At 45.2% G+C, this 144,179-nt stretch overlaps 1 protein-coding gene and 3 pseudogenes across 1 annotated transcript; 3 read left to right on the forward strand and 1 right to left on the reverse strand.

The window, feature by feature from the left end:
• The first annotated feature begins 6,463 nt into the window (after positions 1-6,463).
• Positions 6,464-58,983, forward strand: LOC115125435 (arf-GAP with dual PH domain-containing protein 1-like; annotated as a pseudogene).
• Positions 58,984-63,162: 4,179 nt separating this feature from the next.
• LOC115126114 (urotensin-2 receptor-like) lies at positions 63,163-68,023 on the forward strand (annotated as a pseudogene).
• Positions 68,024-71,412: 3,389 nt separating this feature from the next.
• LOC115126113 (galectin-2-like) lies at positions 71,413-76,510 on the reverse strand. The gene is made up of 4 exons (XM_065001305.1): positions 76,429-76,510; positions 73,468-73,547; positions 72,445-72,610; positions 71,413-71,906 (listed from the first exon to the last, which is right to left on the reverse strand). Exons 1-4 carry the CDS (start codon positions 76,429-76,431, stop codon positions 71,760-71,762), a joined length of 396 nt encoding a protein of 131 aa, XP_064857377.1. The 5' UTR covers positions 76,432-76,510; the 3' UTR covers positions 71,413-71,759.
• Positions 76,511-76,992: 482 nt separating this feature from the next.
• LOC115126112 (GTP-binding protein 1-like) lies at positions 76,993-95,613 on the forward strand (annotated as a pseudogene).
• The last annotated feature ends 48,566 nt before the right edge of the window (positions 95,614-144,179 follow it).

The following is a 144,179-nucleotide window of genomic DNA, read 5'->3' on the forward strand; positions in this document are numbered from 1 at the left end:
AAAAAGGGGACTTGTGTGAACTTAAGAACTGGAGGCCTGTGGCATTACTCTGTGCGGACTACAAGATTTTGCCAAGGTCCTCTCTAACAGACTGAAGTCCCATCTGGACTCTATAATACACAAGGACCAGACATATTGTGTACCGGGACGCTCAATCACGGACAACTTGTTCTTGATTAGGGACATGTTGGACTTGTCGAGAGGTTCTAATGTGAACTTTGGACTGGTCTCTTTAGATCAAGAGAAGGCTTTTGATAGAGTGGATCATGAGTATCTGTTTAATGTGATGTCTGTGTTTGGGTTTGGGAAGAGTTTTGTGACCTGTGTGAAGCTGTTGTATGCTGGGGCGTCATGTATGGTTAAGGTGGGAGGGGGGCTCAGTAAGCCAGTCTGGGTGAGACGGGGCATTAGACAAGGATGCCCTCTATCTGGGCAGCTGTACACAATAGCCATTGAGCCTTTTTTAGGACTGCTACGCAGGAGACTGCGGGGAGTGTGCTGGACAGGCATGGATGTGGTGACAGGAATAGCAGTCTCAGCATATGCAGATGATGTTTCTGTGATGGTCAGGGATGGGCAAGATATGCAGGAACTAGAGACCAGTCTGAAGGTGTACGAGGGAGCTTCATCAGCTAAGGTAAACTGGGGAAAGAGCAAAGCTCTGTTATGTGGGGCATGGGGGATAGGGCTCCTCCTCTGCTTCCAGGGGGTTTGCAGTGGGGTTGTGAAGGGCTTAAAGTGTTGGGGGTGTACCTGGGCTCGGAGAGGTGGGTCAGCAAGAACTGGGAGGGGCTGTCACAGGCAGTGGTGTCAAGACTGGCCAGGTGGAGGTGGCTCCTGTCCCAAGTGTCATATAGAGGGAGGGTGCTGATAATCAACAACCTGGTGGCATCTTCCTTGTGGCATAAACTGGCTGTCCTCAACCCCCCCGGTCTGCTTGCAGACCTGCAACGCAAGCTGGTGGACTTCTTTTGGTCGGGACATCACTGGCTGAAGGCAGCAGTTTTGTACATGACCGTCCACGAAGGAGGACAGGGCCTGGTGGAACTGGAGAGCAGGATGGCTGCTTTCCGACTAAAGGCGGTGCAGAGACTGCTGTACCACACTGATGTTGGCTGGAGGGAACCAGCATGCGCGCTGCTGAGGAGAGCTGGCGGATTAGGTTTGGACCGGCAGCTGTTCCTCATGAAGCTGGAGAGGCTGAGTACAGCAGGTCTCTCAGAGTTTTACTCTGCGGTGCTGAGGGCCTGGCAGCTGCTAAGGCCCACACGAGAAGGGGGTGTGGAGCCTGGGCAGTGGGTGTGGGAGGAGCCTATCTTCCACAACCCAGCCATCCCTTTGAGATCGGTTCAGTCGGCCAACCTGCAGAGGCAACTGATGGCAGGGGTTTACAAAGGCTGGGTGACCTGAGACTGCTGGGAGAGGAGGGGTGGAAAACCCGGAGGTCTTGGCGCAACAAACAGGAATAACGTCTCTTAGGCTGCTGGAGAGATTCCTGGAGGAGGTCCAGGAGGCACTGTCTGAGCCGGTAAGGGGGTGTTTGAGAGGCCAAAGGGAGAGGGGCCACCAATGTTCCCGCCACTACAGGTGACGGCAGAGACTGGAGACTGGCAAGGGGGTCTGGAGGACTTGTTAGATTTTAACACTCCGAGCCTGGGGAGTTTGAGGGGTGGGAGGTAAAGCCCTCTACAACCTCTGTGTTAAGGTTAGGAGCATTAGAAGCCTAACAGGAGTGAAGGCACATCAGTGGCAGGGGGTATGTGGGGCGGAGAGTATGGTGGGTTTTAGATGGAGGGCGCTCTACAAACCCCCAGTACCAAAGAGGTCAGGGGACCTCCAGTGGAGGGTTCTTCATGGAGCCCTGGCCACTAACAGCTGGTTGGCACGGGTTGATCCGGGAATTGGGCAGGGGTGTCCTTTCTGTCAAATGAAAGAAACGGTAATTCATGTGTTTTCTGTGTGCACCAGGTTAATGCCATTAATGTCTCTGTTGGAATGTCTGTGTGACAGGTTGGGGGTGGTTTTTGCTGTTGGGATGTTTATAATGGGATACAGGTATTCGAGTAAGGAGAAAGAAAAATGTGTTTTGTTGAATTTTCTGTTTGCTCAGGCAAAGTTAGCTATTTGGCTAACAAGGAGGAACAGGGTCAAAGGTGGGGGGATAACAGACCCTTTACTACTGTTTAATGGGATGGTCTCTGCGCGCCTTAGGGTTGAGTTCTATAAAATGATCAAATGTGTGGAGATGTTTGAGGAGATATGGTGTGTTGGGGGGGCTGTCTGTATTGCTGGGGAAGATGTTTTGGATATACGGTTGTAGGAGAGGTTTTTTGTGTATGGTGATTTGTTGATTTATTTTTTTATTTTAGGAGTGGGGGGGTGAGTTTTAAATGAATTGAGAATGTTTCAATAAAGAAAGGTCAAAAGTCAAAAAAGTATCTTTCACTCTCTCTCTCTCTCTCTCTCACTCTCTCTCTCGCTCTCTTTCACTCTCTTTCACTCTCTCTTACTCTCTCTCTCTCTCTTTCACTCTCTTACTCTCTCTCTCTCTCTCACTCTCTCTCTCTCTCTTTCACTCTCTTTCTCTCTCTCTCTCTCTCTCTCTCTCTCTCTCTCTCTTTCTCAGGCACGCACACACACGCCAACAAAAAACTCCTCCAACATTTTGTCCATAAACTTTTACCCAGATCAATTAGCCTGGCTAACCCAGCGGTGTGATGTGATTTATTAGGATCCCCATTAGCCGACGGCGATAGCGACAGCTCATACTGGGGTCTGACATAAAACGAAAAAGACATTAAAGACAAAAGACTACAATTTACATACATTTAAAAACATGAACATGTAGTGTGCATCTATCAGTTCCACAGACATGTCAGTACATACGCACGACAAGTAGGTCACATGGGGGAGAGGCGTTGTGCCGCGAGGTGTTGCTGTATTTGTTTATTGAAACCAGGTTTGCTGTTCACTAGCTCTGTATAAGATGGAAGGGAGCTCCAGGCACTCCTGGCTCTCTATAATACTGTATGTTTCCTTGAATTTGTTCTGGGCCTGGGAACTGTGAAAAGACCCCTGGTGGCATGCTGGGTAAGGTAAGTGTGTGTGCCAATGCTGTGTGTAAATGGACTATGCAAACTATTTGGAATTTTCCAACACATTATTGTTTCTTATAAAAACAAGAAGTGATTCAGTCAGTCTCTCCTCAACTCTTAGCTAAGAGAGACTGGCCTGCATAGTATTAATATTAGCCCTCTGATTAGGTCCTATGATTGAGTGTCGTCTGGCCCAGGGGTTTGAAGGTGAACGGAAAGGCACTGGAGCGACGAACCGCCCTTGCTGTCTCTGCCTGGCCGGTTCCCCTCTCTCCACTTGGATTCTCTCTCCACTGGGATTCTCTGCCTCTAACCCCTGAGTCACTGGCTTACTGGTGCTCTTCCATGCTGTCCCTAGGAGGGGTGCTTCACTTGAGTGGGTTGAGTCACTGATGTGATCTTCCTGTTCGGGTTGGCACAACCCTCGTGGTCGTACCTTGGGGGAGATCTTTGTGGGCTATACTCAGCCTTGTCTCAGGGTAGTAAGTTGGTGGTTTGAAGATAACCCTCTAGTGGTGTGGGGGCTGTACTTTGGCAAAGTGGGCGTCGGACAGGGTATCGTCGGACGGGGCCACAGTGTCTCCCGACCCCTCCTGTCTCAGCCTCCAGTATTTATGCTGCAGTAGTTTATGTGTCAGGGGGCTAGGGTCAGTCTGTTATATCTGGAGTATTTCTCATGTCTTATCCGGTGTCCTGTGTGAATTTAAGTATGCTCTCTCTAATTCTCTCTCTCTCTCTTCCTCTCTTCTCTCAGAGGACCTGAGCCCTAGTATCATGCCTCGGGACTACCTCCTTGCTGTCCCCAGTCCACCTAGTCGTGCTGCTGCTCCAGTTTCAACTGTTCTTCCTGCTATGGAACCCTGACCTGTTCACCGGACGTGCTACCTGTCCCAGACCTGCTGTTTTCAACTCTCTTTCTACCGCACCTGCTGTCTCTAACTCAGAATGATCGGCTATGAAAAGCTAACTGACATTTAGTCCTGAGGTGCTGACCTGTTGCACCCTCTACAACCACTGTGACTATTATTATTTGACCTGCTGACCTGCTGGTCATCTATGAACGTTTGAACATCTTGGCCATGTTCTGTTATAATCTCCACCCGGCACAGCCAGAAGAGGACTGGCCACCCCTCAGAGCCTGGTTCCTTTCTAGATTTCTTCCTAGGTTCTGGCCTTTCTAGGGAGTTGTTCCTAGCCACCGTACTTCTACACCTGCATGGGTTTCTGTACAGCACTCTGTGACATCGGCTGATGTAAGAAGGGCTTTAAAAATACATTTGATTGATTACAATGAAGAGCAAGACATGTTGCTCTGTTATGGGCCACCTGCAGCTTAACTAGGTCTTTCTTTGCAGCACTTGACCACATGACTGGACAATAATCACAATAAGATAAAACTGGAGCCTGGAGGACTTGCAGTGTGGTGTCAAAAAAGCAGAGCATCTCTTTATTACCAACAGACCTCTCCATCTTTACAACTATTGAATATATATGTTTTGACCATGACAGTTTACAATCTAAGGTAACGGCAAGTAATTTAGTCTCCTCAACTTGTTCAACAGCCACACCCTTCATTACCAGATTCATCTGAGGTCTTTACCTTAGGGAAGGATTTGTACCAAATACAACATTCTTAATTTTAGAGATGTTCAGGACCAGTTTATTACTGGCCACTCATTCCAGAACTGTAAGAAGAATCGTAAAGGGTCTGAATGTAAAATCTAAATTCCGTTCTACATTCCAGAGGGCGGCAGCGGCTCGAAGATAAAACGCTAGCCTATACTCAGTCCCGTTTCTCACAAATTAGCTTTCGGTAACGGGCCGTGGTGAACATTAGCGTTTGCTGTCACCGTGGAAATCCGGTGTGGTAGAACAAAGTCACGTCAAGCCCGGTTTGCTCATCTAGCCGTTAAATAAAACCCATTTGTCTCACTTATTGCCATGACGCCTCCTGCTCAACGATAACAAATGTTGCACAACAAATACATTTTTTTCACCACGGCACTTAAAATAACCATTAGTTACTCCAGTGGCTCTGTATAGACACAACAAAACAACTTTCTAGCGTATTGTGCTGTAATGTGCTTTGGCGCATGGGGCAGATTGAACAAAAGCAAGAGGCTAGATTTAATTCTTTACTTTCATTACCAATAAAGGCATAAGGTTGTCAGCCAACATAACCATGTCTAATCAAATTGATTTTTACATCTTATAATATACCCAATATTATGACTGTCCCTCACATACAATTGTGCATGAACATACATTGGGATTGGTGGGGCAGATGGCTATGTGCTCTTGGGGGGAAGATGGTGGGGCAGATGGCTATGTGTTCTTGGGGGGAAGATGGTGGGGCAGATGGCTATGTGCTCTTGGGGGGAAGATGGTGGGGCAGATGGCTATGTGCTCTTGGGGGGGCAAGATGGTGGGGCAGATGGCTATGTGCTCTTGGGGGGAAGATGGTGGGGCAGATGGCTATGTGCTCTTGGGGGGAAGATGGTGGGGCAGATGGCTATGTGCTCTTGGGGGAAGATGGTGGGGCAGATGGCTATGTGCTCTTGGGGGGGAAGATGGTGGGGAAGATGGCTATGTGCTCTTGGGGGGAAGATGGTGGGGCAGATGGCTATGTGCTCTTGGGGGGAAGATGGTGGGGCAGATGGCTATGTGCTCTTGGGGGGGGAAGATGGTGGGGCAGATTGGGGGAGATGGTGGGGCAGATGGCTATGTGCTCTTGGGGGAAGATGGTGGGGCAGATGGCTATGTGCTCTTGGGTGCTCTTTGGGGGGAAGATGGTGGGGCAGATGGCTATGTGAGCCATGGCTCTTGGGGGAAGATGGTGGGGCAGATGGCTATGTGCTCTTGGGGGGAAGATGGTGGGGCAGATGGCTATGTGCTCTTGGGGGAAGATGGTGGGGCAGATGGCTATGTGCTCTTGGGGGAAGATGGTGGGGCAGATGGCTATGTGCTCTTGGGGGGAGATGGTGGGGCAGATGGCTATGTGCTCTTGGGGGAAGATGGTGGGGCAGATGGCTATGTGCTCTTGGGGGAAGATGGTGGGGATGGTGGATGGCTATGGTGAGCCATGGCTCTTGGGGGAAGATGGTGGGGCAGATGGCTATGTGCTCTTGGGGGAAGATGGTGGGGCAGATGGCTATGTGAGCCATGGCTCTTGGGGAGAAGTCAACTACATGTTGTTCAACTAGTAACTACATTTGGTAATAGCTTGGTGGTAGTTGAACTAAATTCAAATCTAAGTAGTGTTTTCAGTAGTTAATTAAGCAACAACCACTGCTAAGGGCTGTTCTTACCCACGACACAAGGCAGATATTGGCCATATACCACAAACCCCAGAGGTGCAAACATAAAATATGTGTGAGGTAGGGAATAATGTTGTTTATGTTTCAGCATAAGACCTGCCTAAGAACAGTTTTTGTGTTTAATAGATTATGGGAACATTTGACCCCAGAGGGATTTGTTCTTGCAATTTGTAATCTATGACATTTCAGATTTAGATATGACAATTTTTCAAGAAGTAGTTTGGATGTAAACTACTTTTTCAAAGTAACTTAAGATAAGTATGTCATATTTTGTTATTAAGGGTAGATTTAGTGAATCTTAACCTTTTCCAGTGGGAAGTAGCCTATTTTGTTGCTTGGTAATTGTATTTTCAGAGTAGCTTCTCCAACACTGTGTCCTGGGATTCCATCACGCTTGATTCAGCACCATGGAGAGCCCCCCCACCTTCTGACCACACTTTTCGATCGATAGGGTGCAAGGACAGGTCAGAGGAGCAATAGAGAGTACAAGGTCCTGCAATAGCCTACACTCAATACGAAACAGCGACTTAAAAGGGCAACACATCCACACACACTCAACATTATTTGGTTTCCTTGGAGCGCTACTGAGCTATGCGCTGACTTCTCCTTGCTGGTGGACTGCTCCCATCTAGCGGTGGAATATGGTACTACAACCTTTAGAGAACAGTAATTTTGTTATCTGATTGAGCACCCTACAATTATGCGGAACAGCAAGTCTGAACAAAACCAGCAGTTCACTTCCGAGTGTAGGTCTGGCTCCCTCCCCTCACACACACCCTCCCTGAAAGGTGTCAGAGAGAGAGGCTCAACCAACAACAAGTTGTGACAAATCCTTTTTTTAATCAAGGACAGGAGTTCGCACAGAACTCAGGTTGGGCGGTGAGAACCATGCAAGTGTTTCACTGAATGGACCGAACGGAAGAATCGATTTGAGTGGAAGTTTATTTTTCTTCTTCTTTCAGTTCAGCCTGAGAGCCTGGCATACCTCATCCTCTCGTGTCTAAAGTGTTTAAAGGATTGGAAATGCCTGGGAACGAGAGTTTCTCGTCTCTTGAAAGAGATCATTCAAAAGCCAGGGAACGACGCGTGCGCAGACTGTGGTGCGCCTGGTAAGTTGAAATGTGATGCTGATGTTATAACTTTGCTGCAAAGAACCTTCTAGCCTAGACGTTCTAGATGAGAGGGGTGGGAGTTGGCATGCAACAGGTCCTGACATGTATAGGTAGAAAAATACCTTTAGCCTATTTTAGGTCTATTTGAGTTGCTCTGGGAATGTTAGGAGCAGAATAGGTCTAGTTGCATTTTAAATCGACTTTTCATTTGTAACCTAACGGTGAACCAGAATCTGGCCTTACACGAGACGTTGGTTCAGAAATGTAAGGACGTTGTTTCCAAAAGTATGTATTTATGTGGGCTTCCGTCTGCAACGTGGTCTCAGAGCATTTCGTATTATTCTGTACTTAAATCCGAAACACCATTTAGATATGTTATGTTTCGTATCCATTTGTGGATGTCCGTCTCCATTTCGTATGGTATGTTACGCATTGTAATTCGTACAATATGTTCTGAAATGCAATTCGTACAATATTTTACGAATTTTCTAAACGTATGACATGTTACGAATTCCAATTTGTTGTGGCTAATGTTAGCTAGCTCTATTTGTTAGGGGTTAATGTTAGGAGCTGAACAGGTGTTGTGCCAAAAATCTCCCCCCTGCCAGAACCCCCCCCCCCCCCCCTTGTATTTTCTTTAATTTTGTGGTTAGAGTCAAATACTTTCGGTGGCACACATCAGAGTCAAATACTTCTATAGAATAAACTTCACGTCAGGATAGGCAACCGAAATGAATCATTGATATATGTGTGTTATATTAAACATAGAGGAGTGAGTAGAGCGGCGTCTTGCCGCCCCGGGGTGCGGGCGGGCGCTGAACGGGGAGGTCTCCCAGGGCGCCATACAAGCTAGAACCGCCACATACACTTGAAACAAATAGCCAAACCCGAAAACTGCAGACGAAAATGCTTTCTGCTACTAAGATCAGTGAAATGTAGGCTAAACTAACAATGGAGTGAAAAGCAGAAAACTCAACTAGCAAGACGCAGCAATGAAGAACGAGAAGGGGGGGAGATTTTCGGTACAACACCGGCCCGCTCATTAGGCAGGATTAGGTGGTCGCCTATACATGGCGATTAGCGAGGGTGGCTTTTCTGAGCTAAACTGACCAAGACCCACCTCCAACAACACATAAGACCTCACATAATTCTGCCCAAAAACAATGACATATGCCAACCAATGGCATAATTATGGGCTTTTTAGGTGATCGCTGATGCCTATCTGTGATAAGCAGTGCCCACTTTGTCAAAGGCAGGAGGCAAAATATGTATGTATAGATACTATAGCGGTAAGAATGCTATATCCAGAGTCAGTACATAGGGGTAAACATACTATATACAGGGTCAGTACATAGGGGTAAACATACTATATACAGGGTCAGTACATAGGGGTAAACATACTATATGCAGGGTCAGTACATAGGGGTAAACATACTATATCCAGAGTCAGTACATAGGGGTAAACATACTATATACAGGGTCAGTACATAGGGGTAAACATACTATATACAGGGTCAGTACATAGGGGTAAACATACTATATACAGGGTCAGTACATAGGGGTAAACATACTATATACAGGGTCAGTACATAGGGGTAAACATACTATATGCAGGGTCAGTACATAGGGGTAAACATACTATATACAGAGTCAGTACATAGGGGTAAACATACTATATACAGGGTCAGTTCCAGTACCATATTATAATGTACAGGGATACTGGATCTTCCGGAGACACCTGAAACCCCACCTCTTTAAGGAATACCTAGGATAGGATAAAGTAATCCCTCTCACCCCCCCCCTTAAAAGATTTAGATGCACTACTGTTCCACTGGATGTCATAAGGTGAATGCACCAATTTGTAAGTCGCTCTGGATAAGAGCGTCTGCTAAATGACTTAAATGTAAATGTAGGGATACTGGATCTATAGAGGTAGATATGTATAGGGGTAAACATACTATATACAGGGTCAGTTCCATATTATAATGTACAGGGATACTGGATCTATAGAGGTAGATATGTATAGGGTAAACATACTATATACAGGGTCAGTACCATATTATAATGTACAGGGATACTGGATCTATAGAGGTAGATATGTATAGGGGTAAACATACTATATACAGGGTCAGTACCATATTATAATGTACAGGGATACTGGATCTATAGAGGTAGATATGTATAGGGGTAAACATACTATATACAGGGTCAGTACCATATTATAATGTACAGGGATACTGGATCTATAGAGGTAGATATGTATAGGGGTAAACATACTATATACAGGGTCAGTACCATATTATAATGTACAGGGATACTGGATCTATAGAGGTAGATATGTGTAGGGGTAAACATACTATATACAGGGTCAGTACCAGTACCATATTATAATGTACAGGGATACTGGATCTATAGAGGTAGATATGTATAGAGGTAAACATACTATATACAGGGTCAGTACCATATTATAATGTACAGGGATACTGGATCTATAGAGGTAGATATGTATAGGGGTAAACATACTATATACAGGGTCAGTACCATATTATAATGTACAGGGATACTGGATCTATAGAGGTAGATATGAGTGGGTGTGTGTAGTTTATAAATGTGTGTATATGTTATGTGTGTGTGTGTGTGTGTATATGTTATGTGTGTGTGTGTATATGTTATGTGTGTGTGTGTGTGTGTGTGTATATGTTATGTGTGTGTGTGTGTGTGTGTGTGTATATGTTATGTGTGTGTGTGTGTATATGTTGTGTGTATATGTTATGTGTATATGTGTGTGTGTGTGTGTGTATATGTTATGTGTGTGTGTGTGTATATGTTGTGTGTATATGTTATGTGTGTGTGTGTGTATATGTTGTGTGTATATGTTATGTGTGTGTGTGAGTAAATGATGGAGGGAGTGTATTTGTATTTATTGTGGATCCCCATTAGCTGCTGACCAAGCAGCAGCTACTCTTCCTGGGGTCCAGAAAAATGAAGGCTGTTTATGCCATTTTAAAAACATTACAATATATTCACAGATTTCACAACACACTGTGTGCCCTCAGGCCCCTACTCCACCACTACCACATATCTACATTACTGAATCAATGTGTATGTATAGTGTGTATGTTATCGTGTGTGTGTGTGTGTGTGTGTGTGTGTGTGTGTGTGTGTGTGTGTGTCTGTGATAATGTTTCTGTTGCTTCGCTGTTCCATAAGGTGGATTCTTTTTCATCTGTTTTTAAATCACATTTTACTGCATCAGTTACCTGATGTGGAATAGAGTTCCATGTAGTCATGGCTCTATGTAGCACTGTGTGCCTCCCATAGTCTGTTCTGGACTTGGGGACTGTGAAGAGACCTCTGGTGGCATGTCTTGTGGGGTATGCATGGGTGTCCGAGCTGTGTGCCAGTACTTTAGACAGACAGCTCGGTGTATTCAGCATGTCAATACCTCTCATAAATACAAGTAGTGATGAAGTCAATCTCTCCCCCACTTTCAGCCAGTAGAGATTGACATGCATATTATTAATATTAGCTCTCTGTGTTAGAGGTTGACCGATTAATCGGAATGGCCGATTAATTGGGGCCAATTTCAATGTTTTCATAACAATCGGTAATCGGCATTTTTGGACACCGTTTATGGCTGATTACATTGCATTCCACGAGGAGACTGTGTGGCAGGCTGACTACCTGTTATGCGAGTGCAGTAAGGAGCCAAGGTAAGTTGCTAGCTAGTATTAAACTTATCTTATAAAAAACAATCAATCTTCACATAATCACTAGTTAACTACAGATGGGTGATGATATTACTAGTTTATCTAGCTTGTCCTGTGTTGCATATAATCGATGCGGTGCCTGTTAATTCATCATTGAATCACAGCCTACTTCGCTGAACGGGTGATGATATAACAAGCGCATTCGCGAAAAAGGCACTGTCGTTGCACCATTGTACCCAACCATAAACATCAATGCCTTTCTTTAAAATCAATACACAAGTATATCATTTTAAACCTGCATATTTAGCTAATATTGCCTGCTAACAGGAATTTCTTATAACTAGGAAATTATGTCACTTCTCTTGCGTTCTGTGCAAGCAGAGTCAGGGTATATGCAGCAGTTTGGGCTGCCTGGCTCATTGCGAACTGTGTGAAGACCATTTATTCTTAACAAAGACCATAATTCATTTGCCAGTATTTTACATAATTATGACATAACATTGAAGGTTGTGCAATGTAACAGCAATATTTAGACTGAGGATGCCACCCGTTAGATAAAATACGGAACGGTTCCGTATTTCACTGAAACAATAAACATTTTGTTTTCGAAATGATAGTTTACGGATTTTACCATACTAATGACCTAAGGCTCGTATTTCTGTGTGTTATGTTATAATTAAGTCTATGATTTGATAGAGCAGTCTGACTGAGTGGTGGTAGGCAGCAGCAGGCTCGTATTTCTGTGTGTTTATTATATTATAATTAAGTCTATGATTTGATAGAGCAGTCTGACTGAGCGGTGGTAGGCAGCAGCAGGCTCGTATTTCTGTGTGTTTATTATATTATAATTAAGTCTATGATTTGATAGAGCAGTCTGACTGAGTGGTGGTAGGCAGCAGCAGGCTCGTATTTCTGTGTGTTTATTATATTATAATTAAGTCTATGATTTGATAGAGCAGTCTGACTGAGCGGTGGTAGGCAGCAGCAGGCTCGTATTTCTGTGTGTTATGTTATAATTAAGTCTATGATTTGATAGAGCAGTCTGACTGAGCGGTGGTAGGCAGCAGCAGGCTCGTATTTCTGTGTGTTTATTATATTATAATTAAGTCTATGATTTGATAGAGCAGTCTGACTGAGCGGTGGTAGGCAGCAGCAGGCTCGTATTTCTGTGTGTTTATTATATTATAATTAAGTATATGATTTGATAGAGCAGTCTGACTGAGCGGTGGTAGGCAGCAGCAGGCTCGTATTTCTGTGTGTTATGTTATAATTAAGTATATGATTTGATAGAGCAGTCTGACTGAGCGGTGGTAGGCAGCAGCAGGCTCGTATTTCTGTGTGTTTATTATATTATAATTAAGTATATGATTTGATAGAGCAGTCTGACTGAGCGGTGGTAGGCAGCAGCAGGCTCGTATTTCTGTGTGTTATGTTATAATTAAGTCTATGATTTGATAGAGCAGTCTGACTGAGCGGTGGTAGGCAGCAGCAGGCTCGTATTTCTGTGTGTTATGTTATAATTAAGTCTATGATTTGATAGAGCAGTCTGACTGAGTGGTGGTAGGCAGCAGCAGGCTCGTATTTCTGTGTGTTTATTATATTATAATTAAGTATATGATTTGATAGAGCAGTCTGACTGAGCGGTGGTAGGCAGCAGCAGGCTCGTATTTCTGTGTGTTATGTTATAATTAAGTCTATGATTTGATAGAGCAGTCTGACTGAGCGGTGGTAGGCAGCAGCAGGCTCGTATTTCTGTGTGTTATGTTATAATTAAGTCTATGATTTGATAGAGCAGTCTGACTGAGCGGTGGTAGGCAGCAGCAGGCTCGTATTTCTGTGTGTTATGTTATAATTAAGTCTATGATTTGATAGAGCAGTCTGACTGAGCGGTGGTAGGCAGCAGCAGGCTCGTATTTCTGTGTGTTATGTTATAATTAAGTATATGATTTGATAGAGCAGTCTGACTGAGTGGTGGTAGGCAGCAGCAGGCTCGTAAGCATTCATTCAAACAGCACTTTCATGTGTTTTGCCAGCAGCTCTTCTCTGTGCTTCAAGCATTGCGCTGTTTATGACTTCAAGCCTATCAACTCCTGAGATTAGGCTGGCAATACTATAGTGCCTATAAGAACATCCAATAGTCAAAGGTTAATGAAATATAAATGGTATAGAGAGAAATAGTCCTATAATTCCTATAATAACTACAACCTAAAACTTCTTACCTGGGAATATTGAAGACTCATGTTAAAAGGAACCACCAGCTTTCATATGTTCTCATGTTCTGAGCAAGGAACTTAAACCTTAGCTTTTTTACATGGTAAATATTGCACTTGTACTTTTTTCTCCAACACTTTGTTTTTGCATAATTTAAACCGAATTGAACATGTTTCATTACTTATTTGAGACTAAATTGATTGTATTGATGTATTATATTAAGTTAAAATAAAAGTGTTCATGCAGTATTGTTGTAATTGTCATTATTACAAACATATATATATAAATCAACCGATTAATCGGTATCGTCTTTTTTTTGGGTTCTCCAATAATAGGTATCGGCGTTGAAAAATCATAATCGGTTGACCTCTGCTCTGTGTACATCCAAGGCCCAGCCGTGCTGCCCTGTTCTGAGCCAATTGCAAGTTGACAACACTACTTAACTGTAGTCAAGGTGCGACAAAACTAGAGCCTGTAGGACCTGCCTTGTTGATAGTGTTGTTAAGAAGGTAGACCAGTGCTTTACTATGGACAGACTTCTCCCCATCTTAGCTACTGTTGTATCAACATGTTTTGACCATGACAGTTTTACAACCCAGTGTTACTCCAAGCATTTTAGTCACCTCAACTTTCCACAACCAGATTTAGTTGAGGTTTATTGTTTAGTGAATAATTTGTCCCACATACAATGCTTTTAGTTTTTAAATATTTAGGACTGACTTATTCCCTGCCACCCATTCTGAAACAAACCGCAGCTCTTCATTAAGTGTTGCAGTGATTTCACTCTCTGTAGTAGCTGACATCAATAGTGTTGAGTCATCCACATACATAGAAACTCTGGCTTAACTCAAAGTCAGTGGCATGTCCTTAGTAAAAGTTGTGTGTGTGTTGGAGCATCAGTGTGTGTAGTGTTGAGTCATCTACATACATAGACACTCTGGCTTAACTCAAAGTCAGTGGCATGTCCTTAGTAAAAGTTGTGTGTGTGTTGGAGCATCAGTGTGTGTAGTGTTGAGTCATCCACATACATAGAAACTCTGGCTTTACTCAAAGTCAGTGGCATGTCCTTAGTAAAGGTTGTGTGTGTGTTGGAGCGTCAGTGTGTGTAGTGTTGAGTCATCCACATACATAGAAACTCTGGCTTTACTCAGGCCAGTGGCATGTCCTTAGTAAAGGTTGTGTGTGTGTAGTGTGTAGGGCTCTGTGAGGTGTGTGTGTTGGAGCGTCAGTGTGTGTAGTGTGTAGGGCTCTGTGAGGTGTGTGTGTTGGAGCGACAGTGTGTGTAGTGTGTAGGGCTCTGTGAGGTGTGTGTGTTGGAGCGACAGTGTGTGTAGTGTGTAGGGCTCTGTGAGGTGTGTGTGTTGGAGCGACAGTGTGTGTAGTGTGTAGGGCTCTGTGAGGTGTGTGTGTTGGAGCGACAGTGTGTGTAGTGTGTAGGGCTCTGTGAGGTGTGTGTGTTGGAGCGACAGTGTGTGTAGTGTGTAGGGCTCTGTGAGGCTTAGAGACAGTACATAAATAACAACAAAGGACAACATAGATGGTCTGTGTAGCCATTGTGTTAGTTATGTGGCAGTCTGATGGCATGAGGACAGAAGAATGCTGGGCAGATGCTGGATACTGCAGTAGTCCCTGGACAAGACATGCACTGACTACACTCACACGTTAATATTGGCATCTGCCAAGTCACTCGTGAAGTCACTCACAAAATGTCATTTATGTATGGGGAATAGGCCAGTTTAGTACCCAAAGGTCCCAATACACGGGGCAATAACATGCATTTAGAAGTAGCATTCAAATCTTTTTTGAATTTGATTCCCCCGCAGTCTGAAATGAGGCCGACTCAGCGCTGTAGACATCATCATGTGATTATCAGAATGAAAGAAAGTAGGATATGAAATGGAACAACAGTAAGACTGTAGGTTAACACTACTGTAGGCTACCGGGTCACTTCCAACAGAACAGACCTGTAGGTCTACCGCAATGTAGACCAACGCAGGGTTTCTGTGGCCTACGCTGACTTTGTCATAGGGGATACAACGGTGTAGTAGGTTAAAGATACACACACACACACACACACACACACACACACACACACACACACACACTCCGTGGGTTGGTAGCTGGCCCTGCACCAGGCTGTGTCATGTAGGTAAGATGGGTGTGGTCAAGCTAAAGTAAACACAAGTATGAGCCAATCGAGGGAGATGGGAGACATTCAGTACAAATGTTAAATCAAAAGGAAGGTTTCTCTTCCCTGACTGCCTTCATGTCTGCTCTGAAGGTATGTGGTCCAGCACTTTGTACTGAGTTGTAGTGTGGTATGTTGTTGTATGTCCTATACACCTTATCATTGGATCTTTACAGAGAATCTGCTCCTTTTGCTCAAGAGGACAAAGGTCAAAGCAAGCATTCCAAGTTTTTCCAATGTGAAATGTCGGTTTTTCTAAAGGTATTCCATTTGATCTAGTACCACAAACTCCCAATGAAACCACATACCTCTCTCTGTTCTCTGTTCTTCCTCTCTCTCTCTCCCTCCTTTCCTCCATCCATCCCTCCATCAGATCCTAGTTGGGGCTCCTGTTCCTTAGGAGTGTTCATCTGTGTTCAATGTTCCGGGATCCACAGGAATATTCCCGACATCGGAATGAAGGTCAAATCCCTCAGCCTCTCCCGCTGGGAAGACCAGGAAGTGAAGGTGAGCTGCTCCTCAAAATGACCCAAATCGCAATATTCGCTAACGTACATTTCTTCAAATCCAATCGGCTCTGGGTTCATTGGTATTTTTAAATCATTTCAAATGCTTCATCTGTGCTTGATTGAGCTTGCCTGGCTTGACAGACCGACAGAGTCGTCCCAAAATGGCAAACCCCGCCCATCTGTCAATCCAGGCAGGCTAGAGCTGACGCTCAAACTACTTGAAAGATTTGAAATAGTTTTTGAACCCAGGTCTGAATCCATGACTACACATTTATGACTGAGTCATAACTCCGTGATGAACCTGATATGAATATGAAATTATTTCAGACAGGCGTTTGTCCCGTCCATCCTGAAGAATAGGACATTATCCTGTAGGAAATGAATGGTTGTGCTATTTCACATTCAAAACAATCCATTGGAAGGAATTGTCTGTGTTTAGTGGCTAATACGTGGTACACATGCAATCATGACTCATCCGCCCGTCTGTTCTGTCTCTCTCAACTTCTCTCTTTCTCTGTGTGTGTGGGTGGGTGTGTGTTACAGTTCATGGCGGAGAATGGGAACGAATTGATGAAGCAGAAATATGAGGCGTTTGTTCCTGTCTACTACTACAAACCTACCCACAAAGACTGCCAGTAAGTGTGCCTGTGCGCTTGTGTGCGTGTGTGTGTGTGTGTGTGTGGTGACCATGGCAACGGGACCATTGTAATAATGACATTGTGATGAGGGGGATATTTTTGGGGACTCATGGCAAAGAGGCGCTGGCTAGGGCAGGATACTGAAAGGAACACACACACACACGCACACGCACACACACACACACACACACACACACACACACACACACACACTGTCTATTCTCTATCATGATCAATCCCTTAGAAAGACATTAGGATGAAGTGCACATTGTAATATGTTCCATAATAAGATCAGGTTGATTTCCTGTGATGTTTAATGTGTAGGAGGAGGAATCATTGAGTTTCAGTCATGTGTTTTAGAATAGTCATAGGATATGTTTCCTTGTTCATTATTTCCTCGCTTTCTCTCTCTCTCTCTCTCTCTCTCTCTCTCTCTCTCTCCCTCCCTCTCTCTCTCTCTCTCTCTCTCTCTCTGTCTCTCTCTCTGTCTCTCTCTCTGTCTCTCTCTCTCTCTCTCTCTCTCTCTCTCTCTCTCTCTCTCTCTCTCTCTCTCTCTCCCTCTCTCTCTCTCTCTCTCTCTCTCTCTCTCTGTCTCTCTCTCTGTCTCTCTCTCTCTCTATTCAATTTAAGGGCTTTATTGGCACGGGAAACAAATGTTTATATAAGGTAGATAATAAACAAAAGTGAAATAAACAATAAAAATGAACAGTAAACATTACACTCACACAAGTTCCAAAATAATAACGACATTTCAAATGTAATATTATGTCGATATACAGTGTTGTAATGATGTGCAAATAGTTAAAGTACAAAAGGAAAATAAATAAACATAAATATGGGTTGTATTTACAATGGTGTTTGTTCTTCACTGGTTGCCCTTTTCTTGTGGTAACACGTCACACATCTTGCTGCTGTGATGGCACACTGTGGAATTTCACCCAGTAGATGTGGGAGTTTATCAAAATTGGTCTGTATAATCTGTGGGAAATATGTGTCTCTAATATGGTCATACATTGGGCAGGAGGTTAGGAAGTGCAGCTCAGTTTCCACCTCATTTTGTGGGCAGTGTGCACATAGCCGGTCTTCTCTTGAGAGCCATGTCTGCCTACGGCGGCCTTTCTCAATAGCAAGGCTATGCTCACTGAGTCTGTACATAGTCAAAGCTTTCCTTATGTTTGGGTCAGTCACAGTGGTCAGGTATTCTGCCACTGTGTTCTCTTTGTTTAGGGCCAAATAGCATTCTAGTTTACTCTGTTTTTTTGTTAATTCTTTCCAATGTGTCAAGTAATTATCTTTTTTGTTTTCTCATGATTTCCTTGGGTCTAATTGTGCTGCTGTCCTGGGGCTCTGTGTGTTTGTGTTTCTCTAGGTTCATCTCTCTGTAGGTGATGACTTTGTTATGGAAGGTTTGGGAATCGCTTCCTTTTAGGTTGTTGTAGAATTTAACAGCTCTTTTCTGGATTTTGATAATTAGCGGGTATCATTCTAATTCTGCTCTGCAGGCATTATTTGGTGTTTTACATTGTACACAGAGGATGTTTTTGCAGAACTTTGCATGCAGAGTCTCAATTTGGTGTTTGTCCCATTTGGTGAATTCTTGGTTGCTGAGCGGACCCCAGACCTCACAACCATGAAAGGCAATATAACTGATTCAAGTATTTTTAGCTAGATCATAATTGGTATGTCGAAGTTTATTTTCCTTTTGATGGAATAGAAGGCCCTTCTTGCCTTGTCTCTCAGATCGTTCACAGCTTGTGGAGGTTACCTGTGGCACTGATGTCTAGGCCGAGGTATGTATATTTTTCCTGTGTGCTCTCTCCCAACTCATTCATACCAGGGCTGAAATAGTGAGATAACAGTCTCAGTGTCTGAATGGTTCCTGCTCCTGTGCATTCCTGCGCCTGTCTGCGTTCCTGCGCGCCTGTCTCCCAACTCATTCATACCAGCGTGTCTGAAATGGTGAGATAACAGTCTCAGGTGTCTGAATGGTTCCTGCGCCTGTGCATTCCTGCGCCTGTGCGTTCCTGCGCCTGTCTCCCGACTCATTCATACCAGCGTGTCTGAAATAGTGAGATAACAGTCTCAGGTGTCAGTGTGGTTTGTGTCTTGGCCCCTTTCACCAGGGTTTTAGACAAAAAACATTCTCTGCTGTTATGTGGCAGGTCATCTTGGAACTATCTTGAATCCTTATGTTATGTTTTAATGAGTGTCAGAGATACCTGATGTTTTCTGTGTGTGTGTGATGGTTTGTTTGAATGCGTGTCGTGTGTTGTTGACTGTCAAGTGTTTATCTCACGCTGGGACCGATGGCTTGTCTCGTCCGTCGTCTCGTCTTCGTCTAGTAATCAGCAACGCTAATCCTTCCATCAGCTCTCTGGGCTTCCCAGCAGTCATCAGACAGCACTCAGCATGGACACACACACACACACACACACACACACACAGACTCACACACACACACACACACACACACACACACACACACACACACACACACACACACACACACACACACACACACACACACTCACACAGACTCACACACACACACACACACACACACACACACACACAGACACACACACACACACACACACACACACACACACACACACACACACACACACACACACACACACACACACACACACACAGACAGACAGACTCACACACACACACACACACACACACACACACTCCCATCTGGTTATTATGTAGTCTGGCTGATTGCAGTACTTGACATGGACGGTTGTGTCTGAAGAGATGGAGGGAGGGAGGAGGGAGAGAGAGGAAAGAGGGAGAGAGAGAGGAGGGAGGGAGGAGGAGATAGAGGAAAGAGGGAGAGAGAGAGGAGGGGAGGGAGGAGGGAGAGAGAGGAAAGAGGAGAGAGAGAGGAGGGAGGGAGGAGGGAGAGAGAGGAAAGAGGGGAGAGAGAGGAGGGAGGGAGAGGAGACAGAGGAAAGAGGGAGAGAGAGAGGAGGGAGGGAGGAGGGAGAGAGGAAAGAGGGAGAGAGAGAGAGGGTGGGAGGAGGGAGAGAGAGGAAAGAGGGAGAGAGAGAGGAGGGAGGGTGGAGGGAGAGAGAGGAAAGAGGGGGAGAGAGAGGAGGAGGGAGGAGGGAGAGAGAGGAAAGAGGGAGAGAGAGAGGAGGGAGGGAGGGAGGAGGGAGAGAGAGGAAAGAGGGAGAGAGCGAGGAGGGTGGGAGGAGGGAGAGAGAGGAAAGAGGGAGAGAGAGAGGAGGGAGGGAGGAGGAGAGAGAGGGGGAGGGAGAGAGAGGAAAGAGGGAGTTAGAGGAAAGAGGGGGAGAGAGAGAGGAGGGAGGGAGGAGGGAGAGAGAGGGGGAGGGAGAGAGAGGAAAGAGGGAGAGAGAGTAAAGAGGGAGAGAGAGAGGAGGGAGGGAGCAGGGAGAGAGAGGGGGAGGGAGAGAGAGGAAAGAGGGAGAGAGAGGAAAGAGGGGGAGAGAGAGGAGGGAGGGAGGAGGGAGAGAGAGAGGGGGGGAGGGAGAGAGAGGAAAGAGGGAGAGTGCTTCTCTTTGTCTCTGAAGCCGTACAATGATCCCAGCTCTAATGTTAATGAACACTTCACATTTTCCTTGCTGCCAAATGTCACATATTACACACACACACACACACACACACACACACACACACACACACACACACACACACACAGACAGACAGACAGACAGACAGACAGACAGACAGACAGACAGACAGACAGACAGACAGACAGACAGACAGACAGACAGACAGACACACAGACACACACACACACACACAGACACACACTGGAGTGATAGAATCCAACCTGATCTGGGAATTTGCCGTAATATGGATGAATGTTTATTTTTGACCTTTTTGACCATCAGCTCTCTGGGCTTCCCAGCAGTCATCACACAGCACTCAGCATGGACACACACACACACACACACACACACACACACACACACCTCCCATCTGGTTATTATGTAGTCTGGCTGATTGCAGTACTTGACATGGACGGTTGTGTCTGAAGAGATGGAGGGAGGGAGGAGGGAGAGAGAGGAAAGAGGGAGAGAGAGAGGAGGGAGGGAGGAGGGAGATAGAGGAAAGAGGGAGAGAGAGAGGAGGAAGGGAGGAGGGAGAGAGAGGAAAGAGGGAGAGAGAGAGGAGGGAGGGAGGAGCGAGAGAGAGGAAAGAGGGGGAGAGAGAGGAGGGAGGGAGGAGGGAGAGAGAGGAAAGAGGGAGAGAGAGAGAGGAGGGTGGGAGGAGGGAGAGAGAGGGAAAGAGGGAGAGAGAGAGGAGGGAGGGAGGAGGGAGAGAGAGGAAAGAGGGAGAGAGAGAGGGAGGGAGGGAGGAGGGAGAGAGAGGGGGAGGGAGAGAGAGGAAAGAGGGAGAGAGAGAAAAGAGGGGAGAGAGAGGAGGGAGGGAGGAGGGAGAGAGAGGGGGAGGGAGAGAGAGGAAAGAGGGAGAGAGAGGAAAGAGGGGGAGAGACAGGAGGAGGGAGGAGGGAGAGAGAGGAAAGAGGGAGAGAGAGAGGAGGGAGGGAGGAGGGAGAGAGATGAAAGAGGGAGAGAGCGAGGAGGGTGGGAGGAGGGAGAGAGAGGGGGGAGGGAGAGAGATAAAAAAGGGAGAGAGAGGAAAGAGGGGGTGAGAGAGGAGGGAGGGAGGAGGAGAGAGAGGAAAGAGGGAAGAGAGAGGAGGAGGGAGGAGGGAGAGAGAGGAAAGAGGGAGAGAGAGAGGAGGGAGGGAGGAGGGAGAGAGAGGAAGAGAGGGAGAGAGAGAGAGGAGGGAGGGGAGGAGGGAGAGAGAGGGGGAGGGAGAGAGAGGACACACACACACACACACACACACACACACACACAGACAGACACACACACACACACACACACACACAGACACACACACACACACACAGACACACACTGGAGTGATAGAATCCAACCTGATCTGGGAATTTGCCGTAATATGGATGAATGTTTATTTTTGACCTTTTAATTCCACGTGGTTACAGATAATGAGCTGTTTCCATCAGTATCATCAATAACTCTCTCTGATTGTTAGATCATTGTGAACTGCTGTGGTACAGTGGTATCAGTAGTGTTCTCTGAGCCTCGTGAGGCCAGGCCCAGTGCTGTGGTACAGTGATATCAGTAGTGTTCTCTGAGCCTCGTGAGTTCAGGCCCAGTGCTGTGGTACAGTGGTATCAGTAGTGTTCTCTGAGCCTCGTGAGGCCAGGCCCAGTGCTGTGGTACAGTGGTATCAGTAGTGTTCTCTGAGCCTCGTGAGGCCAGGCCCAGTGCTGTGGTGTTCTCTGAGCAGTGGTGGTACAGTGGTATCAGTAGTGTTCTCTGAGCCTCGTGAGGCCAGGCCCAGTGCTGTGGTACAGTGATATCAGTAGTGTTCTCTGAGCCTCGTGAGGCCAGGCCCAGTAGTGTTCTCTGAGCCTCGTGAGGCCAGGCCCAGTGCTGTGGTACAGTGATATCAGTAGTGTTCTCTGAGCCTTGTGAGGCCAGGCCCAGTGCTGTGGTACAGTGGTATCAGTAGTGTTCTCTGAGCCTCGTGAGGCCAGGCCCAGTGCTGTGGTACAGTGGTATCAGTAGTGTTCTCTGAGCCTCGTGAGGCCAGGCCCAGTGCTGTGGTACAGTGGTATCAGTAGTGTTCTCTGAGCCTCGTGAGGCCAGGCCCAGTGCTGTGGTACAGTGATATCAGTAGTGTTCTCTGAGCCTCGTGAGGCCAGGCCCAGTGCTGTGGTACAGTGATCAGTCAGTAGTGTTCTCTGAGCCTCGTGAGGCCAGGCCCAGTGCTGTGGTACAGTGGTATCAGTAGTGTTCTCTGAGCCTCGTGAGGCCAGGCCCAGTGCTGTGGTACAGTGGTATCAGTAGTGTTCTCTGAGCCTCGTGAGGCCAGGCCCAGTGCTGTGGTACAGTGATATCAGTAGTGTTCTCTGAGCCTCGTGAGTTCAGGCCCAGTGCTGTGGTACAGTGGTATCAGTAGTGTTCTCTGAGCCTCGTGAGGCCAGGCCCAGTGCTGTGGTACAGTGGTATCAGTAGTGTTCTCTGAGCCTCGTGAGGCCAGGCCCAGTGCTGTGGTACAGTGGTATCAGTAGTGTTCTCTGAGCCTCGTGAGGCCAGGCCCAGTGCTGTGGTACAGTGATATCAGTAGTGTTCTCTGAGCCTCGTGAGGCCAGGCCCAGTGCTGTGGTACAGTGATATCAGTAGTGTTCTCTGAGCCTCGTGAGGCCAGGCCCAGTGCTGTGGTACAGTGGTATCAGTAGTGTTCTCTGAGCCTCGTGAGGCCAGGCCCAGTGCTGTGGTACAGTGGTATCAGTAGTGTTCTCTGAGCCTCGTGAGGCCAGGCCCAGTGCTGTGGTACAGTGATATCAGTAGTGTTCTCTGAGCCTCGTGAGGCCAGGCCCAGTGCTGTGGTACAGTGATATCAGTAGTGTTCTCTGAGCCTCGTGAGGCCAGGCCCAGTGCTGTGGTACAGTGGTATCAGTAGTGTTCTCTGAGCCTCGTGAGGCCAGGCCCAGTGCTGTGGTACAGTGGTAGTCAGTAGTGTTCTCTGTGGTACAGTGGTATCAGTAGTGTTCTGAGCCTCGTGAGGCCAGGCCCAGTGCTGTGGTACAGTGATATCAGTGATATCAGTGTTCTCTGAGCCTCGTGAGGCCAGGCCCAGTGCTGTGGTACAGTGATATCAGTAGTGTTCTCTGAGCCTCGTGAGGCCAGGCCCAGTGCTGTGGTACAGTGGTATCAGTAGTGTTCTCTGAGCCTCGTGAGGCCAGGCCCAGTGCTGTGGTACAGTGGTATCAGTAGTGTTCTCTGAGACTCGTGAGGTCAGGGAGTATCTGTCCTACACCTGGCCTACAGAGAGGTATCTGTTCTACACCTGGCCTACAGAGAGTGTCTGTTCTACACCTGGCCTACAGAGAGTGTCTGTTCTACACCTGGCCTACAGAGAGTATCTGTTCTACACCTGGCCTACAGAGAGTATCCGTTCTACACCTGGCCTACAGAGAGTATCTGTTCTACACCTGGCCTACAAAGAGTGTCTGTCCTCACAAATGCTCACAATAACACTCACTATAACACTCATTATAACACTCACTGTAACACTCAATATAACACTCACTGTAACACTTACTGTAACACTCACTCACTGTAACACTTACTGTAACACTCACTATAACACTCACTGTAACACTTACTGTAACACTCACTATAACACTCACTCACTGTAACACTTACTGTAACACTCACTATAACACTCACTGTAACACTCACTGTAACACTCAATATAACACTCACTGTAACACTCAATATAACACTCACTATAACACTCACTGTAACACTCACTATAACACTCACTGTAACACTCACTGTAACACTCACTATAACACTCACTGTAACACTCACTATAACACTCACTATAACACTCACTGTAACACTCATTGTAACACTCACTATAACACTCACGGTAACACTCACTATAACACTCAATATAACACTCACTGTAACACTCACTCACTGTAACACTCATTGTAACACTCACTATTACACTCACTGTAACACTCACTGTAACACTCACTATAACACTCACTGTAACACTCACTGTAACACTCACTATAACACTCACTGTAACACTCACTATAACACTCACTGTAACACTCACTATAACACTCACTGTAACACTCACTATAACACTCACTGTAACACTCACTATAACACTCACTATAACACTCACTGTAACACTCACTATAACACTCACTGTAACACTCACTATAACACTCACTATAACACTCACTGTAACACTCACTGTAACACTCACTATAATACTCACTGTAACACTCACTATAACACTCACTATAACACTCACTGTAACTCTCTGTTCTGCTGTTCTCACAATGACCGTAATTAGTTAATATACGTTTTGTGTGTAGAGCTTTCATGTAGTTTGGTTGTCTGGGGATTTTGAGAAGTTTTCCTGATTTCTAATATATCATATCGGTGTGTGTGTGTGTGTGCGTGTGTGTGCGTGTGTGTGCGTGTGTGTGTGTGTGTGCGTGTGTGTGTGTGTGTGTGTGTGCGTGTGTGTGTGTGTGTGTGTGTGTGTGTGTGTGTGTGTGTCCAGGGTCCTGAGGGAGCAGTGGATCAGAGCGAAGTACGAGAGGAAAGAGTTTACAGGGGAAGGGAAGAAACAGACCTATGAGGAGGGTGAGGACACACACACACACACAACGCATCACACACTCATGCTCACATACACACACACAGACACACACACACACACACACACCACACACACACACACACACACACACACACACACACACACACACAACGCATCACACACTCATGCTCACATACACACACACTCACGCACACACACACACAGACACACACACACAAATATGCACTGATGAGAAGCTTGTCACTGTGTCACTGACAGGAACGAGGGATGGAATGTTGATGAAAGGGGGCGGGACAACGGTCAGTTCCTCAACCGACGATTCGTTCTCTCTCAGAAAGAGAGGGACACTGAAATACTTCACCAAGTATGATGTAAGTCTGACTATTTATTGCTGTCTTCATCTAACAAACACTCTCTTCAACATAGAGTACCTACGGAAAGTATTCAGACCCCTTGACTTTTCACATTTTGTTACGTTACAGCCTTATTCTAAAATGGGTTAAATTAAAATGTTTCCTCATCAATATACACACAATACCCCATAATGACAAAGCGAAAACAGGTTTTAGAATTGTTTGTAAATTCATTACAAATAAAATACTGAAATACCTTATTTACATAAGTATTCAGACCTGTTGCTATGATACTCAGGTGAATTTTGTTTCTTGAAGTTTTTCTACAACTTGATTGGAGTCCACCTTGGGTAAATTCAATTGATTGGACATTATTTGGAAAGGCACGCACCTGTCTATATAAGGTCACACAGTTCACAGTGCACGTCGGAGCAAAAACCAAGCCATGAGGTCAAAGGAATTGTCCGTAGAGCTCCGAGACAGGATTGTGTCGCGGCACAGATCTGGGGAAGGGAACCAAAACATTTCTGCAGCATTGAAGGTCCCCAAGAACACAGGCCTCCATCATTCTTAAATGAAAGAAGTTTGGAACCACCAAGACTCTTCCTAGAGCTGGCCAGCCAAACTGAGCAATCGGTGGAGAAGGGCCTTGGTCAGGTAGGTAACCAAGGATCCGATGAGTTCCTCTGTGAAGATGGAAGAAAATAGCTCTGCAGCGACGCTCACCATCCAACCTGACAGAGCTTGAGAGGATCGGCAGATAAAATCAGGAGAAATTCCCCAAATACAGGTGTGCCAAGCTTGTAGCGTCAAATCCAAGAAGACTCGAGGCTGTAATCACTGCCACAGGTGCTTCAACAAAGTACTGAGTAAAGGGTCTGAATACTTATGTAAATGTGTTATATTGTATTTTTTTTATACATTTACAAACATGTATAACAAACAGTTTTTTCTTTGTCATTATGGGGTATTGTGATGTCATTATGGGGTATTGTGATGTCATTATGGGGTATTGTGATGTCATTATGGGGTATTGTGTGGAGATCAATAAGGTAAAAAAGTCATTGAATTATTTTTATAATAAGGCTGTAACGTAACAAAATGTGGAAAAAGCCAAGGGGTCTGAATACTTTCTGAGTGACTGTTATAATCATACAAATACTGAGACAAACTCTTTTAGCTTTGATACTATTCTGTAGCCTGCCCTACCCTGTAGAACACACAACACACACCTTCCTAACCACTGAGTCACAGGAAGGCCTTCCTAACCACTGCAGCCTGCCCTACCCTGTAGAACACACAACACACACCTTCCTAACCACTGAGTCACAGGAAGGCCTGCAGCCTGCCCTACCCTGTAGAACACACAACACACACACCTTCCTAACCACTGAGTCACAGGAAGGCCTGCAGCCTGCCCTACCCTGTAGAACACACAACACACACCTTCCTAACCACTGAGTCACAGGAAGGCCTGCAGCCTGCCCTACCCTGTAGAACCCTTCCTAACCACTGAGTCACAGGAACACACAACACACACACCACCTTCCTAACCACTGAGTCACAGGAAGGCCTGCAGCCTGCCCTACCCTGTAGAACACACAACACACACACCTTCCTAACCACTGAGTCACAGGAAGGCCTGCAGCCTGCCCTACCCTGTAGAACACACAACACACACACCTTCCTAACCACTGAGTCACAGGAAGGCCTGCAGCCTGCCCTACCCTGTAGAACACACAACACACACACCTTCCTAACCACTGAGTCACAGGAAGGCCTGCAGCCTGCCCTACCCTGTAGAACACACAACACACACACCTTCCTAACCACTGAGTCACAGGAAGGCCTGCAGCCTGCCCTACCCTGTAGAACACACACAACACACACACCTTCCTAACCACTGAGTCACAGGAAGGCCTGCAGCCTGCCCTACCCTGTTCCTAACCACTGAACACCTGCAGCCTGCCCTACCCTGTAGAACACACACACACACACCTTCCTAACCACTGAGTCACAGGAAGGCCTGCAGCCCGCCCTACCCTGTAGGACACACAACACACACACCTTCCTAACCACTGAGTCACAGGAAGGCCTGCAGCCCGCCCTACCCTGTAGAACACACAACACACACACCTTCCTAACCACTAAGTCACAGGAAGGCCTGCAGCCCACAGCCCTACCCTGTAGGACACACAACACACACACACTTCCTAACCACTGAGTCACAGGAAGGCCTGCAGCCCGCCCTACCCTGTAGAACACACAACACACACACCTTCCTAACCACTGAGTCACAGGAAGGCCTGCAGCCCGCCCTACCCTGTAGAACACACAACACACACACCTTCCTAACCACTGACTCACAGGAAGGCCTGCAGCCCGCCCTACCCTGTAGAACACACAACACACACACCTTCCTAACCACTGAGTCACAGGAAGGCCTGCATCCTGCCCTACCCTGTAGAACACACAACACACACACCTTCCTAACCACTGAGTCACAGGAAGGCCTGCAGCCTGCCCTACCCTGTAGAACACACAACACACACACCTTCCTAACCACTGAGTCACAGGAAGGCCTGCAGCCTGCCCTACCCAACACACACACCTTCCTAACCACTGAGTCACAGGAAGGCACACAACACACACACCTTCCTAACCACTGAGTCACAGGAAGGCCTGCAGCCCTGCCCTACCCTGTAGAACACACAACACACACACCTTCCTAACCACTGAGTCACAGGAAGGCCTGCAGCCTGCCCTACCCTGTAGAACACACAACACACACACCTTCCTAACCACTGAGTCACAGGAAGGCCTGCAGCCTGCCCTACCCTGTAGAACACACAACACACACACCTTCCTAACCACTGAGTCACAGGAAGGCCTGCAGCCTGCCCTACCCTGTAGAACACACAACACACACACCTTCCTAACCACTGAGTCACAGGAAGGCCTGCAGCCTGCCCTACCCTGTAGAACACACAACACACACACCTTCCTAACCACTGAGTCACAGGAAGGCCTGCAGCCTGCCCTACCCTGTAGAACACACAACACACACACCTTCCTAACCACTGAGTCACAGGAAGGCCTGCAGCCTGCCCTACCCTGTAGAACACACAACACACACCTTCCTAACCACTGAGTCACAGGAAGGTCTGCAGCCTGCCCTACCCTGTAGAACACACAACACACACACCTTCCTAACCACTGAGTCACAGGAAGGTCTGCAGCCTGCCCTACCCTGTAGAACACACAACACACACACCTTCCTAACCACTGAGTCACAGGAAGGCCTGCAGCCTGCCCTACCCTGTAGGACACACAACACACACACCTTCCTAACCACTGAGTCACAGGAAGGCCTGCAGCCTGCCCTACCCTGTAGAACACACAACACACACACCTTCCTAACCACTGAGTCACAGGAAGGCCTGCAGCCTGCCCTACCCTGTAGGACACACAACACACACAACACTGACACACCCTTCCCTGTAGAACACACAACACACACCTAACCACTGAGTCACAGGAAGGCCTGCAGCCTGCCCTACCCTGTAGGACACACAACACACACACCTTCCTAACCACTGAGTCACAGGAAGGTCTGCAGCCTGCCCTACCCTGTAGAACACACAACACACACACCTTCCTAACCACTGAGTCACAGGAAGGCCTGCAGCCTGCCCTACCCTGTAGAACACACAACACACACACCTTCCTAACCACTGAGTCACAGGAAGGCCTGCAGCCACAACCCTACCCTGTAGAACACACAACACACACCTTCCTCACCACTGAGTCACAGGAAGGCCTGCAGCCTGCCCTACCCTGTAGAACACACAACACACACACCTTCCTAACCACTGAGTCACAGGAAGGTCTGCCACGTTACAATACAGCAGGTTCAGACAACTCTCTCTCCCCCCTCCAACTCTCTGTCTCAGTTTAAAAGTACTAAACAAATTTGAGACCAATCCTGTGCTAAGTACTGCAGTTGTCACATTAAACTTTGTTAAGTAACTTTGTGTCTAATACCTAACTCTGCTGGCTTCCAGAAAGTATTTCACTTTGCATTTTACAACGGTGAAAGGGGATTGAGTGTGAATGTGTGAGTGAGTGTTTGTGATGCAGTGTGGGTGCTACTGTGAGTCGAGGCGATTGCCTGGGGGAAGGCAATGCCTACTTACACAGTCAGCCGAGGAAGTGTTTAGTTGTAGTTCTCATGGAAACCTACCAATTGGGTTGAACTTGGAGAGTCCTGAAGTCTATCAGATGTCCAGGTCTGCCTCCTGGGGATTTGAAAGGGGATTAAGCCAACTTGTCTAAATTACTCTTGTGTTCGTTCCACTTAAGATGTTGGAGCCCATTTGTTCCCCTTCTAAAGTGCTAATCCCCCCCCAATGAGTCCTTGGCATATACAGTAACTACTGTTGGCAAAGTATTATTCATAATATGCAAAGTGGGTGCTTGTGTCAACAAAGATGTGCAGCTCCTCCACCGGGTGCACCCTACCCCTCTCTCCCCCTTACCTCCACTCCCCCTTCAGCCTGACATCCCATACCTTACCTGCCACCTTACCCTCCAATGTCCCTACACCACCCCTCTGCCCTCCTCTTTCCATCCCCCTCCACCACCCCTAACTCTCCCTCTACTCTCTCCACCCCTAACTCTCTAACTCCTTCCCCTCTCTCCACCTCTAACTCTCTCTCTCCCTCCCTCTCTCCCTCCTCTCACCCCTAACTCTCTCTCCCTCCCCTCTCACCCTCCTAACTCTCTCTCTCCCTCCGCTCTCACCCCTAACTCTCTCTCTCCCTCCCCTCTCACCCCCTAACTCTCTCTATCCCTCCCCCTGTCACCCCTAACTCTCTCCATCCCCTCTCACCCCCCTAACTCTCTCTCTCCATCCCCTCTCACCCCCTAACTCTCTCTCTCCCTCCCCTCTCACCCCCTAACTCTCTCTCTGTCCCTCCCCTCCACCACCTCTAACTCTCTCTCCCTCCCCTCCACCACCTCTAACTCTCTCTCCCTCCCCTCCACCACCCCTAACTCTCTCTCCCTCCCCATCCACACCTCTAACTATCTCTGTCCCTCCCTCCACCACCCCTAACTCTCTCTCTCCCTCCCCATCCACAACCTCTAACTCTTTTTCTCCCTCCCCTCCACCACCCCTAACTCTCTCTCTCCCTCCCCATCCACAACCTCTAACTCTCTCTCTCCCCCTCCCTCCACCACCCCTAACTCTCTCTCTCCCTCCCCATCCACAACCTCTAACTCTCTCTCTCCCTCCCCTCCACCACCCCTAACTCTCTCTGTCCCTCCCTCCCCTCCACCACCTCTAACTCTCTCTCTGTCCCTCCCTCCACCACCTCTAACTATCTCTGTCCCTCCCCTCCCCTCCACCACCTCTAACTCTCTCTCCCTCCCCTCCACCACCCCTAACTCTCTCTCTCCCTCCCCTCTCACCCCCTAACTCTCTCTATCCCTCCCCTGTCACCCCTAACTCTCTCCATCCCCTCTCACCCCCTAACTCTCTCTCTCCCTCCCTCCACCACCCCTAACTCTCTCTCTCCCTCCCCATCCACAACCTCTAACTCTTTTTCTCCCTCCCTCCACCACCCCTAACTCTCTCTGTCCCTCCCCTCCACCACCCCTAACTCTCTCTCTCCCTCCCCTCCACCACCTCTAACTATCTCTGTCCCTCCCTCCACCACCCCTAACTCTCTCTGTCCCTCCCTCCACCACCCTAACTCTCTCTCTCCTCCCCTCCACCACCCCTAACTCTCTCTGTCCCTCCCCTCCACCACCCCTAACTCTCTCTCTCCCTCCCCTCCACCACCCCTAACTCTCTCTCTCCCTCCCCATCCACAACCTCTAACTCTTTTTCTCCCTCCCCTCCACCACCCCTAACTCTCTCTGTCCCTCCCTCCACCACCCCTAACTCTCTCTCTCCCTCCCTCCACCACCTCTAACTATCTCTGCCCCTCCCTCCACCACCCTAACTCTCTCTGTCCCTCCCCTCCACCACCCCTAACTCTCTCTCTCCCTCCCCTCCACCACCTCTAACTATCTCTTTCCCTCCCCTCCACCACCCCTAACTCTCTCTCTCCCTCCCCTCCACCACCCCTAACTCTCTCTGTCCCTCCCCTCCACCACTCCTAACTCTCTCTCTCCCTCCCTCCACAACCTCTAACTCTCTCTCTCCCTCCCCTCCACCACCCCTAACTCTCTCTGTCCCTCCCCTCCCCTCCCTTCCACCACCCCTAACTCTCTCTCTCCCTCCCTCCCTCCACCACCCCTAACTCTCTCTCTCCCTCCCCTCCACAACCCCTAACTCTCTCTGTCCCTCCCCTCCACCACCCCTAACTCTCTCTCTCCCTCCCCTCCACAACCTCTAACTCTCTCTCTCCCTCCCCTCCACCACCCCTAACTCTCTCTGTCCCTCCCCTCTCTCTAGGCTAAGGAGCCTAAAGCGGTGATAAAGGTGGACTCTATCAACGCAGCCTTCCAGCCAGAGAAGATAGGTAACCCCAACGGACTACAGATCACCTACCTGAAAGACTACAACACCAGAAACATCTTCCTCTACCACGACAACGGCAAGGTAGCTGTGTGGGGGTGTCTGTCACTGTATATGGATGTGCATGGATCAATTCAGCATGGTAGCTCACTTCTCTCTCTCTCTCTCTCTCTCTCTCTCTCTCTCTCTCTCTCTCTCTCTCCCCATCAGGATATAGTAGACTGGTTCAACTCTATAAGGGCCATCCAGCTCCACTATCTAAAGGTGGCCTTCCCAGGGGCTAATGATGTGGAGGTGAGTACACACACACACACACACACGGACGCATACAAGTACACATACAATAGCACTCTGCATTTAATCATATTTTTCAGCTGATGCCCAAATTGACCCGCAACTTTCTGAAGGAGGGCTATATGGAGAAAACAGGACCCAGGGTAAGTTTAAACACCCATGCGCGCGAGAACACACACTCACACGTTTATTTTACTATCATTGTGGGGACCAAACAATTGATTCCCATTCAATATCCTATTTATCTAACCTCTCCTCTTTGGTATGTGGTATTATATTAGGATCCCCATTGGCTGTAGCGAAAGTAGCAGCTTCTCTTCCTGGGGTCCAACACAGAACATGAAACATTACATAATACAGAACATTAATAGACCAGAACAGCTCAAGGACAGAACTACATGAATTTAAAAAGGCAAACGTAGCCTTCATATCAATACATACAAACTATCTTGGTCAAATAGGGGAGAGGCGATGTGAGGTGTTGGTTTATCTGTTTTTTAAAGGTTTGCTGTTCACTTGAGCATTATGATATGGAATGGAGTTCCATGCAATAATGTCTCTATATAATACCGTACGCTTTCTTGAATTTGTTCTGGATTTGGAGACTGTGAAAAGACCCCTGGTGGCATGTCTGGTGGGGTAAGTGTGTGTGTTAGAGCTGTGTGTAAGTTGACTATTTATTGTATTTATTTTTTATTTCACCTTCATTTAACCAGGTAGGCTAGTTGAGAACAAGTTCTCATTTACAACTGCGACCTAGCCAAGATAAAGCATAGCATTGTGAACAGACAACACAGAGTTACACATGGAGTAAACAATTAACAAGTCAATAACACAGTAGAAAAAAAGAGAGTCTATATACATTGTGTGCAAAAGGCATGAGGAGGTAGGCGAATAATTACAATTTTGCAGATTAACACTGGAGTGATAAATGATCAGATGGTCATGTACAGGTAGAGATACTGGTGTGCAAAAGAGCAGAAAAGTAAATAAATATAAACAGTATGGGTTGAGGTAGGTAAATTGGGTGGGCTATTTACCGATAGACTATGTACAGCTGCAGCGATCGTTTAGCTGCTCAGATAGCAGATGTTTGAAGTTGGTGAGGGAGATAAAAGTCTCAACTTCAGCAATTTTGCAATTCGCTCCAATCACAGGCAGCAGAGAACTGGAACGAAAGGCGGCCAAATGAGGTGTTGGCTTTAGGGATGATCAGTGAGATACACCTGCTGGAGCGCGTGCTACGGGTGGGTGTTGCCATCGTGACCAGTGAACTGAGATAAGGCGGAGCTTTACCTAGCATGGACTTGTAGATGATCTGGAGCCAGTGGGTCTGGCGACGAATATGTAGCGAGGGCCAGCCGACTAGAGCATACAGGTCGCAGTGGTGGGTGGTATAAGGTGCTTTAGTAACAAAACGGATGGCACTGTGATAAACTGCATCCAGTTTTCTGAGTAGAGTATTGGAAGCTATTTTGTAGATGACATCGCCGAAGTCGAGGATCGGTAGGATAGTCAGTTTTACTAGGGCAAGTTTGGCGGCGTGAGTGAAGGAGGCTTTGTTGCGGAATAGAAAGCCGACTCTAGATTTTAGATTGGAGATGTTTGATATGAGTCTGGAAGGAGAGTTTACAGTCTAGCCAGACACCTAGGTACTTATAGATGTCTACATATTCTAGGTCGGAACCATCCAGGGTGGTGATGCTAGTCGGGCGTGCGGGTGCATGTAGCGAACGGTTGAAAAGCATGCATTTGGTTTTACTAGCGTTTAAGAGCAGTTGGAGGCCACGGAAGGAGTGTTGTATGGCGTTGAAGCTCGTTTGGAGGTTAGATAGCACAGTGTCCAAGGAAGGGCCGGAAGTATACAGAATGGTGTCGTTGGGGTAGAGGTGGATCAGGGAATCGCCCGCAGCAAGAGCAACATCATTGATATATACAGAGAAAAGAGTCAGCCCGAGAATTGAACCCTGTGGCACCCTCATAGAGACTGCCAGAGGACCGGACAACATGCCCTCCGATTTGACACACTGAACTCTGTCTGCAAAGTAGTTGGTGAACCAGGCATGGCAGTCATTAGAAAAACCGAGGCTACTGAGTCTGCCGATAAGAATATGGTGATTGACAGAGTCGATAGCCTTGGCCAGGTCGATGAAGACGGATGCACAGTACTGTCTTTTATCGATAGCGGTTATGATATTGTTTAGTACCTTGAGCGTGGCTGAGGTGCACCCGTGACCGGCTCGGAAACCAGATTGCACAGCGGAGAAGATACGGTGGTCAGTGACCTGTTTGTTGACTTGGCTTTCGAAGACCTTAGATAGGCAGGGCAGGATGGCTATAGGTCTGTAACAGTTTGGGTCTAGGGTGTCTCCCCTTTGAAGAGGGGATGACTGCGGCAGCTTTCAATCCTTGGGGATCTCAGACGATATGAAAGAGAGGTTGAACAGGCTGGTAATAGGGGTTGCGACAATGGCGGCGGATAGTTTCAGAAATAGAGGGTCCAGATTGTCAAGCCCAGCTGATTTGTACGGGTCCAGGTTTTGCAGCTCTTTCAGAACATCTGCTATCTGGATTTGGGTAAAGGAGAACCTGGAGAGGCTTGGGCGAGTAGCTGCGGGGGGGGGGCGGAGTTGTTGGCCGAAGTTGGAGTAGCCAGGAGGAAGGCATGGCCAGCTGTTGAGAAATGCTTGTTGAAGTTTTTGATAATCATGGATTTATTGGTGGTGACCGTGTTACCTAGCCTCAGTGCAGTGGGCAGCTGGGAGGAGGTGCTCTTGTTCTCCATGGACTTTACAGTGTCCCAGAACTTTTTGGAGTTAGAGCTACAGGATGCAAATTTCTGCCTGAAGAAGTTGGCCTTGGCTTTCCTGACTGACTGCGTGTATTGGTTCCTGACTTCCCTGAACAGTTGCATATCGCGGGGACTATTCGATGCTATTGCAGTCCGCCACAGGATGTGTTTGTGCTGGTCGAGGGCAGTCAGGTCTGGAGTGAACCAAGGGCTGTATCTGTTCTTAGTTCTGCATTTTCTGAACGGAGCATGCTTATCTAAAATGGTGAGGAAGTTACTTTTAAAGAATTACCAGGCATCCTCAACTGACGGGATGGGGTCAATATCCTTCCAGGATACCCAGGCCAGGTCGATTAGAAAGGCCTGCAGAAGTGTTTTAGGGAGCGTTTGACAGTGATGAGGGGTGGTCGTTTGACTGCGGATCTGTAGCGCATACAGGCAATGAGGCAGTGATCGCTGAGATCTTGGTTGAAGACAGCGGAGGTGTATTTGGAGGGCCAGTTGGTCAGGATGACGTCTATGAGGGTGCCCTTGTTTACAGATTTATGGTTGTACCTGGTGGGTTCCTTGATGATTTGTGTGAGATTGAGGACATCTATCTTAGATTGTAGGACTGCTGGGGTGTTAAGCATATCCCAGTTTAGGTCACCTAACAGAACAAACTCTGAAGCTAGATGGGGGGCGATCAATTCACAAATGGTGTCCAGGGCACAGCTGGGAGCTGAGGGGGGTCGGTAGCAGGCGGCAAATAATTTGGGATTTTCAACACATTAATGATTCTTACAAAAAGAAGAAGTGATGCAGTCAGTCTCTCCTCAACTCTTAGCCAAGAGAGACTGGCCTGCATAGTATTTATATCAGCCCTCTGATTATAATGAAGAGCAAGACGTGCCGCTCTGTTCTAGGTCAGCTGCAGCTTAACTCGGTCTTTCCTTGCAGAACTCGACCACAAGACTGGACAATAATCAAGATAAGACAAAACTAGAGCCTGCAGGACTTGCTTTTTGGAATGTGGTGTCAAAAAGCAGAGCATCTCTTTATTAAGGACAGACCTCTCCCCATCTTAACAACTATTATCTATATGTTTTGACCATGACCAACATCCACACAATTTAGTCTCCTCAACTTGTTCAACATCCACACCCTTCATTACCAGATTAATCTGAGGTCTAGAACTTAGGGAAGGATTTGTACCAAATACAACACTCTTAATTTTAGAGATGTTCAGGACCAATTTATTACTGGCCACCCATTCCAAAACAGACTGCAACTCTTTGTTAAGGGATTCAGTGACTTAATTAGCTGTGGTTGCTGATGTGTATATGGTTGAATTATCAGAATACATGGACACACATGTTTTTTTTAATGCCAGTGGCAGGTCATAGCTAAAAATAGAAAAGAGTAGAGGGCCTAGAGAGCTGCCCTGCGGTACACCACACTTTACATGTTTGACATTAGAGAAGCTTCCATTAAAGAAAACCCTTTGAGTTCTATTAGATAGATAGCTCTGAATCCACAATAAGGCAGAGGTTGTAAAGCCATAACATATACGTTTTCTCAACAACAGGTTATGGTCAATAATATCAAAGGCTGCACTGAAATCTAACAGTACATCTCCCATAATCTCCTTATTATCAATTTCTTTCAACCAATCATCAGTCATTTGTGTCAGTGCAGTACATGTTGAGTGTCCTACTCTATAAGCATGCTGAAAGTCTGTTGTTCATTTGTTTACAGAGAAATAGCATTGTATTTGGTCAAACACAATTTTTTCCAACAGTTTGCTAAGAGCTGGCAGCAAGCTGATAGGTCTGCTGTTAGAACCAGTAAAGGCTGCTTTACCACTCTTGGGTAGCGGAATTACTTTGGCTTCCCTCCAGGCCCGAGGACAAAGACTTTCCTCTAGGCTCAGATTAAAGATATGACAGATAGGATTGGCTATAGAGTCAGCTATAGAGTCAGCTACCATCCACAGTAGCTTTCCATCTAAGTTGTCAATGCCAGGAGGTTTGTCATTTTTGATCATTAGCAATAATTTTCCCACCTCTCCCACACTAACTTTACACAATTCAAACTTGCAATGCTTTTCTTTCATTATTTGTTGTTTTTATGCATGAATACGATGTCTCTCCGTTCGTTGTTGGAATTTCCTGCCTAAGTTTGCCCACTTTGCCAATAATCATTAAAATAATTGCCAACATCAAATGGTTTTGTGATGAATAAGCCATCTGATTCAATAAAAGGTGGAGTGGAATTTGTCTTTCTGCCCATAATTTCATTTAAAGTACTCAAGTTGTTTTCCTTCATTCTTTATATAATTGATCTTGGCTTCATAATACAGTTTGTTATTTTTTGTTGTTGAGTTTAGTCACATAATTTATCTATTTGCAGTAAGTCAGCCAGTCAGATGTGCAGCCAGACTTATTAGCCACTCCTTTTCCCATCTCTTTCAACCATGCAGTTTTTCATTTCCTCATCAATCCATGGAGCCTTAACAGTTACAACAGTCAGTTTCTTAACTTCTTGCGTTGAGCCATCCCGGATCCGGTATCGTGACTACAGCCTCAAGCTCATTACCATAATGCAACGTTAACTATTCATGAAAATCGCAAATGAAATGAAATTAATCTATTTGCTCTCAAGCTTAGCCTTTTGTTAACAACACTGTCATCTCAGATTTTCAAAATATGCTTCTCAACCATTGCAAAACAAGCATTTGTGTAACAGTATTGATAGCTAACGTAGCATTTAGCGTAGCATTTAGCGTTAGCATTCAGCAGGCAACATTTACACAAAAAAACAGAAAAGCATTCAAATAAAATAATTTACCTTTGAAGAACTTCAGATGTTTTCAATGAGGAGACTCTCAGATAGCAAATGTTCAGTTTTTCCTGAAGGATTATTTGTTTAGGACAAATCACTCCGTTTTCTGTGTCACGTTTAGCTACGAAAAAAAACCTGTATCCAGGATTGTGTAAATCTATCCGCAAGCTCATTAGCATAACACAACGTTAACTATTCATGAAAATCGCAAATGAAATGAAATTAATCTATTTGCTCTCAAGCTTAGCCTTTTGTTAACAACACTGTCATCTCATATTTTCAAAATATGCTTCTCAACCATTGCAAAACAAGCATTTGTGTAACAGTATTGATGGCTCTGGATAAGAGCGTCTGCTAAATGACTTAAATGTAAATGTAAATGCTAACGTACCATTTAGCATTAGCATTCAGCATGCAACATTTTCCACAAAAACCATAAAAGCATTCAAATAAAATAATTTACCTTTGAAGAACTTCAGATGTTTTCAGTGAGGAGACTCTGTTAGATAGCAAATGTTCCGTTTTTACAAAAAATATTATTTGTGTCGACTAATCGTTCCGTTTTGTTCATCACGTTTGGGTAAGGAAAAAAATAATAATAAGTCATTAAAACGCGAACTTTTTTCCAAATTAACTCCATAATATCGACAGAAACATGGCATACCGATGTTTAGAATCAATCCTCAAGGTGTTTTTCACATATCTATCGACGATAACTGCCACGATGGATTTTTACTTTCTCTTCTGAAGAAATGGAACGCGCATGGATCTACAGATTACGCACACAGGACACCGGGCGGGACACCAGGTAAATGTAGTCTCTTATGGTCAATCTTCCAACGATATGCCTACAAACACGTCACAATGCTGCAGACACCTCGGGGAATAGACAGAAACTGCAGGCTCATTCCTGGCGCATTCACAGCCATATAAGGAGACATTGGAACACAGCGCCTTCAGAATCTGGGGCATTTCCTGTATGAAACTTCATCTTGGTTTCGCCTGTTGCATTAGTTCTGGGGCACGCACAGATAATATCTTTGCAGTTTTGGAGACGTCAGAGTTTTGTCTTTCCAAGGCTGTCAATTCCATGCATAGTCGAGCATCTTTTCGTGACAAAATATTGCGCTTAAAACGGGCACGTCTTTTTATCCAATAATGACACAGCGCCCCCATAGGTTCAAGAGGTTAACAGGTGCATGTTTATCAAAAATTGGAAGAAGCAATTTCATATATTCATCAAGTGCAGCGTCTGGATGCTCCTTGTTAATCTCAACAGACCAACAAATATTTTTAACATCATCCACATAAGAGAAATCTTTTGTATGATCTCTTATCCACAATTTGTTCCTGTAGTGTTTGTAAACACCCTGGTAGGTTGATTGATAAGCGAACAGCTTGAGGAAAACCAATCAATATTCAGGTCCCCAAGAAAGTAGACCTGTCTGTTTATATCACATACACTATTAAGCATTTCACACATATTATTTAGATACTGACTGTTAGCACTTGGTGGCCTATAAAAACACCCCAAAATAATAGGCTTTACATGAGGCAGATGAACCTGCAACCACAACACTTCAATAACACTTGACATATGATCTTCTCTAAGCATTACAGCGATATGGCTCTGAATATATACAGCAACACCTCCCCCATAAGCATTCCTGTCTCTTCTATAGATGCTATATCCTTGTATTGCTACTGCTGTATCATCAAATTAATGGCTCATATATTAATATTATCTGATATTAGTAAGTTATTGATTTTGTGAACCTTATTTCTAAGGCTACATTTATTAATATGTGCTATTTTCAGTCCTTTCCTGGGTATCTTCTCAGAGATAGACATAATATGGAAAAGATCAAACAAATGAATCAATCATTAATCAATTGGTGTGTGTGCGCTGCGGGGTTGAGGCTACGAACCCATAGGCTTGGTTCTCTCATCCCTTCCAGGCTTCTGGGAGGGAGGGTGGATAATGAGCCTGTCATAGGGAGGGTGGATAATGAGCCTGTCATATGGAGGGTGGATAATGAGCATGTCATAGGGAGGGTGGATAATGAGCCTGTCATAGGGAGGGTGGATAATGAGCCTGTCATACGGAGGGTGGATAATGAGCCTGTCATATGGAGGGTGGATAATGAGCCTGTCATAGGGAGGGTGGATAATGAGCCTGTCATAGGGAGGGGGTGGATAATGAGCCTGTCATAGGGCGGGTGGATAATGAGCCTGTCATACGGAGGGTGGATAATGAGCCTGTCATAGGGAGGGTGGATAATGAGCATGTCATAGGGAGGGTGGATAATGAGCCTGTCATAGGGCGGGTGGATAATGAGCCTGTCATAGGGCGGGTGGATAATGAGCCTGTCATAGGGAGGGTGGATAGTGAGCCTGTCATAGGGAGGGTGGATAATGAGCCTGTCATAGGGAGGGTGGATAATGAGCCTGTCATATGGAGGGTGGATAATGAGCCTGTCATACGGAGGGTGGATAATGAGCCTGTCATATGGAGGGTGGATAATGAGCCTGTCATAGGGAGGTTGGATAATGAGCCTGTCATAGGGAGGGTGGATAATGAGCCTGTCATAGGGAGGGTGGATAGTGAGCCTGTCATAGGGAGGGTGGATAATGAGCCTGTCATAGGGAGGGTGGATAATGAGCATGTCATAGGGAGGTGGATAATGAGCATGTCATAGGGAGGGTGGATAATGAGCCTGTCATACGGAGGGTGGATAATGAGCATGTCATATGGAGGGTGGATAATGAGCCTGTCATAGGGAGGGTGGATAATGAGCCTGTCATAGGGAGGGTGGATAATGAGCCTGTCATAGGGCGGGTGGATAATGAGCCTGTCATACGGAGGGTGGATAATGAGCCTGTCATAGGGAGGGTGGATAATGAGCATGTCATAGGGAGGGTGGATAATGAGCCTGTCATAGGGCGGGTGGATAATGAGCCTGTCATAGGGGCGGGTGGATAATGAGCCTGTCATAGGGAGGGTGGATAGTGAGCCTGTCATAGGGAGGGTGGATAATGAGCCTGTCATAGGGAGGGTGGATAATGAGCCTGTCATAGGGAGGGTGGATAATGAGCCTGTCATAGGGAGGGTGGATAATGAGCCTGTCATAGGGAGGGTGGATAATGAGCCTGTCATAGGGAGGGTGGATAATGAGCCTGTCATAAGGAGGGTGGATAATGAGCCTGTCATAGGGAGGGTGGATAGTGAGCCTGTCATAGGGAGGGTGGATAATGAGCCTGTCATAGGGAGGGTGGATAGTGAGAATGTCATAGCGGATATAAGACATGTCTCAACGTGCTCTGGCAGCTTTCATGGCTGGGATCAGTTCTCTCCCCTTCTGACGCACAGCTTCAGGATGGTCCTCATTGAGGAAAATATATGTTCCTCTCTAGTTCTTGGCTCTTTCCAGGACAGCTACCTTGTCCTTGAACCTCAGGAACTTGACCACTATCGGTCTGGGCCTGTCACCTGGGCCGGTGGTGGATTTTACAGTCCTGTGGGAGCGCTCCACCTCAATCTTCCTGTGGTCCATCTTCATTTTCTCAGAGTTCATTTTCCTCACGTTGTCCTCAGACACCGTCCAGGTCTCATGTGGATATTCTGCAATTCTGTCCACAACCAGGTTGTTCCGCCTTGATTGTCCCTTGAGGCAGTCTGATTTATTCGTCATTGTTATCATGGATTCACACACAGAACTGATGTCCTCTCTCAATGACTTACAGATTGCTGTCATCTGCCATTTTCCTGTTTAAACTCATCGAGCTGAGACCCTGGGAGAACTACAAACTGTTTTCAGGTCCTGGACCTCTCTGGTCAGGTCGTCCATTATTTTATTCATTGAATTTGGACAAAACACTTGAAGCTATTTTCTTGTTCTTTGTAACAACTGCTTGTAGAAGTATTTTTGTTTGTTTAACGGTCTTCCAGCCGGCTTTGGTCTTTGTCATGGTAGCTAGCATGGAGCCCTCTCCTGTACTCCCTGTTCACCCACGACTGTGTGGCCACGCACGCCCTCCAACTCAATCATCAAGTTTGCGGACGACACAACAGTGGTAGGCTTGATTACATTTACATTTAAGTCATTTACATTTACATACATTTACATTTAAGTCATTTAGCAGACGCTCTTATCCAGAGCGACTTACAAATTGGTGCGTTCACCTTAAGACATCCAGTGGAACAGCCACTTTACAATAGTGCATCTAAATCTTTTAAGGGGGGTGAGAAGGATTACTTTATCCTATCCTAGGTATTCCTTAAAGAGGTGGGGTTTCAGGTGTCTCCGGAAGGTGGTGATTGACTCCGCTGTCCTGGCGTCGTGAGGGAGTTTGTTCCACCATTGGGGGGCCAGAGCAGCGAACAGTTTTGACTGGGCTGAGCGGGAACTGTACTTCCTCAGTGGTAGGGAGGCGAGCAGGCCAGAGGTGGATGAACGCAGTGCCCTTGTTTGGGTGTAGGGCCTGATCAGAGCCTGGAGGTACTGAGGTGCCGTTCCCCTCACAGCTCCGTAGGCAAGCACCATGGTCTTGTAGCGGATGCGAGCTTCAACTGGAAGCCAGTGGAGAGAGCAGAGGAGCGGGGTGACGTGAGAACACTTGGGAAGGTTGAACACCAGACGGGCTGCGGCGTTCTGGATGAGTTGTAGGGGTTTAATGGCACAGGCAGGGAGCCCAGCCAACAGCGAGTTGCAGTAATCCAGACGGGAGATGACAAGTGCCTGGATTAGGACCTGCGCCGCTTCCTGTGTGAGGCAGGGTCGTACTCTGCGGATGTTGTAGAGCATGAACCTACAGGAACGGGCCACCGCCTTGATGTTAGTTGAGAACGACAGGGTGTTGTCCAGGATCACGCCAAGGTTCTTAGCGCTCTGGGAGGAGGACACAATGGAGTTGTCAACCGTGATGGCGAGATCATGGAACGGGCAGTCCTTCCCCGGGAGGAAGAGCAGCTCCGTCTTGCCGAGGTTCAGCTTGAGGTGGTGATCCGTCATCCACACTGATATGTCTGCCAGACATGCAGAGATGCGATTCGCCACCTGGTCATCAGAAGGGGAAAGGAGAAGATTAATTGTGTGTCGTCTGCATAGCAATGATAGGAGAGACCATGTGAGGTTATGACAGAGCCAAGTGACTTGGTGTATAGCGAGAATAGGAGAGGGCCTAGAACAGAGCCCTGGGGGACACCAGTGGTGAGAGCACGTGGTGTGGAGACGGATTCTCGCCACGCCACCTGGTAGGAGCGACCTGTCAGGTAGGACGCAATCCAAGCGTGGGCTGCGCCGGAGATGCCCAACTCGGAGAGGGTGGAGAGGAGGATCTGATGGTTCACAGTATCGAAGGCAGCCGATAGGTCTAGAAGGATGAGATCAGAGGAGAGAGAGTTAGCTTTAGCAGTGCGGAGCGCCTCCGTGATACAGAGAAGAGCAGTCTCAGTTGAATGACTAGTCTTGAAACCTGACTGATATGGATCAAGAAGGTCATTCTGAGAGAGATAGGGGAGAGCTGGCCAAGGACGGCACGTTCAAGAGTTTTGGAGAGAAAAGAAAGAAGGGATACTGGTCTGTAGTTGTTGACATCGGAGGGATCGAGTGTAGGTTTTTTCAGAAGGGGTGCAACTCTCGCTCTCTTGAAGACGGAAGGGACGTAGCCAGCGGTCAGGGATGAGTTGATGAGCGAGGTGAGGTAAGGGAGAAGGTCTCCGGAAATGGTCTGGAGAAGAGAGGAGGGGATAGGGTCAAGCGGGCAGGTTGTTGGGCGGCCGGCCGTCACAAGACGCGAGATTTCATCTGGAGAGAGAGGGGAGAAAGAGGTCAGAGCACAGGGTAGGGCAGTATGAGCAGAACCAGCGGTGTCGTTTGACTTAGCAAACGAGGATCGGATGTCGTCGACCTTCTTTTCAAAATGGTTGACGAAGTCATCTGCAGAGAGGGAGGAGTGGGGGGAGGGGGAGGAGGATTCAGGAGGGAGGAGAAGGTGGCAAAGAGCTTCCTAGGGTTAGAGGCAGATGCTTGGAATTTAGAGTGGTAGAAAGTGGCTTTAGCAGCAGAGAGAGAAGAGGAAAATGTAGAGAGGAGGGAGTGAAAGGATGCCAGGTCCGCAGGGAGGCGAGTTTTCCTCCATTTCCGCTCGGCTGCCCGGAGCCCTGTTCTGTGAGCTCGCAATGAGTCGTCGAGCCACGGAGCGGGAGGGGAGGACCGAGCCGGCCTGGAGGATTGGGGACATAGAGAGTCAAAGGATGCAGAAAGGGAGGAGAGGAGGGTTGAGGAGGCAGAATCAGGAGATAGGTTGGAGAAGGTTTGAGCAGAGGGAAGAGATGATAGGATGGAAGAGGAGAGAGTAGCGGGGGAGAGAGAGCGAAGGTTGGGACGGCGCGATACCATCCGAGTAGGAGCAGTGTGGGAATTGTTGGATGAGAGCGAGAGGGAAAAGGATACAAAAAAAAGGATACAAGGTAGTGGTCGGAGATTACCAACAACGACGAGACGACCTACAGGGAGGAGGTGAGGGCCCTCGGAGTGTGGTGTCAGGAAAATAACCTCACACTCAACGTCAACAAAACTAAGGAGATGATTGTGGACTTCAGGAAACAGCAGAGGGAACACCCCCCTATCCACATCGATGGAACAGTAGTGGAGAGGGTAGCAAGTTTTAAGTTCCTCGGCATACACATCACAGACAAACTGAATTGGTCCACTCACACAGACAGCGTCGTGAAGAAGGCGCAGCAGCGCCTCTTCAACCTCAGGAGGCTGAAGAAATTCGGCTTGTCACCAAAAGCACTCACAAACTTCTACAGATGCACAATTGAGAGCATCCTGGCGGGCTGTATCACCGCCTGGTACGGCAACTGCTCCGCCCTCAACTGTAAGGCTCTCCAGAGGGTAGTGAGGTCTGCACAACGCATCACCGGGGGCAAACTACCTGCCCTCCAGGACACCTACACCACCCGATGTTACAGGAAGGCCATAAAGATCATCAAGGACATCAACCACCCGAGCCACTGCCTGTTCACCCCGCTATCATCCAGAAGGCGAGGTCAGTACAGGTGCATCAAAGCTGGGACCGAGAGACTGAAAAACAGCTTCTATCTCAAGGCCATCAGACTGTTAAACAGCCACCACTAACATTGAGTGGCTGCTGCCAACACACTGACATTGACACTGACCCAACTCCAGCCACTTTAATAATGGGAATTGATGGGAAATGATGTAAATATATCACTAGCCACTTTAAACAATGCTACCTTATATAATGTTACTTACCCTACATTATTCATTTCATATGCATACGTATATACTGTACTCTATATCATCGACTGCATCCTTATGTAATACATGTATCACTAGCCACTTTAACTATGCCACTTTGTTTACTTTGTCTACATACTCATCTCATATGTGTATACTGTACTCGATACCATCTACTGTATGCTGCCCTGTACCATCACTCATTCATATATCCTTATGTACATATTCTTTATCCCCTTACACTGTGTATAAGACAGTAGTTTTGGTATTGTTAGTTAGATTACTTGTTGGTTATTACTGCATTGTCGGAACTAGAAGCACAAGCATTTCGCTACACTCACATTAACATCTGCTAACCATGTGTATGTGACAAATACAATTTGATTTGATTTGATAGCAACATATGTTAGGCTGTTAATCCGTACAGTTCCAGACAGGACAGGTCACAGGGAAGATTGAACACAACAAACGGCTTTTCCAGTCCCACAGGACTGGACAATCTGTTGTTGGAAAACAGGAAAACAGCTCCCACAGGACTGGAAAAGGGCTCTCGACAGCCACAAACCTGGGACAATCCTCAGTCCCAACCACAATGGCTAACTGCATAGCGGGCTGCTTTCAAGCCCTCAAGAATTCCCGCTAGCTTGATAGGCAGCTAGCTAGCAGCTAGGTTAGCTGCTACGCCAAATAGCTCCTCAGACCCGGCCTTGGTTTGCAGGATCACTGGACAGAGAGTAGCAGTCCCAGCAACTGATGCCAAGGATTCATACTAAAAAGTTAGCTAGCTACTAAGAAACTTTCAAATACACTTTCAAAACAATAATATTTTCAAAACATCAAACAGAGCTCTCCCTCGTTCCTGCTTCAACAGGTAATGTTCAACAGGAAGTGACGACCCCTTAACCTAACCTTAACACCTAACTCCTAAACCTAACCCCTAATTCTGTCCCTAACCCTAATTGTAACCCTAAATCTAACCCCTAAGCCTAAAACAGCCTTTTTCCTTGTGGGGACCGGCAAAATGTCCCACTGCTCCAGGTTTTCCTTGTGGGGACTGGTGAAATGTCCCCACTGGTCCAGGTTTTCCTTGTGGGGACTGGTGAAATGTCCCACTGCTCCAGGTTTTCCTTGTGGGGACTGGTGAAATGTCCCACTGGTCCAGGTTTTCCTTGTGGGGACTGGTGAAATGTTCCCTCTGGTCCAGGTTTTCCTTGTGGGGACCGGCGAAATGTTCCACTGGTCCAGGTTTTCCTTGTGGGGACTGGTGAAATGTCCCCACTGGTCCAGGTTTTCCTTGTGGGGACTGGTGAAATGTCCCACTGGTCCAGGTTTTCCTTGTGGGGACTGGTGAAATGTTCCCTCTGGTCCAGGTTTTCCTTGTGGGGACCGGCGAAATGTTCCACTGGTCCAGGTTTTCCTTGTGGGGACTGGTGAAATGTCCCCACTGGTCCAGGTTTTCCTTGTGGGGACTGGTGAAATGTCCCACTGGTCCAGGTTTTCCTTGTGGGGACTGGTGAAATGTCCCCACTGGTCCAGGTTTTCCTTGTGGGGACTGGTGAAATGTTCCCTCTGGTCCAGGTTTTCCTTGTGGGGACTGGTGAAATGTCCCCACTGGTCCAGGTTTTCCTTGTGGGGACTGGTGAAATGTCCCCATGTCCCCACTGGTCCAGGTTTTCCTTGTGGGGACTGGTGAAATGTCCCCACTGGTCCAGGTTTTCCTTGTGGGGACTGGTGAAATGTTCCCACTGGTCCAGGTTTTCCTTGTGGGGACTGGTGAAATGTTCCCACTGGTCCAGGTTTTCCTTGTGGGGACTGGTGAAATGTTCCCACTGGTCCAGGTTTTCCTTGTGGGGACTGGTGAAATGTCCCCACTGGTCCAGGTTTTCCTTGTGGGGACCTTGTCCAGGGGACTGGTGAAATGTTCCCACTGGTCCAGGTTTTCCTTGTGGGGACTGGTGAAATGTTCCCACTGGTCCAGGTTTTCCTTGTGGGGACTGGTGAAATGTTCCCACTGGTCCAGGTTTTCCTTGTGGGGACTGGTGAAATGTTCCCCACTGGTCCAGGTTTTCCTTGTGGGGACTGGTGAAATGTTCCACTGGTCCAGGTTTTCCTTGTGGGGACTGGTGAAATGTCCCCACTGGTCCAGGTTTTCCTTGTGGGGACTGGTGAAATGTTCCCACTGGTCCAGGTTTTCCTTGTGGGGACTGGTCCCCACTGGTCCAGGTTTTCCTTGTGGGGACTGGTGAAATGTTCCCACTGGTCCAGGTTTTCCTTGTGGGGACTGGTGAAATGTTCCCACTGGTCCAGGTTTTCCTTGTGGGGACTGGTGAAATGTCCCCACTGGTCCAGGTTTTCCTTGTGGGGACTGGTGAAATGTTCCACTGGTCCAGGTTTTCCTTGTGGGGACTGGTGAAATGTCCCCACTGGTCCAGGTTTTCCTTGTGGGGACTGGGGAAATGTCCCCACTGGTCCAGGTTTTCCTTGTGGGGACTGGTGAAATGTCCCCACTGGTCCAGGTTTTCCTTTGAGGACTTCTGGTCCCCACAAGGATAGTAAAACCACAAACACACACTGTCCTGTAAATGAGTAGATCAAGGACTTCTGGTCCCCACAATCATAGTAAAACCAAACACACACTGTGCTGTAAATGAGTAGATCAAGGACTTCTGGTCCCCACAAGGATAGTAAAACCAAAAACACACACTGTCCTGTAAATGGGTGATTCTTTAGCAGTCAAGTTCAAGGACCTTGATAACAAGACATTCCTCCACACCCTTAAACCATGCAATCCACCTTCAACTCATTCTATTAGTTTCCCCCGTTGTATTTCAACCTGCTGTTACATTCACCTGACTCTCTGTATTGTCTTTCTATCTGGTTTCATTAAATAACATTTATTTAACCTTTATTTAACCAGGAAAAAGCCCATTGAGACCCAGGCTCTTTTTCAAGCGAGACCTGGCCAAGAAGGCAGCAACAATCAATACATTACAGAATGAAAACATACAACAATACAATAACATGATCCTGCCTATAAAAAGCATTTACACTCCTCCGTAACAGAGTCTCCCATCAATATTTCAAATTCATTCAGTGGCACTAACATATCTAGATGAAGCATGGATTGTAGACTAGAGTTCTAGCTCTGGTAAAGGTCATGATGTTCTGTCAGAAAGATAGTTCCTAAACCAATTTACTGCCCCTTCACTGAGACCAATGTTTCTGAGTCTAGCTAGCAACAATTAATGGTCAACTGAATCAAATGCCTTTGATAAATCCACAAACAGAGCAGCACAATGTTGCTTTTTACCAAGTGCATTAATGATGTCATTTTCCACTGCCATAGCTGTAGTTGTGTTGCTGTGTCCTGGTCTAAAGCCAGACTGAACCCCGCTCAGTATGTTCTTATCAATGAAGATGTGTTTTAACTGTGAGTTCACTGGGGATTCATAGACTTTGGCCAGGAGAGGGAGTTTGGAGACAGGATGATAGTTATTAGCCTCTGAGGGATCTCCACCCTTTAGCAGTGGGAGGACATAAGCTGATTGTCAAATGCTGGGTATGGAATCTGTCAAGAGACTCAAGTTGAAAATGTGAGCCACAAGTTCAGTGATAATACCAGCTGCTATCTTTAAGAGGTAGGGGCCCAGGTTGTCTGGACCTGCAGACATTTTAGTGTCTATTGCCTTTTGGTGCTTTAAAGACATCAGTATAAGAAATGGGCTCAAGTTAAAATGGTTCACATAAGGGCCTATATCAACACTGATCTGATTAGCTTCCAGAACTTGGTAGGGTTGTTTAGGTTATCTGTGACTGCATTTAAATAGTCATCTGATCTGATTAGCTTCCAGAACTTGGTAGGGTTGTTTAGGTTCTCTGTGACTGCATTTAAATAGTAATCTGATCTGATTAGCTTCCAGAACTTGGTAGGGTTGTTTAGGTTCTCTGTGACTGCATTTATATAGTCATCTGATCTGATTAGCTTCAGAACTTGGTAGTCCTGATTTCCAGAACTTGGTAGGGTTGTTTAGGTTCTCTGGACTTTTCAGAACAGAACTTGCTCTGTGACTGCATTTAAATAGTCATCTGATCTGATTAGCTTCCAGAACTTGGTAGGGTTGTTTAGGTTCTCTGTGACTGCATTTAAATAGTCATCTGATCTGATTAGCTTCCAGAACTTGGTAGGGTTGTTTAGGTTCTCTGTGACTGCATTTAAATAGTCATCTGATTAGCTTCCAGAACTTGGTAGGGTTGTTTAGGTTCTCTGTGACTGCATTTAAATAGTCATCTGATCTGATTAGCTTCAGAACTTGGTAGGGTTGTTTAGGTTCTCTGTGACTGCATTTAAATAGTCATCTGATCTGATTAGCTTCCAGAACTTTGTTTAGGTTCTGTCTGTGACTGCATTTAAATAGTCATCTGATCTGATTAGCTTCAGAACTTGGTAGGGTTGTTTAGGTTCTCTGTGACTGCATTTAAATAGTCATCTGATCTGATTAGCTTCCAGAACTTGGTAGGGTTGTTTAGGTTCTCTGTGACTGCATTTAAATAGTCATCTGATCTGATTAGCTTCCAGAACTTGGTAGGGTTGTTTAGGTTCTCTGTGACTGCATTTAAATAGTCATCTGATCTGATTAGGGTTGTTTAGGTTCTTGTGACTGCAGAATCTGATGGAACTAGGGTTGTTTAGGTTCTCTGTGACTGCATTTAAATAGTCATCTGATCTGATTAGCTTCAGAAAATAGTCATCTGATCTGATTAGCTTCCAGAACTTGTTTTTAGGTTCTCTGTGACTGCATTTAAATAGTCATCTGATCTGATTAGCTTCCAGAACTTGGTAGGGTTGTTTAGGTTCTCTGTGACTGCATTTAAATAGTCATCTGATCTGATTAGCTTCAGAACTTGGTAGGGTTGTTTAGGTTCTCTGTGACTGCATTTAAATAGTCATCTGATCTGATTAGCTTCCAGAACTTGGTAGGGTTGTTTAGGTTCTCTGTGACTGCATTTAAATAGTCATCTGATCTGATTAGCTTCCAGAACTTGGTAGGGTAGGTTCTCTGTGACTGCATTTAAATAGTCATCTGATCTGATTAGCTTCCAGAACTTGGTTCTCTGTGACTGTGACTGCATTTAAATAGTCATCTGATCTGATTAGCTTCCAGAACTTGGTAGGGTTGTTTAGGTTCTCTGTGACTGCATTTAAATAGTCATCTGATCTGATTAGCTTCCAGAACTTGGTAGGGTTGTTTAGGTTCTCTGTGACTGCATTTAAATAGTCATCTGATCTGATTAGCTTCCATTGGTAGGGTTGTTTAGGTTCTCTGTGACTGCATTTAAATAGTCATCTGATCTGATTAGCTTCCAGAACTTGGTAGGGTTGTTTAGGTTCTCTGTGACTGCATTTAAATAGTCATCTGATCTGATTAGCTTCCAGAACTTGGTAGGGTTGTTTAGGTTCTCTGTGACTGCATTTAAATAGTCATCTGATCTGATTAGCTTCAGAACTCAGGGTTGTCTGATCTGATTAGCTTCCAGAACTTGGTAGGGTTGTTTAGGTTCTCTGTGACTGCATTTAAATAGTCATCTGATCTGATTAGCTTCCAGAACTTGGTAGGGTTGTTTAGGTTCTCTGTGACTGCATTTAAATAGTCATCTGATCTGATTAGCTTCCAGAACTTGGTAGGGTTGTTTAGGTTCTCTGTGACTGCATTTAAATAGTCATCTGATCTGATTAGCTTCCAGAACTTGGTAGGGTTGTTTAGGTTCTCTGTGACTGCATTTAAATAGTCATCTGATCTGATTAGCTTCAGAACTTGGTAGGGTTGTTTAGGTTCTCTGTGACTGCATTTAAATAGTCATCTGATCTGATTAGCTTCCAGAACTTGGTAGGGTTGTTTAGGTTCTCTGAACTTGGATTAGGGTTCAGAACTTTAGTTTAGGTTCTCTGTGACTGCATTTAAATAGTCATCTGATCTGATTAGCTTCAGAACTTGGTAGGGTTGTTTAGGTTCTCTGTGACTGCATTTAAATAGTCATCTGATCTGATCTCTGGTAGGGTTGTTTAGGTTCTGACTGCATTTAAATAGTCATCTGATCTGATTAGGGAACTTGGTAGGGTTGTTTAGGTTCTCTGTGACTGCATTTAAATAGTCATCTGATCTGATTAGCTTCCAGAACTTGGTAGGGTTGTTTAGGTTCTCTGTGACTGCATTTAAATAGTCATCTGATCTGATTAGCTTCCAGAACTTGGTAGGGTTGTTTAGGTTCTCTGTGACTGCATTTAAATAGTCATCTGATCTGATTAGCTTCCAGAACTTGGTAGTTTAGGTTCTCTGTGACTGACTGCATTAGCTAAATAGTCATCTGGCTTCCAGGGTAGTGTTGTTTAGGTTCTCTGTGACTGCATTTAAATAGTCATCTGATCTGATTAGCTTCCAGAACTTGGTAGGGTTGTTTAGGTTCTCTGTGACTGCATTTAAATAGTCATCTGATCTGATTAGCTTCAGAACTTGGTAGGGTTGTTTTAGCAGCTGATTAGCTGAACTGAGGGTCATCTGATTTGGACTTCCTGATCAATCCTGTGCATTTGTTTCTTAGCTCTCTGAATGAGGCCCAGTCAGTATTTGTATGTCTAGCTTGAGCCCAAGAGATATTTCTTTTTCTAATTCATTCTGCCAAGTTACCTGAAAACCTGGGACTGTCCCTTCCACTGATTCTACATTTCTCCACAGGGGCTTATCACACATTTCATACAAAAATAGTCCCAGGCAGTGTCAACATGGGGAATCAGACTGACTCTGGTACAGATCATGTAAGAACACTTACTCATCAAACTGTTTAAAATGTTTTTGTTTTTTTTAAATCTAACGGGGTTTGGCTTTGGTCATGTTTGTATTTCTAACACAAGCAATTGCACAGTGATCACTGACATCATTACAGAATATCCCAGTCGATGTGTATTTGAGGGGTATTCATTAGAATAATGTCCAATAGCGTTGATTTGTTAGGTGCTCTGGGATTCGGTCTTGTAGGCACATTAATTAATTGAGCGAGATTCAGAGCCACACAGTTCTTTAAAAGAGTCCCGATACAGATGTAAGTATGTACCAGTTCAAATCTCCTAAAATAATGAATTCAGAGTCATTTAACTTGTGCAGGACATCAGAAAGAGAGTTAAGAGCGTCTCCCGATGCCGAGGGCGGTCTGTAGCAGCCGAAGGCGGTCTGTAGCAGCCAAGGGCGGTCTGTAGCAGCCGAGGCGGTCTGTAGCAGCCGAGGACGTTTTGTAGCAGCCGAGGGCGGTCTGTAGCAGCCGAGGGCCGTCTGTAGCAGCCGAGGGCTGTCTGCAGCAGCCGAGGGCGGTCTGTAGCAGCCGAGAGCGGTCTGTAGCAGCTGAGGGCCGTCTGTAGCAGCCGAGGGCCGTCTGTAGCAGCTGAGGGCGGTCTGTAGCAGCTGAGAGCGGTCTGTAGCAGCCGAGGGCCGTCTGTAGCAGCCGAGGGCCGTCTGTAGCAGCCGAGGGCCGTCTGTAGCAGCTGAGGGCGGTCTGTAGCAGCTGAGAGCGGTCTGTAGCAGCTGAGGGCGGTCTGTAGCAACCGAGGACGGTCTGTAGCAGCCGAGGGCCGTCTGTAGCGGCCGAGGGCGGTCTGTAGCAGCCGAGGGCGGTCTGTAGCAGCTGAGAGCGGTCTGTAGCAGCCGAGGCCGTCTGTAGCAGCCGAGGGCCGTCTGTAGCAGCCGAGGGCGGTCTGTAGAAGCCGAGGGCGGTCTGTAGCAGCTGACTACAGTGATGTGGGAGTTCTTATATACGTTCACTTTAACAAGCAATTCAAAATGTTTGGTTTTGGTAATCGAGAGAATTCCAGAGGTGTTAAACTCAGATTTAACATCAAACTAAAAACCGACAATAAATAACATTTCTTTAACCAGTTTCTGATAAAACCATTCTTCATTTGTCAAACTAAAATAGACTAAATAACATGCAAGAGGCCAAAACCTGCTCTGTTTTTAAAATCACAGGGAGTCGGTAGAGATTGCATGGTATCTACCGGCCCAGGGTTTGGTTGAACATTAGCAGAGATCACAATAAAAGCATAACAACATATCTCAGTTGCACAATTCAGGGCTTAAACTAAGACTTCAATAACATGTTGAGATAACTGCAGAGAGTTCCTGGTGGTAAACTAAGACTAAGTAACATGGGAGATAATAAGACTAAACATGGAGATACTCAGAGTTAAACTAAGACTAAATAACATGGAGATATTCAGAGTCAAACTAAGACTAAATAACATGGAGATATTCAGAGTCAAACTAAGACTAAATAACATGGAGATATTCAGAGTTAAACTAAGACTAAATAACATGGAGATATTCAGAGTCAAACTAAGACTAAATAACATGGAGATATTCAGAGTCAAACTAAGACTAAATAACATGGAGATATTCAGAGTCAAACTAAGACTAAATAACATGGAGATATTCAGAGTCAAACTAAGACTAAATAACATGGAGATATTCAGAGTCAAACTAAGACTAAATAACATGGAGATATTCAGAGTCAAACTAAGACTAAATAACATGGAGATATTCAGAGTTAAACTAAGACTAAATAACATGGAGATATTCAGAGTCTAAACTAAATAACATGGAGATATTCAGAGTTAAACTAAGACTAAATAACATGGAGATATTCAGAGTCAAACTAAGACTAAATAACATGGAGATATTCAGAGTCAAACTAAGACTAAATAACATGGAGATATTCAGAGTCAAACTAAGACTAAATAACATGGAGATATTCAGAGTCAAACTAAATAACATGGCTCAAATAAGGCTAAATAACATGGAGATATTCAGAGTCAAACTAAGACTAAATAACATAGAGATATTCAGAGTTAAACTAACCTGTCGGTTGCTCTATTTCTCCATTTCAAAATGTCTCCATCGACTCTGTTTGATTGACAGCTGAATCACTGTGTGGCGAGTCCTGCCAGGGAGCAGAACATGAACACAAACACACACAGACACACACACACACGCACAGACACTCACGCACATACACACACACAGACACACACGCACAGACACACACACACACGCACAGACACACACAGACACACACACACACACGCACAGACACACACACACACGCACAGACACACCGACACAGACACACACGCACAGACACACCGACGCATACACACACGCACAGACACACACGCACAGACACACACATACATAGACACACCGACACATACACACACACACACAGACACACCGACACATACACACACGCACAGACACATACACACACACAGACACACCGACACATACACACACACACAGACACACCGACACATACACACACACACACACACACTATGTTTAATCACTGTGTGCAGAGGCCTCCCAGGGACTAGAGGGAATAAAGGGCTGGTACACTGATAAACTTAATCACTTAGGGAGAGATACACAGACACACACACGCGCACACACAGACACACACACACTGTGTTTAATCTGTCACTGTCAGGTTACCACATGAAAGAGTTTTCTAACCTGCTGCGTTTGACTCATTCTACAATAGAACCCATTTCCCCACATATTTGTAAAGAGAAAGAGACACTCCCTAAATTAATCAGGAACACTTTTACACACTCTTGACATAAGGATATGACAACATTTAAAGAGGACAATTTGTCAGTCAGTGGGGACTGACATGTCATCATTATTTGAAGCATGACTGGCTCAAAGGAGATGAAAGTGGCTGCTCTGTGATGTGTCTTGTCCCTAGGACCAGAAGAAAAACTCCTGGGTCGTATTCAGTAGGTAGAAAAGTATCAGAAAAGACCACCTGAACCAATAAGAACGCAGATGATGTTATCTGTTGCAAAGAAAATTGCTACCGTGTGCCTTTCTCAACAGGACCCTTTGTCCTAGTTTTCTATCTGCTTTGTGAGATGATAGTTGGGACTGATCTGGGGCCTGTATCCACAAAGTGTCTCAGAATAGGAGTGTCCACAAAGTGTCTCAGAATAGGAGTGTCCACAAAGTGTCTCAGAGTAGGAGTGTCCACAAAGTGTCTCAGAGTAGTAGTGTCCACAAAGTGTCTCAGAGTAGGAGTGTCCACAGAGCGTCTCAGAGTAGGAGTGTCCACAAAGTGTCTCAGAGTAGGAGTGTCCACAAAGCATCTCAGAGTAGAAGTGTCCACAAAGTGTCTCAAAGTAGGAGTGCTGTTCTAAGACCAGTTGTGCCTTCTAAATCATAATGAATAACAGGGAGGGCTGATTGTAGATCAGCATACCTACTCTGAGATGCTTTGTGGATATGGGCCTTGGTCCCTCTGTTGTTGCTATATGAGGTCCTGGTGCAGCAGATAGCCTAGCGTTTAGAGCGTTGGGCTAGTAATCAAAATGTTGTTGGTTCAGATCCCCAAGCCGACTAGCTGAAAAATCTACTGATGTGCCCTTGAGCAAGACACTTAACCGTAATTGTTCCTGTAAGATGCTCTGGATAAGAGTATCTGCTAAATGACAAAAATATATACATTTAGTCCTGGTGGTGTCTTATCCTTCTGTAGTTGCCATTAGAAGTCCTGGTGGTGTCTTATCCTTCTGTAGTTGCCATTAGAAGTCCCGGTGGTGTCTTATCCTTCTGTAGTTGCCATTAGAAGTCCTGGTGGTGTCTTATCCTTCTGTAGTTGCCATTAGAAGTCCTGGTGGTGTCTTATCCTTCTGTAGTTGCCATTAGAAGTCCTGGTGGTGTCTTATCCTTCTGTAGTTGCCATTAGAAGTCCCGGTGGTGTCTTATCCTTCTGTAGTTGCTACGTGGTAGCTTATCCATCTATACACCTGCTGTGTGTCCTTGATGCCAAACAGAGGACAACGATCTCTCAGTGGGGGAGGAGCAGACATATACTGACTGTCTCTCCTCTCTCTCTCTCTCTGCAGCATACAGAAGGGTTTAAGAAGGTTGGTTCATCCTGGACCACAGACGCCATTACAAGATCCCCTGGTAAGACTGGTTTCACACACACACACACACACACACACACACACACACACACACACACTTCTCCCAGATAGGCTCTAATAGGCCAGTTACTAGAGAGGACCTCATATTTTATATGAATCTGATTGATATCAAAAGGTTTGAAAGGACTTCATAATGACGGATGAAGTTTCCTCTTGCTGTATCAGGTTAGTACAACATGTTCTCTGTTAGTTTTAACAAAGAGCTGCTATGTAGAGGAGACTCCTAGACAGTAATCTGATACTTCTATTAAAGAAGAACCACTCACAACACACACACACACACACACACACACACACACACACACACACACACACACACACACACACACTCCCACACACACACAATACACCAGTTACACACACACACACACACACACACAATCACATTGACATCAAACATCAAACATGACTCCAAAGACTGTTCACAGTTGCACACAGAAACTACCAGTGACACACACACACACGCACACACCCCAAACCACGACTCCAAAGAGGCAGAGAACTCACTAGCACCCTCTCTCAACTCACCTCACCATCAAACCACACGCACACACACACACACACACACTCACACACACACACGCACGCACACACACACACACACACACACACACACACACACACACACACACACACACACACACACACACACACACACACATCAAACATGACTCCAAAGACTGTTCACAGTTGCACACAGAAACTACCAGTGACACACACACACACGCACACACCCCAAACCACGACTCCAAAGAGGCAGAGAACTCACTAGCACCCTCTCTCAACTCACCTCACATCAACACCTAAACTAATATTGGCTAGATGTAACACTATGGAGATTCTGTAGAGTGTGTATGAGGGTGATGTCGTGCTCTATTTAGCGTGCCTGGTTTGAATCATCACACACAACGATGGAAAGTGAAAGCCCAGGGGAGCGTACTGGGGGGGGGGGGGGGGGCAGACCTGGCCACATGAAATAGAACAGACGAGGGGAGCCTCACACTACAGGCTCAGATGCAATACGTTGAATACAGCAACGTTAGGACAGCTGTCTTCATCAAGGTTTTACACTGGGGCTGTTACAGAGAACCATACACAGGCTTTAGTGAGGTGTGGAGCCCGTATGGAAATAAAGAGATTGAAGACACAAGTTGTGTAGCCAGCCAATGCAGCCAGCCAGAGACAGGCTTTGACCAGCAGAATAGAAATACATGAGCAGTGTTAGAGATAAATGCTGTAAAGGTTTTACATGAAGGAAGCGGGTCAGTGAATGGCAGTTTTAAGAAGTAGAGTGTGAGAATAAGTCAACGCTACAATGTAACAGTATGGATGTACTGTACAGAACGTAACGTGGCAGGTTAAGTTGTGTGTCGACTGTAAATAGTCATGGCATAGTTGGTGCCTGTTCTCTAACCTCACCCCTCTCACCACACCCCTTTACCTCATCCTCACCCTGTCTACCTCACCCTCCCTCCCCTACCTCACTCTCACCTCACCCCCTCTACCTCACTCTCCCTCCCCTACCTCACTCTCACCTCACCCCCTCTACCTCACTCTCCCTCCCCTACCTCACTCTCACCTCACCCCCTCTACCTCACCCTCCCTCATCTACCTCACTCTCACATCCCCGCCTCTACCTCACTCTCGCCTCACCCCCTCTATCTCACTCTCACCTCACCCCTTCTACCTCACTCTCACCTCACCTCACCTCATCTACCTCACCCTCCCTCACCTACCTCACTCTCAACTCACCCCCTCTACCTCCACTACCTTGCCAGGATGCCTTTGCCAAGGGTGAGGCATTCCTAGGGCACCAGGACCATGGTTACAGAGCTAGCCCCGGCCTTCCACCCGGAACCCACTGCAATGGTGCCTGGCAACACGGCATCACCATAGTAACACCCGAGCGCAGCTTCCTGTTTACCTGCGAGACGGAAGTTGAGCAACAGGATTGGCTGAAACACTTCAATGATGTCATCAGCATCCAGATGTCCCCTCAGGAGTACTCCAGTAAGAGATTACAACCTCTTATTAAGGGTTTATATTTATTAACATCTATGTGTGTTTATAAGCATACCGATGTCCCCTCAGGAGGACTCCAGTAAGAGATTACAACCTCTTATTAAGGGTTTATATTTATTAACATCTATGTGTGTTTATAAGCATACCGATGTCCCCTCAGGAGGACTCCAGTAAGAGATTACAACCTCTTATTAAGGGTTTATATTTATTAACATCTATGTGCGTTTATAAGCATATCTAGGAGGACTCGTGTAAGAGATTACAACCTCTTATTAAGGGTTTATATTTATTAACATCTATGTGTGTTTATAAGCATACCGATGTCCCCTCAGGAGGACTCTCAACCTCTTATTAAGGGTTTATATTTATTAACATCTATGTGCGTTTATAAGCATACCGATGTCCCCTCAGGAGGACTCCAGTAAGAGATTACAACCTCTTATTAAGGGTTTATATTTATTAACATCTATGTGTGTTTATAAGCATACCGATGTCCCCTCAGGAGGACTCCAGTAAGAGAGGACCATGTTTTACTATTTATAAAGGGTTTATAAACATATATTGCTGTTATTGTTTGGTTATAAAGTTTATTAACATCTGACCTCATGTTTGTGTTTTGCAGTGGAGGCGATGTTCAGACACAAGCATTGATGGACCCTTCCTCCTCCCATCCTCCTCTCCTCCTCTCCTCTACCTGTCTTCTGTTCCTCCTCCCATCCTCCTCTCCTCTACCTGTCTTCTGTTCCTCCTCCCATCCTCCTCTCCTCTACCTGTCTTCTGTTCCTCCTCCCATCCTCCTCTCCTCTACCTGTCTTCTGTTCCTCCTCCCATCCTCCTCTCCTCTACTTGTCTTCTGTTCCTCCTCTCCTCTACCTGTCTTCTGTTCCTCCTCCCATCCTCCTCTCCTCTACCTGTCTTCTGTTCCTCCTCCCATCCTCCTCTCTCCTCTACCTGTCTTCTGTTCCTACTCTCCTCTACCCGTCTTCTGTTCCTCCTCTCTCCTCCTCCTCTCCTCTACCTGTCTTCTGTTCCTCCTCCCATCCTCCTCTCCTCTACCTGTCTTCTGTTCCTACTCTCCTCTCTACCTGTCTTCTGTTCCTCCTCCCATCCTCCTCTCCTCTACCTGTCTTCTGTTCCTCCTCCCATCCTCCTCTCCTCTACCTGTCTTCTGTTCCTCCTCCCATCCTCCTCTCCTCTACCTGTCTTCTGTTCCTCCTCTCATCCTCCTCTCCTCTACCTGTCTTCTGTTCCTACTCTCCTCTACCTGTCTTCTGTTCCTCCTCTCTCCTCCTCTCCTCTACCTGTCTTCTGTTCCTCCTCCCATCCTCCTCTCCTCTACCTGTCTTCTGTTCCTACTCTCCTCTACCTGTCTTCTGTTCCTCCTCTCTCCTCCTCTCCTCTACCTGTCTTCTGTTCCTCCTCCCATCCTCCTCTCCTCTACCTGTCTTCTGTTCCTCCTCCCATCCTACTCTCCTCTACCTGTCTTCTGTTCCTCCTCCCATCCTCCTCTCCTCTACCTGTCTTCTGTTCCTCCTCTCTCCTCCTCTTCTCTACCCGTCTTCTGTTCCTCCTCTCTCCTCTACCCGTCTTCTGTTCCTCCCTCTCCTCTACCCGTCTTCTGTTCCTCCTCTCTCCTCCTCTCCTCTACCCGTCTTCTGTTCCTCCTCTCTCCTCCTCTCCTCTACCTGTCTTCTGTTCCTCCTCTCCTCTACCTGTCTTCTGTTCCTCCTCTCTCCTCCTCTCCTCTACCTGTCTTCTGTTCCTCCTCTCCTCCTCCTCTCCTCTACCCGTCTTCTGTTCCTCCTCTCTCCACCTCTCCTCTACCCGTCTTCTGTTCCTCCTCTCTCCTCCTCTCCTCTACCCGTCTTCTGTTCCTCCTCTCTCCTCCTCTCCTCTACCCGTCTTCTGTTCCTCCTCCTCTCCTCTACCCGTCTTCTGTTCCTCCTCCTCTCCTCTACCCGTCTTCTGTTCCTCCTCTCTCCTCCTCTCCTCTACCCGTCTTCTGTTCCTCCTCTCTCCTCCTCTCCTCTACCTGTCTTCTGTTCCTCCTCTCCTCCTCCTCTCCTCTGCCAGTCTTCTGTTCCTCCTCTCCTCCTCCTCTCCTCTGCCCGTCTTCTGTTCCTCCTCTCTCCTCCTCTCCTCTACCTGTCTTCTGTTCCTCCTCTCCTCTACCTGTCTTCTGTTCCTCCTCTCTCCTCCTCTCCTCTACCTGTCTTCTGTTCCTCCTCTCCTCCTCCTCTCCTCTACCCGTCTTCTGTTCCTCCTCTCTCCACCTCTCCTCTACCCGTCTTCTGTTCCTCCTCTCTCCTCCTCTCCTCTACCTGTCTTCTGTTCCTCCTCCCATCCTCCTCTCCTCTACCTGTCTTCTGTTCCTCCTCCCATCCTCCTCTCCTCTACCTGTCTTCTGTTCCTCCTCTCATCCTCCTCTCCTCTACCTGTCTTCTGTTCCTACTCTCCTCTACCTGTCTTCTGTTCCTCCTCTCTCCTCCTCTCCTCTACCTGTCTTCTGTTCCTCCTCCCATCCTCCTCTCCTCTACCTGTCTTCTGTTCCTACTCTCCTCTACCTGTCTTCTGTTCCTCCTCTCTCCCTCCTCTCCTCTACCTGTCTTCTGTTCCTCCTCCCATCCTCCTCTCCTCTACCTGTCTTCTGTTCCTCCTCCCATCCTCCTCTCCTCTACCTGTCTTCTGCTCCTCCTCCCATCCTCCTCTCCTCTACCTGTCTTCTGTTCCTCCTCTCTCCTCCTCTTCTCTACCCGTCTTCTGTTCCTCCTCTCTCCTCTCCCTCCTCTACCCGTCTTCTGTTCCTCCTCTCCTCTACCCGTCTTCTGTTCCTCCTCTCTCCTCCTCTCCTCTACCTGTCTTCTGTTCCTCCTCTCTCCTCCTCTCCTCTACCTAACTTCTGTTCCTCCTCTCCTCTACCTGTCTTCTGTTCCTCCTCTCTCCTCCTCTCCTCTACCTGTCTTCTGTTCCTCCTCTCCTCCTCCTCTCCTCTACCCGTCTTCTGTTCCTCCTCTCTCCACCTCTCCTCTACCCGTCTTCTGTTCCTCCTCTCTCCTCCTCTCCTCTACCCGTCTTCTGTTCCTCCTCTCTCCTCCTCTCCTCTACCCGTCTTCTGTTCCTCCTCCTCTCCTCTACCCGTCTTCTGTTCCTCCTCTCTCCTCCTCTCCTCTACCCGTCTTCTGTTCCTCCTCTCTCCTCCTCTCCTCTACCCGTCTTCTGTTCCTCCTCTCTCCTCCTCTCCTCTACCTGTCTTCTGTTCCTCCTCTCCTCCTCCTCTCCTCTGCCAGTCTTCTGTTCCTCCTCTCCTCCTCCTCTCCTCTGCCCGTCTTCTGTTCCTCCTCTCTCCTCCTCTCCTCTACCTGTCTTCTGTTCCTCCTCTCCTCTACCTGTCTTCTGTTCCTCCTCTCTCCTCCTCTCCTCTACCTGTCTTCTGTTCCTCCTCTCCTCCTCCTCTCCTCTACCCGTCTTCTGTTCCTCCTCTCTCCACCTCTCCTCTACCCGTCTTCTGTTCCTCCTCTCTCCTCCTCTCCTCTACCCGTCTTCTGTTCCTCCTCTCTCCTCCTCTCCTCTACCCGTCTTCTGTTCCTCCTCCTCTCCTCTACCCGTCTTCTGTTCCTCCTCTCTCCTCCTCTCCTCTACCCGTCTTCTGTTCCTCCTCTCTCCTCCTCTCCCTCTACCTGTCTTCTGTTCCTCCTCTCCTCCTCCTCTCCTCTGCCCGTCTTCTGTTCCTCCTCTCTCCTCCTCTCCTCTACCCGTCTTCTGTTCCTCCTCTCCTCCTCCTCTCCTCTGCCCGTCTTCTGTTCCTCCTCTCTCCTCCTCTCCTCTACCTGTCTTCTGTTCCTCCTCTCCTCCTCCTCTCCTCTACCCGTCTTCTGTTCCTCCTCCTCCTCCCTCCTCTCCTCTACCCGTCTTCTGTTCCTCCTCTCTCCTCCTCTCCTCTACCTGTCTTCTGTTCCTCCTCTCCTCCTCCTCTCCTCTACCCGTCTTCTGTTCCTCCTCTCCTCCTCCTCTCCTCTACCCGTCTTCTGTTCCTCCTCTCCTCCTCCTCTCCTCTACCCGTCTTCTGTTCCTCCTCTCCTCTACCCGTCTTCTGTTCCTCCTCTCTCCTCCTCTCCTCTACCCGTCTTCTGTTCCTCCTCTCTCCTCTACCCGTCTTCTGTTCCTCCTCTCCTCTACCCGTCTTCTGTTCCTCCTCTCTCCTCCTCTCCTCTACCCGTCTTCTGTTCCTCCTCTCCTCCTCCTCTCTCCTCTTCTGTTCCTCCCGTCTTCTGTTCCTCCTCTCTCCTCCTCTCCTCTACCCGTCTTCTGTTCCTCCTCTCCTCCTCTCCTCTACCCGTCTTCTGTTCCTCCTCTCTCCTCCTCTCCTCTACCCGTCTTCTGTTCCTCCTCTCCTCCTCCTCTCCTCTGCCCGTCTTCTGTTCCTCCTCTCTCCTTCTCTCCTCTACCCGTCTTCTGTTCCTCCTCTCTCCTCCTCTCCTCTACCCGTCTTCTGTTCCTCCTCTCTCCTCCTCTCCTCTACCCGTCTTCTGTTCCTCCTCTCTCCTCTACCCGTCTTCTGTTCCTCCTCCTCTCCTCTACCCGTCTTCTGTTCCTCCTCCTCTCCTCTACCCGTCTTCTGTTCCTCCTCTCCTCCTCCTCACCTCTACCCGTCTTCTGTTCCTCCTCTCTCCTCCTCTCCTCTACCCGTCTTCTGTTCCTCCTCTCCTCCTCTCCTCTACCCGTCTTCTGTTCCTCCTCTCTCCTCCTCTCCTCTACCCGTCTTCTGTTCCTCCTCTCCTCTCCTCCTCTCCTCTACCCGTCTTCTGTTCCTCCTCTCTCCTCCTCTCCTCTACCCGTCTTCTGTTCCTCCTCTCCTCCTCCTCTCCTCTACCCGTCTTCTGTTCCTCCTCTCTCCTCCTCTCCTCTACCCGTCTTCTGTTCCTCCTCTCTCCTCCTCTCCTCTACCCGTCTTCTGTTCCTCCTCTCCTCCTCTCCTCTACCCGTCTTCTGTTCCTCCTCTCCTCCTCTCCTCTATCCGTCTTCTGTTCCTCCTCTCTCCTCCTCTCCTCTACCCGTCTTCTGTTCCTCCTCTCTCCTCCTCCTCTACCTGTCTTCTGTTCCTCCTCTCCCCTCGTCTTCTGTTCCTCCTCTCCTCCTCTCCTCTACCCGTCTTCTGTTCCTCCTCTCTCCTCTCCTCCTCTCCTCTACCCGTCTTCTGTTCCTCCTCTCCTCCTCTCCTCTACCCGTCTTCTGTTCCTCCTCTCCTCCTCTCCTCTACCCGTCTTCTGTTCCTCCTCTCTCCTCCTCTCCTCTACCCGTCTTCTCTTCTTCCTCTCTCCTCCTCTCCTCTACCCATCATGGAGATCACCAAGACGTTTGAGTTAGGTTAGGCTGTCCTTGCCTAAGAAAGACAGATGTACAAACACACTAGACTGCAGCAGGACCTGTCATCATGGTCAACCACTGTGCCTTACACTATGTCATTACTTTAATCTCTCAGATCAATGTGATTTAAATGTTTACTTTTACAGTTCCCTATTAATATCTTAGAAATGGACATTTTTGATGGGTGCGTTTGGTTAGGAGATATGTAAAGATATACATTTGAATATAACTATGGATAATGTTCAACCCTCTTATGGTTGTGTATAAACCGTTAGTGGGGTTTTTTGATAGTGCCATTTTGTGGTGTTTCAGGAATATGCCAGATCTCTCTTTCTACATATCCTGTATGACCGAAGATATTTGAAGGTATTAGACAACATATTTAGACTGAGGAGACATGCAAAGAATGTATCATTGATTGATACATACTTGTCATTCATCCCATGTCGTGCTTTTATTCTTGTTATCAAGGGTGTTTTCCAATATAGAAGAAGATTGGTTGTAAATGTTCATGTTTGAGGTACTACAAACTATTTTTTATAAATCCATACATTGGTCTCCTCTTGTCTTAAATATGTAAATGATTTGAAAATGACTTCTAAAGAGTTCATGTGTGAGATATAGAGGTTGAATGATATGTCAGTTTGTGTGTGTGTGTGTGTGTGTGTGTGTTTATGTATGCTAGGTTGTATGCATCCTTGTGCATGCATGTGTGCGTACCTGCGTTTGTGTGTGTGTGTGTGTGTGTGTGTGTGTGTGTGTGTGTGTGTTTGTGTTTTAGTGCCAGCGAACCCGGGGTGTTTAAAACTGCACCCAGGTGTTTAAAGAGAGCAGGACTCATAAATCCATAGAGGCATCCTGGGTTACACCTATATGAGAGAGAGAGAGAGAGAGAGAGAGACGGGGGGAGAGAGAGAGTGAGGGGGACGGGGAGAGAGAGAGAGAGGAGAAACAGAGCAAGAGAGAGGTAAAGGGGACAAAGAGGAAGAAGGAAAGGGGTCAGAGGACAGAGAGAAGGAAAGAGAATAGAAGACTGCAGTTGAAGGACATCAAAGAAGACGGACACAACAAAACGCTTATGAAGAGCTCTGGAATTAAACACTAGAAGGGGCCCCAGTTACTCTATTGGAACACCCCAACATTGACCTTTTGAGAGGTACCAACAATGACCATCCACCGTGCCAGCTGAGAACACAAGACAAACTAGCCTCTGGATATATTCTGAGAGCTTCTGAAACACCACAAACTGACCAACGACAACACACTGTCAACTCCGGACACCAAGCTACTCCCAAGTCACCGGTGCGGTTCAGGTCCACTAGAAACTGAAGCGTCTGTCTGTTCTTCTGTATCGCCTGGGCTTCGTCCGGTACCCGCGGGAAGGAAAGGATCATGGGAGCTTGGAGGAGCTGGAGCGGGACGTGGAAACATCGGGAGATAAGAGACACTCGATGAGGTGGACTTGTCAGCCATGTCCTGGTTCACCTTAAAGCTGCAGGTTAACAGTCGTAGTGGAACTGAAGCCACTGTTGAAGCATCACTACACACGGCCTGTTTTCCTATTGGATTTAGATTCAATTTAGATAAAGAGTCAGAAGGCCAAAGACGATTTATGTGTTTTCAAGTCAAATGTTACTTGTCACATACACTGTTTCCAGCCGGTTTAAAAGGTGCAGTGACATGCTGACGTGCTATCTCCCTCAACAATGCAGAACAACGTGCTATCTCCCTCAACAATGCAGAACAACGTGCTATCTCCCTCAACAATGCAGAACAACGTGCTATCTCCCTCAACAATGCAGAACAACGTGCTATCTCCCTCAAGAATGCAGAACAACGTGCTATCTCCCTCAACAATGCAGAACAACGTGCTATCTCCCTCAACAATGCAGAACAACGCGCTATCTCCCTCAACAATGCAGAACAACGTGCTATCTCCCTCAACAATGCAGAACAACGTGCTATCTCCCTCAACCATGCAGAACAACGTGCTATCTCCCTCAACAATGCAGAACAACGTGCTATCTCCCTCAACAATGCAGAACAACGTGCTATCTCCCTCAACAATGCAGAACAACATGCTATCTCCCTCAACAATGCAGAACAGTTGTTGTTTTTGTCTGGTTCTGTCTGTTTTTCACTGGATCTTATGCAGTGCGCAAAGTCACTTCACATTCTTAATGATTCTCTATTCACTCCAACATGGAGCACTTTAAAATCCATTTGGAATCCATAAGCAACTCTTTAAAATCTGTTTGGAATCCATAAGCAACTCTTTAAAATCCATTTGGAATCCATAAGCAACTCTTTAAAATCTTTCTGGATACTGACAGTTTATCCCAGTAAAGTGATCACTTCATTGTAGGGACGTACTGGCCTTATTTATGAACTCAAACCTTTCCCCAACGATGAACCAGAGCCAGACACCCATCGTGACCTCCATCTCCCCCCAGCATGGTTCTGGGGGCTCGGGCGGGGTCTCTGGAGGGGGTAGCCCCGGGGGTGGAGGTTTGTGGGTGACCTCTCTCCTCGGCGCTACCCTCCTAATCATGCTCGCCATGGGGGTGGCGGGCAACATCTACACCCTCTTCGTCATGCGTTCCGCGGCTCTCCGCCGATCCGGCTCTATGTACGTCTATATACTCAACCTTGCCTCGCCGACCTCCTCTACCTCTCTACGATCCCATTCGTCATCTGCACCTACTTTGCTCACGATTGGTTGTTCGGCGAGGCCGGTTGCCGGGTCCTCCTGAGTCTCGATCTCCTCACCATGCACGCCAGCGTCTTCGTCCTGGTCGCCATGTCGTTGAGCGCTACCGGGCCGTGGCGGCCGTTGACGCCAGCGATCCAGCACGCGGGGACGGAAGGTAGTGGCGGCCGTCATCTGGTTCGCGGCGTTTGTCCTGACACTACCCATGATGATTATGATACGGCTGAGGGAAGGGAAGTCGAACGCGGCCGGGACCGTCAAGCGGATCTGTTACCCGACGTGGACCCAAGAGGCCTTCAAGGCCTACCTCACCGTCCTGTTCCTGACCAGCGTCCTCGTACCCGGTTTAGTCATTGTTGCTCTCTACGCTGGCCTAGCACGTCGCTATTGGACTGCTCAGGCTAGCTTGGGAGGAAGCAGCCGTTCAGCGAGAAGACGAGGCTTAAAACAAAAGGTAGTAACAATGATTTTTTGTATCATTGTAGCGTACTGGGTGTGTTTCCTGCCTTTCTGGGGGTGGCAGTTGGCACAGTTATTTTCCCCACTGTCCCTCAGGGCTCTGTCTCCTACCACTCACAGTTACATGAATTTCTTTGTAACGTGTCTGACCTATGGGAATAGCTGTATTAACCCTTTGTTGTACACCCTCCTGACCCGGAACTATAAGGACTATCTGGCTCAGAAGGGTCAGAGCACAGGGTCAAGTAGGGGAGACCCGGCAGCCAGAGCACCCCTACAGGAAATATAATGAGAGTAGAGGTGACCTGGGGTCAGCAGCCGGAGCACCCCTACAGGATCTATAATCAGAGTAGAGGTGACCTGGGGTCAGCTGCTGAAGAACCCCTACAGGAAATATAGGAGAAGAGTGGGGAAGTATTTTGACGTGACACAAGTAGGAACTATTATACTTGACTTAAATCCTTTTTTTCCTGGGGAGGATAGGTCATCCATGCAGGAACTATGAAAGGGGGGAGTTATTCTGACAAGAGCACTATTCCCAAAGCATTTCTGATACAGCATTTTTATCTTTTCACTCTGAGGAGTACCTTGGATTTGGTGAAAACATGAGGACATTTCATTATAGCTGTTGGGGCAAGAGCAGCCTCCAAAACAAACGTTTTTTGAGTAGTTAGTGCAGCATAAACTTGACCTAACAACATGGCTTACTCTAAACTCAGTAGTTTTTGTATTTTTACATCATCTGAATATTATTGGTATATAGTTATACAGGTGTTGGATCTTAATTTGTGCCAGTTTGCTACAGCAGGAAAATAATCCAGCAGCAACAGGAAAAGTGAATTATTATGTGGATTATAATTAATGGACGTTTTCTGTAGGGATTGATCGTTTTTTCGTAAGGGAAAATCAAGTCTGAAATGTCAAAGTGGAAATGACAAATTTAAGAAACATTTTTATAACTCAAAGCCTTGTTAAACCTCAAACCTCTAATTGTTTAATTTAACACATTACAGGGAAATTGTCCTGCAACAGAGTGATCAGATTAAGATCCTACATCTGCAGCAATAGCTGTTTGACATATATTTTGCCAGGGGATTCCAGTTTGCATTCATCATGTCGGCTGCTGTATTTCTTGTCACATATTGACATGTCATGTAATCAGTCACTGTGTATTTCTTGTCACATATTGACATGTCATGTAATCAGTCACTGTGTATTTCTTGTCACATATTGACATGTCATGTAATCAGTCACTGTGTATTTCTTGTCACATATTGACATGTCATGTAATCAGTCACTAAGTATTTTGTTTCTTACTTCAACGTTGTTGTCATATTGCCAAAAATGTGTCAAGCTCATGTTCTTGGTTGGTTTTTCTCATCTTGTATTCTTTTATTACATGATTGTTCTAATAAAGTTTTGACAGATTGATTTAGAGGTAAAATGACTACGCCCTCTGCTGGCTATAGAGTTAACTTTCACATACGGTGTAATGTGTGGCAATGATGCCATCACATTTATCAGCAATTGTAAGAATGCACTGTGTGTCCTGTTGGTGGCTAGTTTCCTCACTCTATGTGTCTATGATGGACCCCACTGACCCACACACACACACACACACACATACACACACACACACACACACACACACACATACACACACACACACACACACACACACACCTACCCCTACCTCCGCCCCTCCAACACACACACACATTCCCTATCCCCCCCAACACACACCTACCCCTAATCCCCACACACACACACACATACCTACCTCTACCTCCCCCACACCCACACCTACCCCTACACCCCCACTCCTACCCCCCACACCTACCCCTACCTTCCCCCCACACACACACACACACCCTACCCCTACACCCCCCACTCCTACCCCCACACCTACCCCTACCTTCCCCACACACACACTCTCCAGACCGCGGCCTCTCACCAGGGAATGTGGTCCCACCATGCAACATTCCAAAGCCTTGAGGCAGGTCTCTTCGTGTTGTCCTGTAAATTGTCTCTCAGGAATGTCTAGCGTTATTCATCCTGCCAAAATAGACTAACAGGACCTACAGAACCACAACACAGACTGTACAGCGTGGATACAGATTATATGAGCCATTTGGTCTGAATAACTTGAGTTGATTGATGTTAATACTAACAGGACCTACAGAACCACAACACAGACTGGACTGCTTGGATACAGATTACAGTTGAAGTCGGAAGTTTACATACACTTAGGTTGGAGTCATTAAAACTCGTTTTTCAACCACTCCACTAATTTCTTGTTGAACTATAGTTTTGGCAAGTCAGTTAGGACATCTACTTTGTGCATAACACAAATCATTTTTCAAAAAATTGCTTACAGACAGATTATTTCACGTATAATTCACTGTATCACAATTCCAGTAGGTCAGAAGTTTACATACACTAAGTTCACTGTGTCTTTAAACAGTTTGGAAAATTCCAGAAAAGGCTTGTCATGGCTTTAGAAGCTTCTGATAGGCTAATTGACATCATTTGAGTCAATTGGAGGTGTACCTGTGGATGTTTTTCAAGTCCTACCTTCAAACTCAGTGCCTCTTTGCTTGACGTCATTGGAAAATCAAAAGAAATCAGACAAGACCTCAGAAAATAAATGTAGACCTCCACAAGTCTGTTTCATCCTTGGTAGCAATTTCCAAAGCTATTTCCAAACTGAAAGTACCACATTCATCTGTACAAACAAGTATAAACACCATGGGAGCACGCAGCCGTCATACCGCTCAGGAAAGAGACGCGTTCTGTCTCCTAGACATTATTAACGTACTTTGGTGCGAAAAGTGCAAATCAATCCCAGAACAACAGCAAAGGAACTTGTGAAGATGCTGGAGGAAACAGGTACAAAAGTTTCTATATCCACAGTAAAACGAGTCCTATATGGACATAACCTGAAAGGCTCAGCAAGGAAGAAGCCACAAAACAGCCATGGGGACAAAGATCGTATTTTTTTGAGAAATGTCCTCTGGTCTGATGAAACAAAAATAGAACTGTTTGGATGAAAAAGGGGGAGGCTTGCAAGCTGAAGAACACCATCCCAACCGTGAAGCACGGAGGTGGCAGCATCATGTTGTGGGGGTGCTTTGCTGCAGGAGGGACTGGTGCACTTCACAAAATAAATGGCATCATGAGGCAGAATAATTATGTGGATATATTGAAGCAACATCTCAAGACCTCAGTCAGGAAGTTAAAGCTTGGTCGCAAATGGGTCTTCCAAATGGACAATGACCCCAAGCATACTTACAAAGTTGTGGCAAAAGTGCTTAAGGAGAACAAAGTCAAGGTATTGGAGTGGCCATCACAAAGCCCTGACCTCCATCCTATAGAACATTTGTGGGCAGAACTGAAAAGGCGTGTGGGAGCAAGGAGGCCTACAAATCTGACTCAGTCACAGCAGCTCTGCCTGGAGAAATGGCCCAAAATGTACCCAGCTTATTGTGGAAAGCTTGTGGAAGGCGACCTGAAACGTTTGACCCAAGTTTTAAACAATTTAAAGGTAGTGCTACCAAATACTAATATAGTGCATGTAAACTTCTGACCCACTGGGAATGTGATGAAAGCTGAAATAAATCACTCTACTATTATTCTGACATTTCACATTCTTTAAATAAAGTGGTGATCCTAACTGACCTAAGACAGAATTTTTACTAGGATTAAATGTCAGGAATTGTGAAAAATGGAGTTTAAATGTATTTGGCAAAGGTGTATGTAAACGTCTGACTTCAACTGTATACGAACCATTTGGTCTGAATAACTTGAGTTGATTGATATTAATTGTCCTTCAACTGACAGTTCGTTACTTAATTACTTTAACTGAAAGTTAGTTACTTGAGTCCAGTTTGTCAATCAATATCTAATCAAAAGCTGGTCCTCTGTTAACTGAATTATATTTGTCCTACTGCACATAATTGTCCTATACACATGTGTGAAATGTATATGTGTTTTTTTCCCCAACTCCCCCTGAGACACTCAGAGAGACACCTATCAGAGATGGAGGTCACAGCCAATGATCACCCTGGAGCAACTAGGGTTAAGTGCCTTGCTCACGGCCACATGAACAGATGTTTCACCTTGTCGGCTCTGGGATTAGAACTAGTAACGTTTTGGTTACGGGACCTACGCCCTAACCACTAGGCTGCCAGCCATCCTTGATAGCTTGTTGCTCAGCCTTAGTCATGACTCAGCATAGATTAACATCTTTCGCAAAGAGAGTTAGGATTGAATTGGTATCAACCACTACTACTACTAAAAAGCTACTAAAATTTCTAGAAGGCCAAGTGTGAGTTCAGTCCACTGATGTTCCAGTTCACCCAGGAGACAGACAGACAGGAGGCAGGCAGGCAAACAGGCAGTAGGCAGACAGACAGACAGGGAGGCAGGCAGACAGACAGACAGACAGACAGGCAGGAGGCAGACAGACAGATAGACAGGAGGCAGGCAGACAGACAGATAGACAGGAGGCAGGCAGACAGACATTCAGGAGGCAGGCAAACAGACAGACAGGCAGGAGGTAGACAGACTAACAGGCAGACAGGCAGGACAGTGGCAATAGACTGTATAAGTGAGTACACTGACCTAGTGAGTTCACAGTCAATTATTTTATGGTGGGAGACCATGGTTAACACCCAGGCTACACTAGTGTGTGTGTGTGCAGAAGAGGATTAAACACTCAGGCTACAGTCTAATAAACAGTAATGTGTCTCGCTCTGATGATGTCATGACTGACCGCTGTACGAGTATGGGGGGTTGAGAGAGAGAGAGGGAAAGAGAAAAAGAGAATACACTAAATCAAATCGAAGTTTATTGGTTGCGTACAGATTTGAATACTAGTGAATAAGGAAATAAAGATTCGGACTCTCGTTAAGGACACATCAAAAGTATTCAAAGATTATACAAAGGCCACATAAAGATATTGAAAACATTGTTTGCTTTCACGGAGGTTTTATTAACACATCTGGAATGGTCTCTCCACAGGTTTCTGGTAGAAGTGTGTTTGACAGTGGCGCCACCTAGTGGGTTTTCCTCTCACTACACCGTACACAATAAGAGCTCAGAGTTGGTATAAATAATTTCACAGGTATTGTTTCAAAGGATTTAGACAACTGTCAGAGGTTAAAGGTCAACCTCTATTTGATTTTTAAGCTGATGACCTTGACATCTCCGTCAACCATGATGTGTTTGTACTTGCAGTCGCCAAGGCGATTGGGGAAGTCCATCATGTGACCGTCTGGCAGCTTGATGTAGAACTGCTCATTGGTGAAGTTGAGGACCAGCTGGACGGAGGGATGAGAGAGAGAGAGAGAGAGAGAGAGAGAGAGAGAGAGAAAGAGAGAGAGAGAGAGAGAAATGTTTAGAATCTCATTTACCAGCCATGTGTCTTGTAGTCTGCAGTCTGTAGCAATCAGGCATGGGAGGCTAGAATCTTTATAATGATCCACTGCTTCATTTCTGTAGACTTTATTTGAATGGCTCCTGGTTAATGACTTATTTGTAATGATTCAATTCAACAGTTAGGCAGGCTTACACTGGCTTCCTAGTGAGACAAATCTATGAGCCATTGAGATGACTAAACTATAAAACCTGTATCTCCTCTATCAGATGTACTTATACAATAGATGCAGTTATAATCACCAGTGTAGACTAACTGTGGACTCTATAACTGTTACATATTATATTTGCAGTTAGAGTCAACAGACTGTGTGACCAGACTGACCTATGACCAAATGTTAGACTGGTGATTATTACCTTATCACACACACACACACACACACACACACACACACACACACACACACACACACACACACACACACACAGCTTGAACTGCTCTCCATCCTGGAAGGGGAAGTGACCTTCCTTGAGTTCGTCTCCCCAGCTTCCTCCAGACAGAGAGTTACACACGATGTGTCCGTGGTTGAAACGAGGGTTGAAGTGGAGGGCGTAGTTGTCACTGTCGTGGCCGATGTTGATGGTGAAACTATGGGGGGTATATTTAGAGAGAGTGAGAGAAAGAGAGGGAGAGATGGAGGAGGGGGGAGATCAAATAAAATGAAACAGGAAATGAGGTATGATAATTCAGTCCAAAAAAAGTAACACAATAAGTTCTCCATGAGCGTGGTTTGTTTTTGCTTAGCCAAATTGAATTGAAACCATGTCAATAACCATGACAACCTTTTGGTATGTATATTGTGGGCTGCAAAGGCCCCCAATGTGACATCCGGGGCTACAAACACCGAAACCAGTAGTTGAAACCAGTAGTTGAAACCAGTAGTTGAAACCAATAGTTGAAACCAATAGTTGAAACCAGTAGTTGAAACCAATAGTTGAAACCAATAGTTGAAACCAGTAGTTGAAACCAGTAGTTGAAACCAGTAGTTGAAACCAATAGTTGAAACCAATAGTTGAAACCAATAGTTGAAACCAATAGTTGAAACCAGTATTTGAAACCAATAGTTGAAGCCAATAGATGAAACCAATAGTTGAAACCAATAGTTGAAACCAGTAGTTGAAACCAATAGTTGAAACCAGTAGTTGAAACCAATAGTTGAAACCAATAGTTGAAACCAATAATTGAAACCAATAGTTGAAACCAATAGTGACTTGTATGTGCACTGTTTGCAGTGTTTCCCATATACACTTGGTGGGCTGCGAAATACCCGAAAAGTACAATCAGGGCTACAAGCACCAAAACATTTAATTGAAACCAAGAGTGTCAGGGTTCTGCTAAATCTTGGGAGTGAGAAGTGAGTGAGGCACTAGGAGTGTCTCTAGGACTAATGCTAGGGGAAACACTGTGTTAGGTTTGGGTTGAAAGGTGAAGTGTCAGGATCTTACTTAGAGGCTCCAGACTTGGTTTTCCCTGTGAATGTCATCTCCTGACCCTGCTTGAAGGACATGTTTTCCACACGGAACGTCTAGGAAGGAGAAATTAGACAACTAAGGGGTTAACAAATGGGATAAATGCACAGTAATAAGCGTCTTACTGCACTGAGCTCATAGAAAACAGTTACCTTGTGAAATGAACAGTACAAATAGCAGAGACTAAGAGTAAATGAGAAGTGGGGAAAATAAATCTCATTGGTCTGCAGAGTTTGGTTCCCATAACAGGGATAATGTTCATCTAGGCCCAGTTGATATGACGATGGAGTTGACATGACGATGGAGTTGACATGACGATGGCGCAATGAACCTTTAGTTGATCATCCTTAAGTGTCAATGACATCAGTATGAACGTTGTATGACCTTTGTGTTTTTGAAAACGTTGTTATCCATAACTGGCATGTACTACTGCATAAACATTACAGCTCAGGAGGCTGCTGAGGGGAGGACATCTCATAATTACGGCTGGAATGGAGTGAATGGAAAAGTATCAAACAGGTGGAAAACCATAATGAGTTCCATACCACTCCATTCATTCAGTTCCAGTCATTACTATGAGCCCGTCCTCCCCAATTAAGATGCCACCAGCCACCTGTGTTTTCCAGATTCGTATCAGCATGTCTATGGTGCACATGGAACCACGGTAACAGAACCTATGGTCAGGTTATCTTGTTCAGTGTTAATGATCAACCTTATTGGGGTAGTGAGTGAAACACCCATGGGTAATAAAACCATATCCGGGTCCCAGATCTGTTTGTACTAGACGACTCCTACGGTCATTGTCACGCCATGTTTGCACAATCATATCTGGGATCAGTCATAAAATACCGAACACAGGGTCATAAAAGCAGCAAAACAGGACCTAAACGTTGTTTGAATGCTGTTTGACCGTTGAGATGGTCAGGAAGTGGTCACAAGGAGACAGTAAAGTCATAAATGGTTTACAACACTGAGACTAAAAAATAGAGGATGAAACTGGTGATTCAAAGACGAGCTGTCTGTACTACAATCTGTGGTGTGTGTGTGTGTGTGTGTGTGTGTGTGTGACACTGCATCGTCAATGATGCTATTGAGATTGACATAATACCTCCTTCAAACAATCATTGGTTGGATGTAATAAATGGAAGTCATTGTGTCCCTCTGTATCAGTGGGTCAATGTCCCTGGTATCACATGGTAATAGTCACGTAGAAGATATGGTAGTTAGACCCTATACCTGGGCCGCACCTTGGAACACTGCATCACCTGTCTCTATATCTCAGATCAATAATGACGTTAATCATCAAACAGGTGGAGTCTCCAGTCAATTCTCAAAAACTCCGTAATTCGTTGGGGATAGAATCCATTGACGTTGTACATTTCTTGTGGTTCAAAGCAACAAAGTTAGACACATTTATATTGTGACACAGAATATTTCTAGACTGCTGAACTATTGGGTATCCTACGGTCTACAACCCTAATCTAGCTCACCTGATTCTAATAATGAGCTGGTTTATAAGCTGAATCAGGTTAGTTACAACTGGGATTGGAGTGAAAACCTACAGGAGGGTAGCTCTCCAGGAACAGAGTTGGAGTGAACCTACAGGAGGGTAGCTCTCCAGGAACTGAGTTGGAGTAGAAACCTGCAGGAGGGTAGCTCTCCAGGAACAGCGTTGGAGTAGAAACCTACAGGAGGGTAGCTCTCAGGAACAGGGTTGGAGTGAAAACGTACAGGAGGGTAGCTCTCCAGGAACAGAGTTGGAGTGAAAACCTACAGGAGGGTAGCTCTCCAGGAACAGAGTTGGAGTGAAAACCTACAGGAGGGTAGCTCTCCAGGAACTGAGTTGGAGTAGAAACCTACAGGAGGGTAGCTCTCCAGGAACAGCGTTGGAGTAGAAACCTACAGGAGGGTAGCTCTCCAGGAACAGGGTTGGAGTGAAAACGTACAGGAGGGTAGCTCTCCAGGAACAGGGTTGGAGTTAAAACCTACAGGAGGGTAGCTCTCCAGGAACAGGGTTGGAGTGAAAACCTACAGGAGGGTAGCTCTCCAGGAACAGGGTTGGAGTGAAAACCTACAGGAGGGTAGCTCTCCAGGAACAGGGTTGGAGTTAAAACCTACAGGAGGGTAGCTCTCCAGGAACAGGGTTGGAGTGAAAACCTACAGGAGGGTAGCTCTCCAGGAATAGGGTTGGAGTGAAAACCTACTGGAGGGTAGCTCTCCAGGAACAGGGTTGGAGTGAAAACCTACAGGAGGGTAGCTCTCCAGGAACAGGGTTGGAGTGAAAACCTACAGGAGGGTAGCTCTCCAGGAACAGGGTTGGAGTAGAAACCTACAGGAGGGTAGCTCTCCAGGAACAGGGTTGGAGTAGAAACCTACAGGAGGGTAGCTCTCCAGGAACAGGGTTGGAGTAGAAACCTACAGGAGGGTAGCTCTCCAGGAACAGGGTTGGAGAGCCCTGATCTAAAGGCTGTAGAATATACAGGTGTCATCCTCTTACTTTTTACAACCCTGAATCCAACTAATCTCCAGACTCACCACTCACAGTAATTCAATGTACATCAAGATAAGGAACACTATTGCAAAAGACCACAAAGAACCACATATGGATTTTATGGACTGCCCCTGTAGTAGAATAAATCATATCGGCAATGAAAGTCATTTAATCACAGACTCATATTAAATTCCTGTTGTCTCAAGGTTATGTGTACTGTGATAATAATAATCATGATAACACAGTATCAAAGCAAAACATACATTTCAGGAGCTGCACACACACTTTACCAGCTAACTAACTCCCTGTCCCTCTACCTTGTATTGATTTGCCTTTGAAAGGGAGGTGTTTAAACAATGTATCTGATATGCTGTAGTGTGTAGATAGTTTGAAAGCAGAGAAAGTTGATAAAAGAATAGTTCTGAATGAATTACAGTCATACATACCATCTTGGCGGACTTCTCAATGAAATCTGAGCAGAAAAAGCCTGAAAAGTGACAAAGTTTTCATTTTACAGTCTGGTATTGTATAAAGGGCAGGGTTTAGAATTTTGTACTAGCCAATAAGAGAAGGAGTTGTAAAAGTGGTGACCAATCAGGGCCAATAATATCACCAGCCTACATTTCCAACCACGCAATAGAAGGAAGCCATTTGGGACATATTTCTCAACAGGGGGGCATGCTCTATCTATTTGATTTTTCATTCTTTCTCGTTTCATTCTTCTCCCTTTCAGACTGTAGTAGGGTGTTTCTGAGTCTTACACAACAAAACTGGACATTTTAGTGATTAATTTGATCCTTTCGAGGACAGTCAATGTAGGTGTCCATCCACTGTATTTTGACCAATGAAACTGCGATCTAGTGGTAAATATAGTTACTACACACATTACTTACCTTACAGTATTTTAATATTTGCTGTAAGGCGTTTCTATAATCGTGCACACACTATATTACGTGTGCATATGACACATTGAAAGAGAGTCAAAACTCTAAGAGAAAAATGTATTGATTTTCTGTTCCAGTGAAATAATTCCATTCTGTGTTGAACACCTGTCAACGTTCAAGAACGGAGGGTAGCCAATCCTGTTTCTGTATTTAACATAGGGGCGGGCCACACTCATATAGGCTATCTAAAGCTAACCTTCTATGTACACTGCTACTTCTGGTATGTTGAATTTATATGTTTACTTAACAGTACTAATACAACATGAATTGCTACGTAAGGAACGTTTGAGCCTAATTTAAACCTTAAGCAGTTGCTGTACACAATTGTTGCATGCATTGCATCATAATATGTTGGTGTCAGTAGCAAGCTTGATTTGTGAGCTAATGTTAGCTTAGCTATGTTATGCTAGCCGTTTGCAATTGAATTACTTTTTCTGAAGGTTTGGGGAGATGGCGTCGTTGGCAGCAATAGAGCCAGGGCTAAGCCCGGGGACATTACCGAAAGAGGAATCCGTAGTACCAGTTTCTATATTCGCACCGGACTGTGGGGATGACCTGTCAGGGGCAGAGTGCTTCGAAGACGGAGAGAATGTAAACGGCGAGTCCGAGGATCATTTAGACTTTACTAGCAAGGTAGGCCCTGCTCTCGACTCAGCTAAAGCTAGCTACATGGCATATGCATGCGTGGATTTCAATTTTATATCAGCTTTAACAAAAATATGTTGCTATTTTTTTATGAAAATGACAATTTTATAATGACATTTAATTTGGTTTGAAGTATGACCGGACATGTATCTTTTCGAGTGACCAGTACCCACCAAAACATGCAATGGTGAATGAATGACACGTATATAGGTGCCACTCTGTGTAGACACAACAGTTGGCGAAACAACCAAAGATGATTTGACCAGATTTAGGCCTGGGCAACTCCAGTCCTCAGGGGCCTGATTTGGTGCCACACTTTTCTCCTCCATCCCTAGCAAACACAGCTGATTTAAACGAATTGTATTCTAAACTGAAGACTATTATTAGTTGATTATTGGAGTCAGGCGTGTTAGCTGGGGGGCAAAACTGACACCAATCAGGCCTGAAACCTATATTTATCTTGCAAATATAATTGATTTCAAATAATAAAGTGTGGATTAAACATCCGTATGTTCATAATTGCATGAATCATCATGCATGTGCACATTTACACCCTGGTCAGGCTGCCAGAAACTAGGCTACGTCATTGTAACGTCAACAAACGACCCAGGCCTAGCTTCTAGCTACTTGCTTCAATATTTGCATGCTGTCTGTCTGGCCGTTCTTACTGTGTTTTGTTATTGTTATTCTGCCCTGTCCTCTACTGGACATAAACTGTAATGTTATGTTTTTTTATTTACGTTGTAAATTTAGATGTATCACAGAGTCCAGTTTACAATAAAATGTTATTGTAAACACTTATCTAAGTTTCTGTCAATTATCAAACAACCATAACACCAGTGAATGAACCTAAACATATATTTTCTCTCTTTCCTAGCTGACTCTGGTCAGCCCCACAGGAGAACAGTATGACTCGTTACTACGGCAACTCCGAGAGAGGATGGATGAAGGATGTGGGGAGACCATTTATGTGGTGGGAGTGGGCTCAGGTGAGAAGGGATAACCTACTTTCCTACCTTTATTTTCGGGCCATATACCTAAACCACACAACAGAACACATGGTGCTCATGTGTAAACATCTCCAATAAACACAGATCAATGGTGACCCCCTTACAGAACACAGACCTGATGTCCCAGATCAGTTGTGCTTTTTGGCAGTTGTTTAAACACAAACAGATCTGGGACCAGTCAGGCTGGTCCCAGATCGCAGGTTGACTAGGCTACTCGTGCGCAGGTTGACTAGGCTACTCGTGCGCAGGTTGACTAGGCTACTCGTGCGCAGGTTGACTAGGCTACTCGTGCGCAGGTTGACTAGGCTACTCGTGGCCTTTGAGTTGGCTACTCGGGATTGAGTTGGCCTGGGGTTAGTTGGCCTGGGGTTAGTTGGCCTGGGGTTAGTTGGCCTGGGGTTAGTTTAGAACCTACATGCAGTTCAACACAGAGCGGGTGCATCAGTTGTCACAATATAAGAGGTATTTTCGGATGGTAGAATGTATTATAAGTAACAACAACAAAAAATGTTTTAATGGTTTTCTTTACTGATTCATGCTACATTTGGATCGGTCTGGAGTCCGCTGAGCGATGTACTTGTATCTTAAACACTTGAATTGGGAACCGTGCATATCGGTGTATGTAACATCCTTAGCCAGTTAAGTCTGAGAAACACTAGCTAACTTGTTTATCCCGATTTAACCCTTTAATGGTCAGTTGGCAAAACGTCAAGCCTCCAACTTCTCAGCTTCTGCTCCATTGTTCCTTTCATTTGCCCAAACTTGAATGGAACTACTATAGTTACATTACCTGATGTAAACTGGGAATGCAGTCAAGTACCCTGTAATTAAGGCCTTATGTCTGGGTAAAGACACAGCAGGGCGTTCTCAGAGTAATTAAGGCCTTATGTCTGGGTAAAGACACAGCATGGCGTTCTCAGAGTAATTAAGGCCTTATGTCTGGGTAAAGACACAGCAGGGCGTTCTCAGAGTAATTAAGGCCTTATGTCTGGGTAAAGACACAGCAGGGCGTTCTCAGAGTAATTAAGGCCTTATGTCTGGGTAAAGACACAGCAGGGCGTTCTCAGAGTAATTAAGGCCTTATGTCTGGGTAAAGACACAGCAGGGCGTTCTCAGAGTAATTAAGGCCTTATGTCTGGGTAAAGACACAGCAGGGCGTTCTCAGAGTAATGGGCAGTGTGGTTAGTGTGACTTTCTATCTCCTTACATCCACCCTCTCTCCTGCTCCCCCCCTCCCCCCGTTTCTTCATCAGACGGAGGTGACTATGGTCTGGACGAGGGGGACATGGAGGCGTCAGTGGCCACCGTTCAGTCCCTGTGTGAGCAGATAGAGGCAGACATGATCCTGCTGAGAGAACGTAGCGATGCAGGGGGGAAAGTACGAGACTACCTCATCCGCCGACGGGTCGGAGAGGAGGACTTCCTGGAAGTGAGGTGAGGAGGGGGGGGGGGGGACAGACATTCGTCAATTTATTATTAGGTCTCAGAGGGAGAATAAGTTGGTTTGATTTCAGGACCAGTGTTCTGCAACATTTGGTGTTGCACATAACAGCTCTCTGTCCTTTAACTTCTCTCTCCCCTTCCCATACAGGGTGGCGGTGGTGGGTAACGTGGATGCCGGTAAGAGCACCCTGCTGGGGGTGTTGACCCACGGAGAGCTGGACAACGGCAGGGGGTTCGCCAGGCAGAAACTCTTCCGACACAAACACGAGATGGAGAGCGGCAGGACCAGCAGTGTGGGGAATGACATCCTGGGCTTCGACCAGGAGGGACATGTAAGATAATGACTTGGGGTTGACTTAGGAGTCTCTAAGGACATTTAAGTTAGATAGGGATGACATAGGCAGGAGACGGAGAGTGACAGGACCAGCAGTATTCAAAACGTAAACAAAGCTGACTTAGAGCCTGGTCCATTTTGACCCTAGCGTGTTGTCCAGCACTCTGATTTAAACCAACCTCTCTCGGTCTCTGCTCCTAGGTGGTGAATAAGCCAGATAATCACGGGGGCAGTCTGGACTGGACTAAGATCTGTGAGAGGTCCTCTAAGGTCATCACCTTCATAGATCTGGCCGGCCACGAGAAGTACCTGAAAACCACTGTGTTTGGAATGACCGGACACCTACCAGACTTCTGTATGCTCATGGTGAGAGACGGGGGTGGTGTGTTTGTGTTTTCACCACACATGGTCAGTTGCTTATCACCAGACATGTACTGTGTCAGTCACTTTGCTCATCCTCTTTCTTTCGCTCACTCTTCTACATCTCTCTCCTTCCTTTCCTCTCTCTAGGTGGGCAGTAATGCAGGTATTGTAGGGATGACCAAGGAGCATCTAGGTTTGGCTCTAGCCCTGAATGTACCAGTCTTTGTAGTGGTCACCAAGATAGACATGTGTCCAGCCAACATCCTAGCAGGTGAGAGATGGACTGTGGAACATGGCCCTGTTCAAATCATTAAAACATGATAATCGTAGTGAAATGTAACTTTTTTTTTTTTTTACGGCGACACCAGTTCCTCCCCGTTAGTCTGTTTGGTTAACAAATGAACACACACAATGTGTGTTAATAATTGTGTGTGTATTTCCCAGAGACACTGCATCTGTTACAGAGGTTACTGAAGTCCCCAGGATGTAGAAAGATCCCCGTACTGGTTCAAAACAAAGATGACGTTATCGTCACTGCATCCAACTTCAGCTCAGAGAGGTAAATAGCAGTGAATTAACAGTTTCCTTGTGGTTTTGGTCCTTTTCCTCATTTCATCTGAACAGTTTGTGTGTAAGATGGCGCCGACAGGCACGGCAGCTCTGCTTCTAGCTCCTAAGCAAATTTGCAGTATTTTTGTTGGGGTGTGTGTTATTTCTTACGTTATTGGCCCAGAACGTTTGTTGTATTATTACATACAGCCAGACAACTTTTGGCCATCAGAGCGGCGATAACTCACCAGGGACCCAATCAGAGCGGCGATAACTCACCAGGGACCCAAACAGAGCGGCGATAACTCACCAGGGACCCAAACAGAGCGGCGATAACTCACCAGGGACCCAATCAGAGCGGCGATAACTCACCAGGGAAACAGAGCGCTCTGCTCCAATACACCACAGAGCAGGCTCTGCTCACCAGGGCAGAGGCTCTGGGTTCAATCACCGACTCTGCTCCAAAACACCGAGGGCAGAGGCTCTGCTCCAAAACAGACCGGGCGAGGCTCTGCTCAGGGACCAATCAGAGCTCTGCTCCATAACTCACCAGGGACCCAATCAGAGGGCAGAGGCTCTGCCAGGGCCACAATCAGAGGCTCTGCTCCAACTCACCGGGCAGGGACTGCTCAATCAGAGGCTCTGCTCCAAACGCCACCAGGGCTCTGCTCACAATCAGAGGGCTCTGCTCACAAAACGCCACCGGGCAGAGGCTCTGCAATCCAAAGGAGACTTTTCTGAATGGCATCCTTTGTTTGCAACCCGCAAGGCAACTGAATGTATCCCAGAGGCTCTGCTCTAATACACCACCGGGCAGAGGCTCTGCTCTAATACACCACCGGGCAGAGGCTCTGCTCCAAAACACCACCGGGCAGAGGCTCTGCTCCAAAACACCACCGGGCAGAGGCTCTGCTCCAAAACACCACCGGGCAGAGGCTCTGCTCCAAAACGCCACCGGGCAGAGGCTCTGCTCCAAAACACCACCGGGCAGAGGCTCTGCTCCAATACACCACCGGGCAGAGGCTCTGCTCCAAAACACCACCGGGCAGAAGAGGTGTTTGGAGTGGACTTGTATATTCCAACACGGGAGGCGTGCACCATCCACCGACTCCGAGTATATTACTCGCTAATGTTCAGTCCTTGGACAATAAAGTAGATGAGCTCAGGGACTGCTAATGTTCAGTCCCTGGACAATAAAGTAGATGAGCTCAGGGACTGTTCAATGTTCAGTCCCTGGACAATAAAGTAGATGAGCTCAGGGACTGTATATTACTCGCTAATGTTCAGTCCCTGGACAATAAAGTAGATGAGCTCAGGGACGGTAACATACTCTGTTTCACGGAATCATGGCTCTCCAGATATACTGTCCCGGTCCATACAGTCAGCTGGGTTCTCAGTACATCGCACAGACGGGAATAAGGAACTCTCCTGGAAGAAGGAAGGCCGAGGTATATGTTTCATGAGGAAGAGGTGAGGGCCCTGGCGGAGTGGTGCTAGGGAAATCACCTCAACAAAACAAAGGAGCTGATCGTGGTCTTCAGGAGACGGGGAGCACTGGAAGGTGAAAAGCTCTCCCTGCTCTCTGTCCTTGGTTCCTTAGCGTACTCATCACTGACAATATGAAATGGTCCACCCACACAGATAGTGTGGTGAAGGCAGCGTAACAGCACCTCTTCAAACATAGGAAGCTGAAGAAATTTGGCTTCACCCCCTAAGAACCTCACAGCTGCACTGCCCACAACCGCAGAGCTCTCCATAGGGTGGTGCGGTCTGGCCAAAGCGTCACCGGGGAACCACTGCCTGCAACCGCAGAGCTCTCCATAGGGTGGTGCGGTCTGGCCAACGCGTCACCGGGGAACCACTGCCTGCAACCGCAGAGCTCTCCATAGGGTGGTGCGGTCTGGGGAACCACTGCCTGCAACCGCAGAGCTCTCCATAGGGTGGTGCGGTCTGGGGAACCACTGCCTGCAACCGCAGAGCTCTCCATAGGGTGGTGCGGTCTGGGGAACCACTGCCTGCAACCGCAGAGCTCTCCATAAGGTGGTGCGGTCTGCCCAACGCGTCACCGGGGAACCACTGCCTGCAACCGCAGAGCTCTCCATAGGGTGGTGCGGTCTGCCCAACGCGTCACCGGGGAACCACTGCCTGCAACCGCAGAGCTCTCCATAAGGTGGTGCGGTCTGCCCAACGCGTCACCGGGGAACCACAGTCTGCAACCGCAGAGCTCTCCATAGGGTGGTGCGGTCTGCCCAACGTGTCACCGGGGAACCACTGCCTGCAACCGCAGAGCTCTCCATAGGGTTGTGCAGTCTGCCCAACGCCTCACCGGGGAACCACTGCCTGCTCTCAGGACACCTACACCACCCGACGTCACAGGAAGGCCAAAAAGATCTTCCCTGAACTTAGTCACTGTCACTAGCTGGCCACCACCCGGTTACTCAACCCTGCACCTTAGAGGCTGCTGCCCTATACACATAGACATGGAATCACTAGTCATGTTAGTGTTAATATACTGTATTCTAGTCAATGCCACTCTGACATTGCTCATCCTAATATTTATATATTTCTTAATTCCATTCTTTTATTTTGAGGTTTGTGTGTAATGTTGTGAATTGTTAGATATTACTGCACTGTTGGAGCTAGGAACACAAGCATTTAGTTAGATACTACTGTACTGTTGGCGCTGGGAACACAAGCATTTAGTTAGATACTACTGCACTGTTGGCGCTAGGAACACAAGCATTTAGTTAGATACTACTGCACTGTTGGCGCTAGGAACACAAGCATTTAGTTAGATACTACTGCACTGTTGGCGCTGGGAACACAAGCATTTAGTTAGATACTACTGTACTGTTGGCGCTGGGAACACAAGCATTTAGTTAGATACTACTGCACTGTTGGCGCTAGGAACACAAGCATTTAGTTAGATACTACTGCACTGTTGGCGCTAGGAACACAAGCATTTAGTTAGATATTACTGTACTGTTGGAGCTAGGAACACAAGCATTTAGTTAGATACTACTGCACTGTTGGCGCTAGGAACACAAGCATTTAGTTAGATACTACTGCACTGTTGGCGCTAGGAACACAAGCATTTAGTTAGATACTACTGCACTGTTGGCGCTAGGAACACAAGCATTTAGTTAGATACTACTGCACTGTTGGCGCTAGGAACACAAGCATTTAGTTAGATACTACTGCACTGTTGGCGCTAGGAACACAAGCATTTAGTTTTAGAGATACTACTGCACTGTTGGCGCTAGGAACACAAGCATTTAGTTAGATACTACTGCACTGTTGGCGCTAGAAACACAAGCATTTAGTTAGATACTACTGCACTGTTGGCGCTAGGAACACAAGCATTTAGTTAGATACTACTGCACTGTTGGCGCTAGGAACACAAGCATTTAGTTAGATACTACTGCACTGTTGGCGCTAGGAACACAAGCATTTAGTTAGATACTACTGCACTGTTGGAGCTAGGAACACAAGCATTTAGTTAGATACTACTGCACTGTTGGCGCTAGGAACACAAGCATTTAGTTAGATACTACTGCACTGTTGGAGCTAGGAACACAAGCATTTAGTTAGATACTACTGCACTGTTGGAGCTAGGAACACAAGCATTTAGTTAGATACTACTGCACTGTTGGCGCTAGGAACACAAGCATTTAGTTAGATACTACTGCACTGTTGGCGCTAGAACACAAGCATTTAGTTAGATACTACTGCACTGTTGGCGCTAGGAACACAAGCATTTAGTTAGATACTACTGCACTGTTGGAGCTAGGAACACAAGCATTTAGTTAGATACTACTGCACTGTTGGCGCTGGGAACACAAGCATTTAGTTAGATACTACTGCACTGTTGGAGCTAGGAACACAAGCATTTAGTTAGATACTACTGCACTGTTGGCGCTGGGAACACAAGCATTTAGTTAGATACTACTGCACTGTTGGCGCTGGGAACACAAGCATTTCGCTACACCCGCAATAACATCTGCTCATTTTTTTTGTATGTGACCAATAACATTTGAATTGATTTATGGGTAACGTATGTTGCCTTAATCCTCCACTCTTTCCCTCTGTCTTTCTTTCCTTTCTCTTCTCCCTCCTCCCCTCTCTCTCTGCGTCTCTCCCCCTAGGATGTGTCCAATCTTCCAGGTCTCTAATGTAACAGGAGATAATATGGATCTTCTGAAGATGTTCCTCAACCTACTGTCTTCTAAAACCTCCTATAGAGAAGATGAGCCTGCCGAGTTCCAGATCGATGACACCTACTCAGTACCGGTTAGTACACACCACACACACAACCATCAGCACCACACACACACACACTATTAATTGAACAAGCTGTGTTGTATTGACGTGTCCTATCTGTCCTCAGGGTGTGGGCACAGTAGTATCCGGCACTACGTTACGTGGATTGATACGACTGAATGACACGCTGCTGCTCGGCCCAGACCCCCTGGGCAGTTTCCTCTCCATCGCTGTCAAATCTATCCACCGCAAGAGGATGCCTGTCAAAGAGGTCCGGGGGGGACAGACCGCCTCCTTCGCGCTCAAAAAGGTCTGTTTTTACGCGTCTGATTGTAAGGCTACAACCACACAGAGACACAATAACACAGATGAAGTCGTACATGCGTTCATAAATTGTCTGCTTTTGTGTCAAAAGATCAGCTCAAGTCAGCAACTTTCAAATAAGTTGCAGATGTAAAAAGATGGACCTTTTTTGTTTCTCTCCAGAAAATTCTCTGTCCATAATCCATCAATGGATGACTCCCATTGGGAAAAAAACATCCTCAATCAGCACATTTCTGACAGTCTGTCCCAATGTTTCTCTCCTCCCCCCCTGGCCCCTTTTTCACCCCTCTCCCTCTTTCTTCTCCTCCAGATCAAGCGTTCCTCCATCAGGAAGGGGATGGTGATGATCTCTCCCAGACTAACACCTCAGGCTACCTGGGAGTTCATGGCTGAGATACTGGTCCTGCACCACCCCACCACCATATCCCCACGATACCAGGCTATGGGTGAGCGGCTTTCAAACGTGTGGGTGTGTTCATGGTTGCTTGTATACTGTGGCGATGCTCAATTTAGCATTAAAGTTTCAGCTATATTCATATTAGGTCTTTGCCTCTCCTATAATCACACACAAATGGGACACGTCCAGAGTTGCTATGCCACTGGTATGTCAATTGTTATTTTTCTGACTTTCTCTCCCTCAGTGCACTGTGGCAGCATCAGACAGACAGCCACCATTCTGACCATGAACAGAGACTGTCTACGTGCCGGGACAAGGCCTCAGTCCACTTCAGATTCATCAAGACCCCAGAGTACCTCCACACAGACCAGAGACTGGTGTTCAGAGAGGGACGCACCAAGGCTGTGGGCACCATTACCAAGGTATGGGGTTATAACTAGTTGTAAGGGGTTATGAATGGTCATACGTTTTTGTAAAAGGTCATGGAGCATTAAACCCCCTTAGAAACATTTCACAATGTTACAATAATTCACTGTCTCTTCACCAGCTTTGTCGTGTGTGTGTGTGTGTGGTCAAGTGTTATGAAGGGCTTATCCCTTTATTCTAAAGCGTCCCAGACTACCTCCTAACTAACTCCACCTGTACGTGTGTCTCTCCAGCTGCTCCAGTCAGTCACCAAGGCCCAGCAGGCCAAGATGCAGTCCACTAAGAAGGGCACTACGTCAGCCAATGAGGAGGCAGGATCTGCACCGCGGCCTGACAGCCCCAGTGCAGGACAGCTACCGGTGAGCTACTGGGGTAGGGAGGGGCTTAGACTGAACAACTGGTGAAGAAAGGGACTACCCTGCGTTCATAACCGAGTGGGAAGGTGGTATTTACCACATAGGACTGGGAAAAATCCACTTGAATGCCCCTCCTACTGGTTATTACTAGTGGAGAAACTCATCTATCATCCCTGAGCTCTGACTTCTCCCACATGCTGACCTCTGATGTCACCTACTAAGGAAATTACCTATAACAGCATTTTTGGCAGTTAAATGCAACAACAAAACATTATTTATATACTATTTTTATCTATTAATATGTTTTTTTAATATGACTTGGTTTACAAGCAAGATTATGGTGGATGCAGCTTGTTGGCCATTAGCCAATCAGCTTTTCTCAACAAGTTCAAAGCACGTGAATGCATCCAACTGGTATTTACGACTTCACAACTGGCAATGAACGCCTTCCCACTTGGTTATGAATGCAGCATTAGACATGAAGGAGGGGCTTAGACAGAACACTTGTGTACAGCCACGACACAGGACAGCTACTGCTCAGCTACCGGGAGGCCGAGGCTTAGAAACAACACCTGGAGGAGGGAGGGTCTTGGACAGAGATGTAATGAGTAGAGCTGACATGATTCCCAATTCTACATGACAGACAATCATCTGTTCTACACAAACTATTTCTAACTAAGGGAGGGGGTTAGAGAACATCCTGAAGTAAGAGGTCAAATAATGACTTGCTAGAAGAGTAGGAGGAAAGTTCAACTCTGCATTGTGTGTTGAGTGACTGAATGGTGTGTGTGTGCAGACCTGCCAACATACAGCATTCTCTGTCCATGTAAGAGGTCTGAGTTAATAGTACACAGAAATGAATGGGGGCCTGAATTTTATTTTTTAAATTTTAAATAAAAAATACATCCACTGAGTGAATCTAACATCCTGGTTCTCAAGCTGCACCACACAGACATGTACGGAGTTTGTGTCAATGGACATGGAGATTAATACTTCATTATTGGATGTACAGTTGAAGTCAGAAGTTTACATACACTTAGGTTGGAGTCATTAACTTGTTTTTCAACCACTCCACAAATTCCTTGTTAACAAACTATAGTTAAGGCAAGTCGATTAGGATATCTACTTTGCATGACACAATTCTTCCAACAACTGTTTACAGACCGATTATTTCACTTAATCACAATTCCAGTGGGGCAGAAGTTTACATACACTAAGTTGACTGTGCCTTTAAACAGCTTGGAGAATTCCAGAAAATGATGTCATGGCTTTAGAAGCTTCTGATAGGCTAATTGACATCATTTGAGTCAATTGGAGGTGTATCTGTGGATGTATTTCAAGGCCTACCTTCAAACTCAGTGCCTCTTTGCTTGACATCATTGGAAAATCAAAAGAAATCTGCCAAGACCACAATGGTTTTTTTTTTGTAGACCTCCACAAGTCTGGTTCATCCTTGGGAGCAATTTCCAAACTGAAGGTACCATGTTCATCTGTACAAACAATTGTACGCAAGTATAAACACCATGGGACCACGCAGCCGTCATACCGCTCAGGATGGAGAAGTGTTCTGTCTCCTAGAGATGAACGTACTTTGGTGTGAAAAGTGCAAATCAATCCCAGAACAACAGCAAAGGGCCTTGCGAAGATGCTGGAGGAAACGGGTACAAAAGTATCTATATCTACAGTAAAATGATTCCTATATCGACATAACCTGAAAGGGCGCTCAGCAAGGAAGAAGCCACTACTCCAAAACCGCCATTAAAAAAAGCCAGACTACGGTTTGCAACTGCACATGGGGACAAAGATCGTACTTTTTGGAGAAATATCCTCTGATCTGTTGAAACAAAAATCTAACTGTTTGGCCATAATGACCATCGTTATGATTGTAGGAAAAAGGGGGAGGCTTGCAAGCCGAAGAACACCATCCCAACCGTGAAGCACGGAAGTGGCAGCATCATGTTGTGAGGGTGCTTTGCTAAAATATGGCCTGGTGCACTTCAGAAAATAGATGGCATCATGAGGTAGGACAATTATGTGGATACTTGGAAGCAACATCTCAAGACATCAGTCAGGAAGTTGAAGCTTGGTCGCAAATGGGTCTTCCAAATGGACATTGACCCCAAGCATACTTCCGGTTGTGGCAAAATGGCTTAAGGACAACAAAGTCAAGGTATTGGAGTGGCCATCACAAAGCCCTGACCTCAATCCTATAGAAAATTTTTGGGCAGAACTGAAAAAGCATATGCAAGCAAGGAGGCCTACAAACCTGACTCAGTTACACCAGCTCTGTCAGGAGAAATGGGCCAAAATTCACCCAACTTATGGTGGGATGCTTGTGGAAGGCTACGTTTAACCCAAGTTAAACAATTTAAAGGCAACGCTACCAAATACTAATTGAGTGTATGTAAACTTCTGACCTACCGGAAGAGTGATGAAAGAAATAAAAGCTGAAATAAATCATTCTCTACTACTATTATTCTGACATTTCACATTCTTAAAATGAAGTGTTGATCCTAACTGACCTAAGACGGGGAATTTTTACTAGGATTAAATGTCAGGAATTGTGAAACTGAGTTTAAATGTGTTTGGCTAAGGTGTATGTAATCTTCGGACTTCTTCAACTGTAGCTATCCTGTGTCTGCCCCTCCTGCTTTTCTGGCTGTACGTAAACACAGACCAATCCCTTTTTCGTCTCCGTGTGTTGTGGAAAGGTAACCACTAATTGTTTCAAGCTAACGTTAGCGAACATAAGATGGACATTCAGTGGGTTCTAATGTGCCAGCAGTTCACTCGCATTTGTTAGTGAAATAAATTCAATGCAAATATGAAAAATAACTGGTCGCATTTGGGCGAGTGTGATATACATTTAATTCTGCATCCCAGTAGTTGTATTTTCCATGTAACATTACGAGGATCACGCAACCTGATAGACTAACATGCTAACCACACTTGCGGTATGGTTTTATTTACACATGTTATTCAATCATTGCACCCATGCTGCTCGCACCGCCATCGAGCTTCTGCATTGCCAAGCGCTAAAATAAGTTCTCCTCCCGATCTCCTCATTGGTTTATAGAAGCAGGTACCCACGTGCCATCTCCTCATTGGTTATACTCACGTGGGTGATTGAAAGACGAACTGTGTTGCCGGTCGGTGTAGTAATACTATGAAAGTTTAGATGCCAATCCCCATATAAGTTCAAAGTTGAATAAGCCTGGAAGGAGTAGAGATGACTAGAAACGCTTCGGTTGACTGTTTTATGTGTGGATTAATTGTCGGAGTAGAGGACCTTGTGCATTTCAGGTAAAATAACAACTCAATGTTTATATCCCAGGACAAATTAGCAAGGGCTAGCTAAATTTCAATAAATATTTGTTTTTCGACCTGTCCCCAAATTCATATAATTGGTTTGGCGTTTGTTTTGATATTTCAACCTGAGTTTGGTGTGGGGGGACAAAATTGTTTTGCTCGTGTCCGGTTTGGGTATGGTGTAACTAATCATGATCCACGTCACAAAAAGGTCTCTCAGTACAGATCAAATGTATTTATATCGCCCTTCGTACATCAGCTGATATCTCAAAGTGCTGTACAGAAACCCAGCCTAAAACCCCAAACAGCAAGCAATGCAGGTGTAGAAGCACGGTGGCTAGGAAAAACTCCCTAGAAAGGCCAGAACCTAGGAAGAAACCTAGAGCGGAACCAGGCTATGAGGGGTGGCCAGTCCTCTTCTGGCTGTGCCGGTTGGAGATTATAACAGAACATGGCCAAGATGTTCAAATGTTCATAAATGACCAGCATGGTCAAATAATAATAATCATAATAATAATCACAGAAGTTATCGAGGGTGCAGCAAGTCAGCACCTCAGGAGTAAATGTCAGTTGGCTTTTCATAGCCGATCATTAAGTCTCTCTACCACTCCTGCTCTCTCTAGAGAGTTGAAAACAGCAGGTCTGGGACAGGTAGCACGTCCAGTGAACAGGTCAGGGTTCCATAGCCGCAGGCAGAACAGTTGAAACTGGAGCAGCAGCATGGCCAGGTGGACTGGGGACAGCAAGGAGTCCTCATGCCAGGTAGTCCTGAGGCATGGTCCTAGGGCTCAGGTCCTCCGAGAGAGAGAAAGAGCGAATTAGAGAGAGTATACTTAAATTCACACAGGACACTGGATAAGACAGAAGTACTCCAGATATAACAAACTGACCCTAGCCCCCCGACACATAAACTACTGCAGCATAAATACTAGAGGCTGAGACAGGAGGGGTCAGGAGACACTGTGGCCCCATTCGATGATGCCCCCCAGACAGGGCTAGACAGGAAAGATATAACCCCACCCACTTTGCCAAAGCACAGCTCCCACAGACATGCTGAGTGCCCTTGTTACCAAGAAGGTTTCAATGATTGCCAGAGGAACTGTTTGCCACAGAGAAGTCTACCCTAATGCCCTGCTGCGTAAGGCTAAATCTGCTAGCTACCAGGCAAATCTGTCTAGGAAATTACTTCCCGAACAGATTTGTTCTCACTCGCTGTTTCCTATCGTAGATTTTCTGTTTTTAATATGGAGAACATGTTTATTTCATGCTCTGCTTCAAACTCTTTTTTTTTTTTCATATCAGTTTATATTTTTTTTATTGCGGATGAGACATTTGTACATTTTGTACCTAAACTACTCCAAGAATAATGGCCCTTTTGTGTTCTTTCTAATTAGATATTGTTAGTGACTTTTACCATGTGTGTAAATGGAATGCTGTCAAGAGTATTCCAAACTTTTTATAGACTTGATGTGGTACAATTCTATACTTGCGATCAGACTCACAAACAGCGGGGGGTGTAACCCCAATTTGGCGCGTGCATATGGTACTCTAAAATATGCTGTGCCCGTATGGTACTCTAAAATATGCTGTGCCCGTATGGTACTCTAAAATATGCTGTGCCCGTATGGTACTCTAAAATATGCTGTGCCCGTATGGTACTCTAAAATATGCTGTGCCCGTACGGTACTCTAAAAGTTGGACAGGTTGGTGTGTGTGTCGTACCAGCAGCTTTCTTCTTTCCCAATATGCTGGCTAATCTCTCTCCGATGCCCCTCCATCTCCTTTCACTCTTTCTTTATCCCGTGTTTTTATGATTGTTCATCACCCGGTCTTTCACAATCCCTCTTTTCAAAATGTCCTCCCTTTCCTTGACCCTCACACTCGTCTGCCAATATCCCTCTCTGCCGCTCTCAATTTTCATTCCACTTACCGGTACATCTTTTTTCCTCCTCATCCCACTTTCGTTCACTCTTCTCCTCCATTATTGTCGGCCCCATCACTCGTCCTTTCATCTTTCCTGGCCTCCGTCCATTAAACTTGTCTCCCCGTCCCCTCCTTAACACTTTCCCCATCCGTCACTCTTTCGTTCTCCTTCTCTCTCTCCCTCGTCTATCTGGTTGTCTGTCTGCGTCAGACAGTGGGGGAGGAGGAGACACTATGTAAAGACGGCAACAAAGAGAACCAGGTAAACGGAACGAGGGAAGGAAACGCCAGTGCCGTTTGTCTTAAATAAGTACTGCCATGACTTCCATTTATCCCAACACTAAAGAGTGTTTTCCTGTGCAGCATGAACTTTGACTTCTAAAAGTACTGAAAAGGTTATTTACTTGAATGAAAACATTAATGACGTTTAGGCCTGAACTGATGTTGTGTAATAAAAAAACAAGCTAAATTTAATTTTCAATGAGTATTTTTCATTTTTTAAAGTAAAAAGGTATCTAAAAGTTAGAGGTGGTCATAAATTGTGTGCTTGGCTTAACATTTACTAACACTTGTTCTGTTGTGACTGTTCTCCTCCAGCCCAAGTCAGGAGGTGGAGGCAGGAGGAGAGGGGGTCAGAGACACCGAGGAAAAGCCCTGAACAGCACAGCCTCACCAACATCACAACAACACACACCAGCTGCAGCAGGAGTGGGCACCACTGCCTAACCCCCCCCACCACCATCTCCTCTCCTTCCTCTCTCGCTACTCTCGTCTACATCCACTCTTCTATATCTCCTCCTCTACATCTTGTTTTGTAATCATTCTTGTTCCAATTAGGGGAGAAGGAATGAATGTAGCAAAGAAAAGGAGGACGAGAAGTGAAACATGCATTAATCCTAAATGACACAGCTTAACATGTCCATCCTAGTTAGATCACCATTACAGAGTAGTTCTAGAACCTGGTTAAATGTCACTATGGCAACTAACGACTGAACTGGCTCCTGGAAAATAGCAGAAAGAAGCAGTTGACTCAATCTAACAGACACGGTGTAGTAATAGAAACGAACAAGGTTTTATTACAGATTCATTATGTAGACAGGAAACAAATGGTGTTCAGGCACTGAGATCTGTTGTCTTAAGGGTTCGTCATCCAGTCTGAATCTGGAGTCAGTCATTATTAATCTAACAGGAAATAAATGGTGTCGTTGACAAGGTTTTAGATGAAATTTAACAGACCGGACATGGCATAGGAGTCAAGGTTTAGATTTGTTATTCCATTGGTCATTTAGACAGGAGAGGAATAGTGTCCTCCAAGGTCTCCACTCAATCTAATAGAACAGGATGGGTGTAGTTCAGACACGGGATAGTCCTACCTATCCAACCCCAAGGACAATGTTCACTAGGCTCATACACTGCCATCTGACTATACATAAAACAGTGGTTCTGAAACATTTGGATCAGGACTCACTGTAGGTCCATGTTTTGTTCTATTTTTGCCCTGGTTGTATTTTAATAGGAAAAACAACTAATTTGGGCCTTGGAAAAGCTGGTGTAGAAAAGCTGTCATTTAGATGTGTGCCTTTAGATGTCTGCCACAAAAAGAGCATTGAGTGGAAACTATGAAAGCTGTGTTTTTAAATAGTGGGTTTTGGTCTTGGAGAAATGAAGTGAGCTACATTGTTCAAATGGGTGAAAAGTTCGTTCAAAGTTCTGTCCACCTTTTGCAGTCAGAAATGTTGACGCGTGCTGAAAAACACACACCGCATATCTGTTCTATAATTAATTTCAATAGATTTGGGAATCGTTGCTCCGCTACCCTTGTAGCGTGTTCTGTATTGGATTATTTATTTGGCTTTCATAGATGAAAGGGTTTGGAAAATCCAAGAAGGCTAATACGGCTTAAAAGTATTTCAGGAGGATTTAGAAGTTTTCCATGTTATCCTCCATACCCTCTCAAGGACATTTGTTTGAGCCCAAAAACGCAGGCGGAATAGTAGTTTTAAGATTTGTTGTTTTATTCAGTTTCTTGTCATGCACACCTATAAGATTTGTTGGCGGAACTAGGGGTTTTGGGATTGAAGATTTTACGTTAATCCATTTCCATACTTGATAAGATTCAAATGTATTTTTTCTAAGCTTTGATATGGTTTTATCAGGTAGTGTGAGCATTTTGATTTTGGGTTTGGATTGGGACAGGTTTCAGTGGTGGAAGGCTTGGATTGGTTGTTACCACCAGGCAGAAGTTACACTTTAGTACAAATCTAGGATCAGTTTATCCAATGTCGTGGTAATTTCCTGTATTACTAAATGATGAATTACAAACCACACACCAGTCAGTTATACTTAAATGTCATCTTTTAATAATATGAGCTTCACCATAGCCCTGTGACTCTCAGATCAATTCAGTGTTTATAAATGAATTCTCTGAGAGTGTCAACATAATGGCAACAGATCTTTTATAGCAAAGATCCACCCCCTAGTCGACATGATAAACCACAGATCATAAGAACTTCACAAAGGGCCTTTTACTTACAAAAAGGAGTATCCCATAGCCAGATAGCATTAGCTATAAATTATAGTTCAGTTTGGTCTCTTAGACAAGGACAAGGTTCTTATTCTCGTTCTTGGTACTTCCTAGTACCAAAACATTACCTCATCCAATGGCATATATCTATTGTCAATTATAGATACTCTCATCTCAAATACATCCCCTCCTGGACAAGCTCACAGAGGAGAGTGAGCCTCTAGGTCATATACTAGGTCAAGAGAAGGGCAACATCAGAGGGGTAATACAATGGTTCCAGACACTGCCATACTCCTCCCCCCAATGGGAAAAGGAGGGAGTGATTGGAGTACAGACATAGTGGAGCCCTTCACATGGTTTAGGAATAGTTAGACACATTCAAATATGAAGACAATCCTGACCTCTCCTCTCTCTGGGCCCCAAGTGACTATCTCACATAAGCATATTCTGAAAGTAAATAAAACATATTTATGAATGTTACCTAACTAATTCTGATTCAGCTACGACACCAACCACAGATGTTATCCTTTAGTATTAGAGGGGGAAACAACTGACCTTAGATCCGGTCTAAAGGTAACCTCATTTTATTTCTTATTCTCTGCTTATATGAAGGATGTTGATCTCAATACATTCAACAGCCATTTTATTTTTTTTAGCTAATATTAGTGTATACATTTCTTTTTGAATGGACCGAGTGACACATTTTTGTGTCTGCATCTTATGTACAAAAATGAAAGTTGCGCCGAAAGAAAAAGAAGGCCTTTAACTTAACACAGTGGTGCCAGTTTGTTGTAAATCCTTTTAAATAAAGATGTTTCAGAGTATCAACATGTTGTGGTCATATTTTGTCAATACTGGGTGTACCATCTGGCTGCCAGCACTTCTATAAGGGGCCAGTTCACATTTCAGATGCTAGTGCTGATCTAGGATCAGGTCTCCACCTTTCCATGTAATCTTAATGATTGTGCTCTAAAAGGCAAACAGGTCGTAGATCAGCACTCTTGCTCTAAGCTTTATGAATACGGGTAGAGGTCTAGGCTGAGGCCTTGGTTTAGAGAGAACACTGAGGGAGCTGTAAGGTTGAGGGACGAGGCCTACTTTTCCTTTTATAGGTGAAACGAGGACCGAGAAACCACTGACTTCAGTTGTGAGTTTTGCAGGTGTCGAGGTACACTGCATACAGATAGTCACTCAAACACACACACTGTCCACACACACACACACTGTCCCCACACACACACACACACACACACACTGTCCACACACACACACACACACTGTCCACACACACACACACACTGTCCACACACACACACACTGTCCACACAAACACACACACACACACACACACTGTCCACATACACACACACTGTCCACACACACACACACACACTGTCCACACACACTGTCCACACACACACACACACACTGTCCACACACACACACACACACACTGTCCACACACACACACACACACACTGTCCACACACACACACACTGTCCACACACACACACACTGTCCACACACACACACTGTCCACACACACACACACACACTATCCACACAAACACACACACACACACTGTCCACACAAACACACACACACACACTGTCCACACAAACACACACACTGTCCACACAAACACACACACACACTGTCCACACACACACTGTCCACACAAACACACACACACACACACTGTCCACACAAACACACACACACACACACTGTCCACACAAACACACACACACACATTGTCCACACAAACACACACACACACACACACTGTCCACACAAACACACACACACACACACACTGTCCACACAAACACACACACACACTGTCCACACAAACACACACACACACTGTCCACACAAACACACACACTGTCCACACAAACACACACTGTCCACACACACACACACACTGTCCACACACACACACACAGTCCACACAAACACACACACACACACACACTGTCCACACAAACACACACACACACTGTCCACACAAACACACACACACACACACACACTGTCCACACACACACACACACTGTCCACACACACACACACACTGTCCACACACACACACACACTGTCCACACACACACACACACTGTCCACACAAACACACACACACACACACACACACACTGTCCACAAAAACACACACACACACACACACACTGTCCACAAAAACACACACACACACACACACACACACTGTCCACACACACACACACACTGTCCACACACACACACACACTGTCCACACACACACACACACTGTCCACACACACACACACACTGTCCACACACACACACACACACACTGTCCACACAAACACACACACACACACACACACTGTCCACACAAACACACACACACACACACACACACACACTGTCCACACACACACACACACTGTCCACACACACACACACACTGTCCACACACACACACACACACACACTGTCCACACACACACACACACACACACTGTCCACACACACACACACACTGTCCACACATACACACACACACTGTCCACACACACACACACACTGTCCACTCAAACACACACTTCAGTTGTATTTGAAACAGTGAGAACAAGGGGATGTGGCTTTGATATGATTGAATAAGGAGTTTATTCAGGCCACTGCAGATTTATGGTCTTCACATCTAATGCTTTATGAAGCCAATAATAACTGAACCCGGATGCAGCCAGAAATTGCTGTCCACGTTTGAGTAAATGGGAGGCCTTTTCAAATAACGCTGTCACACAGTAAAGTGAGTAGGAGCGGGAGAGGTGGGGTGAGAGAGTACTGAAACGCACAACACGACCTTGAAGCGCCCGCTCGCTGCTACGTTCAACAAGTCACTCATCGATCCATGGCTTTGCATTAAAGAGAGATGTTCCATTTCATACTGGAGTGGTGAAAGCTGAGCTTTGAAAACAGGGTAAGAGGTTCACTATGGAAAAGTATTATTGACCTGCTACTCAATCAAACGTGGACGGTGATTTCTGGCTGCATCCGGTTCGGTTATTATTGGCTTCATAAAGCATCTGATGTGAAGACCATAAATCTGCAGTGGCCTGAATAAACTCCTTAGTCAATCATATCAAAGCCACATCCCCTTGTTCTCACTGTTTGAAGTACAACTGAAGTGTGTGTGGTGAGGTGTGTCACACAATAGATGTGTAACTACTGTTGTGTTTTAAACATTTGTCTTCATCCTGTTAAACCCTTATCGCCTTACCATATCTCACTTTGTATACAACCTACCAGACCTTACCATATCTCACTTTGTATACAACCTACCAGACCTTACCATATCTCACTTTGTATACAACCTACCAGACCTTACCATATCTCACTTTGTATACAACCTACCAGACCTTATCACATCTCACTTTGTATACAACCTACCAGACCTTATCATATCTCACTTTGTATACAACCTACCAGACCTTATCATATCTCACTTTGTATACAACCTACCAGACCTTACCACATCTCACTTTGTATACAACCTACCAGACCTTACCATATCTCACTTTGTATACAACCTACCAGACCTTACCATATCTCACTTTGTATACAACCTACCAGACCTTACCATATCTCACTTTGTATACAACCTACCAGACCTTACCATATCTCACTTTGTATACAACCTACCAGACCTACCATATCTCACTTTGTATACAACCTGTCCCAGACCTTACCATATCTCACTTTGTATACAACCTACCAGACCTTATCACATCTCACTTTGTATACAACCTACCAGACCTTATCACATCTCACTTTGTATACAACCTACCAGACCTTACCACATCTCACTTTGTATACAACCTACCATACCTTATCACATCTCACTTTGTATACAACCTACCAGACCTTACCATATCTCACTTTGTATACAACCTACCAGACCTTACCATATCTCACTTTGTATACAACCTACCAGACCTTACCATATCTCACTTTGTATACAACCTACCAGACCTTATCACATCTCACTTTGTATACAACCTACCATACCTTATCACATCTCACTTTGTATACAACCTACCAGACCTTATCATATCTCACTTTGTATACAACCTACCAGACCTTACCATATCTCACTTTGTATACAACCTACCAGACCTTACCATATCTCACTTTGTATACAACCTACCAGACCTTACCATATCTCACTTTGTATACAACCTACCAGACCTTACCATATCTCACTTTGTATACAACCTACCAGACCTTATCACATCTCACTTTGTATACAACCTACCAGACCTTATCACATCTCACTTTGTATACAACCTACCAGACCTTATCATATCTCACTTTGTATACAACCTACCAGACCTTATCACATCTCACTTTGTATACAACCTACCAGACCTTACCATATCTCACTTTGTATACAACCTACCAGACCTTACCATATCTCACTTTGTATACAACCTACCAGACCTTACCATATCTCACTTTGTATACAACCTACCAGACCTTATCACATCTCACTTTGTATACAACCTACCAGACCTTATCACATCTCACTTTGTATACAACCTACCAGACCTTATCATATCTCACTTTGTATACAACCTACCAGACCTTATCACATCTCACTTTGTATACAACCTACCAGACCTTACCATATCTCACTTTGTATACAACCTACCAGACCTACCACATCTCACTTTGTATACAACCTACCATACCTTATCACATCTCACTTTGTATACAACCTACCAGACCTTACCATATCTCACTTTGTATACAACCTACCAGACCTTACCATATCTCACTTTGTATACAACCTACCAGACCTTATCACATCTCACTTTGTATACAACCTACCATACCTTATCACATCTCACTTTGTATACAACCTACCAGACCTTATCATATCTCACTTTGTATACAACCTACCAGACCTTACCATATCTCACTTTGTATACAACCTACCAGACCTTACCATATCTCACTTTGTATACAACCTACCAGACCTTACCATATCTCACTTTGTATACAACCTACCAGACCTTACCATATCTCACTTTGTATACAACCTACCAGACCTTATCACATCTCACTTTGTATACAACCTACCAGACCTTATCACATCTCACTTTGTATACAACCTACCAGACCTTATCATATCTCACTTTGTATACAACCTACCAGACCTTATCACATCTCACTTTGTATACAACCTACCAGACCTTACCATATCTCACTTTGTATACAACCTACCAGACCTTACCATATCTCACTTTGTATACAACCTACCAGACCTTACCATATCTCACTTTGTATACAACCTACCAGACCACCATATCTCACTTTGTATACAACCTACCAGACCTTATCATATCTCACTTTGTATACAACCTACCAGACCTTACCACATCTCACTTTGTATACAACCTACCAGACCTTACCATATCTCACTTTGTATACAACCTACCAGACCTTACCATATCTCACTTTGTATACAACCTACCAGACCTTACCATATCTCACTTTGTATACAACCTACCAGACCTTACCATATCTCACTTTGTATACAACCTACCAGACCTTACCATATCTCACTTGTATACAACCTACCAGACCTTATCACATCTCACTTTGTATACAACCTACCAGACCTTACCATATCTCACTTTGTATACAACCTACCAGACCTTACCATCTCACTTTTGTATACAACCTACCATACCTTACCATATCTCACTTTGTATACAACCTACCAGACCTTATCACATCTCACTTTGTATACAACCTACCAGACCTTACCATATCTCACTTTGTATACAACCTACCAGACCTTACCATATCTCACTTTTTTGTACAACCTACCAGACCTTACCATATCTCACTTTGTATACAACCTACCAGACCTTATCATATCTCACTTTGTATACAACCTACCAGACCTTATCATATCTCACTTTGTATACAACCTACCAGACCTTATCATATCTCACTTTGTATACAACCTACCAGACCTTACCATATCTCACTTTTTATACAACCTACCAGACCTTACCACATCTCACTTTGTATACAACCTACCAGACCTTACCATATCTCACTTTGTATACAACCTACCAGACCTTATCACATCTCACTTTGTATACAACCTACCAGACCTTACCATATCTCACTTTGTATACAACCTACCAGACCTTATCACATCTCACTTTTGTATACAACCTACCAGACCTTACCATATCTCACTTTGTATACAACCTACCAGACCTTATCACATCTCACTTTGTATACAACCTACCAGACCTTACCATATCTCACTTTGTATACAACCTACCAGACCTTACCATATCTCACTTTGTATACAACCTACCAGACCTTATCACATCTCACTTTGTATACAACCTACCAGACCTTACCATATCTCACTTTGTATACAACCTACCAGACCTTATCACATCTCACTTTGTATACAACCTACCAGACCTTACCATATCTCACTTTGTATACAACCTACCAGACCTTACCATATCTCACTTTGTATACAACCTACAACCTACAGACCTACCATTTGTATACTCACTTTTGTATACAACCTACCAGACCTTACCATATCTCACTTTGTATACAACCTACCAGACCTTACCATATCTCACTTTATACAACCTACCAGACCTTACCATATCTCACTTTGTATACAACCTACCAGACCTTACCATATCTCACTTTGTATACAACCTACCAGACCTTACCATATCTCACTTTGTATACAACCTACCAGACCTTACCATATCTCACTTTGTATACAACCTACCAGACCTTACCATATCTCACTTTGTATACAACCTACCAGACCTTACCATATCTCACTTTGTATACAACCTACCAGACCTTACCATATCTCACTTTGTATACCAGACCTTACCATATCTCACTTTGTATACAACCTACCAGACCTTACCATATCTCACTTTTTATACAACCTACCAGACCTTACCATATCTCACTTTTTATACAACCTACCAGACCTTATCACATCTCACTTTTTATACAACCTACCAGACCTTACCATATCTCACTTTTTATACAACCTACCAGACCTTATCACATCTCACTTTGTATACAACCTACCAGACCTTATCATATCTCACTTTTTATACAACCTACCAGACCTTACACATATCTCACTTTGTATACAACCTACCAGACCTTACCATATCTCACTTTTTATACAACCTACCAGACCTTACCATATCTCACTTTTTATACAACCTACCAGACCTTATCACATCTCACTTTGTATACAACCTACCAGACCTTACCATATCTCACTTTGTATACAACCTACCAGACCTTACCATATCTCACTTTGTATACAACCTACCAGACCTTACCATATCTCACTTTGTATACAACCTACCAGACCTTACCACATCTCACTTTGTATACAACCTACCAGACCTTACCATATCTCACTTTGTATACAACCTACCAGACCTTACCATATCTCACTTTGTATACAACCTACCAGACCTTATCATATCTCACTTTGTATACAACCTACCAGACCTTACCATATCTCACTTTGTATACAACCTACCAGACCTTACCATATCTCACTTTGTATACAACCTACCAGACCTTATCATATCTCACTTTGTATACAACCTACCAGACCTTATCATATCTCACTTTGTATACAACCTACCAGACCTTACCATATCTCACTTTGTATACAACCTACCAGACCTTACATATCTCACTTTGTATACAACCTACCAGACCTTATCACATCTCACTTTGTATACAACCTACCAGACCTTATCATATCTCACTTTGTATACAACCTACCAGACCTTATCATATCTCACTTTGTATACAACCTTACCAGTACAACCACCAGACATCTCACTTTGTATACAACCTACCAGACCTTACCATATCTCACTTTGTATACAACCTACCAGACCTTACCATATCTCACTTTGTATACAACCTACCAGACCTTACCATATCTCACTTTGTATACAACCTACCAGACCTTACCATATCTCACTTTGTATACAACCTACCAGACCTTACCATATCTCACTTTGTATACAACCTACCAGACCTTACCATATCTCACTTTGTATACAACCTACCAGACCTTATCACATCTCACTTTGTATACAACCTACCAGACCTTATCACATCTCACTTTGTATACAACCTACCAGACCTTACCACATCTCACTTTGTATACAACCTACCATACCTTATCACATCTCACTTTGTATACAACCTACCAGACCTTACCATATCTCACTTTGTATACAACCTACCAGACCTTACCATATCTCACTTTGTATACAACCTACCAGACCTTACCATATCTCACTTTGTATACAACCTACCAGACCTTATCACATCTCACTTTGTATACAACCTACCATACCTTATCACATCTCACTTTGTATACAACCTACCAGACCTTATCATATCTCACTTTGTATACAACCTACCAGACCTTACCATATCTCACTTTGTATACAACCTACCAGACCTTACCATATCTCACTTTGTATACAACCTACCAGACCTTACCATATCTCACTTTGTATACAACCTACCAGACCTTACCATATCTCACTTTTGTATACAACCTACCAGACCTTATCACATCTCACTTTGTATACAACCTACCAGACCTTATCACATCTCACTTTGTATACAACCTACCAGACCTTATCATATCTCACTTTGTATACAACCTACCAGACCTTATCACATCTCACTTTGTATACAACCTACCAGACCTTACCATATCTCACTTTGTATACAACCTACCAGACCTTACCATATCTCACTTTGTATACAACCTACCAGACCTTACCATATCTCACTTTGTATACAACCTACCAGACCTTATCACATCTCACTTTGTATACAACCTACCAGACCTTATCACATCTCACTTTGTATACAACCTACCAGACCTTATCATATCTCACTTTGTATACAACCTACCAGACCTTATCACATCTCACTTTGTATACAACCTACCAGACCTTACCATATCTCACTTTGTATACAACCTACCAGACCTTACCACATCTCACTTTGTATACAACCTACCATACCTTATCACATCTCACTTTGTATACAACCTACCAGACCTTACCATATCTCACTTTGTATACAACCTACCAGACCTTACCATATCTCACTTTGTATACAACCTACCAGACCTTACCATATCTCACTTTGTATACAACCTACCAGACCTTATCACATCTCACTTTGTATACAACCTACCATACCTTATCACATCTCACTTTGTATACAACCTACCAGACCTTATCATATCTCACTTTGTATACAACCTACCAGACCTTACCATATCTCACTTTGTATACAACCTACCAGACCTTACCATATCTCACTTTGTATACAACCTACCAGACCTTACCATATCTCACTTTGTATACAACCTACCAGACCTTACCATATCTCACTTTGTATACAACCTACCAGACCTTATCACATCTCACTTTGTATACAACCTACCAGACCTTATCACATCTCACTTTGTATACAACCTACCAGACCTTATCATATCTCACTTTGTATACAACCTACCAGACCTTATCACATCTCACTTTGTATACAACCTACCAGACCTTACCATATCTCACTTTGTATACAACCTACCAGACCTTACCATATCTCACTTTGTATACAACCTACCAGACCTTACCATATCTCACTTTGTATACAACCTACCAGACCTTACCATATCTCACTTTGTATACAACCTACCAGACCTTATCATATCTCACTTTGTATACAACCTACCAGACCTTACCACATCTCACTTTGTATACAACCTACCAGACCTTACCATATCTCACTTTGTATACAACCTACCAGACCTACCATATCTCACTTTGTATACAACCTACCAGACCTTACCATATCTCACTTTGTATACAACCTACCAGACCTTACCATATCTCACTTTGTATACAACCTACCAGACCTTACCATATCTCACTTTGTATACAACCTACCAGACCTTATCACATCTCACTTTGTATACAACCTACCAGACCTTACCATATCTCACTTTGTATACAACCTACCAGACCTTACCATATCTCACTTTGTATACAACCTACCATACCTTACCATATCTCACTTTGTATACAACCTACCAGACCTTATCACATCTCACTTTGTATACAACCTACCAGACCTTACCATATCTCACTTTGTATACAACCTACCAGACCTTACCATATCTCACTTTTTTGTACAACCTACCAGACCTTACCATATCTCACTTTGTATACAACCTACCAGACCTTATCATATCTCACTTTGTATACAACCTACCAGACCTTATCATATCTCACTTTGTATACAACCTACCAGACCTTATCATATCTCACTTTGTATACAACCTACCAGACCTTACCATATCTCACTTTTTATACAACCTACCAGACCTTACCACATCTCACTTTGTATACAACCTACCAGACCTTACCATATCTCACTTTGTATACAACCTACCAGACCTTATCACATCTCACTTTGTATACAACCTACCAGACCTTATCATATCTCACTTTGTATACAACCTACCAGACCTTATCATATCTCACTTTGTATACAACCTACCAGACCTTACCATATCTCACTTTGTATACAACCTACCAGACCTTACCATATCTCACTTTGTATACAACCTACCAGTCCTTACCATATCTCACTTTGTATACAACCTACCAGACCTTACCATATCTCACTTTGTATACAACCTACCAGACCTTACCATATCTCACTTTGTATACAACCTACCAGACCTTACCATATCTCACTTTTTATACAACCTACCAGACCTTATCACATCTCACTTTTTATACAACCTACCAGACCTTACCATATCTCACTTTGTATACAACCTACCAGACCTTACCATATCTCACTTTGTATACAACCTACCAGACCTTATCACATCTCACTTTTTATACAACCTACCAGACCTTATCACATCTCACTTTTTATACAACCTACCAGACCTTACCATATCTCACTTTTTATACAACCTACCAGACCTTATCATATCTCACTTTTTATACAACCTACCAGACCTTACCATATCTCACTTTGTATACAACCTACCAGACCTTACCATATCTCACTTTTTATACAACCTACCAGACCTTACCATATCTCACTTTTTATACAACCTACCAGACCTTATCACATCTCACTTTGTATACAACCTACCAGACCTTATCACATCTCACTTTGTATACAACCTACCAGACCTTACCATATCTCACTTTGTATACAACCTACCAGACCTTACCATATCTCACTTTGTATACAACCTACCAGACCTTACCATATCTCACTTTGTATACAACCTACCAGACCTTACCATATCTCACTTTGTATACAACCTACCAGACCTTACCATATCTCACTTTGTATACAACCTACCAGACCTTATCATATCTCACTTTGTATACAACCTACCAGACCTTACCATATCTCACTTTGTATACAACCTACCAGACCTTACCATATCTCACTTTGTATACAACCTACCAGACCTTACCATATCTCACTTTGTATACAACCTACCAGACCTTATCATATCTCACTTTGTATACAACCTACCAGACCTTATCACATCTCACTTTGTATACAACCTACCAGACCTTACCATATCTCACTTTTTATACAACCTACCAGACCTTATCATATCTCACTTTGTATACAACCTACCAGACCTTATCACATCTCACTTTGTATACAACCTACCAGACCTTACCATATCTCACTTTGTATACAACCTACCAGACCTTATCACATCTCACTTTGTATACAACCTACCAGACCTTACCATATCTCACTTTGTATACAACCTACCAGACCTTATCACATCTCACTTTGTATACAACCTACCAGACCTTACCATATCTCACTTTGTATACAACCTACCAGACCTTACCATATCTCACTTTGTATACAACCTACCAGACCTTATCACATCTCACTTTGTATACAACCTACCAGACCTTACCATATCTCACTTTGTATACAACCTACCAGACCTTATCACATCTCACTTTGTATACAACCTACCAGACCTTACCATATCTCACTTTGTATACAACCTACCAGACCTTACCATATCTCACTTTGTATACAACCTACCAGACCTTACCATATCTCACTTTGTATACAACCTACCAGACCTTACCATATCTCACTTTGTATACAACCTACCAGACCTTATCATATCTCACTTTGTATACAACCTACCAGACCTTATCATATCTCACTTTGTATACAACCTACCAGACCTTACCATATCTCACTTTGTATACAACCTACCAGACCTTACCATATCTCACTTTGTATACAACCTACCAGACCTTACCATATCTCACTTTGTATACAACCTACCAGACCTTACCATATCTCACTTTGTATACAACCTACCAGACCTTACCATATCTCACTTTGTATACAACCTACCAGACCTTACCATATCTCACTTTATACAACCTACCAGACCTTATCACATCTCACTTTTTATACAACCTACCAGACCTTACCATATCTCACTTTGTATACAACCTACCAGACCTTACCATATCTCACTTTGTATACAACCTACCAGACCTTATCACATCTCACTTTTTATACAACCTACCAGACCTTATCACATCTCACTTTTTATACAACCTACCAGACCTTACCATATCTCACTTTTTATACAACCTACCAGACCTTATCATATCTCACTTTTTATACAACCTACCAGACCTTACCATATCTCACTTTGTATACAACCTACCAGACCTTACCATATCTCACTTTTTATACAACCTACCAGACCTTACCATATCTCACTTTTTATACAACCTACCAGACCTTATCACATCTCACTTTGTATACAACCTACCAGACCTTATCACATCTCACTTTGTATACAACCTACCAGACCTTACCATATCTCACTTTGTATACAACCTACCAGACCTTACCATATCTCACTTTGTATACAACCTACCAGACCTTACCATATCTCACTTTGTATACAACCTACCAGACCTTACCATATCTCACTTTGTATACAACCTACCAGACCTTACCATATCTCACTTTGTATACAACCTACCAGACCTTATCATATCTCACTTTGTATACAACCTACCAGACCTTACCATATCTCACTTTGTATACAACCTACCAGACCTTACCATATCTCACTTTGTATACAACCTACCAGACCTTACCATATCTCACTTTGTATACAACCTACCAGACCTTATCATATCTCACTTTGTATACAACCTACCAGACCTTATCACATCTCACTTTGTATACAACCTACCAGACCTTACCATATCTCACTTTTTATACAACCTACCAGACCTTATCATATCTCACTTTGTATACAACCTACCAGACCTTATCACATCTCACTTTTTATACAACCTACCAGACCTTATCATATCTCACTTTGTATACAACCTACCAGACCTTATCATATCTCACTTTTTATACAACCTACCAGACCTTATCATATCTCACTTTGTATACAACCTACCAGACCTTATCACATCTCACTTTTTATACAACCTACCAGACCTTATCATATCTCACTTTTTATACAACCTACCAGACCTTATCAGGGCTCCGGGCAGCCGAGCGGAAATGGAGGAAAACTCGCCTCCCTGCGGACCTGACATCCTTTCACTCCCTCCTCTCTACATTTTCCTCTTCTCTCTCTGCTGCTAAAGCCACTTTCTACCACTCTAAATTCCAAGCATCTGCCTCTAACCCTAGGAAGCTCTTTGCAACCTTCTCCTCCCTCCTGAATCCTCCCCCTCCTCCCTCTCTGCAGATGACTTCTCAACCATTTTGAAAACAAGGTCGACGACATCCGATCCTCGTTTGCTAAGTCAAACGACACCGCTGGTTCTGCTCACACTGCCCTACCCTGTGCTCTGACCTCTTTCTCCCCTCTCTCTCCAGATGAAATCTCAACGTCTTGTGACGGCCGGCCGCCCAACAACCTGCCCGCTTGACCCTATCCCCTCCTCTTTCTCCAGACCATTTCCGGAGACCTTCTCCCTTACCTCACCTCGCTCATCAACTCATCCCTGACCGCTGGCTACGTCCCTTCCGTCTTCAAGAGAGCGAGAGTTGCACCCCTTCTGAAAAAACCTACACTCGATCCCTCCGATGTCAACAACTACAGACCAGTATCCTTCTTCCTTTCTCTCCAAAACTCTTGAACGTGCCGTCCTTGGCCAGCTCTCCCGCTATCTCTCTCAGAATGACCTTCTTGATCCAAATCAGTCAGGTTTCAAGACTAGTCATTCAACTGAGACTGCTCTTCTCTGTATCACGGAGGCGCTCCGCACTGCTAAAGCTAACTCTCTCTCCTCTGCTCTCATCCTTCTAGACCTATCGGCTGCCTTCGATACTGTGAACCATCAGATCCTCCTCTCCACCCTCTCCGAGTTGGGCATCTCTGGCGCGGCCCACGCTTGGATTCGTCCTACCTGACAGGTCGCTCCTACCAGGTGGCGTGGCGAGAATCCGTCTCCACACCACGTGCTCTCACCACTGGTGTCCCCAGGGCTCTGTTCTAGGCCCTCTCCTATTCTCGCTATACACCAAGTCACTTGGCTCTGTCATAACCTCACATGGTCTCTCCTATCATTGCTATGCAGACGACACACAATTAATCTTCTCCTTTCCCCCTTCTGATGACCAGGTGGCGAATCGCATCTCTGCATGTCTGGCAGACATATCAGTGTGGATGACGGATCACCACCTCAAGCTGAACCTCGGCAAGACGGAGCTGCTCTTCCTCCCGGGGAAGGACTGCCCGTTCCATGATCTCGCCATCACGGTCGACAACTCCATTGTGTCCTCCTCCCAGAGCGCTAAGAACCTTGGCGTGATCCTGGACAACACCCTGTCGTTCTCAACTAACATCAAGGCGGTGGCCCGTTCCTGTAGGTTCATGCTCTACAACATCCGCAGAGTACGACCCTGCCTCACACAGGAAGCGGCGCAGGTCCTAATCCAGGCACTTGTCATCTCCCGTCTGGATTACTGCAACTCGCTGTTGGCTGGGCTCCCTGCCTGTGCCATTAAACCCCTACAACTCATCCAGAACGCCGCAGCCCGTCTGGTGTTCAACCTTCCCAAGTTCTCTCACGTCACCCCGCTCCTCCGCTCTCTCCACTGGCTTCCAGTTGAAGCTCGCATCCGCTACAAGACCATGGTGCTTGCCACGGAGCTGTGAGGGGAACGGCACCTCAGTACCTCAGGCTCTGATCAGGCCCTACACCCAAACAAGGGCACTGCGTTCATCCACCTCTGGCCTGCTCGCCTCGCTACCACTGAGGAAGTCCAGTTCCCGCTCAGCCCAGTCAAAACTGTTCGCTGCTCTGGCCCCCCAATGGTGGAACAAACTCCCTCACGACGCCAGGATAGCGGAGTCAATCACCACCTTCCGGAGACACCTGAAACCCCACCTCTTTAAGGAATACCTAGGATAGGATAAAGTAATCCCTCTCACCCCCTTAAAAGATTTAGATGCACTACTGTTCCACTGGATGTCATAAGGTGAATGCACCAATTTGTAAGTCGCTCTGGATAAGAGCGTCTGCTAAATGACTTAAATGTAAATGTATGTAAATGTTATCACATCTCACTTTTTATACAACCTACCAGACCTTATCATATCTCACTTTGTATACAACCTACCAGACCTTATCACATCTCACTTTGTATACAACCTACCAGACCTTATCACATCTCACTTTTTATACAACCTACCAGACCTTATCATATCTCACTTTTTATACAACCTACCAGACCTTATCATATCTCACTTTTTATACAACCTACCAGACCTTATCACATCTCACTTTGTATACAACCTACCAGACCTTATCACATCTCACTTTGTATACAACCTACCAGACCTTACCACATCTCACTTTTTATACAACCTACCAGACCTTATCACATCTCACTTTGTATACAACCTACCAGACCTTATCATATCTCACTTTTTATACAACCTACCAGACCTTATCACATCTCACTTTGTATACAACCTACCAAGCCTGTAAAAAAGGCCCTTATTTGCTTCCAGGTCAAAAGTAGTGCCCTACATAGGGAAAAGGGTGTCATCAATATAGTTATTAGTGTTAATTGATTGGATAGCTGGTAGCACCTGTTCTCAGATAGGTCTTAATGCTACATAGGGAATAGGTTGTCATTTAGCATCAGGTGTTATTAGAGTGCTGGCAGCACCTGTGCTTATTAAGAAGTCTTCAACACCTTGGCTGGAGTCTTCTCACTGTGATGTCACACCTTCTGTTTCACTTCCACTACACCTGACGGAGCAATCTCTCTCTCTCTCTCTCTCTGTGTCTCTCTCTCACTCACTCATTCACTCACTCACACACACCCACACATATTTTGTGAGCAGTGTGCACATAACCTATCTTCACTTGAGAGCCATGTCTGCCTACGGCGGCCTTTCTCAATAGCAAGGCTATGCTCACTGAGTCTGTACATAGTCAAAGCTTTCCATAAGTTTGGGTCAGTCACAGTGGTCAGGTATTCTGCCACTGTGAACTCTCTCTTTAGGGCCAAATAGCATTCTAGTTTGCTCTATTTTTTTGTTAATTCTTTCCAATGTGTCAAGTAATTATCATGATTTGGTTGGGTCTAATTGTGCTGCTGTCCTGGGGCTCTGTGGGGTGTGTTTGTGTTTGTTAACAGAGCTCCAGGACCAGCTTGCTTAGGGGACTCTTCTCCAGGTTCATCTCTCTGTAGGTGATGGCTTTGTTATGGAAGGTTTGGGAATCGCTTCCTTTTAGGTGGTTGTAGAATTGAACAGCTCTTTTCTGGATTTTGATGATTAGCGGGTATTGGCCTAATTGTGAATTCTTGGATGGTTAGCGGACCCCAGACCTCACAACCATAACAGGCAATGGGTTCTAGAACTGATTCAAGTATTTTTAGCCAGATCCTCTTTTTGGCTTGTATGACCTTTATTTATACAGGTTTTTCTCATTGAGATAATATCTCTTTTCCAAGAGAGACCTGGTCCAATAGCAGCAGAGGGAACAACGTTTCAGACAAAACAACTTACAGACACTAACAACATTAAAAAAAACTATAGACACACATACAATACAACAAAAACATTTTACATTAAAAACACGAAAGTCTTGACTAAAAACAGCTGTCCTAAAATCACATTGTAGGATTTTTAATTAATTTATTTGCAAATTTTGGTGGAAAATAAGTATTTGGTCACCTACAAACAAGCAAGATTTCTGGCTCTCACAGACCTGTAACTTCTTCTTTAAGAGGCTCCTCTGTCCTCCACTCGTTACCTGTATTAATGGCACCTGTTTGAACTTGTTATCAGTATAAAAGACACCTGTCCACAACCTTAAACAGTCACACTCCAAACTCCACTATGGCCAAGACCAAAGAGCTGTCAAAGGACACCAGAAACAAAATTGTAGACCTGCACCAGGCTGGGAAGACTGAATCTGCAATAGGTAAGCAGCTTGGCTTGAAGAAATCAACTGTGGGTGCAATTATTAGGAAATGGAAGACATACAAGACCACTGATAATCTCCCTCGATCTGGGGCTCCACGCAAGATCTCACCCCGTGGGATCAAAATGATCACAATAACGGTGAGCAAAAATCCCAGAACCACACGGGGGGACCTAGTGAATGACCTGCAGAGAGCTGGGACCAAAGTAACAAAGCCTACCATCAGTAACACACGACGCCGCCAGGGACTCAAATCCTGCAGTGCCAGACGTGTCCCCCTGCTTAAGCCAGTAAATGTCCAGGCCCGTCTGAAGTTTGCTAGAGAGCATTTGGATGATCCAGAAGAAGATTGGGAGAATGTCATATGGTCAGATGAAACCAAAATATAACTTTTTGGTAAAAACTCAACTCGTCGTGTTTGGAGGACAAAGAATGCTGAGTTGCATCCAAAGAACACCATACCTACTGTGAAGCATGGGGGTGGAAACATCATGCCTTGGGGCTGTTTTTCTGCAAAGGTACCAGGACGACTGATCTGTGTAAAGGAAAGAATGAATGGGGCCATGTATCGTGAGATTTTGAGTGAAAACCTCCTTACATCAGCAAGGGCATTGAAGATGAAACGTGGCTGGGTCTTTCAGCATGACAATGATCCCAAACACACCGCCCGGGCAACGAAGGAGTGGCTTCGTAAGAAGCATTTCAAGGTCCTGTAGTGGCCTAGCCAGTGTCCAGATCTCAACCCCATAGAGGGAGTTGAAAGTTTGTGTTGCCCAGCAACAGCCCCAAGACATCACTGCTCTAGAGGAGATCTGCACGGAGGAATGGGCCAAAATACCAGCAACAGTGTGTGAAAGCCTTGTGAAGACTTACAGAAAATGTTTGACCTCTGTCATTGCCAACAAAGGGTATATAACAAAGTATTGAGATAAACTTTTGTTATTGACCAAATACTTATTTTCCACCATAATTTGCTATCTGGGTGGCTATCTGGGCGGGGTGTCTATTGATCTGTTGCTCCTGTGAAGTGTTGGGGCTGCATTTGAGAGCAATGTCCTTTTGGGTCCGGGCAAAGGTGGGCACTGCTGCCTTGTATAGGTGGACCTGGTCATAGAGGCTGTTCAAGTTCAGGGTGGAGTGGTGGACCAGGAAAACATTTGGTTTTGAGGCACAGTCACAGGAAATACTTGTGTCTACCCGCTGTATGGAAGCAGGGTGGAAGTATTTTCGTGGTAGCAGGTTGGATATAACTACTTGTGCGTTGGGGAAGGTAGAAGAAGCTTTTTCAATCACTCCTTTGAGTGCTGTGGCCACCCTTTCCTGCTGTGCTCTCAGGTCGTTTGTGCCTGTGTGTATTATTATATGGCTGGGTGACCCTAGTTGGTCCTCAGACAGAAGGTCTAGGGTGCCTGGGTGTTTGGACAACAGAGTTTAGACACACTGTGTTTGGGAAAAAGTTTTTCTTGTATATGCTTCCCATTTGAGACCATATGGAGTACAATCTGTGTCTTGTGTCTGTCCTCAGGGAGGTGTCAGGAGGGCTGACAGGGAGGTGTCAGGAGGACTATGAGGGTGGCTGATAGGGAGGTGTCAGGAGGACTATCAGGGTGGCTGACAGGGAGGTGTCAGGAGGGCTATCAGGGTGGCTGATAGGGAGGTGTCAGGAGGGCTATCAGGGTGGCTGATAGGGAGATGTCAGGAGGGCTATCAGGGTGGCTGATAGGGAGATGTCAGGAGGGCTATCAGGGTGGCTGATAGGGAGGTGTCAGGAGGGCTATCAGGGTGGCTGACAGGGAGGTGTCAGGAGGGCTATCAGGGTGGCTGATAGGGAGGTGTCAGGAGGGCTATCAGGGTGGCTGATAGGGAGGTGTCAGGAGGGCTATCAGGGTGGCTGATAGGGAGGTGTCAGGAGGGCTATCAGGGTGGCTGACAGGGAGGTGTCAGGAGGGCTATCAGGGTGGCTGACAGGGAGGTGTCAGGAGGGCTATCAGGGTGGCTGACAGGGAGGTGTCAGGAGGGCTATCAGGGTGGCTGACAGGGGGTGTCAGGAGGGCTATCAGGGGAGCTGACAGGGGGTGTCAGGAGGGCTATCAGGGTGGCTGATAGGGAGGTGTCAGGAGGGCTATCAGGGTGGCTGACAGGGAGGTGCTCAAAGGAGGTGAGATCCCCTGGGCTTGGGGTTCTTCATTTGTCTGTCCCGCTGTGATGTCGACGTGGTCAGGAGCTGAGGTGGGCTGTTCTGCTGGCTTCTCTACGGGGGTGGCCAGCTCTCTAGTGGGTTGTTCTCTGTCACACACCATCCCCCTCACGCTCTCCTCCAGCAGTCTGATCCTCTCCTCTAGTGCTCTGTTCTTCTCCTCCTCCTGCTTTTTCTCCTGTTGAAGTTGTCTCACCACAGTCCAGAGTGCAGATATGTCTCTCACCACCTCCAGCTCTCTGGGTCTGGTTAAGGGGTGTTGTTGTGCTGGACTGTTGTCTGGGTCTGTGCTGACTGGAGTGTGTTCACCTGCTGTTCCAGCTCCACCTGCCTTACCTCCAGCTGGGTGAATGTATCCTTCATTTCAATGAGGGAGTAGTACTCTGTGCTGGGAGGTTGACTTTCCGCTTTGGGTTGATCATCTGTGGGGTTATATAATGAAGAGGTCTGGTCTGACACGCTTGGAGTGGGGGTATCTTTCTCAAGGGAGAGCTTCTCCTGCTGAGCTAATTATTTGATTAGGTGAAAGTCCAGCTGAAACTCTTTGTACCAATACTGTTCCAGACTTATAGAGATGTATATTAGAGTCCTCGCTGTCAAGTATCCTGAGTTTCCACCCCTCGGTACAGCCCCCAGGGGATGGTCTGCGTAGAAGATGAGGTTGCTGATGTTCCCATTTTTATAATAGTCAGCAAAAAGTGTCTTTTGATTTTCCATAAGGAGCTTCATTTTGTGCTCTTTTCTTGTCTTATCATTCTTTACATACACAGAGTACTGTATTTGAATTACCTCTGAACAGTGGGAGGCAGCTTCTAATGCCTCTCCATTTGGTTGGAGTAGACTGCCATTGTTGGGCTTTGACACCTCTCACTTGGTTGGAGTAGACTGACATTGTTGGGCTTTGACACCTCTCACTTGGTTGGAGTAGACTGCCATTGTTGGGCTTTGACACCTCTCACTTGGTTGGAGTAGACTGCCATTGTTGGGCTTTGACACTTCTCCATTTGGTTGGAGTAGACTGCCATTGTTGGGCTTTGACACCTCTCCATTTGGTTGGAGTAGACTGCCATTGTTGGGCTTTGACACCTCTCCATTTGGTTGGAGTAGACTGCCATTGTTGGGCTTTGACACCTCTCCATTTGGTTGGAGTAGACTGCCATTGTTGGGCTTTGACACCTCTCCATTTGGTTGGAGTAGACTGCCATTGTTGGGCTTTGACACCTCTCCATTTGTTTGGAGTAGACTGCCATTGTTGGGCTTTGACACCTCTCCATTTGGTTGGAGTAGACTGCCATTGTTGGGCTTTGACACCTCTCACTTGGTTGGAGTAGACTGCCATTGTTGGGCTTTGACACCTCTCCATTTGGTTGGAGTAGACTGCCATTGTTGGGCTTTGACACCTCTCATTTGGTTGGAGTAGACTGCCATTGTTGGGCTTTGACACCTCTCATTTGGTTGGAGTAGACTGCCATTGTTGGGCTTTGACACCTCTCACTTGACCCGTCAGTGCTAATTGAAGTTGTATCAAGCTTGGTAGTCTTAACTTAGCATTCAGTCCTTATAAAGTAATGTCATGTATTTGTCTTCTTGGCTTTTGGGAAACAAAACATAGCTTCAGATTAAACATAACTCACTCAGTTCCAGGTGGGATGGTGTTTTCAGGTTTCTGTTGTTTTCCAGAGCATTTGCTGTATTGCTGTGGAATAAAAATATTTTGTAGTTGGAAGCCTTCCAGGTGATTCTGTAATTCCGTCCAAAATCAGGCTGTAGGTTTTGATTTGGAGTGAAGGTTATGTTGTAGAGGGTAGCATCCTGTATATGTTATGTTGTAGAGGGTAGCATCCTGTATATGTTATGTTGTAGAGGGTAGCATCCTGTATATGTTATGTTGTAGAGGGTAGCATCCTGTATATGTTATGTTGTAGAGGGTAGCATCCTGTATATGTTATGTTGTAGAGGGTAGCATCCTGTATATGTTATGTTGTAGAGGGTAGCATCCTGTATATGTTATGTTGTAGAGGGTAGCATCCTGTATATGTTATGTTGTAGAGGGTAGCATCCTGTATATGTTATGTTGTAGAGGGTAGCATCCTGTATATGTTATGTTGTAGAGGGTAGCATCCTGTATATGTTATGTTGTAGAGGGTAGCATCCTGTATATGTTATGTTGTAGAGGGTAGCATCCTGTATATGTTATGTTGTAGAGGGTAGCATCCTGTATATATTATGTTGTAGAGGGTAGCATCCTGTATATGTTATGTTGTAGAGGGTAGCATCCTGTATATGTTATGTTGTAGAGGGTAGCATCCTGTATATGTTATGTTGTAGAGGGTAGCATCCTGTATATGTTATGTTGTAGAGGGTAGCATCCTGTATACGTTATGTTGTAGAGGGTAGCATCCTGTATACGTTATGTTGTAGAGGGTAGCATCCTGTATACGTTATGTTGTAGAGGGTAGCATCCTGTATACGTTATGTTGTAGAGGGTAGTATCCTGTATACGTTATGTTGTAGAGGGTAGCATCCTGTATATGTTATGTTGTAGAGGGTAGCATCCTGTATATGTTATGTTGTAGAGGGTAGCATCCTGTATATGTTATGTTGTAGAGGGTAGCATCCTGTATATGTTATGTTGTAGAGGGTAGCATCCTGTATATGTTATGTTGTAGAGGGTAGCATCCTGTATATGTTCCTGACAAAAAAAATCCAAGTTTATCTAACTCTAAATCTATATTTTTTTAAAGTACATGCTGAAAAATGCAGGCGCTCATCTGCTCATGACCTCTCCTCTCTCATACAGACAGACAGACAGACAGACAGACAGAATGAGAGCGAGCCCTTCACTGCTCACCCTGCCAATTCATTAACTGAGAATTAGTGCCTGACATTTGGTATCCATTGTTTTTTCAGACCAAACAGGAGTAACTTTGGGGCTTTCTGGGCCAGGCTGGGCGATAAAGAAAAAGTTCACACTGTTATTCAGGAAAACACCAATTAGATAGCAGACAGCTGGCTACCAGCATCGGAACAGAGAAAACAATTAGATAGCAGACAGCTGGCTACCAGCATCGGAACAGAGAAAACAATTAGATAGCAGACAGCTGGCTACCAGCATCGGAACAGAGAAAACAATTAGATAGCAGACAGCTGGCTACCTGCATCGGAACAGAGAAAACAATTAGATAGCAGACAGCTGGCTACCAGCATCGGAACAGAGAAAACAATTAGATAGCAGACAGCTGGCTACCTGCATCGGAACAGAGAAAACAATTAGATAGCAGACAGCTGGCTACCAGCATCGGAACAGAGAAAACAATTAGATAGCAGACAGCTGGCTACCAGCATCGGAACAGAGAAAACAATTAGATAGCAGACAGCTGGCTACCAGCATCGGAACAGAGAAAACAATTAGATAGCAGACAGCTGGCTACCAGCATCGGAACAGAGAAAACAATTAGATAGCAGACAGCTGGCTACCAGCATCGGAACAGAGAAAACAATTAGATAGCAGACAGCTGGCTACCAGCATCGGAACAGAGAAAACAATTAGATAGCAGACAGCTGGCTACCAGCATCGGAACAGAGAAGAAAAAGCCTCCATTTTGGCTGCAACAAAATAGAAGATATTCTTCAACTCTGCTCCCCTCTGGAAGAAGTCCTTCCATTAAAGTAGAGCTGCCAGGTCACAATGCAACTAATCAGAAAACACACACCATCCCATCCTCACAGGCATTGCTGATTCGCCTTTCCTCCTCTCCTCCAACCATTCTTATAAATAAGTAATCTTTTCATTGGTTCTTTATGTTCCCCTGCCTCAAATCTGACCGACTCAGGGGGTTTTATGCAGAGGGGTAATGTTGTGCTGCCTGCCGGTAGGGGAAGTCATATTTTCATGTTCTTTAGAGGAGGTCTGTGGTTGGTTGGCCTCTATCCAGACTAGACCCGATGTAGAGGGTCGAGTCATTGCCACAACCATTCAGTAGATAGATAGTGTGGCTTATTCTGTGCCTAGTGTTCCGTGCCCTCTGTCTCTCTGTCTCTCCGTCTCTCTCTCTCTAATGAGCTACTGTAATGGACATCTCTCTCCCTCGCTCTCTCTCTAATGAGCTACTGTAATGGACATCTCTCTCCCTCGCTCTCTCTCTCTAATGAGCTACTGTAATGGACATCTCTCTCTCTCTCTAATGAGCTACTGTAATGGACATCTCTCTCCCTCGCTCTCTCTCTCTAATGAGCTACTGTAATGGACATCTCTCTCTCTCCCTCGCTCTCTCTCTAATGAGCTACTGTAATGGACATCTCTCTCCCTCGCTCTCTCTCTCTAATGAGCTACTGTAATGGACATCTCTCTCCCTCGCTCTCTCTCTCTAATGAGCTACTGTAATGGACATCTCTCTCCCTCGCTCTCTCTCTCTAATGAGCTACTGTAATGGACATCTCTCTCCCTCGCTCTCTCTCTCTCTAATGAGCTACTGTAATGGACATCTCTCTCTCTCCCTCTCTCTCTCTCTAATGAGCTACTGTAATGGACATCTCGCTCTCTCTCTCTCTAATGAGCTACTGTAATGGACATCTCTCTCTCTCCCTCTCTCTCTCTCTAATGAGCTACTGTAATGGACATCTCTCTCCCTCGCTCTCTCTCTAATGAGCTACTGTAATGGACATCTCTCTCTCTCTCTAATGAGCTACTGTAATGGACATCTCTCTCTCCCTCGCTCTCTCTCTCTAATGAGCTACTGTAATGGACATCTCTCTCTCTCTAATGAGCTACTGTAATGGACATCTCTCTCTCTCTAATGAGCTACTGTAATGGACATCTCTCTCTCTCTAATGAGCGACTGTAATGGACATCTCTCTCTCCCTCGCTCTCTCTCTCTAATGAGCTACTGTAATGGACAACTCTCTCTCCTCTCTATTCTCTATCCATTCACATAGCTACTGTAATGGACATCTCTCTCTCCCTCGCTCTCTCTCTCTAATGAGCTACTGTAATGGACATCTCTCTCCTCTCTATTCTCTATCCATTCACATAGCTACTGTAATGGACATCTCTCTATTCTCCATCCATTCACATAGCTACTGTAATGGACATCTCTCTCTCCTCTCTATTCTCTATCCATTCACATAGCTACTGTAATGGACATCTCTCTCTCTCTAATGAGCGACTGTAATGGACATCTCTCTCTCCCTCGCTCTCTCTCTCTAATGAGCTACTGTAATGGACATCTCTCTCCTCTCTATTCTCCATCCATTCACATAGCCACTGTAATGGACATCTCTCTCTCCTCTCTATTCTCTATCCATTCACATAGCTACTGTAATGGACATCTCTCTCTCCTCTCTATTCTCTATCCATTCACATAGCTACTGTAATGGACATCTCTCTCTCCTCTCTATTCTCTATCCATTCACATAGCTACTGTAATGGACATCTCTCTCTCCCTCGCTCTCTCTCTCTAATGAGCTACTGTAATGGACATCTCTCTCTCCTCTCTATTCTCTATCCATTCACATAGCTACTGTAATGGACATCTCTCTCTCCTCTCTATTCTCTATCCATTCACATAGCTACTGTAATGGACATCTCTCTCTCCTCTCTATTCTCTATCCATTCACATAGCTACTGTAATGGACATCTCTCTCTCCCTCGCTCTCTCTCTCTAATGAGCTACTGTAATGGACATCTCTCTCTCCTCTCTATTCTCTATCCATTCACATAGCTACTGTAATGGACATCTCTCTATTCTCTATCCATTCACATAGCTACTGTAATGGACATCTCTCTCTCCTCTCTATTCTCTATCCATTCACATAGCTACTGTAATGGACATCTCTCTATTCTCTATCCATTCACATAGCTACTGTAATGGACATCTCTCTCTCCTCTCTATTCTCTATCCATTCACATAGCTACTGTAATGGACATCTCTCTATTCTCTATCCATTCACATAGCTACTGTAATGGACATCTCTCTCTCCTCTCTATTCTCTATCCATTCACATAGCTACTGTAATGGACATCTCTCTCCTCTCTATTCTCTATCCATTCACATAGCTACTGTAATGGACATCTCTCTCTCCTCTCTATTCTCTATCCATTCACATAGCTACTGTAATGGACATCTCTCTCCTCTCTATTCTCTATCCATTCACATAACTACTGTAATGGACATCTCTCTCTCCTCTCTATTCTCTATCCATTCACATAGCTACTGTAATGGACATCTCTCTCTCCTCTCTATTCTCTATCCATTCACATAGCTACTGTAATGGACATCTCTCTCCTCTCTATTCTCTATCCATTCACATAGCTACTGTAATGGACATCTCTCTCTCCTCTCTATTCTCTATCCATTCACATAGCTACTGTAATGGACATCTCTCTCTCCTCTCTATTCTCTATCCATTCACATAGCTACTGTAATGGACATCTCTCTCCTCTCTATTCTCTATCCATTCACATAACTACTGTAATGGACATCTCTCTCTCCTCTCTATTCTCTATCCATTCACATAGCTACTGTAATGGACATCTCTCTCTCCTCTCTATTCTCTATTCATTCACATAGCTACTGTAATGGACATCTCTCTCTCCTCTCTATTCTCTATCCATTCACATAGCTACTGTAATGGACATCTCTCTCTCCTCTCTATTCTCTATCCATTCACATAACTACTGTAATGGACATCTCTCTCCTCTCTATTCTCTATCCATTCACATAGCTACTGTAATGGACATCTCTCTCCTCTCAATTCTCTATCCATTCACATAGCTACTGTCATGACCTTAATGATTTGTCCTGGCTATTAAAGGCAGAGCTCTCGGGGTGGGAATACGCGATGAATGGCTCTATTATCAACTACACAGTTTACACAGACGGACATCCTAACTACTCCAAGCTGACAGTATTTACTAAGACGCACGGGGAATATTTACTAAGTGATGCCCAGAGATGCCGTGTATACGTGGGTATGTGTCGATTGCATATCATCACATTCTATTGCCCTAACCAACAACGTTGCCCATCCTACTGTAGAATTCACTGTTACAGACATCCCATCCTGCTAGCTGTAGAATTCACTGTTACAGACATCCCATCCTGCTGTAGAATTCACTGTTACAGACATCCCATCCTGCTAGCTGTAGAATTCACTGTTACAGACATCCCATCCTGCTAGCTGTAGAATTCACTGTTACAGACATCCCATCCTGCTGTAGAATTCACTGTTACAGACATCCCATCCTGCTAGCTGTAGAATTCACTGTAACAGACATCCCATCCTGCTAGCTGTAGAATTCACTGTAACAGACATCCCATCCTGCTAGCTGTAGAATTCACTGTAACAGACATCCCATCCTGCTAGCTGTAGAATTCACTTTAACAGACATCCTATCCTGCTAGCTGTAGAATTCACTGTAACAGACATCCCATCCTGCTGTAGAATTCACTGTAACAGACATCCCATCCTGCTGTAGAATTCACTGTTACAGACATCCCATCCTGCTAGCTGTAGAATTCAGACATCCCATCCTGCTAGCTGTAGAATTCACTGTTACAGACATCCCATTCTGCTAGCTGTAGAATTCAGACATCCCATCCTGCTAGCTGTAGAATTCACTGTTACAGACATCCCATCCTGCTAGCTGTAGAATTCACTGTTACAGACATCCCATCCTGCTGTAGAATTCACTGTAACAGACATCCCATCCTGCTGTAGAATTCACTGTAACAGACATCCCATCCTGCTAGCTGTAGAATTCACTGTTACAGACGTCCTGCTAGCTGTAGAATTCACTGTAACAGACATCCCATCCTGCTGTAGAATTCACTGTAACAGACATCGCATCCTGCTAGCTGTAGAATTCACTGTTACAGACATCCCATCCTGCTGTAGAATTCACTGTAACAGACATCCCATCCTGCTGTAGAATTCACTGTTACAGACATCCCATCCTGCTGTAGAATTCACTGTAACAGACATCCCATCCTGCTGTAGAATTCACTGTTACAGACATCCCATCCTGCTGTAGAATTCACTGTAACAGACATCCCATCCTGCTGTAGAATTCACTGTTACAGACATCGCATCCTGCTGTAGAATTCACTGTTACAGACATCCCATCCTGCTAGCTGTAGAATTCACTGTAACAGACATCGCATCCTGCTAGCTGTAGAATTCACTGTTACAGACATCCCATCCTGCTGTAGAATTCACTGTAACAGACATCCCATCCTGCTGTAGAATTCACTGTTACAGACATCCCATCCTGCTGTAGAATTCACTGTAACAGACATCCCATCCTGCTGTAGAATTCACTGTTACAGACATCCCATCCTGCTGTAGAATTCACTGTTACAGACATCCCATCCTGCTGTAGAATTCACTGTAACAGACATCCCATCCTGCTGTAGAATTCACTGTTACAGACATCCCATCCTGCTGTAGAATTCACTGTTACAGACATCCCATCCTGCTGTAGAATTCACTGTAACAGACATCCCATCCTGCTGTAGAATTCACTGTTACAGACATCCCATCCTGCTGTAGAATTCACTGTTACAGACATCCCATCCTGCTGTAGAATTCACTGTTACAGACATCCCATCCTGCTGTAGAATTCACTGTTACAGACATCCCATCCTGCTGTAGAATTCACTGTTACAGACATCCCATCCTGCTGTCAGAAGAACCAGTGGAAACCTTCTGTTTGAAGAAAAAGCTGTATAATGTACAGAATGATGTGTGTGTTTGTACAGACTTGAATAATGGCTGTTGTTTTTAGCTGTAGGACGAAGTACACGCACGCAGGCAGGCACACACACACACACACACACACACACACACACACAGTGAGAGAGAGATGGATGTGTCTGTCTCCCTCACTGTTCATCACAGCATGTTTAATAGTGGATCTAATAATGTTGTAAATGTCAGTGCATATTGTAGTTAGTCTCTATTGTTAAGTGTTCATTGTTCTGTTTTACAAGGTGGATACACATTGATGATGGACGAGGTGAGTTACCCAATGCAATGTAGAGCACTGAGACATCAAGGGGTGGATGGAGGAAGGAAGGAAGGAGGGGAGGGAGGGAGGGAGGAAGGAAGGAAGGAAGGAAGGAAGGAAGGAAGGAAGGAAGGAAGGAAGGAAGGAAGGAAGGAAGGAAGGAAGGAAGGAAGGAAGGAAGGAAGGAAGGAAGGAAGGAAGGAAGGAAGGAAGGAAGGAAGGAAGGAAGGAGGGAGGGGAGGGAGGAAGGAAGGAAGCAATGAAGGAGGGAAGGGAGGAAGGAAGGAAGGAAGGAAGGAGGGAGGGGAGGGAGGAAGGAAGGAAGCAATGAAGGAGGGAAGGGAGGAAAGAAAGAAAGAGAATGAGGGAAGGAAGGAAGAAATTAAGGAAGGTTCAGCATCTTTATTTAATATTAATCTGCTGGAAAATTGAATTGTCAACAGAGAAAATGAATGAGATGAGTGAGGAACTTGAGGAGAGAAAGAGAGATTTGATTGAACTTTTTGGACAAAACAAAAACAGACTTAGACAAAAACAATAGACAACTCAGCATTCACACATTTCAACAATCATTAATGTCCTCACACAGAACCACGTTCCCTCCGTAACCTCAGAACCACGTTCTCACCGTAACCTCAGAACCACGTTCTCACCGTAACCTCAGAACCACGTTCCCTCCGTAACCTCAGAACCACGTTCTCACCGTAACCTCAGAACCACGTTCTCACTGTAACCTCAGAACCACGTTCTCACTGTAACCTCAGAACCACGTTCTCAGTGTAACCTCAGAACCACGTTCTCACTGTAACCTCAGAACCACGTTCTCACTGTAACCTCAGAACCACGTTCTCACTGTAACCTCAGAACCACGTTCCCCCCCGTAACCTCAGAACCACGTTCTCACCGTAACCTCAGAACCACGTTCTCACCGTAACCTCAGAACCACGTTCTCACCGTAACCTCAGAACCACGTTCTCACCGTAACCTCAGAACCACGTTCTCACCGTAACCTCAGAACCACGTTCCCTCCGTAACCTCAGAACCACGTTCTCACCGTAACCTCAGAACCACGTTCTCACCGTAACCTCAGAACCACGTTCTGACCGTAACCTCAGAACCACGTTCTCACTGTAACCTCAGAACCACGTTCCCCCCGTAACTTCAGAACCACGTTCCTACCTTAACCTCAGAACCACGTTCTCACCGTAACCTCAGAACCACGTTCTCACCGTAACCTCAGAACCACGTTCCCTCCGTAACCTCAGAACCACGTTCTCACCGTACCCTCAGAACCACGTTCTCACCGTAACCTCAGAACCACGTTCTCACTGTAACCTCAGAACCACGTTCTCAGTGTAACCTCAGAACCACGTTCTCACTGTAACCTCAGAACCACATTCTCACTGTAACCTCAGAACCACGTTCTCACTGTAACCTCAGAACCACGTTCCCCCCCGTAACCTCAGAACCACGTTCTCACCGTAACTTCAGAACCACGTTCTCACCGTAACCTCAGAACCACGTTCTCACCGTAACCTCAGAACCACGTTCTCACCGTAACCTCAGAACCACGTTCTCACCGTAACCTCAGAACCACGTTCTCACCGTAACCTCAGAACCACGTTCCCTCCGTAACCTCAGAACCACGTTCTCACCGTAACCTCAGAACCACGTTCTCACCGTAACCTCAGAACCACGTTCTGACCGTAACCTCAGAACCACGTTCTCACTGTAACCTCAGAACCACGTTCCCCCCGTAACCTCAGAACCACGTTATCACCGTAACCTCAGAACCACGTTCTCACTGTAACCTCAGAACCACGTTCTCACCGTAACCTCAGAACCACGTTCTGACCGTAACCTCAGAACCACGTTCTGACCGTAACCTCAGAACCACGTTCTCACTGTAACCTCAGAACCACGTTCCCCCCGTAACTTCAGAACCACGTTCCTACCTTAACCTCAGAACCACGTTCTCACCGTAACCTCAGAACCACGTTCTCACTGTAACCTCAGAACCACGTTCTCACTGTAACCTCAGAACCACGTTCTCACCGTAACCTCAGAACCACGTTCTGACCGTAACCTCAGAACCACGTTCTCACTGTAACCTCAGAACCACGTTCCCCCCGTAACTTCAGAACCACGTTCCTACCTTAACCTCAGAACCACGTTCTCACCGTAACCTCAGAACCACGTTCTCACCGTAACCTCAGAACCACGTTCTCACTGTAACCTCAGAACCACGTTCTCACCGTAACCTCAGAACCACGTTCTGACCGTAACCTCAGAACCACGTTCTGACCGTAGCCTCAGAACCACGTTCCCTCCGTAGCCTCAGAACCACGGTTCTCACCGTAGCCTCTCCCATCCTGCTGTTTCCCAACATACTTTCTCATTTCTCAAACTGCACTATCCTGCCTCTCTCTGTAGCCCACATTTGCTCAATATTTAGATAAGAATGCAATTGATTCATCCACTATCTTAACGATGGAGGGTCGTTAGATTCCCAGTTTTTAAGCAAAGTTTTTCCAAAATGATTGAGGAAGAATGTGCAGTCAAACCCATCGGCTGTCTCACCACACCTTCAGATGCCATGTCTTGAAGTATGCAGATAGACAGATTATAAGTACATTTATATTCTACAACTTCTGACAGACAACTTTACAACTTCACAGCACTTCCAGAAGGCTTGAATAATAAAGTCACTGTTAGTTTTGCACTTAAGACATGACTCTGACATTGTGCTGTAGAATTTGTGAATTTAGTCTCTTCTATAACAAATTCTGTACATTAGTTCATACTGGATTAAGGGCACATTTTCATGAACTGTAATTTCATTAGTTATGTGCTATGCTTTGTTTAAATGAGGAGTAGAAATAGACAGATAGACAGACAGACACAGACAGACAGACAGACAGACCCACCCACCCACCCTACTCTGGTATTTCTTCCCCCTGTCTGCTCCTAAGGGCGTGACCCCTGTGTCTTCCACTCCCTGTCCGAAATGGATTCCTCTGGTTCCGGTCTCCCGGGGCAACAGTAGAACTCTGACTGTGACCTCTGGTTGGTTGAGCCATGTTTTCTCCTCTCCTCTAGCCTTTACAAGATTCATGTTCTGTTCCAGTTCCACCGCAGAAAGTCAACTTCGATCTCCAAACATTTCCCCTTCTCATTTTTCTGCTATTTCCCCCTTCTGTGGATGGCTGCTCTGCAGTGGGTGTGAGAAGGCTGAGGATGAGGATACAGCTCATTAGTTCTCCCCTGTTCTTTCCTTCAACCAGCATCTCCTCCTCTTCAACCCCAGTCTTTCCTTTTCACTGTTTTTCTTGTCTTATTTTCTCTCCCGAGGTGCTGCTGGAGACGTCCCTGGTTTTCCAACAGGTTCCCTTGCCTTTAGTAAGTATATACTGTAAATACAACATCAATATCTATAATATCATTCATGGAATATTTATAATATAATGTATAGGTTATATAGCACATATAACCAATAGGGATGTTTTCATCCTCTAGTCCCCAGGCATTTTGCACCGCAACAAAGCAACAATGTCAGGCATTGAGAAACTATGGAATGAATGTGCCTGTAAAGGGAGAAAGAGACCCGACTGTGAGTGAGTTCCTACACTGCATCAGACTAAACTATGTGATTAGCCCAGGTATCTCCAGTGTGTCCTCTGTGGCACACACACACACACACAACCACCCACCCACCCGCACACACACACAACCACCCGTGCATCCACCCACCCACAAACACACAAACTAAGTCAGTTGTTCCCTGCCTTGGGGCATCTATGAAGAAGTCAACTGTGGTGTGTTTTAAATAAAGCCAAGAGGCCACAGCTCAATCTATAGGGTCCTGGCATTTAAACCACAGTCATTTCTGATCTACTCAATTTTGAAACACAACGCTACGACTTAACGTATCAATCGAAATGTGTGTGGATGTTTGTAGTGGCGGGTTGTGTGTGTGTGTGTGTGTGTGTGTGTGTAGTGGGGGGATGTGTGTGTGTGTGTGTGTGTGTGTGTGTGCGTGTAGTGGGGGGATGTGCATGCATTCTTGTGTGATGTCGGTTACCTTACCAATAGTTGAAAGACCAGCAAGGATTTAAAAAAAATTATTGTCAGACTGCCTTTAATAAGAAACATTGTTATTCAGCAGACAGACAGCAGTTTCTAACATGGAATCCATTCTATGCATGTGGCCTTTGACATCAACACCTTCTTTTACAGAAATGAGTTCAATTCAGAGAAGGTATGACCACAGAATTTGGAATTAGAATGAATCAATAGGATCACTATGGTGATGACTCACAATTTGTTCTGAAACAGAATGTTGGTTCTGAAAGGAAAGAGACTTTCACATTGAACTGGTGTGGTGAAGTCAGGTCTTAGACTCTAGGTTAAGATAGACAGAGTATGAGCAGATATTGTAAATGGGTATGGATTATGGTATTGCATTTTTGTGTAGAGACTGAGAGTATGTACTTTAAGGCTCCAATCTGGGATATGTATTAGCCCTGCCGCTGGGAACAAAAGGATCGGTCCAATATCCCAGATTGCACCTTTAAAAGCAGCCTTCGAGTGATTGACTGTTTTTTTTTTGTGAAAAGTTCCACTAGCTAATAATTTGCTCAGCTGAAATTATACAGTGTTGTAGAATGACTGAATTCAAGGCCATAGTGATTGCTAATACAGATTAATTACTTCATAAGTATATATATAGTACTTCAAGGAATGGAGTGAAACAATCCAATCAATCTCTCTTCTCTATTTTCCTCTCTCTCTCTCTCTCTCTCTCTCTCTCTCTCTCTCTCCTCTCTCTCTCTCTCTCTCTCTCTCTCTCTCTCCCTCTCTCTCTCCCTCTCTCTCTCTCTCTCTCCCTCTCTCTCCCCTCTCTCTCTCTCTCTCTCCCTCTCTCTCTCTCCCCTCTCCCCCTCTCTCTCTCTCTCTCTCTCCTCTCTCTCTCTCTCTCTTCTCTCTCCCCTCTCTCTCTCTCCTCTCTCTCTCTCCTGTCTCTCTTCTCTTTATCGCTCTCTTCATATTTTCTCGCTATATCTTCATTCTCATATTCACTCCTCTAACGGAAATCTCACTCAACCTCTCCTTCCCCTCCCTCCTTCATTCCTTTCCTCCTTTTCTTAGTTCCCCTCTTTATTTCTTTCAGAATATGAGATGTGTCAGATCTGAGAGGGAGTAATCACCATGGAATCAATCTGAAGAACATGATTAGGCAGGAGAGAGAGAGGGGAGAGTGAGAGAGAGAGAGAGAGGGAGAGAGAGATGAGATGGGAACAGGGAGAGAGATAGAGGGAGGAAGGGGCAGAGAAAAATATGGAGGGAGAGAGAGCAAGAGATGGGAACAAGGAGAGAGAGGGAGAGAGGGAGGGGCAGAGAAAGAGATGGGGAGAGAGAGAGAGAGAGAGAGAGAGACATGGTGAGAGATGGAGGGAGGGAGGGAAGGGGAGGGGGAGATAGATAGATGGAAGTGAGACAGAGAGTGAGAAGGGGAGGTAGAGAGAGAGCGACACAGGGAGGGAGGAGGGAGAGAGAGAGGGGAGAGGAGAGAGAGAGGAGAGAGATATGCAGGGATAGAGAGAAGAGCAATGACAGAGATAGTCAGAAATAGGAGGTGAAAGGATGGGTGATGGAACGGAGAGAAAAACAAGTCTTGGGAGGAGAGGTGGAACACTAATTGGCTGAAAGAACAGAGAGGGAGAGAGTGATAGAAGGCTAGTTGTGACGGTATAGACAGGAAGAGGACACCATATGAAACATTAGTAGAGGGAATGGACAGTTTAAAAGCATTCAGAACGTTATCTAGTCTAAGCAAGACTCCCAGAGGACTGACTGTCTGTCTTGTCAATGTGGACATACTTTGAAAAAGGTGTTTGAAAGTCTGAGGAACAGTTTTTGATCTTTTCTTGAACAAAACTTTCTACAGAATAGTAAAACTCAATAGACAAAGATAGAACTGATGTTGTCAATAATTGTCTCATTAAAGTTCCAATTCCTAAACACAGCAACATCACAAAGGGCTGTACGTTTTCCACAATACCAAACAGATGCTCAAACATTAGAAACATCAAACACAAAGTCCCAGACAATACATAAAAGATTGGTTTTGATGGCTTTGATGAGTTTGCAGTATTTCCAGGTGTCTACAAAGGCTTATTTTAACCGAGGTGTCCGTCTCTCCGCTTCTATGACTATACACTTTATACAAATCCTCCCCTGCACTTCTCCAACATAAACAACTACGTAGAAGTTATGGAGTGTGCCTTTAATGGCCCACCCTGTGAAACTTACAGTCATTTGTAGTCAAGTGGCGGGGCCACCATTTGGTTGCGTTTCAAGTGATGGACTGGGTCTTTAAAGCCCACAGAGAATGAGACCTGGATGTGAGTGAGCTCCTGCATTGCATCAGACTAAACTATGTTTTTGTTGAGTCAGGTAGATTTTGAAGGAAATGCCAGCAGTCAGAAGTCCCAGATAGATAAAGCTGTCGGATTGTCAAAGAGATAACACTGATGAAAGGAACCAGCTCAGCACGAAGAACAGAAGAGGAGAACTCAAGGACGGAGAGAAGGAGGTAGAGGAAGAGAGAGAGAGAGATGTTTGAGATATTTCTGATCATAAAATCGTGATTTACAGAATCGTTAACATAATGTATTTATATCTCTCTATGTTGTTCATCTCTTCACAAGCAGGTGTCACTGTTCTGTGGCTTTTGACCTGCACAAGGCTGTGTGTGTGTGACATGTGTCATGTGTCACACGCTAGGACCGAGTGCAGGTGGATGAACCATCTAGAGCTCTTACCCCCAAGTCAAAGCCTCACTCTCCTCTTCCCGCCAAATCAATAGCTTCTTCCTTCTTTTCTCTCTACCCTGTGGCCCTCTGCTCTCTCCCTCCCCCGCTTTCTCTTTGTTCACATTAGTCTCTTTCCTGAATCCCCTCTCCTCTCTTTCTTCCCATCTCTCTCCTGGATCCATTCTCTTGCCCTTCCCTGCCGTCTCTACTCTCTTCACACCAATTAACACTGCGTGTCTCTATGCGGTCTCTAGGAAGGTGAGTTCCCACCTTCCACATCGTACATTATTTTACATAGAGCACATAGCCTCTCGTTGATTATCCCATACTTCTCTCAATTCATTTCAACATTGAGAGTAAGATGCCTGCGTGCGCTGTACACAATGACTAAATATCAACAACATCGTTTCCTTTTGGAGAAGCAATATGAAGCTGCCACAGTGTCCAAACTGATAACATATATCTCTCCCCCCTCCCTACATTCCCCTCCACTCCTCTCACTACAGGCAACACTGATGTCGCTATGGGGGATAGCAGTACATAGTCTGCCATCAGGATTCAAAGACCTCTCCCTCGCTCTCTCTGTTTCCCTCCCTCTCTGTCTCTTCCTCTCTTCCTCCCCACTCTCTCCCTCACTCTCTCTTCCTCCCTCCCTCTCTTCGTCCCTTCCTCTCTCTCTTCCTCCCTCTCTCTCTTCCTCCCTTCCTCTCTCTCTCCCTCCCTCCCTCTTCCTCCCCCCTCTCTCCCTCCCTCCCTCTTCCTCCCCCTCTCTCCCTCCCTCCCTCATCCTCCCCCTCTCTCCCTCCCTCTTCCTTCCCCCTCTCTCCCTCCCTCCCTCTCTCCCTCCCTCCCTCTCTTCTCCCTCCTCTCTCTCTTCCTCCCTCTCTCTTCCTCTCTCTCTCTTTCCTTGACGTGCTGTGCCTATATACACACTACTCTCTCTCTCCCCTATCTTTCATCCTCTCTCTCTTCCTCTCTCTCTCTCTCCCTCTCTCTCCTCCTCTCTCTCTTCCTCCCTCTCTCTCTTCCTCCCTCTCTCTCTCTTCCTTGACGTGCTGTGCCTATATACACACTACTCTCTCTCCCCTATCTTTCATCCTCTCTCTCTTCCTCTCTCTCTCTCTTCCTCCCTCTCTCTCTCTTCCTCTCTCTTCCTCCCTCTCTCTCTCTTCCTTGACGTGCTGTGCCTATATACACACTACTCTCTCTCTCTCCCCTATCTTTCATCCTCTCTTTCCTTCCATCCCTCCTCCCTCTTTCTATATCTGTCTCTCTGTCTTTCCCCCCCCCCTCCTCATTTTCTCCCTCTCTCCCTTCCTCCCTGAACATGCTGTGTTTTCATCTCTGTGATGATCTCGATGTCAGTGTCCCCCAGGAGAGTGTTGAGAGTTCTTAGTGAGGAGGGGTGAGTCACAGGTATAGACCAGCACTACACAAGGATAAGAATAAGAAATGACACCCTATTCAACCCTATTCCCCATGACACCCTATTCTCCTTGTAGTTCACTACCTTTGACACCCTATTCCCCATGTAGTTCACTACCTTTGACACCCTATTCTCCTTGTAGTTCACTACCTTTGACACCCTATTCCCCATGTAGTTCACTACCTTTGACACCCTATTCCCCTATGTAGTTCACTACCACTACTATTTTGGCAATTGACACATCCCAAATGGGCCTACTATTTTGGCAATGGGACACATCTCAAATGGGCCTCTATTCCACATGTAGTGCACTATGTTTGACACCCTATTCCCTATATAGTGCACTACGTTTGACAAGAGGCCCTCTGGTGCACTCTTAGGGGAATAGGGTGTCACTAGACTTTAGCCTACTGAATGTATTACCAGTGCAGGTTACAGTCACAGGGCTAAGTGTAGTGACTCTCACCTACACCAGGGGGGGCTGTTGTATACTAGTGTTTGTGTATTTTAGTGTGAGAGAGCGTCATCTCTATATCCCTAGAAACAGACTACTCTCACTCTCACTTCCAGATATCAGACACACGAGAGCCACAGAAAGTCAAACTCTGATTTAATTTGAGGGAATAGAAAGGATTATAGTGCTTATATATCACCTTAGATGAAACATACCACTTTAGATGAAACATACCACTTTAGATGAAACATACCACTTTAGATGAAACATGCCACTTTAGATGAAACATAGCACTTTAGATGAAACATACCACTTTAGATGAAACATGCCACTTTAGATGAAACATACCACTCTAGATGAAACATGCCACTCTAGATGAAGCATACCACTCTAGATGAAGCATACCACTCTAGATGAAACATACCACTCTAGATGAAACATACCACTCTAGATGAAACATACCACTCTAGATGAAACATACCACTCTAGATGAAACATACCACTCTTAGATGAAACATACCTTAGATGAAACATACCACTCTAGATTTAACATACCACTCTAGATGAAACATACCACTCTAGATTTAACATACCACTCTAGATGAAACATACCACTCTAGATTTAACATACCACTCTAGATGAAACATACCACTCTAGATTTAACATACCACTCTAGATGTAACATACCACTCTAGATGAAACATACCACTCGAGATTAAACATACCACTAGATGAGACATGCCACCTTAGAAGAAACATGCCACCTCAGATGGAACACGCTTCCCACTTAGATGAAACATACCACTCGAGATTAAACATACCACTAGCCACCTTAGAAGAAACATGCCACCTCAGATGGAACACGCTTCCTTAGATGAAACTTGCCACCTTAGATGAAACATACTACCTTAGATGGAACATTCCACCTTCGAAGAAACATGCCACCTTCGAAGAAACATGCCACTGGTAAGATTGAAGGGAACGAAGGACAAATATTACTCTGCATAATATCGGCAGTGGGATAATGTGAGTTATATTTTAATTCAAAACAAAATCCTCTTCTCAGAAAGAAGCTATTAAATAAATAAAAAATCACACACACACACAGAGAGAGAGAAACACCACTCTAGATGAGACATGCCAGAGAGAGAAACACACACACACAGAGAGAGAAACACACACAGGGAGAGAGAGAAACACACACAGAGAGAGAAACACACACAGGGAGAGAGAGAAACACACACAGAGAGAGAGAGAGAGAATACTTGAATCAGTCATAGAGCCCATTGCCCTTTATGGTTGTGAGGTCTGGGGTCCGCTCACCAACCAAGACTTCACAAAATGGGACAAACACCAAATTGAGACTCTGCATGCACAATTCTGCAAAAATATCCTCCGTGTACAACGTAGAACACCAAATAATGCATGCAGAGCAGAATTAGGCCGATACCCACTAATTATCAAAATCCAGAAAAGAGCCGTTAAATTCTACAACCACCTAAAAGGAAGCGATTCACAAACCTTCCATAACAAAGCCATCACCTACAGAGAGATGAACCTGGAGAAGAGTCCCCTAAGCAAGCTGGTCCTGGGGCTCTGTTCACAAACACAAACACACCCTACAGAGCCCCAGGACAACAGCACAATTAGACCCAACCAAATCATGAGAAAACAAAAAGATAATTACTTAACACATTGGAAAGAATTAACAAAAAAACAGAGCAAACTAGAATGCTATTTGGCCCTACACAGAGAGTACACAGTGGCAGAATTACCTGACCACTGTGACTGACCCAAAATTAAGGAAAGCTTTGACTATGTACAGACTCAGTGAGCATAGCCTTGCTATTGAGAAAGGCCGACGTAGGCAGACATGGCTCTCAAGAGAAGACAGGCTATGTGCTCACTGCCCACAAAATGAGGTGGAAACTGAGCTGCACTTCCTAACCTCCTGCCCAATGTATGACCATATTAGAAAGACATATTTCCCTCAGATTACAGAGATCCACAAAGAATTCGAAAACAAATCCAATTTTGAAAAACTCCCATATCTACTGGATGAAATTCCACATTGTGCCATCACAGCAGCAAGATTTGTGACCTGTTGCCACGAGAAAAGGGCAACCAGTGAAGAACAAACACCATTGTAAATACAACCCATATTTATGCTTATTTATTTTATCTTGTGTCCTTTAAACATTTGTACATTGTTAAAACACTGTATATATATATAATATGATATTTGTAATGTCTTTACTGTTTTGAATCTTCTGTATGTGTAATGTTTACTGTTAATTTTTGTTGTTTTTTCACTTTATATATTCACTTTGTATGTTGTCTACCTCACTTGATTTGGCAATGTTAACACATGTTTCCTATGCCAATAAAGCCCTTGAATTGAATTGAGAAACACACACAGAGAGAGAGAGAAACACACACAGAGAGAGAGAGAGAGAGAGAGAGACACACAGAGAGAGAGAGAGAAACACACAGAGAGAGAGAAACACACACAGAGAGAGAAACACAGAAACAGAGACAGAGAGAAACACACACAGAGAGAGAGAGAAACACACAGAGAGAGAGAGAGAACACACAGAGAGAGAGAAACACACACAGAGAGAAACACACACAGAGAGAGAGAGAAACACACACAGAGAGAGAGACAGAGAGAGGAGAGAGAAACACACACACACAGAGAACACAGAGAGAGAGACACAGAGAGAAACACACAGAAACACACAGAGAAACACACAGAGAGAGAGAGAAAACACACAGAGAGAGAGAAACACACAGAGAGAGAGAGAAACACACACACAGAGAGAGAGAAACACAGACAGAGAGAGAGAGAGAAGACACACACAGAGAGAGAGAGAGAAACACACACACAGAGAGAGAAACACACACAGAGAGAGAGAGAAACACACACAGAGAGAGAGAGAGAGAGAGAAGAAACACACAGAGAGAGAGAGAGAAACACACACAGAGAGAGAGAAACACACAGAGAGAGAGAAACACACACAGAGAGAGAAACACACACAGAGAGAGAGAGAAACACAGAGAGAGAGAAACACACACAGAGAGAGAAACACACACAGAGAGAGAGAGATAAACACACACAGAGAGAGAAAGAAACACACACACAGAGAGAGAGAGATAAACACACACAGACAGAGAGAGAAACACACACACACAGAGAAACACACACATGCCTCGCAGAAAATAATTATATAAATATCTCACATTTTAAAAGGCGTCCGCTAATCAACCTTGAATAAGAGATGACATTAAATCCCAGATGCACCATGGAACTCTCACCACTAATTCCATGACACTCGTTCACACCTTCACACACTGACCTCCGGCCACCATTTGCACATCGACATGGCAGGCAACCCTAACTGGATAATGGCTGTTACCTGGGGCTGCTCATATATTACTGTCATATAATGGTTTAACACACACACACACACACACGCATGCACACACGCACACACACACACACACACACACATACATCGCTGCCCATACATTAGTGTTATATGAGAGGGTAACAGGGAACCAGGAAGAAGGAAGCTCTGCTCATGGCATTAAATATTCCTATTTATTGCTTTGCTCCTTACTAGCTATAAAAAGTGTGTGTGTGTGTGTGTGAGAGCGTGTGTGTTCCCGTCTGCGAATATGTGGGTAAGTGTAGGAGGGAACTTTCTTACATCTTACTAATTAACAGGAGGCTTTCCTTCAAGGGTGAGTGGTTTGTATAGAACTCAGCTGCCTCCCAAATGGCATCCTATCTCCTATGCCGTGCACTCCTTTTGATAGGGCTCTGGTCAAAAGTAGTGCACAGCAGTGCCTTCAGATTTTGTTGTGTAATAATAATAATAATTCTCACCCATCTACACACAATACCTGTCACGACCGTCGTCAGGGAAATGAGCGGACCAAGGTGCAGCGTACATTTCTCTTTTATTTAGAATGTCGCCAACAAAAAGAAGAAACAACATAAACGGCCGTGAACCTCACTAGGGCTTTACAGGCACTAACAAAGTCAACTACCCACAACTAAGGTGGAAAAACAGGCTGCCTAAGTATGATGCCCAATCAGAGACAACAATAGTTGGTGGTTGAAGATATCCCTCTAGTGGTGTGGGGCTGTGCCTTGGCAAAGTGGGTGGGGTTATATCCTTCCTGTTTGGCCCTGTCCAGGGGTATCATCGGATGGGGCCACAGTGTCTCCTGACCCCTCCTGTCTCAGCCTCCAGTATTCATGCTGCAGTAGTTTATGTGTCGGGGGGCTAGGGTCAGTTTGTTATATCTGGAGTACTTCTCCTGTCTTATCCGGTGTCCAGTGTGAATTTAAGTATGCTCTCTCTAATTCTCTCTTCTTCTCTTTCTTTCTCTCTCTTGGAGGACCTGAGCCCAAGGAACATACCTCAGGACTACCTGGCATGAGGACTCCTTGCTGTCCCCAGTCCACCTGGCCGTGCTGCTGCTCCAGTTGCAACTGTTCTGCCTGCGGCTATGGAATCCTGACCTGTTCACTGGACGTGATACGTGTCCCAGACCTGCTGTTTTCAACTCTCTAGAGACAACAGGAGTGGTAGAGATACTCTTAATGATCGGCTATGAAAAGCCAACAGACATTTACTCCTGAGGTGCTGACTTGCTGCACTCTCGACAACTACTGTGATTATTATTATTTGACCATGCTGGTCATTTATGAACATTTGAACATCTTGGCCATGTTCTGTTATAATCTCCACCCGGCACAGCCAGAAGAGGACTGGCCACCCCTCATAGCCTGGTTCCTCTCTAGGTTTCTTCCTAGGCTTTGGCCTTTCTAGGGAGTTTTTCCTAGTCACCGTGCTTCTACACCTGCATTGCTTGCTGTTTGGGGTTTTAGGCTGGGTTTCTGTACAGCACTTTGAGATATCAGCTTATGTACGAAGGGCTATATAAAAACATTTGATTTGATTTGATAGGCAGCTGTCCCTGATTGAGAACCATACCCGGCCAAAACATAGAAACAGAAAACATAGAAATAAAGAAACTAGAATGCCCACCCTAGTCACACCCTGGCCTAACCAAAATAGAGAATAAAAGCCTCTCTATGGCCAGGGCGTGACAATACCCCATAATGACAAAGTGAAAACATGTTTTCAGAAAGTTTTACACATTTATTGAAAATTAAATTAAACACATAAATATCTCATTTACATAAGTATTCACACCCTTGAGTTACAATCACCTTTGGCAGCAGTTACAGCTGTGAGTCTCGAAGGAACATTCAATGTCATCTTGGTAAGCGACTCAAGTGTATATTTGGCCTTGTGTTTGAGGTTATTGTCCTGCTGAAAGGTGAATTTGTCTCCCAGTGTCTGTTGGAAAGCAGACTGAACCAGGTTTTCCTCCAGGATTTTGTCTAGCTCTATTTCGTTTCTTTGTATCCTAAAAAAACTCCCTGGTCCTTGCCTATGACAAGCATACCGATAACATGATACAGCCACCACCATGCTTGAAAAAATGAAGAGTGGTTCTCAGTGATGTGTTGTATTTGCCAAGACATAAAGTTAATTCCTTTGCCAAATTCTTCAAAGTTGTACTTTAGTGCCTTGTTGCAAATAGGAAGCGTGTTTTGGAATATGTTTTATTCTGTACAGGCTTCCTTCTTTTCACTCTGTCATTTAGGTTTGTGTTGTGAAGTAACTACAATGCTGTTGATCCATCCTCAGTTTTCTCCAATCACAGCCATTAAACTCTGTAACTGTTTAAAAGTCACCATTGTCCTCATGGTGAAATCCCTGAGCGGTTTGCTTCCTCTCTGGCAATATTATGGGGTATTCTGTCGGCCAGTGACAGTTTACATTCGGTTTAAATGCAGGCTGTAACACAACAAAATGTGGGGAAAGTCCAGCAGTGTGAAGGCTTTCTGAAAGCGCTGTATAATAAAGTCCAGCAGTGTGAAGGCTTTCTGAAAGCGCTGTATAATAAAGTCCAGCAGTGATGAATAACTGGTCCAGCAGTGACATTTAATAAAGGGACGCTACTAGAAAGTGATGGATTAAGAGAGAGAGTGTGGTTTCTGATGTATCCCCTTTCTGACTAAATGATTTGGGACGCTACTAGAAAGTGATGGATTAAGAGAGAGAGAGGTGGTTATTATCCCCCACTAAATGATGGGACGCTACTAGAAAGTGATGGATTAAGAGAGAGAGGTGGTTATTATCCCCCACTAAATGATGGGACGCTACTAGAAAGTGATGGATTAAGAGAGAGAGGTGGTTATTATCCCCCACTAAATGATGGGACGCTACTAGAAAGTGATGGATTAAGAGAGAGAGGTGGTTATTATCCCCCACTAAATGATGGGACGCTACTAGAAAGTGATGGATTAAGAGAGAGAGGTGGTTATTATCCCCCACTAAATGATGGGACGCTACTAGAAAGTGATGGATTAAGAGAGAGAGAGGTGGTTATTATCCCCACTAAATGATGGGACGCTACTAGAAAGTGATGGATTAAGAGAGAGAGGGTGGTTATTATCCCCACTAAATGATGGGACGCTACTAGAAAGTGATGGATTAAGAGAGAGAGGTGGTTATTATCCCCCACTAAATGATGGGACGCTACTAGAAAGTGATGGATTAAGAGAGAGAGGTGGTTATTATCCCCCACTAAATGATGGGACGCTACTAGAAAGTGATGGATTAAGAGAGAGAGAGGTGGTTATTATCCCCCACTAAATGATGGGACGCTACTAGAAAGTGATGGATTAAGAGAGATTATCCCCCACTAAATGATGGGATGCTACTAGAAAGTGATGGATTAAGAGAGAGGGTGGTTATTATCCCCCACTAAATGATGGGACGCTACTAGAAAGTGATGGATTAAGAGAGAGAGGTGGTTATTATCCCCCACTAAATGATGGGACGCTACTAGAAAGTGATGGATTAAGAGAGAGAGAGGTGGTTATTATCCCCCACTAAATGATGGGACGCTACTAGAAAGTGATGGATTAAGAGAGAGAGAGGTGGTTATTATCCCCACTAAATGATGGGACGCTACTAGAAAGTGATGGATTAAGAGAGAGAGGTGGTTATTATCCCCCACTAAATGATGGGACGCTACTAGAAAGTGATGGATTAAGAGAGAGAGGTGGTTATTATCCCCCACTAAATGATGGGACGCTACTAGAAAGTGATGGATTAAGAGAGAGAGGTGGTTATTATCCCCACTAAATGATGGGACGCTACTAGAAAGTGATGGATTAAGAGAGAGAGGTGGGTTATTATCCCCCACTAAATGATGGGACGCTACTAGAAAGTGATGGATTAAGAGAGAGAGGTGTGGTTATTATCCCCCACTAAATGATGGGACGCTACTAGAAAGTGATGGATTAAGAGAGAGAGGTGGTTATTATCCCCCACTAAATGATGGGACGCTACTAGAAAGTGATGGATTAAGAGAGAGGGTGGTTATTATCCCCCACTAAATGATGGGACGCTACTAGAAAGTGATGGATTAATAGAGAGGGAGGTGGTTATTATCCCCCACTAAATGATGGGACGCTACTAGAAAGTGATGGATTAAGAGAGAGAGAGGTGGTTATTATCCCCCACTAAATGATGGGACGCTACTAGAAAGTGATGGATTAAGAGAGAGGGGTGGTTATTATCCCCACTAAATGATGGGACGCTACTAGAAAGTGATGGATTAAGAGAGAGAGAGGTGGTTATTATCCCACACTAAATGATGGAACGCTACTAGAAAGTGATGGATTAAGAGAGAGAGGTGGTTATTATCCCCCACTAAATGATGGGACGCTACTAGAAAGTGATGGATTAAGAGAGAGGGGTGGTTATTATCCCCCACTAAATGATGGGACGCTACTAGAAAGTGATGGATTAAGAGAGAGAGGTGTGGTTATTATCCCCGACTAAATGATGGGACGCTACTAGAAAGTGATGGATTAAGAGAGAGAGAGAGGTGTGGTTATTATCCCCCACTAAATGATGGGATGCTACTAGAAAGTGATGGATTAAGAGAGAGAGGTGGTTATTATCCCCACTAAATGATGGGACGCTACTAGAAAGTTATGGATTAAGAGAGAGGGTGGTTATTATCCCCCACTAAATGATGGGACGCTAATAGAAAGTGATGGATTAAGAGAGAGAGGTGGTTATTATCCCCCACTAAATGATGGGACGCTACTAGAAAGTGATGGATTAAGAGAGAGAGAGGTGGTTATTATCCCCACTAAATGATGGGACGCTACTAGAAAGTGATGGATTAAGAGAGAGAGGTGGTTATTATCCCCCACTAAATGATGGGACGCTACTAGAAAGTGATGGATTAAGAGAGAGAGGTGGTTATTATCCCCACTAAATGATGGGACGCTACTAGAAAGTGATGGATTAAGAGAGAGAGGGTGGTTATTATCCCCCACTAAATGATGGGACGCTACTAGAAAGTGATGGATTAAGAGAGAGGGTGGTTATTATCCCCCACTAAATGATGGGACGCTACTAGAAAGTGATGGATTAAGAGAGAGAGGGGGTTATTATCCCCCACTAAATGATGGGACGCTACTAGAAAGTGATGGATTAAGAGAGAGGTGGTTATTATCCCCACTAAATGATGGGACGCTACTAGAAAGTGATGGATTAAGAGAGAGAGGTGGTTATTATCCCCCACTAAATGATGGGACGCTACTAGAAAGTGATGGATTAAGAGAGAGAGGTGGTTATTATCCCCACTAAATGATGGGACGCTACTAGAAAGTGATGGATTAAGAGAGAGAGGTGGTTATTATCCCCACTAAATGATGGGACGCTACTAGAAAGTGATGGATTAAGAGAGAGAGGTGGTTATTATCCCCCACTAAATGATGGGACGCTACTAGAAAGTGATGGATTAAGAGAGAGGGGTTATTATCCCCCACTAAATGATGGGACGCTACTAGAAAGTGATGGATTAAGAGAGAGAGGTGTGGTTATTATCCCCTACTAAATGATGGGACGCTACTAGAAAGTGATGGATTAAGAGAGAGAGGTGGTTATTATCCCCCACTAAATGATGGGACGCTACTAGAAAGTGATGGATTAAGAGAGAGAGGTGGTTATTATCCCCACTAAATGATGGGACGCTACTAGAAAGTGATGGATTAAGAGAGAGAGGTGGTTATTATCCCCACTAAATGATGGGACGCTACTAGAAAGTGATGGATTAAGAGAGAGAGGTGGTTATTATCCCCCACTAAATGATGGGACGCTACTAGAAAGTGATGGATTAAGAGAGAGAGGTGGTTATTATCCCCACTAAATGATGGGACGCTACTAGAAAGTGATGGATTAAGAGAGAGAGGTGGTTATTATCCCCCACTAAATGATGGGACGCTACTAGAAAGTGATGGATTAAGAGAGAGAGGTGGTTATTATCCCCCACTAAATGATGGGACGCTACTAGAAAGTGATGGATTAAGAGAGAGAGGTGGTTATTATCCCCCACTAAATGATGGGACGCTACTAGAAAGTGATGGATTAAGAGAGAGAGGTGGTTATTATCCCCCACTAAATGATGGGACGCTACTAGAAAGTGATGGATTAAGAGAGAGGGGTGGTTATTATCCCCCACTAAATGATGGGACGCTACTAGAAAGTGATGGATTAAGAGAGAGAGGTGGTTATTATCCCCACTAAATGATGGGACGCTACTAGAAAGTGATGGATTAAGAGAGAGAGGTGGTTATTATCCCCACTAAATGATGGGACGCTACTAGAAAGTGATGGATTAAGAGAGAGAGGTGGTTATTATCCCCCACTAAATGATGGGACGCTACTAGAAAGTGATGGATTAAGAGAGAGAGGTGGTTATTATCCCCCACTAAATGATGGGACGCTACTAGAAAGTGATGGATTAAGAGAGAAGGGTGGTTATTATCCCCCACTAAATGATGGGACGCTACTAGAAAGTGATGGATTAAGAGAGAGAGAGGTGGTTATTATCCCCACTAAATGATGGGACGCTACTAGAAAGTGATGGATTAAGAGAGAGAGGTGGTTATTATCCCCACTAAATGATGGGACGCTACTAGAAAGTGATGGATTAAGAGAGAGAGGTGGTTATTATCCCCCACTAAATGATGGGACGCTACTAGAAAGTGATGGATTAAGAGAGAGGGTGGTTATTATCCCCACTAAATGATGGGACGCTACTAGAAAGTGATGGATTAAGAGAGAGAGAGGTGGTTATTATCCCCACTAAATGATGGGACGCTACTAGAAAGTGATGGATTAAGAGAGAGGGTGGTTATTATCCCCACTAAATGATGGGACGCTACTAGAAAGTGATGGATTAAGAGAGAGGGGTGGTTATTATCCCCCACTAAATGATGGGACGCTACTAGAAAGTGATGGATTAAGAGAGAGAGAGTGGTTATTATCCCCACTAAATGATGGGACGCTACTAGAAAGTGATGGATTAAGAGAGAGAGGTGGTTATTATCCCCCACTAAATGATGGGACGCTACTAGAAAGTGATGGATTAAGAGAGAGAGGTGGTTATTATCCCCACTAAATGATGGGACGCTACTAGAAAGTGATGGATTAAGAGAGAGAGGGTGGTTATTATCCCCACTAAATGATGGGACGCTACTAGAAAGTGATGGATTAAGAGAGAGGGGTGGTTATTATCCCCCACTAAATGATGGGACGCTACTAGAAAGTGATGGATTAAGAGAGAGGTGGTTATTATCCCCACTAAATGATGGGACGCTACTAGAAAGTGATGGATTAAGAGAGAGAGGTGGTTATTATCCCCACTAAATGATGGGACGCTACTAGAAAGTGATGGATTAAGAGAGAGAGGTGGTTATTATCCCCACAAATGATGGGATGCTACTAAATGATGGGACGCTACTAGAAAGTGATGGATTAAGAGAGAGAGAGGTGGTTATTATCCCCACTAAATGATGGGACGCTACTAGAAAGTGATGGATTAAGAGAGAGGGTGGTTATTATCCCCCACTAAATGATGGGACGCTACTAGAAAGTGATGGATTAAGAGAGAGAGGTGGTTATTATCCCCCACTAAATGATGGGACGCTACTAGAAAGTGATGGATTAAGAGAGAGAGGGTTGGTTATTATCCCCCACTAAATGATGGGACGCTACTAGAAAGTGATGGATTAAGAGAGAGAGGTGGTTATTATCCCCACTAAATGATGGGACGCTACTAGAAAGTGATGGATTAAGAGAGAGAGGTGGTTATTATCCCCACTAAATGATGGGACGCTACTAGAAAGTGATGGATTAAGAGAGAGAGGTGGTTATTATCCCCCACTAAATGATGGGACGCTACTAGAAAGTGATGGATTAAGAGAGAGGGTGGTTATTATCCCCACTAAATGATGGGACGCTACTAGAAAGTGATGGATTAAGAGAGAGAGGTGGTGGTTATTATCCCCCACTAAATGATGGGACGCTACTAGAAAGTGATGGATTAAGAGAGAGGGTGGTTATTATCCCCCACTAAATGATGGGACGCTACTAGAAAGTGATGGATTAAGAGAGAGGGGTGGTTATTATCCCCCACTAAATGATGGGACGCTACTAGAAAGTGATGGATTAAGAGAGAGAGGTGGTTATTATCCCCCACTAAATGATGGGACGCTACTAGAAAGTGATGGATTAAGAGAGAGAGGTGGTTATTATCCCCACTAAATGATGGGACGCTACTAGAAAGTGATGGATTAAGAGAGAGAGGTGGTTATTATCCCCCACTAAATGATGGGACGCTACTAGAAAGTGATGGATTAAGAGAGAGAGAGGTGGTTATTATCCCCCACTAAATGATGGGACGCTACTAGA

Source organism: Oncorhynchus nerka, linkage group LG15, assembly GCF_034236695.1.
Source record: "Oncorhynchus nerka isolate Pitt River linkage group LG15, Oner_Uvic_2.0, whole genome shotgun sequence".
Taxonomy (NCBI): domain Eukaryota; kingdom Metazoa; phylum Chordata; class Actinopteri; order Salmoniformes; family Salmonidae; genus Oncorhynchus; species Oncorhynchus nerka.

Bases quoted from the DNA above. Each gene is read 5' to 3' on its own strand.
- LOC115126113 (XM_065001305.1), bottom strand. The intron at 72,611-73,467 runs GTAAGATCCTGA...TACCCCCCATAG, and splicing joins ACCAAGTCTGGAGCCTCTAA to TTTCACCATCAACATCGGCC. The intron at 71,907-72,444 runs GTGTGTGTGTGT...CCCTCCGTCCAG, and splicing joins GAGAGCAGTTCAAGCTGTGT to CTGGTCCTCAACTTCACCAA.